This window comes from Phasianus colchicus, chromosome 20 (genome assembly GCF_987193195.1).
Source record: "Phasianus colchicus chromosome 20, bPhaCol1.hap1.1, whole genome shotgun sequence".
Lineage (NCBI taxonomy): Eukaryota > Metazoa > Chordata > Aves > Galliformes > Phasianidae > Phasianus > Phasianus colchicus.
The window spans coordinates 5,759,415-5,871,294 of record NC_143455.1 but is presented as its reverse complement, the minus strand read 5'-3'; the positions used below and the strand labels follow the sequence as shown (position 1 = coordinate 5,871,294).

At 50.2% G+C, this 111,880-nt stretch overlaps 7 protein-coding genes across 25 annotated transcripts; 2 read left to right on the top strand and 5 right to left on the bottom strand.

Moving 5' to 3' along the window:
- Nucleotides 1-593: 593 nt before the first annotated feature.
- Nucleotides 594-9,427, bottom strand: ENDOV (endonuclease V). Of its 6 annotated transcripts, XM_031598937.2 has the most exons (9): nucleotides 8,753-9,427; nucleotides 8,510-8,681; nucleotides 8,163-8,297; nucleotides 7,887-7,926; nucleotides 7,669-7,781; nucleotides 7,484-7,552; nucleotides 6,746-6,874; nucleotides 1,928-2,004; nucleotides 594-876 (listed from the first exon to the last, which is right to left on the bottom strand). In XM_031598937.2, the coding sequence occupies exons 1-9, from the start codon at nucleotides 9,076-9,078 to the stop codon at nucleotides 810-812; spliced, it is 1,128 nt and encodes a 375-aa protein (XP_031454797.2). In that variant the 5' UTR covers nucleotides 9,079-9,427; the 3' UTR covers nucleotides 594-809. The 6 variants fall into 6 exon arrangements, with proteins under 6 accessions (XP_031454797.2, XP_089977968.1, XP_089977971.1 ...); XM_090121842.1 differs by lacking the exon at nucleotides 8,163-8,297; XM_090121845.1 differs by lacking the exons at nucleotides 594-876; nucleotides 1,928-2,004; nucleotides 6,746-6,874 and adding an exon at nucleotides 6,884-7,364 and having other exon boundaries at nucleotides 7,489-7,552; nucleotides 8,753-9,078.
- Nucleotides 9,181-57,488, bottom strand: RNF213 (ring finger protein 213). 4 transcript variants are annotated; one of them, XM_031598915.2, is made up of 67 exons: nucleotides 56,934-57,488; nucleotides 55,379-55,478; nucleotides 54,150-54,472; nucleotides 53,021-53,701; nucleotides 52,231-52,418; nucleotides 51,633-51,791; nucleotides 51,182-51,372; nucleotides 50,695-50,972; nucleotides 49,396-49,658; nucleotides 48,235-48,423; nucleotides 47,545-47,743; nucleotides 46,910-46,965; nucleotides 46,491-46,644; nucleotides 45,881-46,030; nucleotides 45,190-45,288; nucleotides 44,338-44,460; nucleotides 43,801-43,981; nucleotides 43,307-43,480; nucleotides 42,890-43,045; nucleotides 42,035-42,594; nucleotides 41,546-41,711; nucleotides 40,726-40,943; nucleotides 40,099-40,239; nucleotides 39,746-39,907; nucleotides 38,168-39,308; nucleotides 37,577-37,770; nucleotides 37,078-37,221; nucleotides 32,814-36,404; nucleotides 31,871-32,007; nucleotides 31,471-31,566; nucleotides 30,989-31,107; nucleotides 30,710-30,832; nucleotides 29,842-29,921; nucleotides 28,864-29,011; nucleotides 28,355-28,490; nucleotides 27,747-27,935; nucleotides 27,153-27,292; nucleotides 26,632-26,786; nucleotides 25,918-26,130; nucleotides 25,371-25,552; nucleotides 24,475-24,595; nucleotides 24,279-24,379; nucleotides 23,835-24,014; nucleotides 23,129-23,292; nucleotides 22,939-23,041; nucleotides 22,120-22,234; nucleotides 21,418-21,628; nucleotides 20,260-20,450; nucleotides 19,886-20,014; nucleotides 18,949-19,059; nucleotides 18,485-18,730; nucleotides 17,813-17,894; nucleotides 17,455-17,489; nucleotides 17,033-17,127; nucleotides 16,138-16,297; nucleotides 15,665-15,839; nucleotides 14,790-14,884; nucleotides 14,377-14,628; nucleotides 13,559-13,691; nucleotides 12,819-12,902; nucleotides 12,269-12,449; nucleotides 11,927-12,128; nucleotides 11,637-11,720; nucleotides 11,155-11,352; nucleotides 10,240-10,329; nucleotides 9,949-10,127; nucleotides 9,181-9,582 (listed from the first exon to the last, which is right to left on the bottom strand). In XM_031598915.2, exons 1-67 carry the CDS (start codon nucleotides 56,946-56,948, stop codon nucleotides 9,429-9,431), a joined length of 15,585 nt encoding a protein of 5,194 aa, XP_031454775.2. In that variant the 5' UTR covers nucleotides 56,949-57,488; the 3' UTR covers nucleotides 9,181-9,428. The 4 variants fall into 4 exon arrangements, with proteins under 4 accessions (XP_031454775.2, XP_031454776.2, XP_031454778.2 ...); XM_031598916.2 differs by having other exon boundaries at nucleotides 45,881-46,027; XM_031598918.2 differs by having other exon boundaries at nucleotides 56,939-57,488.
- Nucleotides 57,489-57,601: 113 nt separating this feature from the next.
- Nucleotides 57,602-63,348, bottom strand: SLC26A11 (solute carrier family 26 member 11). Of its 3 annotated transcripts, none has more exons than XM_031598930.2 (16): nucleotides 63,042-63,348; nucleotides 62,486-62,678; nucleotides 62,218-62,303; nucleotides 61,783-61,862; nucleotides 61,099-61,241; nucleotides 60,831-61,006; nucleotides 60,670-60,742; nucleotides 60,514-60,564; nucleotides 60,342-60,402; nucleotides 60,044-60,099; nucleotides 59,817-59,957; nucleotides 59,100-59,227; nucleotides 58,647-58,746; nucleotides 58,330-58,466; nucleotides 57,935-58,007; nucleotides 57,602-57,834 (listed from the first exon to the last, which is right to left on the bottom strand). In XM_031598930.2, exons 1-16 carry the CDS (start codon nucleotides 63,231-63,233, stop codon nucleotides 57,740-57,742), a joined length of 1,785 nt encoding a protein of 594 aa, XP_031454790.2. In that variant the 5' UTR covers nucleotides 63,234-63,348; the 3' UTR covers nucleotides 57,602-57,739. The 3 variants fall into 3 exon arrangements, with proteins under 3 accessions (XP_031454790.2, XP_031454791.2, XP_089977967.1); XM_031598931.2 differs by having other exon boundaries at nucleotides 58,330-58,463; XM_090121841.1 differs by lacking the exons at nucleotides 61,783-61,862; nucleotides 62,486-62,678.
- A 61-nt stretch (nucleotides 63,349-63,409) lies between these two features.
- On the top strand, nucleotides 63,410-66,193 carry SGSH (N-sulfoglucosamine sulfohydrolase). Its single transcript, XM_031598934.2, has 8 exons — nucleotides 63,410-63,580; nucleotides 63,713-63,873; nucleotides 63,971-64,076; nucleotides 64,466-64,616; nucleotides 64,741-64,897; nucleotides 64,994-65,075; nucleotides 65,155-65,358; nucleotides 65,526-66,193. Exons 1-8 carry the CDS (start codon nucleotides 63,499-63,501, stop codon nucleotides 66,083-66,085), a joined length of 1,503 nt encoding a protein of 500 aa, XP_031454794.1. The 5' UTR covers nucleotides 63,410-63,498; the 3' UTR covers nucleotides 66,086-66,193.
- Nucleotides 66,194-66,571: 378 nt separating this feature from the next.
- GAA (alpha glucosidase) lies at nucleotides 66,572-72,038 on the bottom strand. Of its 2 annotated transcripts, XM_031598921.2 has the most exons (19): nucleotides 71,652-72,038; nucleotides 71,432-71,577; nucleotides 71,170-71,335; nucleotides 70,996-71,092; nucleotides 70,809-70,928; nucleotides 70,606-70,724; nucleotides 70,402-70,533; nucleotides 69,702-69,812; nucleotides 69,447-69,560; nucleotides 69,272-69,356; nucleotides 69,078-69,195; nucleotides 68,783-68,916; nucleotides 68,545-68,696; nucleotides 68,311-68,459; nucleotides 68,090-68,231; nucleotides 67,807-67,905; nucleotides 67,541-67,705; nucleotides 67,191-67,343; nucleotides 66,572-67,120 (listed from the first exon to the last, which is right to left on the bottom strand). In XM_031598921.2, the coding sequence occupies exons 1-19, from the start codon at nucleotides 72,018-72,020 to the stop codon at nucleotides 67,061-67,063; spliced, it is 2,631 nt and encodes an 876-aa protein (XP_031454781.2). In that variant the 5' UTR covers nucleotides 72,021-72,038; the 3' UTR covers nucleotides 66,572-67,060. The 2 variants fall into 2 exon arrangements, with proteins under 2 accessions (XP_031454781.2, XP_089977960.1); XM_090121834.1 differs by lacking the exons at nucleotides 66,572-67,120; nucleotides 67,191-67,343 and having other exon boundaries at nucleotides 67,569-67,705; nucleotides 68,090-68,220.
- Nucleotides 72,039-72,226: 188 nt separating this feature from the next.
- On the bottom strand, nucleotides 72,227-83,529 carry CCDC40 (coiled-coil domain 40 molecular ruler complex subunit). Its single transcript, XM_031598920.2, has 18 exons — nucleotides 83,407-83,529; nucleotides 82,509-82,680; nucleotides 82,194-82,351; nucleotides 81,620-81,703; nucleotides 81,312-81,531; nucleotides 80,909-81,066; nucleotides 79,880-80,002; nucleotides 79,390-79,511; nucleotides 78,409-78,652; nucleotides 78,117-78,299; nucleotides 77,068-77,313; nucleotides 76,129-76,342; nucleotides 75,419-75,588; nucleotides 75,009-75,100; nucleotides 74,368-74,488; nucleotides 73,710-73,898; nucleotides 73,134-73,292; nucleotides 72,227-72,600 (listed from the first exon to the last, which is right to left on the bottom strand). The coding sequence occupies exons 2-18, from the start codon at nucleotides 82,648-82,650 to the stop codon at nucleotides 72,355-72,357; spliced, it is 2,871 nt and encodes a 956-aa protein (XP_031454780.2). The 5' UTR covers nucleotides 82,651-82,680; nucleotides 83,407-83,529; the 3' UTR covers nucleotides 72,227-72,354.
- Nucleotides 83,523-109,208, top strand: TBC1D16 (TBC1 domain family member 16). 8 transcript variants are annotated; one of them, XM_090121840.1, is made up of 13 exons: nucleotides 83,616-83,829; nucleotides 87,967-88,202; nucleotides 89,204-89,615; nucleotides 89,772-89,822; nucleotides 100,198-100,428; nucleotides 101,032-101,191; nucleotides 102,195-102,362; nucleotides 103,111-103,259; nucleotides 103,950-104,084; nucleotides 104,519-104,705; nucleotides 105,785-105,964; nucleotides 106,809-106,955; nucleotides 107,375-109,208. In XM_090121840.1, exons 2-13 carry the CDS (start codon nucleotides 88,025-88,027, stop codon nucleotides 107,618-107,620), a joined length of 2,244 nt encoding a protein of 747 aa, XP_089977966.1. In that variant the 5' UTR covers nucleotides 83,616-83,829; nucleotides 87,967-88,024; the 3' UTR covers nucleotides 107,621-109,208. The 8 variants fall into 8 exon arrangements, with proteins under 8 accessions (XP_089977962.1, XP_089977966.1, XP_089977964.1 ...); XM_090121836.1 differs by lacking the exon at nucleotides 83,616-83,829 and adding an exon at nucleotides 83,523-83,609 and having other exon boundaries at nucleotides 89,204-89,822; XM_090121838.1 differs by having other exon boundaries at nucleotides 83,617-83,825; nucleotides 89,204-89,822.
- Nucleotides 109,209-111,880: the final 2,672 nt, after the last annotated feature.

Sequence of the window (111,880 nt, the reverse complement as noted above, 5' to 3'; positions counted from 1 at the left end):
GGAAGAACCAACCTGCACCACGAGCCCCACCTCAATTGCTGTGGGGAGGCTCACAGTAACCCCAATCAGGCCCGTGCCTCAAAACACCCCCGTATCAGGATTGCATTTCAGAAGCAATACAGAGCATTTCCCAGCACCATCAGCAACACCAGAGCACCGTGTGCCCAGCACAAATGATTTCCACCCAGACACTGAGGCAGCAGGCACGCAGAAACCACTGACACCAAACAGATAGAAAGCTTCTCAAGTACTGAAGCTCAGACCTCTGAGCCTCTTCCAAAGCACAGAGCAGATTGTTGGCTCTGTCCCCTCCCGTGTGAGTCACATGAGCCCACCTGAAACACGGTGTCCCCTGCCCTTCTGTCAGGACCAGCAGGAGCTGCGTGCTGTGCTTCTGTTCCCCAGAGATACACAAAGGGAGCAGAGGCTGAAGGAAGGCTGGAGGCCATTCCAAAACCCTCAAGAGAGTCTCTATGCCCCAGAGAAGTGCTGGGAGCCAAAGAGCAGCTCTGCAGTTTGTTGGATATTAAGTTAAGCAGCCCAGTGCCTCTTCAACAATCCCCTCCCTGCAACAACCAGAGTACTCAAGGAAGTTGTAGCACAATTACAAGTAAATATATGTATTCACAATGCTTAAAAATAATGAAAAATATACTCTAAACATCAAGTAACAAATTTAACAGAGGCTGGTCTGTGCCTGCCAGAACAGTGCAGCACACTGCTGGTGTTGTGCTGACCATCAGAGCCACGTGCTGCTCTGCCCCAGGTGGACACAGCTGCTGCCCTCTGCACAACCACAGTCTGCAGATTCAATGAAGAGGGTCTTCATCTTCATCATGAGAATGAGATTTTTCCTCCAGCTCAGCCCTTTCTTTCCTGCAAGAAACAGAAAACAGGAAGGATCAGAGACTTAAAAAAAAAAAAAAGGAGCCAAGAGGACCAACTATTATGTCACCTAGAGGTTTAGAGGCTCAGATGCACAAATTTTGAGGCACACAGTCACCAATGAAATAGGTTTTGTGTTTCTGCTGCGCACACCCCCAAACCAGCCAGTCTTTATGTAGGTTTCAGCAGCAAGGAGCACCAGCAACCAGCACAATGCCACCCCCATGGCCAGGCTGCACTGTGCAACACCACTAGAAGAACAGAAAACCTCATCTTTTGCTTCTGGCTTCATGGTTTAGAGAACAGAGGGACTGAGCAGAACATGACAAGCTGCACTGGAAAGGTGTCACAAGGAATCTCTGTGAGGTGCCTCATCTCAGCACAAGTAATCCCTGACTGCTGCCACCAGCAATCTTCACTTTCTGGTCCAGCACAGCTCTCAGAGTGGGGTGGGCTCTGAGTTCTGACGGACTTCATTCACCCCACAGCCCTTCAGACAGCACTAACCTGGTGTCTGTCCAACCTGGCATGGCTCTGAGGGAACCCAATGATAAACTCTGATGAACTGTGCTGAAAAGGCAGCAGAGCCTTCTCACAACACGAGGAACTCCCACACATCAGTGAACTTGCTATGGATTTACGCTGTTTAACTGAGCAGCCACTGGCCAACGTTATGTAAAAGTGAGGGAGCCTGATTCTTCCCTTGCTTTCTGACAACAGAAACCAGCACCTCACAGGATATTTCTGTTCACCTTCATGTCACACTTGTGGGCGTTAGTGCTTTGCTTATCATGGGTGCTGGAAAGAGACCAAATCCCCAGCGACCTTCCCCTGCCCAGGACACGGTGCTCCGCGCAAGAAACGTGTGAAGTAGCATGGCCACAATCACCCCCAGAAATCACCCTTTGTGGGGGCAGCATGTCCTGATGTCACTGGAGCTCACCTTGTTACCCCACCCGTCCCTTTAATGCCATTACTGAAGATCATTACATGAGCAGATCCCCTTTGGAGAAGCAGCTGCTTGGGCTGCCCACACACCTACCTCTTTAGCCTGGAAGGCACAGCTGCTGGTGGGGAACACATCTGCTTCTGAATATACGCCCTCGATCTAATATCAGCCTGGAATTAAGGAGGAAAATGAGTGAAGAGGGACCGAGCCACTTGTTTGGTGTCTCCCCACAGTTATCTCTGTATGGCTCTGCACACCTTGATGCCAGCACGCCCTAATTAGCCCTTAGCTGACTTGCTGAGAGAAAGCTGTGTTCTTCCTTCCTCAGTGAAACAGAAGTTGTGTCCTGGAACCATGCTAACTGCGACTGCCATGGGCACTGCAAACAGCTGTGGGATGCAACCTTCTAGGTCACAGCACTCCAAGGTGATCCATGGTCTTAGCAGCTCTGACTCTGTAATATTCACACAATTAACTTTTCTGGTCACTAAACGAGATGAGAAATAGGACTGCCCTCTCCACAGGAAACTATAAATTGAAAAGGGGAACAAGGCTATGGAGAGGGCCATTAAGAGCTTGGGAACATGGTGATACAGCAGGCAAGTTGTCAAGATGACGTGGGATGAAAAGAGAAGCTGGCATTGCCAACTCTCATACCCATCTCTTTCCTTCCTCTGTTCCAGCAGTTGTACCATGCAGCAACAGATGGAGAAGCACACCACTTGACTGCTGCATATCCTTTTCCCTAGGCAAGAGCTTGGCTCATCCTGCCTTCGCGCCTGGTGGGCTGGCTGTGTGATGGCAATTATGCAGCTAAAGCAGGTAAAAACATCCAGTAAACACAAACAGAGACAAGGCACAAGCACACCCCCTTCTTGGCAGCAAGGCAACTGACTGACACACCTTTCACACTGTCCCAGCCTGTGAGACCAAAAGCAAAGCTGCCAAGGGGAGCAGTAAACACACGAGACTGTGTCAGTGCTATGAGCTCTGCTTTCTAGTACAACCTCCCCTGGGGCCACAATTAAGAGGTGTAATGTTGAGATTCTACTTAATGTGTGGTTTATTACCCTCCTTCTTCCTTGGAGCCATCATCAAATCCCTGCTCCTGCCAGCAGCCATCTCTTCCCTTCTGCTTCTGATATACACAAAACCACCTGGGAACACCAGGAGAACTGAACTGCTGCATCTTATCAACAGTACAAGCCAGCATGCAGTCAGAGCAGGGCAAAAACACCAGCAGAAATCCGAAGAGGGGTAGAAAGTGTTGCTGGACACTTACTGGATGTTCTCATCACCTAGAAGCACTACTGGTCAGCTTTCAGTGCTATTCCACGCCAGCTTAAGGCTCCCTAATGCCAACACAAGCACCCAGATCCTGGGCTCTTGGTTACTTTGAGAACAAACAGTTGATTTTAACATTCCCTTAAAGTTTTGGGTTTTTTTTTTTTCCTTTTCCAGAGCCTTCCTTTCTCAAGAATGCTGCTACCTCATGACATTTTAGAACAGCTGCTGCACCCCATCTCAAAGAAAGAGTCTCTCTCTCTACTTAAAAAGCAGTCTGTGACCTTCCCAGCTGGAAAAGCTTCACAGAATACAATGATCATTCTAATAAAGTGGGTTAGCACATCCCCGGTGGCTGTCCTTGAAGCATTTGCTACTCTCATCTCTGTGCTACTTCTGAAGAGTCTCTCCCAGGCCCCACAAGAGCTCCCCACTATCCATCCATCCCAGCAGCTCTCAGTCAGGCTTCTCAGGTGGAAGCTCTGCCAGCTTACTGCTGGAAATGCAGCTCCACCACTGTTTAACAATTCTGCAAGCTCGAGAACAAAAAATAGTTACATAAGGGGTGGTTTGTTTGGGAGATTTTTTTTCCCTTCTCTCTATAATTGGACAGTTTCATAACTGAACTGACAAATAACTTTGATCACTCTTCAGGATAAGAGATTACGTGATGTATTTTACAACAAGGGAAAGAGGCTGTTCAATAGAGTCCCTGCTGGGAGACCAAGGGTAGCAAGAGTCAGGTCTACAAACTATTTTTCCAGGTAAGAAAAAGCCCAAACCACGTTCTGCTGGTAATATAAGCTAATGCTTGACTAGGTGGCAAATTACTGGCTGGTCCTCACTCCTAACACACTGCTGAGAGACAGCTTAACCCAGCGTATTAACCAAGAGGCTAATCAATAAGATGGATAACTGTCCAGTAATAATCCTCACAGATTGTTTCTATTTTCAGCCAGGCCCAGTGCTGGCATTACGGTCTGGAATTGTTGCTTTGACTATTCTATGAGGTGTGGTGGTGGTGACCAGCAAGCTTGTACAGGGGGCTACACCTCAATGGTGAGAGTTTTGGGACATGAGGTTCTGATGTTCCTGCAGGGCAGCAGGTGGTGTTGCCACATAGCAGGGGGATGATAGCTTATTTCTCAATTTTGCATTTGTAAGTATTTAATGCTCCATATGATACAACCTGTAGAAATTCGCAGCTCTGGCCTGGCTGACTTCTGTCCTCTCTGGTGGGCTGGAGCAACATCAGGCTGCCCCACCAGCCACCTCCTGAGCCAGCAGGAACCAGCTGGGCAAGATGCCAGCTGGAGCTAAAAGGATCATCAAGTGTGCTGGAGGCTGGTGTGCAGCCAAGCAGGAAGCTGAAGCAGCAAGAGCAGAAGAATCAGTCCCAGAGCAATCTTTATCAGATGGAGAGTGTTAAAAGCTTCCACACTGCATGGGGATCCTGGGTCTGAGCAGGTTCAGAGCGTGGGCAAACACTAAAGAGGGCTTCTGACCCCTGCTAGAAGTAGGCAAGGAGAGATGCTCTCAGGAGAGTTTGTCACTGTTCCAGTTTGAATGCTTTGCCTGCTATTCTCAGACAACAGCTTCTGTCTACCTCAACTGGTATTGACTTCAGAGGTACTGACCTTTGCCTGGATAGCTCCAAAGGACCAACCCACTGCCTCAAAATCTCACCAGCTGTCTGGGTGAAGGGATCATTCCTCTGCAAACAAAATTCTCCCAGCTCAGCCTCACACATGGAAGGTGGACTAAGCAGGATGTAAATATTTCCTAAAGGTGATCATCAACTTCTTTTTGCTTCCTCTGGAAGATCACCCCTCTCACCTGCATCACAGCCAGTTCCTTTGCCAACACGACAACACTGTGGGCTGAATGCAAATCAATCTCATGCCACAAAAACCCATACAGCCTGACCAACCATACCCCTATGAAAAGGGAGGTTTAAGTTCCCACAAGAGCTGACAGCACTACACGTGCAGCAGAACAGCAGTGTGTTCCTACAAGCCATAAACACCACCTCAAAAAGGTACAGCTGAGCTATCTGCATTTCTGGGGCTACAGAACTTAGAAACCAAGTGCTAACATTCCAGAAGTCTTTCACTGGAAAGCTGGAGGTGTATCACCCACCAGGTCTGCAAACCTGTTCTGGAGAGACCCTATAGCAAAAAGGAAGGAAGTCATACATGGCAGGACTCCCCACAGCCTTCTGCTTCTTAACTCCTTCTTCAGATGCTCAAGCTGAGGCTTCCAGCACTGCCCTGCATCAAGACTTATGACAGTTACCACACAGAAGTGTGATGGGGAGATGTCCCATGGAAAGGGACATTAAGTGTCCTTTTCTGCTCCCACTCCTCTACGTCTACAGTAAACACATTCATTTCCTCCTGAATGTTTAATCTCTCTGCGAGGGAACACAATGGCAGTTCTTTCCATCACTTGAAATAAAAAGGTCACAGTTAGTGGATTGGAAAAAGCTAGAAATTAAATAAAGGTGACCAAAGGCTCCGAGACACTTTTTTGTTTCCAAAGGGAATGCTTTCCTCCCCTGCCCAACTGCAGAGAGAGCTGATAGCTCTGCGGAGGCATCTGTCCCTTGCTGGAAGAGGTTACATAAGAAGATCTATCAGCCTACTCCCGTCTGGCAGGTAGTGGTTTATGAGATCAGAAACCCTAGTTCTGGAATGGATGCCTCAAGGTTTGTTTTGCTCTAAGGTGTTAGATTGTGTGTTTTATAACTATAGATTCAATACTCGGTTTTCAGAAAACACTGCAGTGCCAAGGAAAAGCTCCTGTGTGCACAGACTGCCTAACAGGATCATCTCAGTGCTGCTCTGAGGAGCTGCAGAGCAAAGGTGGTCAGGCACCTAACAAGCATGGAGGTGCAGCAATGTGAACTGTGTGTTCCAGTGCATTGCTACCAACTGGCACATCTGAACAGACCCTGCTTCCCAAGCAGTCACTGGGTCAGGCACACCCGAGCTGTTAACAGCAGGGTGACCCCAAGAGGGGTCAGGCTAAAAGTCCCAAAGGCTTTACGCTTCTCCAGATCCCTTTCCCAAGTGCTGCTGTGATTTAATTAGCATGAAGCAAAGCCCAGGTGGCAGCTGCGGCTGACTGAATGCGATCCAGTGCTGTCACCTACTGGCTGCCTGCCGCCCCAGAGCCCGCAGTTCCTTGCAGAGTGCAGTAGCAGAGAAAAGCCCACAGGAGCAGCACTGCGGTCTGTGCTAGGCTCAAAGCACGAGGAGAACTGCATTTCCAGCTCCTCTGTATTAACAACATCAGCACCGCTGAAGTTGCCTGCAGAGAGGAACCAAGACATCAGTCAGGCTGGGTCTGCAGTGAAGGCTGCGTGTGGTTCTGAGCACTGCGTCAAAACAAGAAGTGAGGAAGATGGAAGGATGTACCACATAAACAACAACACAAGAGGCTGAGGAGGACAGGCCAACAAGAAAAGTGCCCACTGCAGAACTGCCACTTACAGATGGATGGCAAACTGGGACTCTGAAACACAGGCTTGGCATCCACAGCTGTCACGCTCCCTCCACTGACTACTTGCCTTCCTTCCCCACCCCAGGCCTGCATTCCCCTTTCTCAGCTCCCTTGCTTTTCTACCTGGCGGATGGGCTCTGGGATCCGGTATTTGCAGCAGGACTTGACAAGATGCACAGCTGTCTCCAGGCATATCCGGTGGCCCACTGAGACATACAGGGGTTTAGAGCTGTTGTTGCAGCCTCTCAGGGCCTGTGCATTAAGAAACAATGGAGATCAAATCCTTAAGTGGCTTATTTCAAACAAATATAAAGTGGCAGATGAATCATAGGCTAGCTAGTTGCCTTCAGAAATTAGGAGGTGGTCTGTCTTTGGTAACACCCAGCCTTCTGAACCTTCTGCTTTGCAGTATCTCTTTACAGAGACTGTTTGCCCTTTTACAGCTCTCTGAGACCCCCAAATGCCTCTTGCTGCTCTGGGAAGCAACAAGACTTGCTAATGCAGACTGTGTTGACATTAACACCAGACAAAGGGGGCTTCTTATACCCATCTGTTCCCTGTGCAACTCTCTTCTGAGTCCAGTGCTCCTAAGCTGCATCCTGGTAAGATGCTGCAGAGTTGGCACCTCTCCCTCAACGCTGTGGTTCATGGAAAGTGTGCTGGAAAACAGCACCTCAGGTGTCACAGCCCCGTATGTGAACAACACCCGAACCACCAACTCCTTCTATGGATGTCTGAGCTGCTGAAAAAGGGAAATCAGTGCTTCTGGTCACCTGCTCAGACAATATCCCCCAGTGCTCCCAGCTACATGGAGCTAGGAGATATGATGGCCGAGCAAACAGGAAGCTCCCTGTGGCTTACCATACCAAGGACAGCCCCCGAGGTGCCCATCAGAGGAAAAGTATCTCCTTTCTTCTGCAGGGAACGAATCTAGGGCATAAAAACGCTCAAGGTCAGAAGTTACACAGTGAGGAAGTACACAACTATGACTGTCCTGGTTCTCTAGGGCTACAAGAGAGCGGAAAAAATTCCCAACCTGGCTTCACCTGCTCTTTGTGCAGCTCATCCTTGACCAAGCCATCCACATGCAGGAGGTTCTTGGCCACTCCAACACACGGCAGATCTGTCAGGACTCCCAGGTGACAGGCCACGCCAAACCCTACCAAGATGACAGAGATGACAGCACTGTAACTGCTAGAAATCAGAAGATCAGAACCTCAAATGGATGCTGCTGGTGGAGCAGAGCTCCCTGCTGCAGTCCTACCTCTCTGATGGAGCAGACCATTCCCATCTACAAGGAGCACCTGAAAAAGCCAAAAAAAACACAAACACACAACCCACACAGAGTAGGACTCCCAAAGCCAAAGCAGACCTGGCTGACGTTGGCTCAGAGCATCCCTGGTCCCCAGGAAAACTGATTCCACCAGCTGCTTCAACGCAGCTTCAGTGCCGCGCTGCCTGCTGTACCAGCAGAACGCAGGCAGACCGTGCAGCCTCAGCAGGACTCTGAGCCTGTCTGGGGTAAGGGAACGTGCCACACCTGAGGTCTGAGCTCGGGCTGCTCCCGCTGAAGCCTCTCAACAGCTTCCACCATGAAAGGGACCTCTCGGAAGGCCAAGAATCCAGCCACGTACGGGGCGTTCACAGCCACCATCCTGCAATCCTCGTACAGCACCTACAGGGCACAGCGCGGCAGCACAGACAGCAACCCGCCGGGCTGCGGAATCTCCGCTCGGTTCACATCCTTCGCTCTCAGCACAACATCAGTCCTGGATCTCAGCACCTCAAAAAAAACCCCGCCTCGCTCCGGACCTTCCCCCCCCCCAGATTTCAGGAGGAGGAGGAAGGCTGACAGCTTTTAACTCCTCCTCCCGACCCCGGCGGTACCTGCAGGCCGGGATAGCCGAGCACGACGAGCGACACGCAGGCGCTGCCGTCGTTCCCCCCGCCGTACGACAGATCCACGCCGCCCACCCGCTGCAGCCCGGCCCAGCCCGGCTCCCGCTGCCACCTCTCCGTGTCCTCCGGCACCACGGCGGCCCGCAGCCTGTCCTGCTCGCTGCGAGGGACCGCGCGGCTCAGCGCCTCGCTCCCTCGCGGCCCCGGCAGCCCCGCATCCCGCGCCGTTACCATTCCCAGCTGCGGAGCGTGGCGAGCGGCAGCGCCTTCGGCTCCATCTCACACCCCCACACCCCCCCCCCACAACCCCAGCGCCCCCAAAGCAGGCGGGCGGAAAGAGACGGCAGTACAGCGCGCTTCCGCGGTTTATTGAGAAACGAAGAGCGCCGCCTTGCGGCGGGGAGGAACCGGCCGGGCGCCGCCCGGGGCAGCGGGTGAGGGCGGTGATGGAACGGATGCGAAGGAAAGGCTCGACGGGAAGGAAAGGCTCGACGGGAAGGAAAGGCTCGGTTGGTTTCTGTCTTGGTTCTGAGCCGTGACAGGTCGTCTCCCAACATCTACCACGTGTTAAGAGAAACCAAGAGTACAAAAACTCCCTATAACTGAGAGCTCGGAAAACTTTTCCCCTCTTAAAGCATTGGTCCTTTTTTTTTTTCCGCTTTTTTTTTTTGCTTTTTTTTTTTTTTAATCCACCTTCATCCTTCCTCCATTCTGAGGAGACCCCACTCTTCTATTGCACGTCTCACCCGCACACTGGTTGCACCCCTCCAAAAAAACCAAACAAACAACCACAAATACACCAAAAAAAAAAAAAGCACCAATCCCTGAATTTCCCAAACTTCACTGGCACCAATGGCAAATCAAGGCACTGCAGCCCCTGTGCACAGGGAGGGCGGCGTGGGAACCCTTAGCTTTCCCTACGCTCCCTCTTGAAGGCAGCGGCTGCTTTCCAAGTAGCAGCAACATGAGAGAGGTGAATCTCATCTGGGAACGTGTCCTGCAGCTCCTCAGCCAGCTCAGAGTCTTTTTCATCGAGGAGAGGAATGAGCGATTCCTTCACACTGGAAACCAAAGAGTAAAAGCAGTGTTAATAGATGGGGTACAGCATCCCGTGGGTTAATGAGCCCGAAGTGGGATGCTGCTGGCTGGCATCGTGTTGTTGTGGCTACAGAAAGGTAAGCATGCTGAGCTGAGTGACGGCTGCTGTATTCCCCAAACAGCCCATGTAAGAGGCAGAAACACACAGGGCAGCTTACAACTGGCAGCTTACAACTGCCCTGCCTATTCTTAACAGCAACGCTCACACTATGTGGCCAGCAGAGCAGCCCTTTGCTAACAGCACTGTTTCCAAAGACATTTTCATAGTGGCAGAGAAGCTTAAGCTGTTACTAAGTGTGGGTTGTTTGGGGCTGCACAAATCTATTTACCCCCACGTAGGTCTGAATTCATCCGCAGATCTGACACGCTTCAGCTTCAGGATGATCATCTTATGGAGCTCCTGCAGGAAGGTTTCCAGCCTCGAGTGGACAAGGTAGGTATTGAGGAGCTTGGCCATCTTTGGGCTGAGATCAGCTTTGTATTCTATACTGATCTCTTCAAAAGGATCCTAAAAACGCAATGAGAACGAGTTAAAGAACCAAAACCCACACACATCAAGCAACTTCACTCTAGAGGTGAGAGGACACGCGAGCAGTCTCTGAGGACACAGCCCATCTTACCCTTCTGAGGCGCAGAAGCTGCTCAGATTTGTGAGTAGAGAGAAGGTGCCACAGGGCTATGATGTGCTTTAGGTGGCATCGTCTGAGGGCCTGAAAGAAAGTGGATGTGAGGGACGTGTTTAGGAGCTTGTTCTTCCTCCACATTTTCCCCATGCAGGGCAAAACTGCAGAGGATACAAGCACAAGGAAGATGCCCACTAGGAAAGAAACCACATGAGAAGGCAGAGTAACACTGAGCTGATCCAGGGAAGGTGTCCCTGCCCACAGCACAGAGGTTGGAACAGACCATCCTTCAGGTCCCTTCCAACCCAAGCCATTCTGGGACTTAACTTTACAAAACCTCTGCCACTTTCCCATTCCCTGTGTCACATAACTGTCATAATGTAGTGCCTTTGCCCACCATCAGTCAAAAGCACCTTTTTACACATCAATAGGAGGCAAAACCTTCCCCTTTCACCCCTTGAGAAGCAAAGGGCTATCTTCATCCCGCTCAGCACCAGGCAAACCAATGTTGCTAAAAGCTGACTAAATTTTTCCTTTTTCTCAGTTTTAGCACTGCAACTAATTATGCTGACATTCACCTAATTACTGCCCTTCCTGGTGGTGCTGGCAGCAAAGCATGGAGCTGCAGAGAGGAGTCTGACCTTCTACACATCCTGCACTTGCAGGGTTTTGCAAGAACCTGCTGAGTGTCATGAGCCATTGGATGCTCCCACCTGGCAAACCCCAGCTGCAGTGGAAGTGAAAATTGTTTTCTACCCTGCTGTCAAGTATGGTGGGGAGAGATTCCTAACACGTTCTAATTCAGCTTGAATTAGAAGTTTCAATGAGCTCAGAGGTCAGACTGCCTGGATTTAGTATAAATCAGTAGATATTTTTTCATCTAAGAACATGAACTGTGCTCTCAACACTCACCTGCAATACATGAGGGTTTGTCTGATCACCCATCTGCAGAACATTTTCAATGTAGTCGGTCAGAAGCATTTCAGTGTTCTCTCCAGCCATGGCCAGAAACTCCAAGGCAATTTCAGTGACAGACAGAGCATCACAGACATCACTGTAAGACTGTAATTCCCCACTGATTGCATTCATCACAGAACTGGGAAGCGCACACTGAAAACCATGAAGCCAAAGCACTGTTAGTTTAGAACCACTCCTTAGTGCAGCTCAAGTTGCTGAAGTCCCAGATAAGGGACAGAGCCCCAGATTTAGGAAACTGAAAATGCCTAACATCTTTGCTTTGTAAACCCTAACTGATGAAAGATGATTACAGGGTTCCAATAGATGAGCAGGCAAGCCTTCAAAGCAGATGGGCAAAGCAAGAAAGGCAGGCCTGACACTTTTTAGCATTTAAGGGGTCACACGTTTGCCCTGTTCCCTCCAGGGCAGAAACCCACCTGATGCAGACGCTGCTTATTCCTGATATCATTAAATAGCTCTTCATAATTCCGATCGTGCCTGTAAACGAGGGTGGGTATTCCCTGTCAACAGAGAAACCATTTGTTGGAGAGCTTTGTAACATCGCTAACCCAAGCTACAGCACATGCTTTGCTGCAGCAAACTCTGCAGGGCTTCCAGCAACAGCCAGCACATCATCAGAGCCCTGCAGACAGCTGCAGGCCAGGCAGCAGCTCGTTGCCTGCAGTTTTCTGGCTGCCTACAAACATAGCTAGCTGCCTGGTCCTACCGTCAGGGTGATGAGCGGCTTCCCCTGCAAGAACTTGCTGATGACTTGCTGCTGGATCCTCTCCAGATCAAAGTGCTGCAACGTCTCCCCTCCCTTCTCCATGCTGTACTGGCAGTTGGATAAGATCAGAGGAATCAAGTCTTTCTCAACCTCATAACTGATCAAGTGAAGGTCGGCAACTTCTGATGGACTGATCAAGTACCTGAAGAAGAGGGGGGAAAAAAAAAATAAAAAAATGTCTCCATTTACAACGACAAGCCCTTGTGAAGCAGGGAGAGCAGACCCTGTGGTGGCAGTTGATAAAACAGACTAAAAAGTGCTTAGCTGCACTTTGATGCATACCGCTCATCATCTTTGATGTGTTTGTTCACCGAATGGATGAAGTCATTCTGCAGGCTGATGAGGTAACTGACTAAGGCTGTGGAGCAGAGGCCCAGTCCCTGTCGACGTGGCAGAAGGACCTCAAGCTTGCTGTCCAGGGTCAGGTCAGCATCACAGTAGCCTTTAGGAAGTTTAAATTCCCCTGAAATAAAAAGCATTGAAAACTCCTTTGAGCATTGAAAGCTTTCCATTGAGCTCCTTGAGAGCCCACAGTAAGCAGCCTCTCCTGAGCTGACACGGGTCAGGAGAAAGTATGCAACATGAAAAGAAATCAGCACTCGTTCCATTCCCTCTAAGTGCTAAAGGAAGCAGGTTAGGGGAGAATATTACAAGCAGGAAAAAGCCTTCCATTGCATATTTTTTAACCTTTAATGGCCAAGGTCAGTTCTGAGGATGCATTTCAGCAACTGATGGGAGAAATCTACCAATGGTATCGAAGAACCCCTGTCTGACAGCAGGCTCTCTCTCATTTCCACCCCTCAGAACAGTGCTGGGAAAGAAGAATACTCACCATTGGTATCCAGTGATGACCTCAGCTTGTTCCAAACTGACAGGAACACATCAACTCTCCTCTCCAACAGAACCCACATCACATCTGGGAACACCAGAAACAGGAAACACCTTTTACTGGCTACACCATGAAATCCAGTAATACAAGTGTTCTCAAAGCACCACTGTTCAAAACAGATCAGAAGTGCCTAAATGCACATTAAACAGCTTCCTAGTGTTATTAAATGGAGTCATTTGTTCTGTTTATGTTCTCCTACTATTGTGCTAAGTTGGCCCAGGCTACAAAACTCGGTCTGACTCTGCACGACCTTTAAGAACTGTTCTAAGTACTCAAGAACAAAGCAATTGTATATAAGTGCAATTGAAGGATTTGTCATAAACTGTTTCTCCAGCATCAGAAAGGATGGACATCTCTGATACCTTTTAGGAAGGCCCTACTCCAGGGCACAGCTCAGAAATTCAGCATACCCACAGCTGCATTCACCTTGCCCATCTCTGAACAGAATCCCCACCCCCTGTAACCCTCCTTCCCGTGCTCATAATTCTCTTAAAACCACTTTATGGTTTTTAAAAGAGAAACCTTCAATATCAAGGCCTCCAGCTCATCCAGACAGGAGATGAAAGGAAGAAACTGTAAGTTCAACAGGAGTTTTCACCTCCATTATCAGCCGGATTCTCCAGGCAGTCGTTCTAAAGCACTTCTTGTTTTGCTAATTTACAGTTTGGGCAGCATCTTCTCACCTGAGAGGGGCTCACTGAGGAACTCTCTGATCGTGCAGCGTTTGGCATCAGAGGTGTTCTGAAACAGCCTCACCAGGTCTCTCTGAAGAGCCAGAATCTCCGGCAGATATTTCACCAGCCTCAGTTCTGTTTCCTGGAGGGGGAAAATGTGACCCGTGAGTAAAGCTGATCTTGGACAGAAAGTAGTTCTGAATACTTTTACTGAATTACTTTTTAGATGTTACAAGGAAGATATATATATATATATATATATATATATATATATATATATATATATATATATATATATATATATATATATATATATATATATATATATTTTTTTTTTTTTTGCATGTGCAGTTCAAGATTATCAAAGGTTACGATGAGGAAAACACTGTAATCAAATGCTAGAACACTGCTCAGGTTTGACTCTGTCTTCCCAATCATTTCTGTGCAATTTTACTGTTCTTTTCCAGTTTGATTTTGCAGCTTGTGCTACAGCAGAAACGCCTTGGCCCCTGTTCAGGTTTTGCTGGATGTGGTATGATGCCATTGGGTCCTCATACTGTCATGGGGAGTGAACCCAAAGAACATATCCTGGAATAAAGTGGATATCAGCATATCCTGGAATAAACTGGTGACATTACGTGTCCCCTTTGGAAAAGTAAAGAAATGCACAAAGGTTTCCTGCAACAGCCTACCTCATTTTTAATAAACAAGGCTTGAGAAGTAGGACCAGACAGAGCCAGAGGTCCCTTCCACCAACCTCAACCATTCTGAGGATTTGTGGACAGATATCCAAACACTGTGGGGTCTCACCCCTGTATCACATTCACCTTCTGCAGGAACTTCCACAGGAGTGGGACGGTGTCCTTGGCGTTCATTTGCTGGACTACGTGGCCCAGGTTCTCCACTGAAATCCTCTTTCGGCTGCTCCACATCTTGGAGTGATGTATGTGGCTGTCCTTGGGCAGCTGGGACAGGAAGGTCCCTGGGTCACCATAAACTATTTTCACTACTGGATTGGAAGAGATTCTCTCATCCTCTTGAATTTGCTCATTTAACTTCAGAAGTTTTTTATCCAAGTCCTGCGTAAAAGAATGAGGTTCTGTCAGAATTGGCAGCTTTGTTTAAACTCCTAAATAGCTCAGGTTTAGGAACAGCTGGATGAAAAGGGTAACACAGGTATTATAGCAGGTCAGATTTCTAAAGAAGTGGCTGCTGAAATTTTTTAAAACAAATTTCTCACCTCCAATTCAGGAATAACAACTGTCCTTGCAACGATTTCTTCCCATTTGTTTCTTTTCTCCTTGGTGGAAAGCACACCATCAAACTGAACTGGCCCTGTATCAGAAATATTTAAGAGTTATATTCATAACACCTCAGTTGCAGAAAGAACTTAGATTCCCAAAGCTTCTGGATGTGACATCCTTGCACGCTTGCATGATGAGCCAGGAGCAATTACAGAGGTCCTGAAAGCTAAACGAGCATCTCAGTCTAGCTGAGTATCATCCAGAACAGCACGCAGTAATCTCAGGCTTTTAGAGACTTCAGTCATTCATTCAAACGATGCAGCCATTTATACAAGTCATTCAGAATCCCAGAAAGGTTAAACAACTTGTTCAAGGTCAGACCAGGAGCAACGACAGAATAAAGAACAGAACTTGAATAATGGCCCATGCTGTCACACACTGAAAATACGGCTGTTCCATATAAATCACCCTACAACAATGACTCATGTCAGCCTGAACTCCAGATTCTACTGCTAGCCAGACACTGCCATCCCTATTCTATCAACTAACTTCTTGGCAGTCATTTAAGGAGTAGCATTCGATTATACACAGTACTGTGCTTTGAGCAGCACCTCAGTGAGCTGAGAACTCTCAATATATCACAAGGCTATTTATTCCACGATCCCTTTTCAAAACTACTAATCAAACCTTGCAAAACCCCTGCACTCAAATTTCTCCACTCCCTACAGTGAGAAACAAGCCTCACGTTCCTGCATCTTCCTCATCAGCTCAGCTACTGCCTGTTGGAAATGGTTCTTTACCAAAGAAGCAAAATAAATGCTGCCCTTAAAATGCCAACACAGCTTGCAGATATGGCTGATAGCTTCCTTACACTGCCCTGGGTGCTGGTCCTTCAGAAGGCTGCTTAGGACCAGATGAAGGATGTTGATAGTCTCATCCACACTCTTTCCCAAAATTCTTGTCAGCTGTGCCAAATCCTCCTGGATGTGTTGCTGCAGGAAGGTCACTGAGTTGTGCACCGGTGGCTTGATAATGTTTCTCAGTGACTAAAGAGTGACAAAAAGGAGAGAATGAGTACAGCCAACACAGCCCAGATCAAACACAAGGCATGCAGATCCACAGTCTTACCAGAAAGTCTCTACTCCACCCTACAGGACTATTGAACAAATAAAGGGATGCACACACATCACTGCATGGTGAAACCAACATCACTGCTAGGCAAGGAGGGGAGTTTGGGTCTTGAAAGACCACCCTAGTCACAAGGCAATGTGATGAAAAGGACCAGCACCACACAGATTTCACTGCATTTCATTCTGCCACTTGGAAGTTACCACTGGGAGATACCTGAGGATCTTTTGTGGCTCCCAGCAGCATCGTCAGATGTGTGAGCAAGCGGATCAGAACGAAGACAGCTGGGGTCATGGATCGATCAGACACTCCCTGTCCTCTTCTATGCTGTACATCTCCAAGTATGTGGCCAGTTTGAGTTCTGTCTTCAATATTCCTGTTCGAAAGCGTATGCACAGTAATTATTGCCTTGACAAGAGAAGACAGGAGGTTATCAATACCCAGCAACATCTTTCTGATCATGAGCTCAAATGCCACAAAAGGTACCAATTAAGAGTGCTGCAGGGGAATGAAGAGTTTCAGTAAGTTTGGTATGCAAATAAGCCAGTTCCCTTAGTTTTGCTGCCTGATTCTGTTTAGTTGGACATCTATTCTTATTACATATTCTATGATAGAGGCAATGCCCAGCCCTGTGGGGCAGGATTAGCCAGCACCACGCAGGACAGGTGAAAAGCCACTGCTGTTAGACTTAGAGACCTTAATGCTTTTATGCAAGGGCTGGAAATGCAAATCCAGAGAAGGAGGACTAAAACTGCAGGAACTACAACTTCTGCAGCCTTGATGAGCCATCCAACAAAACGTAGCTTTTTGCTCTATGTCACTGTGGAACCACACAACCTACATCAGCTTGGATGAACCGAGAGTTGAAAAGCTTCGACTAAAAGCTTAACAAGCTCTTATTTTAATGTGGTTTTTGGAAATTCAGAGTTTTACCAGCATCCTCATGGCTCAGCCTCTTCCACTTCCAAGAGGCCAACATGTGAGCAAGTAAGGGAACCCCTTTGTGCCACCTTTCAGGTAGCAGCAAGAGGCAATAACTTCTGTTCTGAAGGCACAACAGGCAATTTGCAATACCATTTAGCACCGAGAAGGTGAATGAATCAAAGCATACCGGAATTCTTTAAAGCCAGGCACTGGTTTATGATTAAGCCCTCCAACTTCTAAGCCGCACTCAATACAACGGCCAATTTCCCAGGGTCTGCCACACTAGCAAAAAGCAAAAAGAGAGAACACTGAATTCCAGAGTAAGAGCAGAGAGAACGATGCAGAAATCCAGACTGTAGCTGCTTGTTTTGAAAACTGCTGTATACTGGGCAAATGACCTCTGGCTGACTTATCTGCCAGGTTTATGGCACGGTCTGGGTTAGAGCCATTCTAAATTTTACATTACAGTGGCAAAATGGCTAGCAATGCAGGGACTTTATAGGATGAAATGCAGTACAACAGAACTTCAACAATAACTAAAATATGAAAGTTTATTGTTGCAAATCTTGTTTGTTTAAAAAAAAAACCCTACCAATCTCAAACTCTTACCTCTCCAACAGTGCAGGGGTGGCCATTTGGACACACTATGAAGAAAGAAAAAAGTAGAACAGTGTTAACAGAGCTATTTATGAGGCTCCTGTTATTTCCTATCACAGGGACCATCACCTTAAAGCTAGAAATATGCTTCCAGGCCTAATGGAAAGCACTGATGTTCCCAACACCCAACAGAGTGTAAAAGGCCCACATTGAAACTAGAGGAAGCTTTTATTGCTTCTCTCCTTGAAAAACATGGAATAGAAGCCTGAAGAATAACTCATACCAAGAAGATGATGATGTCTGTTCTCATATCCAGAATTCAAAAACAAGGATTCTTCAATTTCTTTCAAAGCCAGTCAGAAGCACTTACTGTACATATGCAGACCAGTCAGTCCTTCCCAGGCTCTCGCTTGAGCCACCAGATCTTCTGGCATCGTAGGCAGAAAAGAGTGCTAAAGAGGAAGAAAGGTGACAAGTGAACATCTCAATTAATTCTTGACTGTAGCAGCTGCCCATTTGTTCTTTATCCTCATTCCCCATCATGGTATCTAAAAGAAGAGGTAGTGCAGATGAAGGGTGTGATGCATGTGTATGGTTTCAAATGTAACCCTCAATACTGTCAAGACTTGCACATGCACTCTCTAGACATCCTAAACTCTTGGAATGACCTCATGTACCCTGGTGTCTAATAGTGTGCTTCCTCACGTCTGGAGAGCTAGAAGAAGCAGAAGGGTCTGCAGCTCTATCTCCACATCCTATAGTTCTATTATCCTCTAGAACACAGGTTTCCAGGCTGCTATCAGCCAACTGCTTTCAGACTTGCTCAGACATCACAAGTATTTGCCTGATATTGCTCAGTGTGCAGAAGTACTTTGAAAAGGTGCCAGTCCAGAGCTCAGTGCTGTGTCAGTTAATGCCAACAACGCTGAGATACCCAGCAGAAATTCACAACTAAAACAACGAGCTGCTGTCTTCTGATGCTACGATGATATTACAATGGGCCTAGCAGATGCATGAAAGTATTACTGACTGATCTCTTTACCTCCATGGCATGTGGGGAGAATGCCAGATTCTTCAGTGGCTGCAGGATGGGGTTCTGCCCACACAGCAAGACAGCCATGGTATGAACAGCCATCTCAATGAGAGCTCCGTTAGTGCTGAAGCTTTGGGGATCCACACTCAGAACAGATGGCAGTGCGTTCATCACGAGAGACATCGCAAAGTTCTGCAGGTCTGGAGGACTCAGGACTTTGGAGTTTTGGATGAACTCAGTCACAGCACACACTTGCTGAAAGCACACATTTAAAAGAAATAAAACCACCGTGATATTGTCCATCAAACTCAGGAGGATTAGCAGCTGCTTCTCATGCTGCGTTTTCCCTCACTTCAAAAATACTTTTGCCCTGACCAGGGCATAAGCCAGAACAAAAAGTTCTTCCACCAATGATTTATATCTCACTTATCGATGAAGCATTTGTCACAAGCCCCCGAAGGGCAGTACCTTACCTGCTGTTTGGGATGAAAACTTGAGTCAATGAATCCATGCAGGGCAGTGACCTCTCTGAAAATAGCCAGGAGCAGATGGACAGATCGAACAGCTGGGGTGCTGCCAGAGGCCTGGAAAAGATGAATTCATGATAGAGTGGAAAAGAGGTGAGCGCTGTGATGGCTGAACATTCACAAGGGTTCAGCTGGTTTTGGATCAGCAAGTTTCAGTAGGTCTGCATTAAAGCTCTCCTCACATATGAAGGGACGGTGCAGAAATTGCTGCCCAAGCCACAAGAAGAGTAATCTGAGCCTTCAAGCTGATTTGATATCAGAAGCTTCAGTATTTGATTCTCATCTAGCTGGAATTGTGATCCCACAGTGCAGCAGCCTGTTTCCCTGCCTTCAAGCCAAATCAACACACAAGTGATGGAAAATATCACCACCTGTGAACACATTGGGTGATGTGGAGAAATTCCAATGGAGACTTTTTGTCAAACATCCTGAACACTGTTATATACAAAATGTGTATTGGAAAAAGGTTACAATTGCACTGAAAACACTCGGTTGATTTTACGTGGCAAGGCACAAGGATAGGCAGATATGGGCAGGCAGGGAACAGGCATAAAGCTTCTCAGGCTGCCTGCCTCCTCTCCTGGCAGTTGGCTACAAGGTGTGTGCATCATTCACCGTAAATCAAACTGCTGCATTTATTAGAGGGGAAGAAAAGCAAGGATGAGGCAACCAACAGAATTTCAGTGTGACAGATGCTAGAGCACGTGATAAAAGAAAAGTAAATGTCTGCATCTCAGCCATGATAAGCCACAGCAACTTCCACAAGCAAAGGCAACGCAGGCATCTCCGCTGCAAAGAGACACTGCCAACACCAACAGATAAAGCTTCAGTGCTGGCTATCCAGACCCCATGAGAGGGTTATGGTGAGGAGAACATGCCATACCTTCTCGGCCTCTAACAGATCCTCAGGCTTGCACTCTATCATGGCTTTCCCCACAGCATCACGCAGGACTTTGTAGCCCTTGCCACACGCCAGGTAACGATCGATGTGGTTAGACTGACTGCTCTGTACCTGCAAAGGGAAAAGCCCTCAGTGAGCATTGTGGATGTTAACCTGCCACTGGACAAGGCAGAACTTGATCTTTGCAGGAGCCATTTCTCCCAATAGGCCTTTCAGCCTTCACAAAGAGGCAGCACACAGGTATGGCAACCTGAACAGATTTCCCATCGTGGCAAGTTCCCCAAAACCAGGCAGCATTAGGACCAACTGAGGACTAACAGGAGAGGGCCATCTCCAAACAGACCCTTCTTCTTTACCTGTCGCAGAATTTCTGCTGGGAACACCCAGTTGAACCCTGCCTCCATTACAAGCTTCTGAGCAAATCCCAGCCCATACAGATGAGTAATTTTCCGGACCAGGTAAACACGGTGCCAGTCATTCTTGCTGAGATCACAGAACACCTTCACGTTTTCTAGGTAATGTTTCTTCTCCTCCACCTGGTCTTGTTCTGGAGGAGGAAAAGCAAAAAATTCATCCTACCTTGGAAAAAAAGAAATACATCCCACCTTGCTGCTTAGCTAGAGTGTTCCCTCAGGCCAACTCTGGCCTACAACCCATTCCTGACACTGATGATGTCATTTCCAAAGTGTTTTATGGAAATCTGCTCTACGTTTCCAATAGGACACAAACTCCAAACACGTTTTTGGAACCAGGACTTAAATACATGAAAAAAATTTCCTGCGATTCCTACCAAAACTTCATCTGGACAAACTCAGGGGTGTTCCTGTATTCTACTGCTCTCCTCCAGCAATAAGGAACTGGTATAAATTCTCAGAGCTCTTCCATTTCTCTTAATATTTCCCTCAGCTCAACTACCAAGGTGATGGAGAGCCCTAAGAACAGCTTCCTGCATACATTCCACTGGCCTGACATCCTTCAGCTGGACTCTGAAATTCCTTTGAAGTCATTTGGATGCTTTGATGCTTCGCTGACTGTGTTAGCATCTCTTAGCAACTCAACACTTTCTTTTAAGGTTTGTTTTTTTGGAAGTACCTCTTCCTCCTTTCCAGATGCCCACTAAACCAGAAGCCTTACAGTCATCAACGTATCTAAAGTATCACTTATGCTTCATTCGTCCACTTAATGCAGTTTAACTAACTTGGTCCTAAATGAAGTTTCACTGTTAGCATCCAGGGGATACAAATTCTCTCTTTCTCAAAGTCAGGACTGCTATGCAGCTATGCCCTAGGGGCCATTGGCACAGCCTTACCAGAGCACTTCTAACACTTGGTGAAGAGGACAATACTGATTGGCACTCCTAACGAAAGGGAAAATTGCTGAAGCACTCCGTCTCAGCTGGACATCAGCACAGATTCCAGCACAGCAGCAGGAGCACTGATTGTGCCCAGCTCACCTCCCATGGTGACTTTACATTGTCTACAACATTTCCATTCGACAGCACAACAATTACTTACCTGTGAGCTCATACAAGTCATAGAGCAGCTCTGCAGCCTTAGTCAGGTACAAGCGAACTTTGGCTACTGCCTGCAGGTATTCCACAGATGATTCCTGAGGAGCTCTTTGATTGCTTTTTGGGAGGTAGTTTTCTGGGAAGCCTCTGTCACCGAGCAGAGAGTCAACACACTCACATCCAAAGCTGCCTTCAAACTTGTCACACATAGAATCCTAAAGATGAAGCAGAACAGTGCATGAGTGGCAGAACCACTCGAGTCTGATACCCCATGCATTGGTGCTGTATGCAAGGGTGCAGTGCACCTTGCCAAAAAAACTCCATGTTTGTGACACCTCCCACCCAACTGCCATCAGCTCCTTCCTGGGATCCTTCTGGTGCTTATCCCAAACTTCTACTGCATCACCAAACACTTCTTCAGCAACACACCCAAGCTCTCCCATATTTCCCACATGTGCAGCTGAGCATGAGAGTTAAGAGCACGTTGGCTGAGCACAATCACATTGAAACACACAGCATATGTTCCAAGAGCTCTACCTTTCCCTTCACAAGAACACACGTTCTTGTGTGAGGTGCCCAAGGGAAAGAAGCAAAAAGAAACCCTACCTTGGGAAGCATAGCTATGTACTGGAGAGCTGGTTCTGGGGGAGGGATGCTGAGTGGGCCTAAATTCCCCCCTGTACCAGTTTTGCTGCCAAAGTCTTACCTCCAAGCAGTTGACAAAAAGCAAGTAGAGCTCTTTTTTATCTCTTTTGTCCAGGATGTGGCTGCACTCAACCCGGGACAGGTAATCTTGCACGTCATTTTTCACTTCACTGAAGCTATTGGAGAGAGAAACACTCCCTTATCACGGCTGCAATGCTGGTGGCTGCTAATTCTGTTCTAAATCGTGATCAAACTACCAGTTAAGGGCACAGCCAGGCAGAGATCACTTTGGAAGTGATGGAAGAGCAGCTGTGCTGGCTTCTACCAGATAACATCCAGCTTCTTCCTCCAAGCTGGGCTTTTATCAAAGATGACAAATAAGGATTTCCAGGGCATAAATCATCTGCTCTATTTTAGGAAACTGAATTAGGAAACAATCACACTAGAGAAACGGCTCTTTGTATGTACAGACTGCAAAAGGAAGGTGGAGGAACCTTTGTGAAGGGAGAGTTCTGAGTAAGCATACAAAAGATTGTTGTCCTTGATTGCCTGCGGATCAGGAGTGCTGCTCTGCTGATCTGAAAAACCATCAGCTATCTCCAAGGCTGCCTGAGCCATCCACATTCAGCACAGCTTTATGTTAAGAACAAATAGGTACGTGCTGGCACAGACTGATCAGACACATCACACAAGGCACGTGCAGGTCAGCCCACCTGCAAGACTGATGCAAAGGCGCAGGATGAATTTCACCTCTCATGGTACAAATTCAACGAGCAGTAGGGAATTAAGGAGAAGAAACATTGATTTGATGATGCCATGGAAAAAGGTGAACCACCACCTCCTCCCTGCAGTGTAACATCCAATAACTGACTGTGCTCACCTGTATTTCAAGAGAAGCTTCAGCATTACTGAGCGGATAACAGGGGTTTCATCCACTTCCTCATCAAATGGGGACAGCAGTTTGGTGTAAGCAGCAGGGCGATCTGTGGGAATACAGAAGGGATGGGATGGGCAGGTGAGAGAAGCTGCCAAGAGAATGGGTTCCATGAAGCTCTAGGAAGGGAGCTCACCTGAATCTTCCAGGAAGTCCCTGTACACAAACAGCAGATTGAGGAGCTCCTGGATCACCGCTGTGTCAGGGGGCTCATTGTCCTTAAAACACATGGTGGTAACCACATCTATGAAGAAGTTATTGCACCTCTGCCGGAACAGGGCATTTTTTGCTATGGCACCACTAGGTAGAGAGTGAAAAGCATTAGGATACAAATACAAAACCAGCTAAATAATAGATGAAGCAAAGCAGACACTGGCAGAACTCAAAGCGATGCTCTTTCCCAGCTTTCCAAAAGGTTGGATTTATGCAACGCTTCAATAGTATCCAAGTGAAAAGGCCACATCAAATTGCCATTTGATCTTAGCTGTCAAAGGGATGCCACATATGTGCACTGCGAGCTTTTTGCTATGCTATCACAAAGCAATCTGAGGTGATGAGCAGCTCTCTTGTCCAGTTCAGCTACCGAGCCTTTTGAGTGCTGCTTCAGCCCTCAGCTTGCAGGGTTTTGCAATGAGTCTCATCACATGGGCCAAAGGCAACTTCTCTCCTCTTTTGAAACAATGAAGGGGAAATGGATCAAATCTATTCTAGGATGAGGAAGGACTCAGCAGAGTTTCCTCCTCTACCCTTTGTGCATGAGTTGATGACCTCACAGGTGCAAATCCATTTCCTTACACAACCAGCCCCACTGCAATGCTTACACCTTGGACAGGAAGGAGTACCTGAGCTCCTTGTTAACAGTTAAATTATCATCCTCAACAGCAACTCTGCACAACGGACAATGCATGTGAGCTGGAATGAGCCATGATCTGATGCACTTCTCACAAAAGGCATGGCTGCAACACAGCTGGACTGGATCCTTGAGCTCTCCGTGGCAGATGGGACACGGCTTCAATTCATACCTGTAATTCAGGAACAGCAATGAACATGATTGCTTCAATGCTATCCTACTAAGAAAGTCTTGAATAAGACATTCATCTACAACTAGAATCAGAGAAGACATTTGAAGACCTGTTGGCTAATCCACTCAGCCCCAGGCTGCAGAATAAAATAGAATACACTGCTCTCCATCTGGTTCTCAGTACATTGAATGCAGTGCTTTTGATGCTCACGAATACATAGGCAAAATTTCTCCTCGATTGTTCAGATTGTCTCAGCATCACTACCTGTAGAGCCTGCTGCTGATTTCCTCCTTGCATTTGCACAGGACTTTGATCACTGCAACAAAAGTTGGATGAGTCTTCATGTCTGACCCCTCCTCAAAACGCTGCAGAAGAAAGGAGCGATGCTGAGTGGCTCAGCTCTGCTAACACAACCAGCAGAAGCAAACAGGAAAGAGGTTGAAATCACATCCCAGCTTACCTTGGCAAGGAGCAAAGTGTGATTTTTCACTAATTTCTCAACCTCTGGCATCAAAGCGCTGGTACCAAGCAACACATGTTCTACAAACAGAGACATGCAGAAAACACGGTTCCAGCTGGTTCTGTGGGAAGGAAAAAAAGCACGGTTTCAGAAGTACAGTTAGGAGCTCAGAGCTGACATGGCTGTGCAATAAGCATGAAAGGCAGAACAGGTCGGTCTAATGATCTGCTTCTCATGCTCACCACTACAGTTCTCATGCAGCTTCTTAAGATTAACCCTTTGGTTATCTGCACCCGAGCCAAAGCCTGGCTTTCTGTCAAGGACAAAACACACAGCAGTACGTAGTGAGCAGGTTTATGGCATGGGAATCTGTCCTGCAGACAGCAGTGCAGCACAACAAAGACCACAACAAACACCTTATCTCCAGTTTCTGTTAGAATGGGAGGTAACTTATAAAAAGAAAAAAAAAAATCACCATGAACCAAGCTTTTTTTTTTTCTCTTTGGTTAAACTAAACAAGGCCTGCAAGATACCAGTGTAGCTCTCTTGGTCTGAATTGAGAGAGGTAAGTCTCTGTCTCAGATGCAGCCAAGTTCCCCATCTCTGCCTTTACAAGAATGGAGTCAAGCAGGAAAACATCACTGATTAACATCAAACTAACGAGCTTTGAATCAGCCCTGAATGCAGCTGGAATGCACTGGATAACACTGCTAGACTTCAGGGGAACATCTGTGGAAGGAAAGAAAGGAAAAACAATCTGCAACTGATAAAAACCCTCACGAGTCAGAACCTGGGAAGGTATACAAAGTTCTCATCAGAGAAAAGCAGCACCAGAACAGCTCTGCACTAACAGCAAGGCAAAAGATCGAGGCTGCGAGCAGATCCATGCTACGTACTTGAGTTGTTGTAGCAGCCGATGGCACCAAACATCACTTCTCTGTAAGAACTTGTCTTTACAAATAAATTCAATTGGCATCTGAAGATTCTTCACTTTCTGCAGCCAGACCTCTGGTTGAGCTGTCTCCATTTGGTTCTCCAGCTCTTCAGCACACACAATTGCAGCTAAGATGTCTAAAACCTAATTGCACACACAGAGCGTAAGCAAAACGCAGCAGTAACATTTCAGAATTATATGGGAGCCCAAGGCTCTGCTATGTAGCACTGAATAACGCCCTACTTGATGACCTCAAGCCCTAGGGTTCCCATGCTCATGGCTCAGATCATTAGCACACCCTACTAATTAACACAAAAGCACGGCAACCTAATTTCAGCTCTACTTGTAAGTCTGCTAACATAGCTGCCTACTCCCAACACCCAGAATTCGGTCTGAGTTCACGCCTCCCACTTCAGCTGGGATCAAAAGGACACTGCACACAAACTAACTCAATGAAGACAGCTCTCTGCTAGGGCTGAGGATCACCAAATGCCTGGTGACGACTATACCATGTTGGGATGGGACATTCCATCTTCTTTCAGGTTAAGAAGAGAGTCGACCACTCTGGGATGTACAGCCAGGATCCTAGAGAAGTTCTGCAGGCGGCTCTTGAACTGATTGTAGCCCAGGTGGACCCAAGGCAGGCATGGCACTGCCTCCTGTCTTTTGGGAGAAGCTGCCTTCCATTCCTCGATACAGGAGAGGAAAGCAAGTTGCAGACACTGAAAAGTTGGAAAGAAAAAAATTAAACAAAATTAAAATTCACCAAAAGAAAATTACTTTTATAATTTATTTTGTACTAAAATACAAAATTGTCTAAAAAAAAAAATCATTAACACTTTACAAAGGCAGCCTTAAACATTGGGGCCATTTTTACGGGCTCTCCTAAGGAAGCACTTCTCCTATTGGTGCCCCTAAGGTAAGCATTCAGTAATCCCAGCAGCTATTCAGAATCCAACATCTGCTTTGGGGACAGCTCATCACTCCTCTGAGGGGAGGACTGGCTCTGGGAAGGCAACATTCATCCAAGGCCAGGCTGGATGTGGCTCTGGGCAGCCTGCTCTGCTGGTTGGTGACCCTGCACATAGCAGGGGGTTGGAACTGGATGATCACTGTGGTCCTTTTCAACCCAGGCCATCCTATGGCATGGATACAGAAGGGCACGTTCACAGGCATCGTGCCCTTCTCTTCAGCCAACCCCAGTTCCTGTTCCACACACTGACCTGCAGCTCCTCCGAGGAGGAGACACCGATGGTCAGGACAATGAAGTCAGTGACATAGCACTGGAAGAGCTCCAGCCTTTCTCCCTCATTCAGACCAGAGATAAATTCTCCCAGTGCAGTTTTCTGGAATATATCCACGAAGTTCTCTGCTTGGTCTGGAAAACAAGAGTGCAGAGAAAAGCTCTGCATGTCAGGAGGAAGCTGGGTTGGACACCTAATCAGTCACTGGTGCATAAAGCACTCCTCTCATTCAGAGTGCTAACAAGGAATTTGAGGCCAGGCTTCCCCAGCCCAAACATCACTGCCATATTTACTGGATCTTAACATCAACTCTTGGTATTTCCACAGCATTCAGGACACGAGACAGACTAATACTGGGAAACAGAGTTCTGCTGGCTTCTATGACTACAGAGGGACTGAAAGTGATCCCAGGTTGGTGGATGGGCCGAGGCGTGCTGGCAATACACTGCAGTTCACAGGGCAGATGGATGGAGCATCACAAGCTCAAGCCAGGTGCTCACCTTCAGCGTTTTGGATGTACTGAGCTTTCAACCACATCTCATCCAAATACTCCTTTATCCTCCAGCTGAAGGGCATCTTATTCCCAGCATCGGCAGACACCATCATGCTGTTCTGCACCAGAATTTTATCTGTTTGAGAGCTAGGAGATTAAAAGATGGTTAGTATAGCAGGCTTTTGCTTGAGAAGCACATTCAGACAGAGGCAGTAAGATCCAGAAAGCAAGAAAGCAGCCCTAGAAGGAGAAAAGAATTGAAGGACTCATGAATAGAACTCCTTGTGCCACTTACACAGCATTAGGACCTATCCAGTGAGAGTTCTCTAGCAAAAAGACTCTGGTGGCACAACACACAGGCTTCAAGGGATGGGTAAGAAGTGTGAGCAAGCCAAGAACCACAGAGCAAAGCCCAGGAGTGACAGGGATAAGGCAGAAAAAAAAGGAGACTTCTGCAGCCACCAAAGACCTTCCCCACTGCCTTTGGCACAACGCTGGGAGCAACCAACAGTGTTTATCTCCCACGTGGATTTAGAGACAGCGTGGGACTGGGGTCAGTGCTGCCAGCCAAGCCCTCCTGCTGCTCTCTCCAGGGGCTCACCTGCTTTTACCCCCACCAGAAGGGACAGTCAGGAGTTTTGTGTCACTGAAGATGAACATCCACAGGTTTGTCACCCACTCAGGTGCTGGCCTGGCCAACAGCTCCAGATTGCCATTTCTGTCTATGACAGCAATTAGGAGAGCCAGGAATTCAGTGATGGCTTTTTGGACTCGCTTCCACAAGGTGTGCCTTGGGGGGGAAGAAAGAGACCGAGAAACCCAGAGGGAACATGAACAATGGCATCAGCAAATCAGGAGTGGTCGTCCTAAAAAACTGTGGGCATTTGGCTGTGAGAGTCCTAATCCTACCTTTAAAAGAGGAAGGAAAAAAAAAACGAGGAAAGAAAAACCCCACATTTCTTATTTGTGACTCATCTGTGATCCTATTGATCTGCTAAGAGCCCCCATGCACTCAAGCACTCCTGTTCCAGCACAGCCCATTCAGCTGCAAGCTGCCCTCCCTTAGGAGCTGGGAAGGCGAAACTGCCTTCAGAGAGATTCCAGCACAGCCTGGAGGCTGAACTGCAAATATTCAGCTTGCACAGAACTGCTGTCCCTGCTCCACCACTGCCATTTGGTGCAGGCTATGAGATGCTGCTCTGTCCTTACCTGAAGGTCCCTGCCTCCTGCAGGGCACTGAGGTTGGAAGCTGCTCGAAGCACCCAGTTTTTGGGCTGAAAGGAATTTTCTTCTTGCTTTTTCAAAAGGCTGGAGAGACGAGCCCTTGTTGTCTTCAGGAAGGAGGCTACAAAACAAGAAGTCAGTTGTACTTCTTCTATTGGCCGTGGATCAAAGCACAAATATCACAGCAAGTACAGTACTTCATATTTGCTTCAGTAATCAATCAATGGGGAGCAACTAGCCACCAGATATAGCACAGCCAGGGAAAGCCAGGAGCCAGAAGTCCAGGCAAAGCCCTGCAACCACACAAGTAGTGATGCTGGAGCACACACACACACTCAGGAGCCAGCCTAGGAGTTCCACCCTTCCTACACTATAATGAAAACACCACCAGCCCTTAGTTCCCCCTTTAGTTAGGAGTTCACTTGCACATTTTGGTGGCTCCCCGGATGCTGAGGGACGCTACCAGCTGCACTACAGAGGAGTGGAGTGCATACCTTTCAAGCCATTCTCTTTGGATAGGAGGCTGAGGAGAATCTCAATTCTCTTTCTGCTTCGGCTCAGATTCTCATTTTGGTCCCTCAGCATTCCCACAGCACTCTGCACGCAGCTCCTCAGCAGCACAACGATGTCCAGCACTTCACCCTTCCCAGCAGCAGAGACAAAAAAAGCTCATTATTTGGTTTCACTCCCTTGCCATGAGTACATCCATCTTATTATGGATTGTGATGCTCTCTAGAGAGCCCGTGTCATTTGCTTCCCACAACGCAGTTCTTCTGTTATCCCTGGTGACAAATTTAAGCACTCCTTTTGAAACCAAGCATACGCTGTGATTTCTGCAACCTTTTCAACTGGCATGTAAAATAGCATTTCTGGGAAAATACGATTCCTACAGGGAAAGATTCAGCAGTTCACAAATGAAAGTGGAACTGATCAACCCGACTGGGGGTATATATGCCCTCCTTGAAAGACCCTTAGGCATTAGAAGGGCAAAAGCCACCCTCATAGTGGGCATCCTCTGGAATCACACTGCCTGAGGAGCACGAGCCAGTCTTAACACAGCTGCTGCAAAGTCTGCAGCCAACTCCAGCACAGTTTCCAATAGCCCTCCAACAGAAAGCACTGACAACTGGAATGGCAGGCTCAGAACCACAGTCCTCAGGTTCCAGGTCCATAAAACAGCAGAAGCTTGTAAATACAAGGTTGATTTTTGTTTTGTTTTTTTTTTTTAAGAATTAGGAACACAGTAAGGAATTATGGAGTCCTGCCACTTGTTTCCTTTTTTAGTGATGTTAATTTTCACCAGGCAGCAGAGGTGGACAGATTTTTTCTCACCCACATTTTTTGATGTAAATAAATAATATGATGGATCTCAAGTGACCGTGGATGCAAAGGAAACATTGCATCTGTGGGTGACAAAAGAGCAGAGAGCCGCACTGATAGCTGAGGAGCAAACAAACGCATCCCACACTGACCTCACAGTGCTCTGCTGCTGGCACGGATGCTTCAGCCTCCCCCTCTCTCTCCTCCTCTTCTTCTCCATTTACAGGTGGATCTGCATCCAAGGTGTAGAATTTTTGTTAGAAAACAACAGCACGCTGCTGCATCCATCACGTAAGAGTTTATTTAGTGACTGCATCTGAGAGCAGTAGGACATCTGTCAGATCCATCACCGCTTGCACAAATAGCTGAGCTCCATCTCTCTAAATGCACTTACAGCTGCTGGGGCTGACAAGATTTATGCAGCAAGAACCAAAAAAAAGTGATGATGCTCAATTAATGCACTAAGCTGCACCAGAGCCCTCACAGCTGTATTCTGCCTTTTGTAAGGCAAAACAGCAAAAGGAAAAAGAATCCAAGAAAAACTAAGCAAGAAAGAAAATCTTTTCTAGTCTTCCTATGGGTTTAAATGAATAGATTTACACTGGTGTGAGTGAGATGCTCTCCAGGGTGGCTCCTTGTCAGTGGTCCCTGACGTGTGCAGTATCAGCACTCACGTTTCTGAGCTGCCATTGCACACTGGCTGCACCCCAGCCCCACTCTGCAGCTCCTGCTTTCTCTTGTGCTGAGGTAGAGCACAGTGAGCAGTGCAAACACTGCATTTTTGTCAGGGAAAGTGACAAAATTAACTTATTTATGACCAAAACCTCGCAGAAACAAACTAAACAGAAAGGCAAAGTTGACAGTCACGTGGTGCTCCCTACATGAGATGCTTAGCAGTGGATGTAGGGATGTTGCACTCAGCATAGGATCTCCCAGTACCAAGTTGGGGGGGGTGAAGGGGGAGGAAGAACCTCCCCATTTTTCCCCTCTAGCATCTGACACAGCTCACACACAGCTCACCTTTGGCTTTACCCAAATCCTCGCAGAGCATCTGGCTGATGGTGAGGTTCTGCAGCACAGACATATCAGAGATCATGTCCTTGGATCTGCGGAGGTCATCTATGTGCACCGACTGCCACAGACCTACAGACACAAACAATGGCAGGAATGTCATGCCCTATGGAACCCAGCCCCCACGCAGATAAAGAAGCAGTTCAGACAAGCTGCAGGACACGCTGATTTCAGGTCTTCAGCATTAGAAAGGAAGGTGAATTGGAGATGACAGACGGCCAAACCCACCTCCATGGAATCCCACATATGATGTTCCTCCTTCCACCCGCGTAAGCTTCATAATAAAGTAAACAAAGACAGAGCAGTCTCCCAAGTTTGCCTTGTTGATTTCATTAACAACAGTGTATCTGCAACAAAAGGGAAGTGCTGCTGTCACGCAGAAGTCAAGGCCACCAATCTTTCCTCTGTTAGACAAGGTACCCTCCTTCCCCTGCTCTCCCTAAGTCACTCTGCCTCCTTTACCCAATCACACAGCCAAAAACAAGAACCTGCACTTCATGGGGCATTGCCTGATGACTTAAGCCAGCCCAGAACTGGTTTATTTAGACTTGGATTATGAATTATTATTCAAAATTCAATCAGTGCTTTCAGTTTCCTTTTACTACAGCATGAACAGAGGATTAGGAATTCCCGATTCTGAAATCCCCAGCAATAACAAACAAGAGTGTGCAGCCTTCGTGCAGCAGGGAACCACTTCACAAGGGACTTACTTGGCCGAGGCGACGAGCTGGGCATTTTGAGAGCCATCTTCAAAGTCTGCCTGAATAATAAGGACTTTATTTCCTGGTGTGTTTTCAAGGAAATCTCTAAAGAGTGAAAGGGGATTTAAAAGAAGCGTTAAAGCAAAACATAAGAGACTGTGGACAGTCAGTTCCGATTAGCTTTGAGTGCCACAGGCCAAGGGAGAAGTTAGGAAAGCTATCCTGCAGGGACAGAACGTCTCCAAAAGCAAATCTCATGCTTAGTACAATGGAAGTAATTCAGTTTGCACTGAGCTCAGCACCACGTAGCTTCCTGGCTCCCCTTTCAATACATTACCCCCAAAGTCCTGCCACTGCATCTTCCATACAGATGACCACCTACTCAGAGCAACGTAACACAAAAACTCACCGGATCTCTTTCAAGAACGAGTACTCTGTGTCAAACTGCTGCAGGAAGAGGATCTGAGGCCTTTGTGCTTTACCCTGCACTTCTCTCTCCAGATTCGCAGAGTCAGCACTGGTGAGGAGCCTCGAGAAGGTGGTGACCTGGGAGTGCAAGACACGGCTTTGCTCTCAGCTCAGGAAGGCAGTACAGACTCACATGCCTGCACTCCCAGGTGCTGCTATCCCACTGTAGAGCCATACTGCACCCCAAAAGCAATGTATCTGACCCACAAGCAGGCAAGTTGTCAACATGGGCTGCTACACCAATCCAGAGCTGCATTGCTGGATGCAGTGTACTTAGAATGAATAGTAGAATGGCCTGGGTTGTTGAAAAGGACCACAGTGATCATCCAGTTCCAACCCCCTGCTGTGTGCAGGGTCACCAACCAGCAGCCCAGGCTGCCCAGAGCCACATCCAGCCTGGCCTTGGATGCCTGCAGGGATGAGGCGTCCACAGCCTCCTTGGGCAACCTGTTCCAGTGCCTCACCACCCTCTGACCAGTGTCACTTGGTGCTGCCAGTGCTGGGCAGAGGAGAAGCAGTCAAGGCTTTAAGAAATGGCTGGTCAGCCCCCATAGAGAGCCTTTCCCACGTACAGCCCCAAGACAAAGCACGTTCTCTCCCTCCAAGCAAGGCAGGAGACAGAAAAATTCTCCAGCCCATCTTAGCCAAAGTTCTTTAGTTCTGGCATAAGACAAGAGCACAGCAAAACCTAACACCCACCCCTGCACACCTCAGCAGCAGGGCTGTTCACAAGTCTGCTCACACACAGCCATAAGATGTGCGATAATACAAATAACAACACAAAATCATAATACAAAACCTGTGATAATACAGCAGCAGTGACACAAACTAGAAGCCTCAGCAGAGGCAGAGAGAGTTTTGAGAGGAGCCTGCAGGATGCTCACCTCTGTAAAGACCGTCTGGCACTCCGACCCAGAGCGGATGTGAGCTCGGAGGAAGGCTGCAAAAGACGAGTGCTGCTGCTGCTTGAAGTACACACTGGCCAGAGAATTGGTCCTAAACAACCCCCCCGAGTTGCAGAGACGGATGATGGAGTCGGGGGTGGCGCAGTTGAGCAGTGCCAGCTGTGCTTCAGCCTTGACACGTGCCATGAGCTGGCTGGGAGGACACGTTGCCTTCAGCCGCTCTGTGATCTGCAGGACCACGGAGGCACAGGTGTCAGAGTGGTAGCCCACAAACACATCCGAAGGGCTGTAATTCTGCTGCCTCACGAGGTGTTCCCTGGTATCGACTGCAACGAAGTCAAGCACCCACTTCTTCAACTCTTTCACTTTTTCTCTCTGCTCCTTGTCCAGGACTGTACTGATATCCAGGTAGTGCTTTTCCAGCCTGTTGATCAGTGGGATGGGGAAGTGCTTGTACACCACATCTTTCTCCTCGATGACGATCAAACGGAACTTGGGGTGCACCCTGCACTTCACCCGGTGGGTGCCCAGCCCCAGGTCAACATACTTCTGGCCAGCAAGGTACACGTAGTATTGGTTAAGGGCATCGTAGAGGCTTTCGTAGAGGTTCTGCAAGTTGAGGAGCACGACCATTTGGCCAGTTTCCATGCAGACTTTCACACGGTTGATGTTTCTGCATATCTGGGTGTACTCTTGGTCTTTGGGGAAACTGGAGCCGAAGATGATTTCTGGCTGTTGCCGGGCAGTGAAGAAAGTTTGCTGGAGGATCTGCAGCGCTGCGTAATTTTCAGTCAACACCAGCAGGTACCTGCAGTCACCATCCTCACTGCTGCTGTAAATGTTTTGTTGTATCAGCTCAATTCTACTGATATCGTGAGCGTTTACCTTTCCTTTTTCTGGTAACTGCGAGGTGAATATTTCCAAGGCATTGATATCATCTTTGCCACTGAAGTTACGGAGAACAACTTCAGCTATGTCTCGAGGCCTGGGCTTGCTTTTAGAGCTCTTAACCAAGGCAAAAAACATCTTTATGAGACTGTAGTAGTCACGCAGACCAAAGAACTCCCTGTCCTGGGCCTTGCAGATGATTTCATACGCATTTGCAAAGTGACCAAAATACTGTTCAACCTTGTGCAAAGCCCCCCGATCTGAGCAACAAATTCCCTTTGCACTTTCTATGAGCTCCTCTTTGCTGGGGTCACCACGGGAGACAAAGATGCCTCGATTCATTTTAGCGGGGTCCAAAGCCCAGTTGGAAATCCCAATGAAGCCAACCTTCTTGTGAGGAAGAGGGTCGTCATCTATGCAGCCATCTTCCAAAAGCGGGTGCAAAGTCTTCAAAGGCATTTTGGGAGAGTCTTCTGCCAGCCCAATCTCATCCAAAACCACCACGGAGACATACTCCTCCAGGTTCTTCCCATCCTGGAACCGAGCACAGTGCTTGAAAGTGCCTATGATACCCTCTGGAGTAGAGAGAGGGCTGCACTGGAAAGAGACCAGATGGATTTGCTTCAGGTCCTTGAACAGATCTGAGTGAGCAGCTTGGCCCTGCATCGCATCAGCCACAATGGTTTTGGCAAGGGATTTGGAGCTGCCAGGCTTCCCAACAAGAAAAAGAGGGATTTTCAGTTCAATGCAGATGATCATCATAAAGACATTTTCCTTTAAGGCCAAGTTTCTTGCTATGGTGTCTCGGAGCTGCACACCACTCAGGAATAAATCCTGCATCAAGCTGATTTCTTCCAAAATCTTTTTCTGAGTATCATAAGGCTCTGGGAGGACCTTGCTGATAGCGTTCCTATATGCCTCCTTCTCTTCCAAGGATGCGTGATAGCAGACCCCAACTGCTAGCACCAAGGACCAGATAACGTTGTTTCTCTCAGGGCTCTGCAGACCTCTCTTTTCTTCAAGGTACTTCTCCAACTCCTCCAGCAGCAGATCACTGTGCTTGTAAAACCACTTGAAAACCTCCATGCAGCGCTCCACATCCCGCAGGCTGACAAAGCTACATTCATCATCCCTCTGCCTCATGTACTGCTGGGAAACAATCAGCACTTCTGCAATCACCTTCATGTCAGCTTGGTCCACTCGGATATGTTCAGTAACTCTCTGCACAATCTGCTGTATGTACATTTTTTCAGTTAAGTTGTTCAGCTGCCCAAAATCCCACACTAAGGGGATCATGCTGGGTGGGAGCGCGTGGACCCGGTACACAAGCTGTCTCAGTGGAATAGATCCAAGCTTCTCCTTTGTCTCATCTGCTTTGACTCTGTAGCCCAACCCAGCTAATTCCAAGCGTTGAATCATCGTTGGTGTGTGCTTCCGGTAAGGGTTGCAGGCTGCTATGATCTGCAAGCCAGAGCAAGAGACCAAAGGCTTCCCTTCCACCGTGTGGTCACAGAGAACTTCCTTGATGCTGCTCACAGCCTCTGTTGTGTTGGCTTCATCAAAAAATAGGACTGTGTCCAACCCGTGCTGCTTCTTATTGGCTATAGCAAGGACTTCTGCTTCCTTGATCCTGGCATAAATCATTTCTGCAGTGGTACCTCCATGGACTTTCACAAGCTTCATGTTCTCTACCTCTACAATGCTCCTGCGTAACTTGCACAGAAAATTTACCAGCCTGGTTTTCCCACAGCCTGTTTCTCCCATGATAACAACTGGGATGTTGCACCTGAAGCGCATCTCAATAGCCAACATCTTCAGCACGTTGTCTGTTGTGAGTTCATAGGTCTCATCAGGGTCTGTCACGTATGAGATTCCCAAAACCATGCACAGTCTGTCTAGTTTCTCAAGACGGGACAAGCTATCAAAAGAAATATCAAAGGGAACTCTCTGGAGTAACAAGCCATTGTACAGCTGTGAAGACATGATGTTCCTCTTGATAATTTTGCCGTTCAGAGGATTAATGGCATCAACACCATGAGCCCCATTGTGCTGGAAGTGGAAGCCAATGAACGTCATGGACACACGATCTCCATTGAAAAACAAATACGGGTGGTGCTCAGACTCCCACTTCTTCCGAATGCGGAAAGGAAGAAGATCATCTTCAGAAACATCCTCCAGGTTGAAGGACTGCCTTCCTGAACTCTGGTCAGAGATGTGTAGGGAGGGCGTTGCGAAATCCCTTGCCATTAAAATCATGAAGGTAACAACAAAGTTTTTGAAGCCTTGCAGAGTGTCCTGGACAAATTCAGGGTTGCAAAAGACAGAAGCTTCGCAATCTCTCAATTGAACATTGAGAAACGATGCAAAGTTTCGGAGTTCTGACCAGGAGGGATCCACAACCCCGCAGTGCAGGAGGAAAACCTGCAGACATTCTGCTGGGCTCCCTTCCACTGACTGTTCTGTGTACCAGAATGTGTCCAGATCGTACCCGTTGTTAAATCTTCTCAGATACTGGAAAGGTCTCTGGAAAGCCTCGCTATGAAATTCCTCCTCGTCCATTCCTGGGTCTGAAGCATCCCTGGGCTGCCTCCCAAGTGTCTCCATTTCTAATACCTCCTTGGGAGACTTGCATGTTACTTTAGGGAACACATCAAGGAAATTATACTTCTGGCTCACTGATACCTGGAGTAGAGGAAAGCAAAATATTTCATCACAAACCTGTCGCCCTAATCTTCATCTGTTTTAATCTCTTCTTACAGTATCCTTGCCTAAGATCACAGACCTAACAAAACAGCAACTTCTCTACATAACCATAATGTTCCCCCACCCACCCCCCAGTGTTTTTTTGGTGATCCCATTCCCTTTAGTCTCCTTCCTGTAACATCAGTCCTTTGTCAACCTCAACCCTTTCTCAGAGCTACCTCAAGGAAAAAGAAAATTAAACCATAGAAACTTGTTCTTTATCCATTTTCTTCTGCAAGAACAACATTCTTATATTTGAGTATAAATATTCTAGTACTTGCAAACGTGCAAAGTAACACAAAGATTGGATTTTGTGTTTTTATCTTTCCTATAAATGTTACAGCAGGACCAGTGATGCTTGAGCTAACAGGCCTTCAAAAATGAATAACCCAAGGAAACCACAACAGCTCTGTTGTGTTTTAATATCATTTCGTACAACTCCATAAGCACCACTTTGTAATGGAGATGTGCAACACTCCCTGAGACAAACAGGGAATCTCTAAGCTATTTTTTACCATTACAGCCTCCACAACTTGTGTCCAGCTGCATACCAGCATCGGTGCCAAATGACTGAGAAATTCAAAGAGATAAGCATTGCTGTACGTTGCCTTACCATTTGCTGTGGCAGAGGTGACACCTCAAGGATTTCAATGATATACAAATGGCACTTCTGTCGCAGCCACATATTTCCTTTAGAATCTGTCAGATACTGTAAAACCAACAGCTTGAACAGAAACTCTGGAACTCCACTTTGTACCTGTCATTAGAATTAAGACAAAGACATTTCCTGTTATTTACCCATCACAACTTCACAGAATCACAGAATAGCTAAGGTTGGAAGGTACCTCTAAGAAGGACCCCCAGCCCCACAGCTCAGAGCAGGCTGTCCAACACCACGTCTAGTCAGGTTTTGAATGTCTCCAAGGATGGAGATGCTACAGCTTCTCTGGGCAACCTGTTGCAGTGCTCAGCCACCTCAATGCTAAGAAGAGTCCTTTACTAACTTACACAATCACTCGTTATAAAACCTAGTTAAATAGCTTACTAAGAAACAAAAGCTTTAAAAGAAAGCCTCTGCAAGGAAGAGGCACGGGTAGGAGAGGTGAACTTACTGAAGAGGTGATGTCAAAATGGAATATCACGGGCTTTGTTGGCTGTTGGCTCTCCAGAAAAGGCAGAAGAGATTGTAGCACTTTATCTTCATCCACTGCTGGCTCTATCAGCCTGATGGTTTTCAGAAGCTCTGTACAGTCAGGCTGCTGTGCTTCCAGCCTCTCATGTAGTCTCTTTACGTAGAGGGATTTCCCTGTTACCATAAAAACACCGCAAGAATTAAATCAATATCAGCTATACGGTACAACAGCCGTCGTAGAATGAAGCGAGTCAGATGCTTAGATATAGATATTCTTTGAGATCTCTGAAGCTTCCTAAAGTATATTCCAGGAAAAGAAAGTCTAAATCTTGTCAGTAGCTGCAGCCTGGAATCAAAGCCACCTAATTTGTGTTAATGATTCACGTCAGTAGAAAGAGAGAGGTGTCAGATTAGCAGAGAAGCCATCTCTAGAGATGCCTATCACCCCACTACTGCCTGAATTCTGAATTATTCTTCCTGACCAGATACTTAGGACAGAAAAAACAGGCAAAACGAACCCCACCCTTGTTTTCAATACTCAGCAGACCCTGCTTTGCATGAGACCTCTTACCCACGCCAGCTCTTCTGGAGGACACGATCCCAACACACGAGCTGCCCTTGAACACACAAGCGGCTGAGTCTGAAGGCTGAGCAACTCTGTAGTGGTGCTGCAGGTACTGCTGGATTTCAGCGAGGGGTCTCTGGGGTATCATGTGCACTTTGTACTGGCTGAAGACAGAAGGGATGTAGCAGTGCTCCCTCTCACAGTTGCACAGGATGATGAGGCGATAGGTGCTGCTGTAGCCCTGCAGGTGCTGGAAGAGCTCCTCTGCTCTGCAGCTGACATCGTAGCTCAACTCGTCTGCAAACAGCATGGTGTAAATTTTCTCTCCTTCGCTGCCAGGAATGAGGCATCTCCTGAGGAAGAGCCCCACTTGCTCAGCAGTGGTCTGAGGAGTGCACAGGAGAACTTCATCGAAAGTGGGGAGGGGCTGGTTGGGGCTGTTCATGTAAACAGCCAGAGCAGAAGTGAGCACCTCCGAGCGAGGGCACGTGATGAGGTTGGGCTGACCCACGTGCAGAAGATCCTGTGGGAAGTCCCTGGTGATGCACTCCCCCTCCCCACTGGCCAGGCTCTGCAGCCACACACCAAGCGTGTCCACATCCAGGCATTTTGGAAGGAAGGCACCCATGTTGCTCATGTAGCACTCCCAGATGTGCTCCAAGCAGGTGGTCAGATCCCTCTCCTCATCCAGCAGCGCAGGCAAGTCAGAAACAGCCTTCGTTGAGCTGGGAGGCTCGTGGCCTTCAGAGGCTCTGAGGACATCCTTTGCAGTGCAGTTACTTTTTAGGAATGAAAGCATCATCAGGGCTTTCTGACTGGGCTGCCTCTGTCCCAGCTCTGTGCACAAATAAACCAGCTGCTCAGCTGTGTAGAAGTTCAAGTAGAAATGCTGGATTCGCTTCTTGGACATGAAGCTTTGCCAGCTCTCCAGAAAGCTCTCCATTGTCTTGCAGAGGCGAGGGAGCACATCTGCCAGCTCTCCCTGCCCTTCCAGCCCCGGGATCAGTCTCAAAGTGAAGTCTATAAGAACACACCACTCACTTTTTGGTGAACAGTGTACCTGAGCAAGCCAGGAGCGGAAGAGCATGTTCCCAGCTGAGTAAAGGTCTATAAAGGCCTGTGCAAGTCTTTGGACGTTGGAAAAGGTCTGTGTGAGGACAAAAAAAAAAAAAACCAACCTGATTTTACCAAGTCGCAGCAGCAAAATCACACAAGAAACTTCCAATTACAAAGGCTCTGACATACCAGATCATAAATGTCAGGCCTTGCACAAAAAGCTCCCTGGAAGAGGTTTAACTGTAACACCCCCAGGAAGCCTGCAAGGAATCCTTTGGTTTTTACATAAGTACAGCAACACCTCAGCCAGGAACACTCCCAGCACAGACAGAAGATGAGGATGATAATCTTCTATTCCATTTCCAGTTTATTTCCCCTCTAACAGGGAACCAAAAAAAGATAGGAGTATCTGTCTGCTATTACCCATCCCCAGAAGTCAGCTGTAAATCACAGTCCTAAAAGCTGATGTTCAAGCAAAATGCAACCCTCAGCTTCAACGTCAACAAGCCATTGGGTTTAAAATCTGACCTCAGAGAACTTCTCCACCTCCAGGCCTTGCTCTCCCTTTGCTGACATGAGCATCAGTTTGTTCTGCAGTTCACGAAGCTCTGCCAGAGAGTATTTCCGTGACAGTTTGTGATCACCAGAGCTCTCCAGAAGGGTGAGGTGCAGGACGTTGTCCAAAGAAACCTAACAGATAGTAAATCAGTGCTGATGTGCAGTGAGGTTCCACAACAAGAAGAGCACTTGAGAGCCATCAGACCCCCCCAAAAGAAACCATGTAAAGCGTCAATGAAGTCACAGCACATTTCTGCTGCCATACTGATCAGAAAACAGCAGTCTGACACAACAGCAGCTCAAGCAGAGAGAAGCAGCCTCACCTTCCGGCCATCAGCTGGTGCTTCAAGAATGTACACTCCTCTGCTGTTGATGGTGGCTGCCAGGGACAGTGATGACAGCTCCACAGACCCGTGGCTCTCCTTCACTGTTTTCAACCACTCCAAGTGCTGAGCTGAAGCACGCTGTGGGGAGAGAAGACACAGCATTGCCTTTATTATCGCTCTGACTTGGCATTTCTATCCAGGCTTATATCTGTGTTCAGGAAAAACAGCTCAGGCTGGCTTCAGAGAGCTTGAGGATGGGGAAGGAGAAAAGGGCAACAGTCCAATCCTTCAGCACAGCTGCTCTTTACCAAGGGCTCTTTACTCTGGGCTGCAGAACAGAGCCTGCAGCGCTTCAGAGCCTCTTACAATAGAACTGCCCCACTGCAAAGAATAAAATGGAGTTCCCAGTTATTTGCCTTCCCTCTTCTGCACCATCATCCAAACTCTTTGAAAGAGCAAAACTACAACATGTCACGCTTAAAAGCCTCAGTAGCACTCTGGAGGAATCTGTGCTATATGAGCAATAATTGCTGCAGTGAATTTTTGTGCTGTGTGAACGTAAGATATTTCCCTCCCAATAACAGGAGCTGCCGCAGTCAGCCTTTGAGCCACAGCAGAACTCACCAGTTTTTTGGGAAGGTTCTCATCTGTGTCCAGGGCTCGCCACAGCTTTCTTAAGCAGCGCATGAAGTCAATAAACCCTGACTCCTGGCTCAGCTCGTAGAGCAGGGAAGAATAGCCATGCACAGTGTCATGGAAACATGCCACACGATCCACATCCATGTCATTCTCCCCAGCAGAAATGGAGGCCAAGTCCACAAAGACCTTCAGCTCATTCATATCTGAAATGAGATAAACACATGAATAAGGAATGAATGAAGTGGTTTTACTGCAATTTCATGACGCTCTTTTATAGAAGATGCAGAAAGAATGCATTTGAATAAAATCCCCAGCGCAGCTTTCCTCCACCCATACCACCACCCATTTCATTGGGTTTCACCTGAATTAATGGCACCCTTGGCCCTGGTTTCTATCTGCACTGCCATGAATAGCACAGGCTCACAGCCAGGATCGAAGTGTCTGTGTCAGTGTAAGACAACTGCTCTGACAGACACAGAATTCAGACTGCTGCCACCCTGTTACGTGGACAGCCTCTGCTCTCTTAAGCAAGCAACAGTGGCAGGAGTTACAGTGCTCAGACCAAGCCCTGCTGTGTATCAGGGTAGCTACTGCGTGCAGCACAAGACTACAATGGCAGGTTTACAGGAGCTATATCACAGCGTGTTCCATGCTGCATCTCATGAGGGATGCTGGTAACTGTAATACCAGAAGCTGTGAAAGCATAGAACAGATGGGTCAGGGACATGGCATTCCTCCTGTCCCCCACACAAACTAGCATCCCTTCTGGTACCATCTGCCTAATTTCTGAGTGGGCAGCACACACCTTTCAGTGCTTCTCTGACCCAGTAGACAAACTCCTTCTGCTGGGCCAGCTCCCTCAGACATCCCCGACGGTTCACTGTGATCCCCTGCAGAAGTTTCTTGGCACATATAAGCTCAGAGCTGATGAAGTCCAGTTTTTGTGTCTTGTGTGTTTCAAGCTCTTCCGTCTACGAAGCAAGCAGTAGAAACAAGCATTCATTCTGGGAATGGGAAATACAGCCTGTTTTCCCAGGGAAAGGAAAGCCCTCTGCAAAGACATACCCCAAACATCAGGCGAATACGTCTTCTCTCTTTTAAGAAAGATTACACACAAGCACTTCATTTGAACACTACAGTTATCCCAAATAAGTATTCTTATTACACTCTTATAATATATACTTATACATTATTATATATATACTTATACAGTATTATATATATATAATATAATAAGTATTCTAGGGCAGAGACTGGCTTGACAGATCACACAGCTGAAAGAACAAATACTCACCATGTACAGCAAATTTTCCAGGACGCTGAAGTCACCAGAAAGGTTCAAACTCTCCTTGACATTAGCAATAATCTTGGCAGCATCAAAAGTTAAATGCATTTCGTGATACTGCTGGATCTGCTGGAAGCGCCGATCGACCCAGTGCTTCCCTTCCTCAGGCCAAAGTTCACATATGGTGATCAGCTCTGCTCTGATATCTTCGGGATGATTGGTGAAATCCTGAAAAATTCTATCAACTGCAGACAGAGTGAGATTTCCAGACCTGAGATCATCATACAGCTTCTCGTAACTTGTGAAACAAGGGGAGATTAGGTTCTCAAAAACATTGTTAAGGTCCATTACAGGAACAGCCTCCTCTCTCGCTTTCATGGCAGCTTCCTCCCAGAACTGCTGGAAGATCAGGCTGTCTTTAAAAGTGTGCATCTTCTGGGCACATTCCTTCAACTCTTGGCTCAGCTTGTAGTAGGTCTGTATGGGTCTCTTCCCCACATTCACAACTCTATTCAGTTTTTCTGAGTGAAGATCTTCCGAGTGTTGACGATCCACTTCACCAACACACACTTTAAAACAGAGACAGGTCAGAGGTCAGACGTCTCACCCATATCAGCCTTAATTCATCTAATCCTCCGTGCTGCAAGATGCAATGCACGTAGGGTCACGCAGACCCCTACAAACACCATTTGACACACAAGTGCTCACCCACGGCCCCAGATGCTCCAGGTTTATTTTCCCCATCCCTCCCCATTCCTTCCTATAGCTTAGAATAAAACCTGCTTTAAAAGTTCAGTAGTTTTCAACAAAAATTGCATTTTCTGGTGTTGCCACCACTGGAAGGTTGCTTCCCCAAAGCACTACCTGTCACAGATGCCTGCACCCTCCTACACATGTTCAGAAAGGTTCCTATTGTTTTTCTCTCTCCCATGATGTGTTGTACTTCTTCTCGTCTCCTCTGCAGCACTTCTTTCAGTTGTCTCAGGTGTTCTTTTTGCCCATCTAACAGCTGCTTGTGCTCTGAAAGAAAACCCATCTGTGGTCACTTGGATGATACTTCCCCCTCTGCACCTATAGCTCAGGTTTGGATCAGCACAGCCACAAACGCTGCAGTGCAGGCAGGACGAGCTGTGAGCTCCACACAAAGAACACAGGCAGCACTATTAAATGCTGAAGCACCTAATTAGTATAACTAATCACTGGAGCACTTAACAGAGCACGCCATCAGTCACTGCAACCACACAGCTAAGCCACAAGGCCAGCTCAGAGCAGCACGCTTACTTAGCTCCCAGATAAAGATAAACTGATTCTCATGCTGCAAAATCTCTTCCAGATGTTTGATGAGGATGCTCCCTTCCTGGAGCTCATTGGTGACACTCGCGAACACAGAGTCTGCTTTGGCCATTACAATTCTTGCTTCATTTGTAAGCTGTTCTTGGAGCTTTGTGTTTGTTCCTGTTCAAGAAACAAAATGTGGAAGACCTAGATCAGTCCTGCTTCACAAAAATTAGGCAGAAGCTATAATTTAACGTCATAAAACAGAGTATTTCAATTTCCCATTTGAATCCCCATCCAAAAGCGTACGAACTCATCACAGCATCCTCTGATCCTTCGCATTTACCTCAACAGAAACTGCCAGGACCTCAGGACAGCACTTGAGATACCTTCCCACAGAGATCCCATACCCCAAACCCATGGAACCCCCTCCAACCCACTCACGTGACAAAGACCTGCATTTTTAGGTAGCAGTAACCTATCAGGACGCACAGACATACCATTAAAGCTGAAGATATGTTTGACGTCAGGCCACGTAAGCAAGTGGTGCAAAATCTCATCAAAATCATCCTGAGAATGCTCAATACTTCTGGGCCACGACTTGACGATGATAGTTGACACAAGCTGGCTGAACTGCTCCATGTTGTAGGAAGATATCATATCAAGGAGATTGCTCTGGGTCTGCACAAAGCACACACACCAGAGGGAAGGAACACATCAGCATTTTGGGTTGTGCCAGGTCTGTCTCAGGAGCACAGATTTCAACAAGTCACAGTTTCAGAGGCACGTTCTAGAACAGCCACACAAGTGATGCAAGGAGCCACGACGTGATGAGCACTACAGATATTTTTCATGGGCTTTGTATAAGCAGATCCTGGTTTCTTGGTCATATTCTTTTGTCAGTTTAAACTAAAACGCCCACAGTAACTCAAGCCATCAGAAGAAGGTAGCTAACGCTCCTTCCATCACCATATGCATCCCTACAGAGGATTTCTTTGAAAAAGAAAGGCTTTTCCTGCCTTGAGGGAAAACAATACCTGACAAGCTGCAGTGACAGCCTCTATGGCACAGTTTTCAAAGCAGCAGCCAATGGAACGGTCGAGATCTCGAAGTCGGCGGTGCTGACAGCAGTAAGCTAAGATTTGGTTAACTGGATCCTCCTATGGGGTAAACAAGAGATTACTCATCAAATTCCCAAAGTTTTGGGTTTTTTTTTTTCCCTGTAAGAGTGCTGCTATTAAGAGAATATTAGGAACTAAGCCAAACATATGAGTTTCCTAGTGAAACCAAGCATTGGCTGCTTATCGCTTACCAGGGACTGGAAAAGATTAAGCATAAATGCTGGAAAAAATCTCCTAGTGTTTCCCTCTGAAGGAGGTGATAAATTTCTCTCCTATCTGAGTTTCCATCAGGAATTACTTCTTTCTGATGGAAAAAAACCTCTACAGCCAAGGCAGAAGGCAGATGAGGAGATTAAATGGCTCAGTTTCAAAGGGACCCACACAGCCTATGCAGCCCAGACAACAGTACCTACATAATGAGTGCTTCTGCCAGTCCTCCAGTGGTAATTTACACTTCCTTAAAGCTAACGGGGTGGTAACTGCTCAAAGTGTGCACGATTTTCTTTAAAATAACAGGATCTCTCTCAGTCAACGCCAAAAATGGAAGGGCAGCAGCCAGGCTCTCAGCGCCCTGCAGTCTGGCACCAGGAACACAGCACAGGATGCTGCAGTTCGTGCTTCATTGCCCAGGTTTTCAGCCTCCAGAACACGGCTTGTAGCAACAATGGCCATTTGCATGACAAAAGCCAGCTCTAGAACTTATTCACGTGCTCTAGAACTTATTCTACCGGCAGGGGAGAAAACCACCCATCCCACAGCTCCCAGTACCTCCTGAATCCTTCTCTCCAAATCCTCCAGCAGAGTGCTCCTCCATCTCTCAGTGAACTGCTCATCTGGAAAGCTGATCTTCACAAACTCATCCCAAGCCTGCAGGTGAGAAGTAAGCAAACCCAGAACCCTAAGTGTTACTATTCAAATCGGGAGAACATCGCTGCACTGAGGAGCCCACGCTCTTCAAACAGCCCGCAGCCCTTCGAGATGTTTCCATTCCAAAGAAAAAGATCCCTTCTGGTGCTGCAGAACGTGATCTTCGAGCCCAAATAATTCTAACGTGCCCCTGTTATGAAAGGAGATGAGGATAAACAGCTCCCACCTTGATGCTGCCCCAGGCTGAGGCTGTAAGGAGCTGCTCTGTGCTGGAGGGCCTTATGGACAGCACAGCCAGCAAATTCCATCTCCAGCTAAACACCAGCAAGGGGATCATCATCCCAGCACTGCCCCTCACAGCAGCAGAGAGAAAGCCAAAAATGAGCCTCGAAGCACCCAGCGCAGCCCTTCGCTGTGCTGTTCTAAAACTGTTGAGTTGAAAAGCACCTCAGTCTGTGATACGCCTCAGCTGCTGTGTTGCCTCTTTCTGCCTCACTCCCTACCCAGCCACGGCAGCTATGGTCTTCATTACACTCAGATTATACAGTTAATAATAAAATATTTTAATTCTGACTATTGGAAGCTGACAAACCTCAGGTTCAGCATTAAAAGTGAACGTCACGTGGCAGAGGTGTTCCTTCAGTAACTTCTGGTTCAGAGCATTTTTGAACCAGGCTCGAGCGTGTGTTAGAGTTGCATTGAGTACCTCCACCAACAGTGCTGTTCCATCGCTCAGAACCTGCTGCACACAAGTGAAGAGAAAAAGGAAGATCGGTTCAAGCAGGACAGCAACTGATGTAAAATAAATATTCCTAAAAGAGAAGGCCTTTTTGCATCAGACACCCACGTGTGATGGGTGCAACCCCTCCAGCAACTGAGTAAAAGCAAGAGAGGCTGGAAATGCAAAGCTTACAAACAGACTTTTCAACTTCCATTCCGGGAAACAAATATAAAGAGGAGAAATAACTGCCCCCCCTCAGAAGAACCAATGGACAGACAGAAAGTAACCCATGACAGCAAGCCTAAGCACTTGATTTTATTTTCAACTATAATATTAAAAACCATTCCACGTTATTGTGTCAATTCGGAGTACCGAGGTTTCCAAAATGAGAAGAGATACAATCCCAAACCTGTTGGTTATACCATTTTTGTCACATTTTCAGATACCCCACACAAGCTATGAATGACTGCCTGGTACTCACTTCTGTGGGCTGAAGTCTGGCAACTTTTGCTATCAACATAGCAGAAGCGGCAGGAATCTTGAACTCCAACACCCTCCTTATGCACTTGCAGACATTCTTGTGCAGCTTGAAGCAAAGGATCAGGCAGGACAACCATGAGCGCATGTGCAGAGCTCTGGAGGACAGGAATAAAGAAGAATTTATCTTCTGTTCAGAAGGAAAAAGAAAAAACAAATCTGGCGATGCATCAATTAGCAACCCTTCCCCCAGATAGACTTAAGAAAAAGCTTCAGTTTGATGGGTGTAGAAATTTAGGACCCTTCTATCCATAGATTGTAATGCACACGCTCAAGCTAATCAAGCATAATCCCACGCAATCCCATAATACACACGGAAACAGAACGAAAACTGTTCTCCCAACAGAGAAGTACTTCTGTTACCTGGCACGTTCGCCATCCAAGATGCACAGCAGCATCTTCACAAGCTTCTCTGCTTCCTAGGAATGAAGAGAGAGAACTATTACACCACAGAAGGGCCTCTCTGGTCTGGTTTCTCATTAGCTGAGGAGGACATAGAGAAAGAGGGAGCTCTCCAATGCCCACATACAAATGAAACTGCTGAAATGTGTTCCTGGAGCTTAGATTCAACTTATAGGAGAAAACTATTTCTCTAACCAGCCACACTTCTTACAATCTAGAGTTTTTAAGTTCACTGCTACCAAATGCAATAAGGAACCCCTGTTGTCTTCACACAAACACACGTTTTCACAACAGGCAGGGGAACATCTCACATCAGCATCACCTTGGGCAGCCCCAAGGACTGTGCAGAAAACCAGCCTCAGGCAGCACAGAGGGATCTCAGGATGAGAGCATTTGCCATCGGTAACTAAGAGCAAACCCAGGTAAGCAGGTGCATCTCTCTTCTATTCCAGTGAGGCTTCCTGCTCACACACGCCCTCCCACTTTGCTTCAGAACAATTTGTCTTTAGCTGAGTTTTAAGCTCGCTGTGCTCTGACTCGTTGCAAACCGCATTTCCTCTCTATTCCTCACCAGATGAAGCAACAAAGAGACAAACCTCAGACTTCCTGCACGAAGGGTCAGCATTTTGCAGTCTGTAAAAAACACCCTGAAGGCAAATCAGTATATCAACAGAGAACTCTTCAATAAATTCAGCAAGGTTCTCTGTGGGCAGCACACACATCCACGATTTGACCAGAGTCACGTCCAATTTCATCAGGTATTTCTTCTCTTTCATGAGTTCCAGTAGGATCCCCCTGGATGGAAAGCAAAACAAAGTCTTCATGTTCTCACGATACAAAAGGCTGAAGGCTTATGGAGCCCAGAGATCCCTCATTCTGACTCAAGCACTTCTTTCATTTGCAGCTGAATATCAGTAAGGGACCCCAGGACCCAACCATTGAACAACAGAGACGTCCAATGGAAATAAATTCCACGTGTTGCTCAACTTCTGCACCACACACATCAAACTGCTGTAACTCACAGCAGGCAGAACCAATCCCACAAGATGCTTTGCAGCCTGCAGAACCTAAGGGCTGGCTTATGGCTGAAAGGTAATACAAAACAACTTCACTGCACACCATAGGCTTTGAGCAACCAATAGAGACCGTGTTGGTGCATCCCAAATCCCCACCATCAACACGCTGCATCTCTTATTCTTTTTTAAATACAAGAGAGAGGGATGAAGTAAGGCAACCAACTGCAAGGTCAAGGCACTGCGTAAAGCCAGTAGGTCTGGAGAACTCACACATTGTGATTCTTCCTCACTTCAGCAAATGGAATTCCTTCCAGCCCAGTCCATGTATCTTCATCCACTGGACAGTGGTCGTGTTGTGTAGGAGCAGTACACAAATGCAGAAGAGGGAGAATCCACACCCACTGGCCTACTTTGCCATCAATGCATCTCTGACACAAGTTTATCAGTTGATGCTTCAAACTGAAAAACAAAACAGTAGCAGAACAGCTTCTCACAGGAACAAAGAACGCCCTTGTGAAGAAACAAAAGAAAAATAAAGAGGAAAGGCTACACCTCAATCTCACTATGGACCTTCAAATAGCTTCTCGTAATTGTTTTAGTTAAATCCTTTTTTTCTTGAAGGGTATAAAGAGTTGAAGACTCAAAACTGTAATTTCACCCAACTGCCCCGGCACAAACCCTACAGATAAAGTGTTAAGAAGTGCCAGTGGTTTTACCTACAGTTCCCACGAGAGCCCCCATGGCTGAGTGAGGCACTGAGTGACAGAGATGCAGAGCCATAAAGATGAACACGCATTTTAGTGACAATTTCCAGCCTCCTCAGGTTCAGGTTGGGCTGAAGCAGTGCCTCCAAAAGGAAGTTCAGTAGCTGCAGCTGTGCAAGCAAAGAACTACAGATTCAAGAGTGCCAGATAAGCAGATAGAGAAGAGTCCAAGCCAGTCTGAAGAAAGAATTGACACAAAACAATCCAGATATGGCATTTAAAGGAGTAAGCAAGTGAAGATAAACAGCAAAGAGATAAGGAACTGCTTGACAGAAAGCAATAACAAGATTTTAAATAAAAAGACAAAACCAATAGCTTGGATCCAGCAGGCTTCTTCAGAGGCAGGGACAAGTTGCAATGAGGGAGGTCTTGTTTGGACAGAAGGAAAACATTTTTCACATCAAGAAATGGCACAGGAGTTGTGCCATCTTCATCCCTGGGGGCTTCCAGACCCCGACTGCAACCCTGCCTGGATGTTAGCTGTACTTCTGAGCAGGAAGGTAGAACAGAAACATCCAGAAATCCCTTCAAACGTGGATTTTTCTGTGATTCTATGAAACTAAAGAGCTGGATTCCTTCCTGTTTTAATCACAGGATGCTACGCTTGTTACCTACCACACTGTAACAAAATAGGCCCAGTTTGTTACTGGACCAGCAACATACGTACCTTATAACAACGACCTCTACGGTCTGAAAAAATTCATCCACTATGGCTTTTTGAGACTTCTTCTCCAAGCACAAGAGGCCACACAGGCCAGCCAGGTCCTCTTTGGATGCTGGCAGTCTGAACAAGTCAACCACGGTGAGCAGGGTGAGCCCCAGAGCTAGTTTACTTTTTATTATCACACTCTTCTGTGATCCTTCTGCATCCTCTGGAAGAAGGAAAGGGCGGGCTATTTTCCTCATATACTGCAGCAGCAAATCATTCACCTAAGAGAAAGGAGGGAAGAAACAAACCAAGCAGAGCATTAGCCCCCAAGTCTTGTTCTCTTGAAGCTATTTCCTTCTGTCACAGCCAGGATCCTTGATACCCCCTACACAACACAACCATGCTGACACCAGGACATAAGCACAGACCAGCACTAGAGCATCAGGGCAGCACTTAACGCCTGTTCTACACCCACCTCTGTGCTCCCAGGTCCCACTGTTCCATTACTGTGCACCCTCCCACACCCAACAGAGCAGAGCTGGAGAGAGCCAAGGAAACAGGGCAGGGCTCCAAGGCAACCAGTGAGCCAACAGTCTCACACCAAGGCTGCCCTTCCAGCCTTAATGAGTGAGCAGGTTTGTTATCCAACGGACTCAGACTTGGCTGTGGCAGTGAGAAGAGAATGCTGTCCTCACCTACAGCCCACAAAAGCTACTCTGAAAGCACATCCAAAAGGTTTCGTAACACTGCGATGCTGGGCGATGCACCACGCTAGCAAAAAATCAGCCTTCTGAAAGCAGGCAGGCATGAAATCTGTGTTATCAGCTGAGCGTGGGCAGCCAGGGAGAGCTGCTAGGCCAGCGTGCCATCTTGTGGCCTCTCCCCAGCAACCAGCAGGAGAGAAGCTGCAGAAAGGAGCAGCCACAGCCACAGCATTTGGCTCCTAAAACAAAGATAGATTTCTGCCACCTTCCTTAACTATGCCAGGTAAGAAGTTCAGGACTACAGAAATCCTGTCTGATGGTTCTCCTAAGAGAACCAGCTCTTAAGGCAGGCAGAAGAAATTAATATTGAGAGGCAAAAGCCATGTCATATCACTGCTTTTATCAGCGTGAGATATCCAGAACTGCAACTAATTGCAAAAGCTTAATGGAAAGTTCCCAAGGTGAACAGTGGCAGTCACCAGGAAAGGATCCGTGGTGGTCAACATGTGAACTTCTGACTGGAAAAGCAAAAAATCAATCCAAACTCAAGGAAAAAAAGAAAAACAAACCTCTGCCACCAAATTGTCTTTTAGTATCTGTTAAAACAAATCACCTGCTCTGTTCCAAAGCCCAGCTCACTCCATTTCGTATACTTTCCATCATACACACACGGGTCCTTCGTAACAACATAAAACTGAATCAGCTGGCATTTGAAGTTCTTCATGTTGATGGAGCTCCAGCTTCCAAGAATGCTGAAGATGCTTTCTAACATGATTTCTGCAGCTATTTTCTTCCCTTCCACAACATCTTTGTTTTTATCTTGAAAAATATTCCACAAGTTTTTCATTGTAGAAGGCTGTCTACACACAATGTCATCGTACTGGTGCCATTCTGGAATAAATGAGAGACGAGAACACAGGAAAACAATTTGAGAGAAACATGTATCTGCTTGTGCCTTGGTTCTGTCAGCTGTTTGCAGGATACCAGCAGACCCATTAAATCCCCAGCTCCAAACAGTGCCATTCCCCTTGGTGCTAGCAGCCATTCCACTAGAAGACCACAGAACAGCACAACGTGCAGATGGAGATAGAAGAGCTCACCTCCATTGCTGACCAACGGATGGTCCACATATAAGCATCGATTCACATAATCTACTGTTTGTTTCCTGTAAATGACTTCAAATTCTCCTTTACCACAAGAAATCCAGTATTTGTAAGGAATGTGTTTATTCACATTTTTCATCGGGAGAACTGTGTAGCCTTCAATGAGGTACCCATGTTCATTCAGATGCCTAAATAGCACAAACACACAGCAGAGGACAGGTGAAACATCAGCTGGTCTACATATCCCCCCCCACCCCCCTCTACACATCACTCCGTTTTTAATAGGAATAGCGATCATTTTTCCATATTGAACAATTTTGGAATACTTCAGTATGAAATTATTTTGTAGCAAAACCCACCCAGCTACAGACAGATAACTACAGCCTTTGTGTTAACGCTGCTCCAGACCCAAACCACTCCTGTGCCCGTGCGACTCGAGGGTACTTACTTGACACAGCTCATCTCACAAATCCTCTCCCACCTTCCAGTAGGAAAAAAGCCTCCAGACATGACATACACTTTATCAGTTTCAGGATTTAGCTTGAAGTCTTTGGACAATATTGCGTGGAAATACACCGTAACACCCTCTCTGCAGCTCACAGAAGCACTATAAAGGAAAGAACACAGGAATAATTATTTCCTAATAGCACAAGTCATCGTCAACGACAAAACAGTTCTGAGCTGCTAGTTTAATGGAGGCAAGGCTCGGGGCTCAGTTAGCAGTTCACTAAAACTGAGGCTGTGCAGCAGACCTAATGCAAAGCCCAGTGCAGAAAGGAAGAAGGGGCTCCGAAGGGAAGCACAAAATGCTCTGCTCACATCCAGCCAGGTCGCTGCGTTGCTGAGACCACAGAAATTGCTCACTCAGATTCACCTGGCAGGACTTCCTTCACGAGCCATAGATTGTGTCAGTTTTCAGATCAACTCTATGTCCACAGAACCACCATACACTCAGAGCAAACCTCAGGACATCAATTCCTCCCCCAGCCCACCTCAAAGCACGCCTATAAGTGGGGAATGCTGGGGAGCAGCAGTGGTATCCTCACCTTTGTTTCTCCGTATCCACAGGTTTCTGGTTATTTTGTTGATGCTTTTCCTTGCTCTTGTCTGTTACAGAGGGAGCATCGTTCTTTCTAGCAACCTGAGATCCACTGGTCTGATTTGTCTTCTTTGTCTTCTCTGATGTTTCCTGAGCTCTCTCATTTGAGGTCTTTTTCTCCATTGTGTCTTTCTCCTGCATTGGAAGGACAAAACATCAAGTGGAACAAAAAACCTTGCAAGTATGTCTGCAGAAACATACAGCATCTCTTCAGACAGAGAGAGATACGCAGAAATCACAGCATGCCAGCTAGCTCTGCACTTCTGAAAGCATCAATCCCTCACTGAGACAAAGGAGAACCTGCTGCTTAGGGAAAACAGTGCACAAATGGCACAAAGAATTCAACCTGCAAGCATCTGCAGAAAGCCAGGAGGTTAAGTCACAAATCTCCAGAGGATGGAGCATAAAGAAAGTGAAAGACAGCCAAGAGCAGTTCACAGCTGATAAGTCCTTTCCACAATTGGAGCACAAATGCATAAAAAGCATGAAGATGCCTGAGCCAATGGAGGTCACTGGAGAACACACCTGGAGTAACTGAGCAACCACTCCAAGAACTGCTAGAACACACAGAAAAGCAAAGACTCAAGAGGAATTCTATTGTGCTCCCTGCTTTCTCCCCATATCCCTGCCTTATCAGCTTCGGCTTTACTGACAGCACGAGAGAATCACAGTGCAAGAAGGACAAACACTTTCCAACACAACCAAATACTCACTGGAGCTCTCACTCACACACTTACCTTGGAAGGTGAACAGCTCACTTTCTGGCTGTTCTCTTGTTTACCCTTCCCAGCCTTTGAGCTTTTGGACATAAGAGGAGTCTTTGCATCTTGACTTGGATGTTCAGCACAAGAACTTGCAGGCTTGCTTTTAGGCACCTCAGTACCAGGGGAAATCCCAGAGGAAACATTTGTTCTCTCTCCCATTGAAGCTGGTTTCTTTTTGCCATCCAAAGACTGGGAATCTTGTCCAGATTCTGAAGCCTGGCCAGCATCAGATGCAGCCCTCCTCTCTTTCACACCACTCTGGACTTCACGCTGTGTGATGCTCCCACCTCCCACCTTCTCTTTCAGGGCTGCAGAGCTGAGAGATGGGGCAGCCCCATTATCCGTGCTGCTCTCCTTGGATGGGTTCATCACAGCCACGCTGCTGTGAGCACCTCTCAAGACCCATTTCAGTCCTTCAGCTTCCCTTCCCAAGCAGCCCACAGCACTGTCATTTTCCTTCACACCTCCATTGTCACTGGCAATTAAGTCAGCATCCTGTTTGGCTGCTTCACTGCTCAAAGTCTGGATTTCCTGTGAAACAACGCATTCATCAGATAAGTCTGCAGTTTGAGCTGGTGCTGTGCTTCCAGGAGGCAGAGAGTCCTGCTCCCCATGGCCAGAAGGTCTGTTCTTTGCTTTATTCTTCTTTCTATTCTGCAATTTAAGAAAAAAAAAAAAAAAAGAAAATACTAGTTTACTAATCACTGAAGAGAAGCTCTTTGTCACCTCTTCTACTGCAGCTAGCACAGATTTCTGCTACACTGTGCTGCAGGAGAATGACCATGAAGAAAAAGGATAAGACCAGCTACAGCCTTATATATTAGGAGAAACACAACTGACTCCTGAGAAGTCTGTATTTCCAATGTTCAAAACTTCCTAAGCAGGACTGCAGAGCAGCTGTGAGCTTAATGCCCACTAACGGGATCAGAGCAGTCACTAAGCTGGATTTGCTACTTTCACCCTCAGCGTAGCAAAGAGGGAAGCAGTGCTGGTCAGCACATCAGCTGTCTGCATATTGCAACACAGCATCAGCAGACACGTTTACAGTTTGCTTAGGAGCACTGTCAGTGGTATTCAGTGTAACACTGACAAGGAACTTTACCTTTCTCTTTGACCTTCGGGAAGAAGCACCTGCCACGTGCTGAGGATCAGTCTCTGAGACATCACATGAAGCTGTTACGTCCTCCTGCAGCGATGCTCCTCCTTCCTCCTCTTTCTTCCTTTCAGCAGCAGAAAACAACTCAGCTGCAGTGCATTCAGGCGTGATTTCTGAGGCACTGCTCAGAACTGCTGTGCCCTCCTGCAGCGTTCCTCCTTCCTCTGTTTCAGTGGTGGAAGGAGGCCCACCAGCACCTCTGTCCCTTGGTTCTCCTCCAGGCTCTGGGCCTGTATCAGGGTCAGGAGTGAGATTCACCTTTCCTCTTTCTGCAACAGTGGGAATGATCATTGTTAAATTAGAGGCTGCAATGTGATGGACATGGTAGCAATGACAGCATAGCAGTAAAGTCCTACAGCAGGTGAGGATATATTCAAATACAGCACCCATGAGCACAGAAACAAAGGAAGGAACCTGCATACCTTTGGAAAGCCTCAGGTATGCAGGGATGTCCAGTGAGATATCCTCACCTCCACCCCTTAAATTAGGGCTGGGAAGGGGTGGATCCTGGCTCCAGCCCTTTTAATCACTCAGGTTCATTGCATACAACTGAACTCCCCTGGGTTGGCCCTGCCTTCCCACCAGGTGCTCCATCACTGCTTTTTGTTAATCACTTAGCATTTCTGCTACAGAGGGGCAGGAAGGAAAACAATTCTCAGCAGCTGGTGAGCAAGCAGGGTCAGTTACTGATTGAATGCAGCAGTGGAAGGCACAAAAGTAGCTTTGTTCCCCATCCAGCAGCCACCACTACCAATGACAGCACCCTCCTTCCGTAGCAGCCGCTCTCCAAAGCTCCAGCAATCAGCAGCAGAATAAGATAAGAAATCCCTGTGTTGGGGCACTGATCCATCTCCACCAAAACTCCAGCTAACGCACTACTGGTGGAGCAGCAGGCACTGCGAGCCTCAACTGCCTGCCAAAAGGCTCGAGGCTCCTTGAGATGCATGCTGACAGCACGCTGCCATTTCTCAGCTTTCTTAACCTCCCAGTGAGTGGCTCTGTGACCTGCACCACACAGAGGACAGCAGCACCCAGCAAGGAATGCGATGTTCTCTTTTCACCCAAACTTAAAACCTTTGGTGAAACGGCAGCTCAGATCTAAATAAAGCACCAACACCGTGCCCACAATCCACCCCTCTTAAGCCCTCAACCCAAATCACCCTGCAGCCCCCTACCTGCAGCCTGGTCCCCTGCGCCGGCAGTGGGCTGAGCCCCACACTGAGCACAGCTGGGCCCATCCCCAGGGACGTGCAGACACGTGGGGAGCTCCATGCTCTGCAGGAAGCCGTGCGAGAGAGAAAAACACACATCAATGTGAAGTATGGGATCTTTGTCATACGACCCTTCTCGCAGCCCAGTGTTTATGTTTGGGGATCAATTTGGGCCAGTGTGCAGCCATCACCTTCAGCCCCGCAGCCAGCTGCGAGGTGAGACCAGAGGTACACAGGAACAGAGAAGGATGAGCAGCTCTGTACAGAAACCTGTTAACATTACACACGTATGGGAACGCAGAGAGGGTCTAGGGTCGTACTCAGGACCGACTGCCTGCACACAAGGGCGGAGCGGTACCGGCAGAGTCCAAACTCCGGTATCGGCAGCCCCGTCCCGAGCACCGCCCGCACCTGCGCCCCGCAGTGAAGGCGGAGCGAGGCCATGAGCGCGGCCAATATGCAAATGTTCCCAATTGCCCCGCCCACTCATTCGCAGATAGGCGCTCGCTCGCTCCCTCCCTCTCTGATATGCAAACGAAGGGGAAGGATGGGCCAATGGCGTGACGAAGGGCGGAATGCTAATGAGGTCCGTTAGGTGAGGTGGGGGGACAGGGAGGCGTGGCTGCCGGTCCATGACGAAACGGGGGCAGCGGGACGGCGGGTGCTGCCAAAGGAACCGGGAGCGAGACGTCGGGGGAGAGCGGGTAGCACCGCGAGGAACAGCGGGGGAAATGGAGGAGCTGGGGGCCGGGACACCGGATACGAGGGGAGGGGACCGTAGTGGTGTAGAGGGGGATGCCCCGGGGAGAGGAGCAGCGAGAAGGTGCCGGTACGGCCGGGGTGCACCGTGGGGAGAACGGGGATGACCCGTTGCCTGAGGTGTACCGGGAGGAGCGGGGTGCTCGGGGGGTCGCCGAGCACCGCGGTCACGTCCCGGATCGTCCCGCTAGCATAGCACAGCTCAGAGTGCTGCCCCACCCCCGGAACCTACCGGCAGCGCTCACCGACGGCACCGAGACCCGCGGCCCGACCGCTCCGCCACTGCCGCCCCCGGACAAGTTTCGTTTTTCCACCGAGCCACCGAGTTTCCCCCGCGGAACGTCACCGCCGCCGCCCCCCGGACCGCTCCCGGCCAATCCACGCCACGCGGGGGGAGAGGGGGGGGGACACGGGGCGGCTCCGGACACCTCCTCCGGGTCGGCTTCCGCCGCTCCCCGTGTCGGCTGATGGCTGCGGACCGGGCCGGGAGCCCCGGGCAGAGCTTTAAGTCGAGTGGAGCGGAGCCTCTTTTGCCGCTCTTGTTCCACTCAGACCACGAAACCCACCCCACTTTTCCCATCTCGGAGTCTTCACAATAAACATCCCCCACGAAGTCCCGCAGATCCCAATCCACACCATTCCCGGGACCGCTGTTCCATCCGGGCTCGGGTCTTTTCTCCGGGGCCACGGATGTGCCCCCCCGCCCCCCCCGGCCCTCCGTGCGGAGCTGCGAGGGGCAGCTGGAGCCGGGTGTGCTCACCTCACCTGTGGGCATGGACGGGCGGACGGATGCACGGACGGACGGACGGACGGGAGCCGCTCAGCGCCCGGCCGGCGCTGCTGCCTCCACCGCGATATCACCGCGATGTCACCCCGCCCTCCGACCGATGGGAGCCGTGCAGAATGTGGGAGCTGAGCAGTGGGCAGCAGAGCGACTTTCGCTTTCGTTTCCTCATACTGTGCTCAGCCATATCAAGAAAATGCAGGTCTATTTCTCCTTCTCGCACGTCAGCTTTGTCCAAAGCAAGATATAGATGTGCTGAGTCAGGAACTGGAGTTCCTGTTTTCTTGTACCCCCTGATGGGGGTCAGCCAACTGCTTCCCATGATCCCTGCACCAGGCAGAGCCCAGCTCACAGGTTGGACCACCCGGCAGAACCTGGTAGAAAGCCCCACAGAGCAGAGGGATCGCTAAGGAGCATATAACAGAGGCTTTAATTTCCTGGCACTGTGAGCTGCAGCGCGGCCTTGAGCTGCATGGTAGCTCCTATGTCCTTGAAATGTGCATCTGTGTGTCAGAACTCAAAGATTTTACAGTTCTCTGAAGTGTATCGGAGTAAGAAAAGCCTCCAGAAATAAAACATCTGATTTTAAAAGGCAGTTTCTTCCAGGATGGGGCCAACCTTCAGGGGGTGACTTTATCCTGGAGTCACTGAGGGATCCATCGGGTCGCTCCTGTGTCCCCACGTCTCTCCCCCAAGCACTGCCTGCCCTTGCAGGCACAGGATGTGCAGCCTCTGGGAGCAGCTCTTGGAGCACAGAGCGAGCCCCACACTGCTGCTCTGCCTCACTGGATGAGCCCTGCAGGCAGCAGTGAGCTCTCACCGGTGCTGTCAATGCAGGCTGTCCTGCTGACCTCCAGCTCTGCTTCACTACAGCGTGCTGAGTGAGGAAGGGGGAAAAGCAGGGCAGGGTTAAACCAGGGCTCAGCCTCACTCCCCCAGCTCCCTGAGAGCCATAAGAGTGTCTCATGCAGCCTCACCTGCCTCCTCCCAGCTGGGAAAATGTCGGAATCCCTCCAAGTCTGCAGCCAGCAGGGTTCGGAGAACTGGGTCCTGGGGGCAGAGAAACTGGGGCTGGGAGCTCTGTGCCAGGAGCCCCTCTGGGCAGCGCAGGGCAGCACATGTGCTGTGTGGGGGATGCAGTCCTTCACCACCACCCCACAGTGTGGCTCAAGAGGCTGCAGCCACCACCTCTCTTAGACAAGGATGCTACCAAGAGAGGCAGCCACACGGCTGTGCTTTGCACATGGGCTGCTGCAAGCCAAGGGTTCACCTTGGAGCAAGGAAGGCTGAGCCACCTGCATCAACCCTTCCTGGGATGTGTGAGCCAGCATGGTGCTGGCAGGGCTGGGGCTTTGCATGGCTGTCCGTGTACCTGCAGGCTGCAGAACACCAGCGAGATGCTGTGCTTGTGCAGGTCCTGCAGCAGCTCAGCCAGCCCCACCACCGCCGTGTAGTCGATGCTGCTGATGTGGTGGCCATCCAGGATGACAAAGCACAGTGAGGATGCTGCTGGGAGAATGCACGGTCATTTTCCACAAGCAGTACAGGTGCCCCAGGGGACACAGCCCTGTGGATCAGGCAGCCCAAAGCTGCATTTGGTCATAGCTACAGGGCTCAGCTCCTCCAGAAGTGGTCTGGGAAGCACTGGGGGTCCCCATTTCCATCTGATGACTGAGGAGCACACCATACCTGCCAGCGCTCGGTCACGGATGATGTCCCGGAGGTGGTCAGCAGCAGGGAAGTGCAGGCTGCTCCCCGGCTGCACAAGCAGCACACCCTGCTCCAACACCTGCATGGGGCCCATGGGGCTGAGTCACAGTGGGCTGAGGGCTGGGGTCTGCCCTGAGCCAGGAAATGGCAGATGTGACAATGTGAGCCACTGTTCTTCCTGCTGGGTGAGCACACCCCCATCCTCACAGGAATTCCCCTCCTGCACACACCCAAGGCACAGGGGAGCAATGCCTCACTCTCCCGCCCCTCGTTCCTTGGGTTCCTCCTTTGCTTTTGTTCTTTGGAACAAGACCCTGGGCTGTGCTGACAGCTGGCTGGGGACATGGGGCAGGGCAGGAGCAGGACAGGGCCCTGCACCATTCCCTGCTGCTCTCAGGGAGCAGCAAGAGCCCAAGCGGGGTGTAAGCCCACCTTGATCGGGGGTCTGGCCACAGAGTAGAGCAGGAGGATGCCTGAGACCAGCATGCCAGCCATGATGCCGTACTGCACCTCCCAGAAGCAGAGCAGGAATGTCACACAGAGGGGGACGAGGTCCAGCCCTGCAAAATAGACAGCCTCAGGCTTGGCTGTGCCTCATCTTCCAGCCACCATAACCTCAGCATCAGGTTGGTAACCAGCAGTGGATAAGCAGAGGGAAGCACAGCAGAAAATAGATAAGGTGATGCAGCATTCTGGTGCTTCATAACACAATTCTGGTCCCGCAGGGAAGGTGGAATGGTTTTAAGCTAAAAGAGGAGAGATTTAGGTCAGATGCAAGGAGGAAATTCTTTAGCCAGAGGTGATGAGGCCCTAGCATTGTTGCCCAGAGAAGTGTAAGTGCCCCATCCCTGGAGGTACCCAAGGCCATGGATGGTCCCTGAGCAACCTGAGCTGGTGGGGGGCAGTTAACCCATGGCAGGGGGTGGGTCTGAGGGGGGTTGTGAGGTTCCTTCCAACCCAACCACACTCTGATTCTATGACCCAAGGGCAGAACAACTGAGGAGGAGACAGTCACTGGGTCAGCAAAAGAAGAAATCCTAAGCCGTGGACATGCAGCCCCTGGGAAAGGCTCAGGCATTTCTGGGGCCAGGGCTGAAACGTCCCATCTCACCCAACCTGGGCATCACCCACCCCAACTTGTGCCCTCACTCTTAACCCTCCAGAGCGTCCTGAAGATCCTGGCATCAAACATGGGGACCACAGCAGAGATGATGACGGCTGCCAGCGCCGCTTTGGGGATGTAGCAGAAGAGCGAGGTGAGGTAAGCCAGGGACAGCAGCACCAGGGTGCCTGTGGGGCAGCAGCGGTGTCTCAGTCATGCCCCCCCATGTACTGGGGCTCTCTGAGGCCAGGAGCAGCAAGGTGAGAGGCAATACCTGTGACGAGCCCCCCCATGGGGGTGCAGACCCCCGTCTGTGCATTCACTGCTGTCCTGAAACACAGAGCCACGCGCTGCCCTTCCTGCTGCCTGCACAGCCCTTAGGCAGGCCCTGCTGGGGGGGCTGCTGGCAAACCTGGTGCCCCCCACCCACTGTGGGAGTTGGGGGGCAAAGCAGCTGTGTGATATGTGCCTGCCTTGCTGCCAGCTGGGGTCCAGGGCATGGGAACCAGCACCACACAGGCTCTGCCCGAGGTCTCTGTGCCCCCCCAGGATGAGCCCCACCATACACCCACCGGCCAAAGCTTCCTGTGATGGGATACGAGGAGAAGAAGGAGCCCAGGATGTTGGCAGTGCCTGTGGTCAGGAAGGAGAGGGGCTGTGGGATCACAACTTGGTCTGTGTCACCGCTGTCACCTCCCCTGCTCCAGTAGGTCCAACCCATCCCTACAAGCCCCTCAGCCTTACCCATGGCCAGCAGCTCCTGGTTGGCATCGATCCTGTAATCGTTCTGTGAAGCTGCAAGAAGAGGAGCACAGCCCAAAGCACTCAGCACGCAGCCCTCATGGGAACAGCAATGTCCCCTCAGCCCCCAACCCCTCACAGTGCCCCCTCCAGCCATACCAAAAGCTTTGGCAATGGCGACGGTCTCCAGCACACCCAGCAGGGGGACCACGGCCAGCCCAGCCCCCATGTCCTGCAGAGGAGGATGGGGAGCATCAGAACAGAGGAGCAACCCGCAGCCCCGAGGTGCCGACAAAGCAACCCCAGAGCCTGGCACCCACCTGCACCATCCTGCCAAAGGGCACAGTGCCATTGGGAACAGCCTTGGAAAAGGGTGGTGGGCGAAATGGGGGGAGCCCACGGGGAACACTGCCAGTGAGTGTCAGTGGTTGGGAGCCGCTCACCTGGAAGGAGTATGCCACCAAGCCAGCAGCCAGCACCACCAGGGCATTGCGTGCTGCGGGGAGAGAACAGCCCTGAAAATCTGGGGCAAAGGGGGGAATCCAGGCTGCGAGGTCCTGGGAGAGCAGGGGGCAGGGAGCAACGCACCGGTGGCACAGCTGCGGACGAGCAGGATGCTGGCCCTGGTAGCCAGTGGCTCTGTGCTGGCAGCAGGGTGCAGGCGGTTCTTCATGGCCCGCAGCCCAGCGAGTGCAGCCAGGCAGGACAGCCCCAGAATGGCATCCCCAGCCCTGCAATGGGATGTGTCAGGGCTGCTGGCTTGCAGGGATGCTGCGACACCGCCGGCAAAATGAATCACCAGCGAAACACATCGCCTCGCTGCAGGGGAAAGAGAGCATCTGCCCCCTCACACCGCTTGTGGGCCCTTTGGGGACAGGGAAGAAGGACCCCACAGATGGTCAGGATTCGTGCAGCCGGATCCACCACCTCCCCTACCCACAACAGTGAGATGTGTGAAACCTGGGAGCTCCTCTCTTGGGCTACCAAAAATTGGAGGAGGACTTGTGACAAATGCACAGCCCCACGGATGTGCTTTTGGGCTGGCAAAATCCTAACAGGGAGCAGAGAACAGGACAAGTTTGCCCTGTATCCCTCTTTAGGAGCCCATGTGCATCCCCATCTTCAAATTTCCAGAAAAATTGAGAAGTGTAGAGAACAAGCTCTCGTGTCACTGTGCTGGGCATGGACTGAGAAACAGTCCAAAGGGTGACCAGAGGTGTGTGGTGAAGCAGCAGAACCTGAGATCAGCAAGGGTGCAGGGACAGTGCTGACCTGGTCTCTCCGATCCTCCTCAGCGTTTCATACACCTGCAGGAAAAACTGCCGAGGGATCCCCTGCAGCCCCAGGATGTTCTGTGCAGAAAGACAGCCTCATGCAAGCCCAGCACACATGGCCAGCGTGGGGCCCTGCAGGCTGGGACAGCTCAGGGCAACTTCCCTGAGCTCCAGCACACAGTGAGGACAGATCTCCTGGGCTGCCCCAGGGATGCTCCGGTTCTCTTTCAGCCCCAGGCCCTGAGAGGCCTCCATCCCAGGCAGTCCCTGCCAACCCCATCCCCTGTTTCCTTGCACAACCTCACACTGCGGCCCCAAACCTGATTTTGGTTAACCACAAAGGAAGCATTGCAGCTCCAGAAGAGACGGAGTGCTGCCCACTGCTGAGCAGCCAGCACAGCTCCAGGAGAGGGGGGCAGAGCTGAGCCCCTACCTTGACCTGGTTGAAGCTAATGGTGATGGAAGCAGCCGACGTAAAGCCCTTAATGACTGGGCAGGAAACAAAGTCCAGGAGGAAACCTGCATGGGATGAGTGACACAAATTGCTCTGCTGGCACTGATGGGGAGCATGGGGAGCACGGGGTGCACATGGAGCTGTGACAAGTGACAGCAGCACAATGCCAGCATCTCAGAGAAGAAAAGGGAGGGAGTGACTGCAGGACACATCTCCAGAACACAAACACACAGCACAAGCATCTCACCGAGGTGCAGGAGCCCCATGGCCAGCTGGATGCAGCCAGACAGGAAGGCGAGCAGCACAGCATAGGCAGGGTCATGGAAGGCGTAGGACGAGACAAGCAGGGACATGATGGCAGTGGGGCCCAGCGTCACATCCTTGGCGGTGCCCAGGAGGCAGTACACAAAGCAGCCCACGAAGGAAGAGTAGAGGCCGTACTGCACGGGGACAAGGAGCACTCAGATCGGACATAAGGAAGAAGTTTTTACACTACAAGCAGTGAGGCAGTGGCACAGGTTGCCCAGAGAGGCGGTGGTGCCCCATCCCTGCAGACAGCCGAGGTCAGGGATGGGCTGTGAGCACTGATGGAGCTGTGGGTGTCCCTGCTCAGTGCTGGGGTGGCACCAGATGGCCTTTAGGGTCCCTTCCAGCTCCAACCATCCCGTGGTTGTATGATTCTATGCCACCTGTCTTGCACTCAGCCCTGCCCGACCCTCCCAGCCATCCCACTCTGTCTGCCCGCTCCAACCCGTGGGTCCCCGCGGGCAGGGCTGATGGCAGCCCGGGGCTGTGCCACCCACCTGCACGGGCAGCCCGGCCACCTCGGCGTACGCCAGCGCCTGCGGCACGACCGTGAGCCCCACGGTAACGCCGGCAGTCAGGTCGAGCCGCAGGCAGGACAGCGAGTAGCGCGGCAGCCAGCCGAGCACGGGCAGCCTCCGGCGCACCTCCCGCTGCCACCAGCGCTGCCCGGGCTCCCGCGGGACCCACATGGCTCAGTTTGGGCTCACGGCATCCTCGGGGGCCGCTCCGCCCGCGGGCCGCCCCGCTGCTCCCGTCGCTCCCGACAGCTTCGGGAACACAAACACCCGCAGCGCTGCATCCGGCGGGCGGCTCCGCCCGGGACGGATATGAGCCATTCCGGCTGGCTCATGTGACAGGAGCAGAAGGAGGAGCTGCGGCCGTCGGGCCCCGCCGGTGTCGGTGCCGGTGTCGGTGCCGGTGTCGGTGCCGGTGTCGGTGCCGGGTGTCGGTGCCATGCGGCTTTGGGCGCTGCCGCTGCTGCTGGGCGCGCTCCGGCTCGACGGAGCCCCCGCCCGCAACGTGCTGCTCCTGCTGGGTGAGTGCCAGGGGAACGCGGCTGTGCTGCGGGGTGACCGTGAGCTGCTCCCTGCCCACCCCCCGGTTCTGCTGCCCGCCGTGCCGGGCTCACCCCGTCCCGCAGGCTCACCCCGCGCTCCTATCCCCGCAGCGGACGATGGCGGCTTCGAGAGCGGTGCCTACAACAACTCGGCCATCCGAACGCCCAACTTGGACGCGCTGGCACGGCGCAGTCTGCTCTTCCAGAACGCTTTCACTTCTGTCAGCAGCTGCTCGCCGAGCCGGGCCAGCGTGCTGACCGGGCTGCCCCAGGTGGGCATCCCCTGCCCGGCACTGCAGCCGTGTTGTGCTGTTCTGGAGGTCAGCACGCTGGGCATCGTCCTACCGCCTGGCCTCCCCCCGTCTGCAGCACCAGAATGGGATGTACGGGCTGCACCAGGGCGTGCACCACTTCAACTCCTTCGACGCCGTGCGCAGCCTGCCATGGCTGCTCCGCCAGGCAAACATCCGCACAGGTGGGGACCCGGCACAGAGAGAGCATCACTGACTGCAGCCCTGCGTGGTGCTGGGTTTGTTTGTGCCCCTGCTCTGCTCCCTCCCCGGTCTCCATACTGCTTCCGCTTCTGTTCTCCTGCTACCTTCTGGCTCCCAGCCTCATGCTGGACCCCCACCTCCCCCATCTGCTCACTGCTCCAGCTCTGGTGCACGCTGTGGCCGGGGCAGAGCAGTCCCAGGCAGGTCCCATTTTCTGACCACACATGGAAGTGCCTCTGCATACAGCAGCAGGGACTGGGGCAGCACTTGTGATGGAGCAGAATCTGTGCACCAGCCCTGGGGCAGAAGGAGGGGCTGAGAGTGCCCTGCCTCTCTCCTCCTGGCACAGCACATACCTGTGTTTCTGTAGGGATCATTGGAAAGAAGCACGTTGGGCCTGAGGCTGTGTACCCCTTTGACTTTGCCTACACGGAAGAAAACAGTTCAGTGCTGCAGGTGGGGAGGAACATCACCCGCATCAAAGCGCTGGTCCGGCGCTTCCTCCAGAGCCAGGACATGAGGTGGGATGGGGCCCTGTGTGCCTGGGAGCCTTGAGCACCCCGTGGGGGGACACAGAGGGTTCTGACTGGGGGGGGTCAATGGGGCACAGGTCATCCCCAGCTCCACTGCCTCCCCCCTCTCCAGGCCTTTCTTCCTCTATGTTGCTTTCCACGACCCACACCGTTGCGGGCACTCCCAGCCCCAGTATGGAGCCTTTTGTGAGAAATTTGGCAATGGAGAGAGCGGCATGGGCTGGATCCCTGACTGGAAACCACAGCTCTACCACCCAGAGGATGTGCAGGTTGGGGCCATGGGGCTGCAAAGCAGCCACCAGCCCTGGCGTGCCAATACCACCCCTCCCATGGCCCCACACACCACTTCCCCTTTCTCCATGTAGGTCCCTCGCTTTGTTCCAGACACACCGGCTGCCCGGGCAGACTTGGCAGCTCAGTACACCACCATCGGGCGCATGGACCAAGGTAAGGGGTGTAGGAGCAGGCTGGTGCACACACACACAGCTCTGTCCTGCAGCTGCCCAGCTCTGCCTGCTGCCCACAGGGATCGGGCTGGTGCTGGAGGAGCTGCGGCGTGCTGGTGTCCTCAACAGCACTCTGGTGATCTACACCTCTGACAACGGCATCCCCTTCCCCGGTGGCAGGACCAACCTCTACTGGTCAGGCACAGCTGAGCCCCTGCTGCTCTCCTCCCCAGAGCACCCTGGGCGCTGGGGTCAGGTCAGCTCAGCCTTTGCCAGCCTCCTGGGTAAGTGCTGCCTGTGAGGAGGGAGCGGAGCTGTGCCAGTTCTCTCCTGCAATGCATCTCTGTGCTGCAGTCACCCCAGCATAGGTGGGATAAGCACGGGTGACCCTCTCGGGTTGAGTTTGCTCCCATAGGTGCCAGCTCCCTCCTCCCTTTCTCTTTCCCCGCAGATCTCACACCGACCATTCTGGACTGGTTCTCCATCCCCTACCCTTCGTACAGCATCTTTGGCACAAAGCAGGTGCAGCTGACGGGTAAATCTCTCCTGCCAGCGCTGCAGTCAGAGCAGCCCTGGGCCACCGCCTTCAGCAGCCAGAGCCACCACGAGGCCACCATGTACTACCCCATGCGTGCCATCCAGCACCGCCAGTTCCACCTCATCCACAACCTCAACTACAAGATGCCCTTCCCCATCGACCAGGACTTCTACGTCTCACCCACGTTCCAAGACCTGTTGAACCGCACCAGGGCCGGGCAGCCCACGCACTGGAACAAGACCTTGCACCAGTACTACTATCGGGACCGCTGGGAGCTCTATGACTGCAGCCAGGACCCCACCGAGAGCCACAACCTGGCTTCTGACCCACACTATGCTGCCATCTTCCAGATGCTGCGTGCGCAGCTGCTGAAGTGGCAGTGGGACACGGGGGACCCCTGGGTGTGCGCCCCTGATGCTGTCCTGGAGGAGAAGCTGAGCCCGCAGTGCCAACCGCTGCACAACGAGCTGTGAGCTGCTCCACCAGCACTGCCTGGCCTGCAGCATGGGGATCCTCGTGGCTCTGCTCAGACTGAGAAGCTGTGAAGCCAAACTGATGCTCAATAAAGCTTCTGGTGGAGAGCTGCGTGGTGTAGCTGGGGCTCGGCTGTCCCTCTGCAGCTCTCAGTGCTGTGCTCACTGGGAAGCAGCCAGCAGCCACTGGTGGGCACGCAGAAGTGGTGTAGTTCTCATTTTGGCACAATGCACAGCATGCAGAACTGCTGTGGTGTGCTTGCTGTGGGGCTGCCCTGACTGTCACCCCAGTGACACCCTCAGGTGCACAGGGAGGGGACAAGGGATATGGTCTCATCCATGGGGCAGCCACCTATTCTTTGTGGGGCTGGGCTGTGATTAAACCCCACAGCTCAGCACAGCTCCTGAGTTCCAAATGGATGGAGCCAAGGTGTCCCAACCAAGGGGAGGGCTGAGATCTGATGGTAGGACAGGCTGAGACTGCGCCCAATGGCTACAGCAACACCAACTGCTGGGAGCAAACAACCACTCTTTATTCACAGCATTTCTCCCCAGGCCCCCACCCCACTCCCAGCCCTCGTGGAAGAGCTCCAGACTGCATCCCACAGCCAGCACACACCGACCACCACAGTCCAGTGTGCAGAAGGGACTCTCCCACGTCCATCCCAAAATCACAACCAGGAGAATCCCCACAGTCCCTGACAGGTGCCAGATTTCTCACACAGACAGGTTGCTGTCTCAGAAGGCACTTGGGTCTTTTTTTTCCCCATTCTGTCAATTTTCCCCATCCCCTCAAGTTCTGCAGGCCTGCTTGTGTCAGCCCCATTCTTACACCTCCCATGAGTTCATTTCAGCACGAGTATGCCAGGCTCAGGCACAGCACCTACAATACACGGGCAAGAGGCAGCACTGCTCCAGAAGGGATGGACGGATTCAAAGCACAATGGCACAGTGGCACCCAGGACAATCAATTGTTCAGGTCCAAGCGACCACAAACTGCTCCCACATCGGCAGCAACACGGAGACACGCAGCACCTGGGGAGGCAAAAGCAGAGTCAGCCCCATCCCATGGGCCCGGGGCTCCCCCAGGAAGAGCAGCACTCACCTGTGTGTCACTGCGGTATGAGAAGTCCTCCACAGGGATGCCATTGGCCAGGACTCGCTGTGGAGCAGTGGGGACACCCAGCACGGTGACGGCCTCCAGGAGGATCCCATCCAGGTGGCCGCTTGCCCGCAAGATCTGGCTGAGCACAGCACCCTGTGGAGACAGGGAATGTCACCCAATGTCCCCAGGGCCCCCCCAGGCACCCGCTCCTTGCCCCAGCCAGCACTGCTGGCACCGCATTGCGAGCAGCTCGAGGGGATGCAGTGATGGCAGGGCTCACCCTGGGGACCTCAGTATGATGTGGGTGCGCCAGTGCCCCCCTCCAACTCCCAGCCCCCTCCCATGCTCACGCGTGCAGCCAGGAAGAGGATCTCAGTGCAGTCCCCCTTCTCGAAGCTCTGCCAGCTCTCCCCATCGTCCCAGTACAGCTCTCCACGGGCGAAGCCATCCGGCGTCAAGGCCACCACCACGGTCATCCCCTTCTTGCGGGACTCAACTGTGTTCAGTCCTGGCTCCTGGGGACACAGGGTCAGACCCAGGCTCTGCCCCAACCCTATAACAGCCATGGAGTGGCTGGGTCCCATTGTCAATGGGGTGTCACACGGAAAGAGCTCACCTGCAGGGGCAGGATGTGCCCTGCTCGGATGTGCACGTTAATGGTGTCCAGGGGGGCTGCTAAAAGGATCCACTGCCCTTTGCTGTGGATGGTCGAGTCCTAAACAAGAAAAAGAAGAAAGGCTGCATCCTAGGGATCAGCACATCCAAGGGGATCCCAGCAGAGCATCACAGCCCTCAGACTGCCATGAGGGATGAAGTGTCACAGCTCTGGGGACAGCTCACAGGTCATATGTTGGGGTGAGATGGAGGAAGACACACACCATCCCACAGCCAGCACTTACCCCTGCGAAGCTGTACCACGTCCCAGCTGGGAAATAGCCACTGACTTTGGTCTGTCCCTGCTCCAGCACCGGCGTGATCAGCAGCCCTGCACCCCACAGCAGCTGGCGGTCCACGCTCCACGTGTTGGGATCTTTGGGGAACCTGGGGAGGAGTGAAGGAGCAGCACCACAGCAGAGCCCATCCCGCACCCACTGCCCCATGCCCAGCACCCGGCACTCACTCAAGGAACAGCGGCCGTGCCACCGTGTCCCCAGCCACGTGTGCCCGGTGGAAGAGGGTGTAAAGGTGGGGCAGGAGGGAGTAGCGGAGGCGGAGGGCCCTCCTCATGGCATCCTGTGCAGCCAGGCCAAAGGCATAGGGCTCCTGTGGCTGTGAGAAGCGGGAGCTCAGGCAGTGCATGGATGTGCGCATGCGGTGATGGATGGGGACACACGGCCCTCAGCCCCATGCTCACCCGGTTCCCATGGTCGTTGTGGTTCCTCATGAAGGGGTAGAAAGCGCCCAGCTGGGTCCAGCGCACGCACAGCTCCTCGGATGTGTCCCCCGCAAAGCCACAGATGTCAGCACCCACCAGCGGAACCCCGAGGAGGTTGAAGAGCAGCACCTCTGCAGGACGCACAGTGATGGCGCAGAGGCACACGGATGGCTGCACAGCCCCAAAGGGAAGAAGGGGACGCGGCCCCGCAGCCCACCTGGCACGGAGCGGGCCAGCTGCTCCCAGCTGCTCTCCACATCCCCCGTCCAGTGCCCTGCATAACGGCCGTGTCCCGCAAACGTGGAGCGCGAGATGACGAAGGGCCGCGTGCCCCGCACCCTGAGCAATGCGCTGCAGGGAGGGACCAGGCTGAGCCCTGTGCTGGGGGCACAGCAGCTGTGCTGCAAACCAACCCTCCTCCTGTTCCCTGCATCCCCAACCAAATCCGAGCCCACATTTCCACCCCAATGGCACCAGCATCTCCAGCTCCCACGCAGCGGGCTGACGCTTACTTGTGGGAGGCGATGGCCTCGGTCAGCCCGTACAGGTTGTGCAGGTTGTAATGAGAGGACAGGTGCTGCTGGCTGGAGGCACAGATGGTGCCCGCCTGCAGGCGGCCCCCAAACACACCTGTACAGAGAGGTGAGGGTGAGCTGGGGGCTGCCAACAGAGCACTGCCCACGGCAGCACCCCCAGCGCTGCTCACCTGGCACGTATGGGGGCTTCTCCAGGCTGCTGTCAGGGCAGCCGTCCTGGGAGCCCTCCACAAAGTTGGACGGCTCGTTCATGTCCTGGGGAAGGCAAAAAGGAACCCTCACTGCTGGGGAAGTGGGGAGCGGGGAAGGTGGGGAAGGAGCTGGGGAGTTGCATTGGCCACTCACAATCCACATGCCATCGAATGGCACCTGCTGGTGGAAGTCCTTCACCACGTCGTGCCACCACTCGTGCGTCTCAGGGTTGGTGAAGTCTGGGAAAGCCGTGGGGCCTGGCCACACCTGCAGGAAGGGCAGTGATGGGCAGAACCCCATTCCCATCCCTGGCATCCTTCGGGGCCCCCGAGGGTCCCCTCCTTCTTGTCACTCCCCATAGCCCCCACACAGCCCCCACACTCCAGGACGGGGCTGTGCCCCTCACACCTTCCCAATAAGTGGCTGCCCCGTGGCGTTGCGAATGAACACTCCTCGCTTCAGTCCATCGTCGTAGGGCCGATAGGATCCAGGTGACCCCGAGCTGCTGATGCCAGGATCCTGCAGGGCACAAAGCTGGAGCATCACCAGCAAGGACAAGGAACGGCTCCCAGCCCCACTCCTGTATGGGATTCTGCAAAACCCAGGAGAGCAGAGGGCGAGGATGTGGCCACGGTGATTAGAATCACAGAGTAATTAAGGTTGGAAAAGATCTCTAAGATCCCCAAACTCAGCCCTAACCCATCCCATTGACCATGTCCCCAAGTGTCACATCTCCACGATTCTGGAACACCTCCAGGGCTGGTAAGCCCCCACTCCCCTGAGCAGCTGTGCCAATGCATCACTGCTCTTTTGGAGAACAAAAGTTTCCTAATACCAACCCATAATAGTCGTGCTCCAGACCCTCACAGGTCCCCTATCCCTCTCTGGACACACTGCAAGGCTTCCGTGTCTTTCTTGTGGTGAGGGACCCAAAGCTGAGTGCAGCATCACTGAGTCACTGGGTTCAATTGAGCACTGATCAAGAGCTACTAAGAATCATCCACCCCATCTCGTGATTTATCATAAAAGTATGAATAAACCCCAGACTGCCACCAAACCAAAGCCTCGTAGGACTCAACCAAAGAGGTGAGCAGGCCACGTCCCTCACCACAATCATGACGTAGTGCAGGCCACGTTGATGGAAGTCGTGCACCATGTCGGGGTAATCCCTGAAGGTTTCCTTGTTGTAGGTAAAGTCCCTCTTTGCATCCATGTAATCCAGGTCGTTCCACTGCACATCCTGCAGGGCACTGCTCAGTGAGGAGCAGCCCCACACGGTGCTCACAGCCACCCCACACCCACTGCCACCTACCAGGGGGAAGCGCCCAGCTGACATGTTGGCTGCAGCCTGCCGGGTGGTGGCAGTGGAGGAATAACCCCAGCGGCACAGATGGAAGCCCAAGGCCCAGTATGGGGGCATGAAGGGGAATCCTGCAGGGTAGGAGGGCGGCTGCTAGCAGGGGTGGTGACATGCTGTGAGCACCCGAACCCCACTGCCATGCCGTGCCATCCTACCAACGACATCCAGGTACTGCCGCACCACATTCTGGGGGTCGGGGCCCAAGAAGACATAGAAATCCAGGATGCCTCCTGTTGTGCGCCAGGTCAGGGCTGGGCTGGGCTGCAGGAGCACATCTGGGGGTGCAGGTAGTGGTTAGTGCAGGGTCAGTCCCGGTGTGGCCATGCACCTGGCAGCACTCACCCATGGCATTGCTGTTCAGCAGGAAGACACCATGTGCAGAGCCACCGTCCTCCAGCACCAGGTAGAAGGGGTGGGAACCATAGAGGTTGACCTGGGGCTGGAGCAGAGCTCAGGTGAGACCCCAGTGCCCGCCCACCCCTCGCCAACCCCATCACCCCCCGGCCCCATCCGTACCGCGGGTGCCATGTCCCGGTTCCACAGTGTGACCTTGGTCCAGGCCGTGTCGAGGATGAGAGGAGTCAGGCGCTCCCCCAGCCCAGAAATGAAACGGGAGGGCAGAGAGGTGGAGATCTGCAGGAACTGGTCCGCAAAGAACAGCGGAGCGACGCTGGTATTGAGCCTGCGGGGAGGAGCGGGGAGTGCAGCCAAGGCACGGCACGGGGCAGGACCGGAGCTCGGCACTTACAGGACCTGCACTTATAGGACCTGCACTTACAGGACCTGCCCGCCGGGCTGCCGGAACACGACGATGCCGAACGGGTCCTGGCGGAGCTGCACCCCATACAGCGCGTCGGTCGCACGGACGCTCACTCGCGGTGCGGCCATGGGCACCTCGTAGCGCCGCCGCGCCGGATCGCGGAGCTGCGGGGAAAAAGGGGCTCAGCGGGGCCGGCGGAACGGGGAGGAAGGGGGGGATGGGGCAGCACCGGGCGCACCGTGAAGCGCAGGCGGCTCTCGGTCTCCAGCGCCACGTCCAGCCGCAACGTGCCCACGTCCGCGGGCAGGAAGCTGGGCACCACGCGGCGGAGCCGGGCCGCGTAGCCGCCGGCCGTGGCCGTCACGTTGTCCGCCCGGTAGCTGCGGTAGCCGCGGGGGAAGAAGCACCAGGGCGGGCCGCCGTCGCCGGGGCCGGACGGAGCGTAGCAGCAGCCCCGCGTCTCGCAGCCCGACCGCGCCAGCAGCCGCTCGGGGCCGCAGTCGAAGCGCTCGTCCGGGGGCACCGCGCAGGCGGAGTCCGCGGAGCTGCGGGCGGAGGGGAGCGAGCGAAGCAGCAGCGCCAGCAGCACCGCCCGCCGCCCCGCCATGGCCTCGGCTCGGCTCCTTCCGGGCTCCGCTTTCCCTTCCCGGTGTGCGCGGCGCCGCCTCCCGCTCCCAACGAGGCACCGCAGCTCCGCACCGCTCCGCTCCGCACCGGAGCGCCGGGGCTGTGCGCCGCCTGAATGCGCGGAATGATGAACCCGTGTCGGAAAATAAGACACGAAACGGATGAAGAAAAATAAACGAAACACGCTTTGCAAGAGCACGTCTTTAATGAGGATTTGCATCTCTTTCTTCTTTTCTTTTTTTTTAAATATTTCTTTATAAAACCTATCCACCTCTCGGCTTTGGTTGCACTGCCCACACCTAGGCTCACATCTATCAGGCTTCCTGCGAGCGCAGCCCGGATTCCAGGCACTCCCCGAGCCACTGCAGGGCCGGGCTGTGCTGCGGCTGCTCCTGCTGCACCCGGCGGACAATGGCACTGACAGCACGGAGCCGCTCCTGCAGTTTTTGCTGCTCGTTTCTGCAGGTCTGCTCGGAGCTGCACAGGGGGGTGTACTTCCCTTCCTTCAGCGCTTGCAGATGCTTCTGGCGTGTCTGATAGGCCACGATTTCCAAAAGGTTCTAAGAAAAACAGCAACAGAAATTGCTTTGATAGCGGGCTGCATGCATCAAAGAAAACAACACAACACCCATTCAAGGCACAGAAGTAGTGTCACCATTGCACTTTGGAATAGAAGGGGTTCTTAAGGAGGAAGGTGCATCTTCATATTGAGTGTTGCAGATATGCAGTGACATCACACCATTCCATAAACCACAGAAATACCCGTGCATACAAGGATATGCTGGGGTCGTTGCAGGGACGAGGTTTGACAAGCTTAAAATTTCACAAGATGCTATTCAAGACCTTAAGCTGGCTCTCAAATTAGTGTTCTCCCCCTGACCCATACAGTTTTATGCAGTGTTTCCAAGGAAAATGCTGCAGGCTGATGGTTCCAGGTGAATGCTACCTCACCAAGAGCACACCTATAGCATCAGTTTAGGACTGTCTCCAAAACAAACTTAGTTAACTCAAAGTGCTGCTAACATCAAGCGTGTCAACTCATGATGGTGAGACGAGGAGCTGGCAGCACAAGGAGGCAGCAGGTCCCACTCACCCATCGCTTTTTGTACCGAAGACATTCCGTGTGTGAATCGAGGCCATGGGACTCAGTCTGCAGCATGCACATTTCTTGTTGCTTTTCCAACAGGCTGGCACTAAGGGATGCCTGGGTACTCTCCAGCTCCAGGATAATTTTGTTGCAGTCTTGAGCATTCTAGTAAGTGGAAGAGAAGAAAATGGCAGACTATGGATTCTGGTTCTGGAGTTCAGCCACACTCCCAGCACCACAGTTTGGGGCTGACAGAGTTTGTTTTCTTCACAGCAGGCAGCACAGTTTTGGATTTAGGATGAAAATAACACTGATTACATACTGATGTTTTAGTTACTGCTGAGCAGCGATTACACTGAGTGAAGGACATTTTTGTTTCTCACGCTGCCCCACCAGCAAGTCTACTATCTTCAAAGGTTTTCAGCTGTTTAAAATGAGTTCCCAAAGCTTGCCCTCTGTGCAGGGCCAGGCCTGAGTCTGTGTACTGCCATCCCATGCACCTGTGCTAAGCACACATTAGTGCTAATTACAAGGCAAAAGGCTGGCTGTGTCAACTTGTGCAGCACTGCTTTGCTTGCTCACCTTCTGGGTTTCAGCAATTTTCTTTCTCAGCTCCTCTTTCTTACGACAGAAGTCACTCCTGGTGATACGTTTCTTATCTGTTTTGTTCTGACCTTCCCCACGAATTGCTATGGCCTCTCTACGAGAAACAGATGCCTCCATGTCACGAATCATCTTCTCCTGCTGCTTCATCAGCTGGCTGTAGCGGACCTGCCATTTGTCAAAATATAAAGTAGAACAAAAATAACAAATGGTTACAAATGGTACCTAATTGAAGTCTTCTGCGTGGCACATCTCATCAACATAAATCAGATCTATGTGACACATAAGCCTTTGCAAGCCAAATTTTGTTCTAAATCAAAACCTAGTTTGCCCTGTGTAGTTCTGGAAGGCAAAGGACTGCCTTAGTTACCAGCTCTGTATCAACATGTCCAAAGCAGTTGTCAGAATGTTTTACTGAATATTATTAGCAATAGCAAAAGCAGAAGAGCAGAAATATCTTGGGAATGAAAGGAAGAGCTGCGTCACTGGAATACTTCTGGAACCAGTAATTAAGATGAGGCGGTATTAGTAATCGACATTTCTTTGCTTATTGGAGTCACAAACTAAGATGATTTATTTCATTAAAGAAAAAGAAAACAGGTATTTCTAAATTCTGCTGCAGCATACAATGGCTCACCTGCATTCTGTGAATCTCTGCTCTCATGGCTCGGATTTCTCCTTGTCCTCTCTCAGAATCCACTGCTGAGCGCATCTCTTTTGTCAGCTGGATCTTTTTCTCCCACAGCATGATTTGATGCCTTTAGTGACAAAAAGGGAAAGGAGGGCCTTTGTAAACGACAGAGAGAATGCTCTCTTTGTGTAGCAGTGGCAGCACGCTGCTGAGGCTGATTCTGAACACAGAACAACCTAAAAGTTTGCACACAAGACATGTAAAGTGGCAGCAACAGCACAGCATGAAGTCAGACAGGAAGCTCCACAATTTATAAGCTGTCATGATGACTGAAAACAAGCAAGCCCAGACTGACAGGACTGATGGAGCACAATTAATTGCCCAGGACAGCACACTGGCTTTAGGTTAATAACAGATCATTGTGACATCCAGAACAAGTATGCTGGGATCATTAAAACCAATATCATCTCAGCTCTTGCTGGTTCCAGGGACAGCTAATGCACCTTTCAGTTTCTCCATTCCAAAAATTCATTAAACTCCTTTCATCTTCTCCCAGAAAGACAGAGGCACAATTACAGGTGCTGGTTGAGTTTGGTGACTGGAGAAAAAAGACTGTGGCATTAAGCAAGAAACTCTCTGGTACCTACTCTGCTTCCACCAGGCTGTTTAAGAGTCTTTCCTTCTCCTCAGTCAATTGGCTGTGCTTCTCCTGCATCTCAATTGATTCCTTTTCTGCTGCCTGGATTTGGGAATGGTAAAACAATACAAATTTGTCAGACTGAGAAAGATTCACAGCATCACTGTTTATCAGAGATCTGTGTATCCCTTTTGGTTGTTACATCTTATGCTCCAAGAGTGGCATACCTGACGAGTTTCTGCCATGTGATAAAGAACCATCATCCTTAAACAGTAAAGAAATTGATGCTCTTTCTGTGCAAAACTATGTAATTTCCACCTAGCCATACTGTTTTGTAGCACAGAGCTATTTTTCTCTGGGCCACCTGCTGTACAGATCTCTCAAAAGCCCAGTCTGACCGTACCATGGGAGCTTCTGTACCTTGAGAGAGCGTACGAACTCGTTCTCTGTGATAATGTTGCCATGCTGCAGCTCTGTGAAGCTGGTGTTATTCTTGTTGATCAACACATTCAGCTTTATCAAGTCATTGGATATGCTCTTCATGTGACGTTCAAGGTCTTTCTGCTCTTTTACTTCCTGCTGGATTTCATCTATGGGTGAACAGAAGAAATATAAAATTCCTGTGAGCACTGGGTTGAGTACAACCAAGTCATACCAATTTGCTGTTACAGTAAACAGCCCTGCACGTGGAGCCATCTGAGTGCCACACACCCAGCCAAAACATTTTTCCACACAGCTCAAAACTCAGATGAAGCTTTCAATAGACTGCTGCTGTGAAAAAGAGCTGGTTTAGGAAACTGCTATCACCTGTGGGAACATTTGCCTGCCAACTATCTGCAAGCTTTGGATAAAGGCATGGAATTCATGACGTGGTCACTTTGGGTTGAACTGTTTCAGTTAAGGCAGCAGATTGATCATTATAGGAAATATAACAAACAAAACAGCAGGAGGTGCCTGGCTCTTAGCCCCACAGTGCAGCACAGGGCCACGGGCATTACTGCTTGCACACATATGTGAGCACTGAGGGCATTCTTTGGTGAAGGACTAACACAGAGCCTGTGAGCATTTTCTCCCTTTTTTACCTCTGCTCGAGGCCAAATATTTTAGGGAAGAGTTGGGGAATTACTTACTTTCAGTGCGCACTTTCTTCTGCTGCATTATTGTGATCTGTTTCTTTAATGTGTCCAAGGAGGTGAGCTGGTCCTCCTGCTCATGGGTGAGCTTGAGCAGCTCTCTCTGCAGATTGAGCCAGTACTTCTGCAGCATCATCACCTCAGAATTACATTCTTCTATCTCCTTGGTCAGCTTGTTGATCTCAATTTCCAATGGTCCCAATTCTTGCCCCTGTACGAGGGCAAGGTTTGGGATCAATCAGATGGAAGTTTCTGGAGAACTTGTTTATAGCACCATTGCAGAAGGCAGTTCAGCTGCTGCAATGCCTAACTCCCTGCTTCTGTTTCCCATGAGTTGAATGGCTCTAATAGGAGTGTATGACCTCATAAATGCAACAGAAACCTGCAAGGTCCTCAGGTTCCGTAGTGAGAGGGCCACCTAAGTGCTAATAGGCACAGCTGGAGATTCAGAAGTTTACAAAGCATATGCCACAGTATTAATTCTTACATTGGTATCCACGACGAACTTCAGTGCCAAGAACATATCTGGGTATCATCCAAACAGAGCCAACTCTCAATTAAATTAAGGCACTGTCCATTCTCCTCTTGTTGATCTTTCTAGATTTTATACTAGCCTCTAGATTTTATACTTACCTTATTTACTCCCAGAGCATTGATGTCATTCAACATTTTCTTCAGGTACAGACAACTCTGTGCTGAATTCTGCACTAGGCACACCCTCCTTGCACAACAATTCCCTACTTTCAGTTCCTCTTTGCATGCATTAAGCACTGATTGACAAATAGAAGCAGTCACATTAACTAGTTGCTTTTGAATTACCATAATGATGCCTGGAAGTTTTAACAATGCAACACTCACACAATTACATTTATCAAGGACATCTGCAGCCAACACAAAGAATAAGATCAAATCGGGATCAAAATCAAACATACGAACCCCTTGCTGAGAAAGAAGTGCCTCCAGCTTCTGGTTGTACTGCCTGATGACCCCTTGCTTATTCTCAATCAGGAGGTTGCACTTTGAGATCTCACTTTCACTACGACTAATTAGATCATGGATGTTTTTTATTTCCTTGTCCAGCTCACACAGTGTTTTTTGGAGGACCGTCAGCCTGCCGTTAGTGTGAGTTGTGTTCAGGATAACCTGGCTCATATCGTTTTCAACCTTGGAAAAATGCAGCTCCTAGTAGTAGACAGAAGACAAGTTAGTATCACCAGCTGCAATTAATTCACTGATTTATAATGCCCGTTTAGCAAAGAACAGGAACTAGGGAATTTAGATTCTACACCCAGGTCTGTGCTACAAGCTGTAAGCAAGTTACATACCATGACTGTACCTTTGTTTACCCAACCATTAACAGGAGATATCAGTATTTACCTCTGCCATAAGGTTGTTGAAAAACATTAAGAAGTGTAAACATCCCTAAACCCAAAGAGACCATGCTGATTGCTTCTGTATTCCCAGCCCAGATGTCTCTAGATACTTGGCTAACAGTAGTAGGACATACTGTACCTTCTCCAAATGCATTTCTCACTTAACAACATCTACAGTAACCAGAAAGAGTGGCTATGTCTGTTGTTTGAGTTATGAATGCAGCTTTCGAGAACATGCCTGCTACTTTTGTCCATCCTGCACCACACAGAGTTACAGTTTGGTCTTTTCCAAGCCCACTGTCTCTGCATTTTACTGTGCAACACAGACACTAATAGGAGTTAATGCAGAATATCCAGATGTCTGACTTCTTCCAAGATCTAAGAACATGTAACATTTCATAGTGTTATTCGTCATACTGCCTCATTTTTTTTATTTTTTTTTTTTAAGTAAAGGTTATGTGTCATTGGATGAGCAAAACTGGGGTCAAAAACTCAACAAAGCTTCAGTTGTGGAGCTGAAGAAGCAAAGATACTGCCAAAACACACTTGCAAGACATTGCTCTAGGCGATGACTGTGGCTTGTTTCACTCACAAACGGAGAACATACTATACCAGATCTGTTTTTCTCTGATGAAGTTTTGCAACCAGTTGTGAGAAGTGCTTTTCTGCTTTGTTGGACATCATCTGGTCCTGCAGCTTTGCCATGATCTCAGTCTCTATCTTCTCTTTGGCTTCAGTTACTTTCTCTATATCTTTACTAATGGATAACAACTCATTTAGACGAGCAGCTTGATCCTAAAAGGTAGGGAAGACACAAAGAGGATCACTACAACTGTCTGGAGAAAGGAGATTAAATCTTTATGCACAATTCAAAAGTGTTCTTCTTCCCAGTGACTCCTCTCACCATCTTGGTCCTGTTGATAGCCTGCTGTGTCTCCTCGAGAATGTGAGTATAGGTGCCAGATTCAAGCTTCAAGGCCTCCTGCTTTAAAAGGCACTGGGCAATCAGTTTCTTTGTAGTGTTGGCATCATTAGATGAACGGTTCAGTATAGTGACAAGCATCTCATTTTTCTCCTCCTCCTTCCTGATTGACTTTCTATAGCCATGGATGTTTGTTTCTATGGACTTGAGGTCATGTCTGTACTTGCTGAGTGGCAAAGAAGATGAAAAACCTCACATAGGTTGACTTGTGTTGAACAATCATCTAAAACTGCTCTTTCAAACACACTACTGCAGCAACAAATGACCATCTTTATAAGGAAATCTAGTGCAGTGTGCAGAGTTCCCAAAAGATGGACAGAGATATTATGATTTAAAGGGAAATGCATGTAGAAAAATCTTTCATTTCCTCTACTGCCATTCTTTTCCATTCTTACCAGGATGTTACCATTCAAAAACATTTTTTTGTTCTTGCTGTCAGAGAATCAGTCAAGTTTTATCTCCAAATCCATCAAATGCTTCATTTGGCAACAATAAGACAGTTTTCCCAAAGTCTTCTAAAGGCATCACAAAATCTTAACCAAAAATGATATAAAGATCAGGAAGGATTTGTTTCTCTTTAGACTGAGGGATGTTGCAAAACTAAAGGGACTTTTAGAAGGAATAAAATTCAAATAAAAGAAATGCTGTACAGCTTGAAACAAAAGAAAACAAAACATCACACTTGGAGAGAGAATTGCGTTGTGGATCAAAACATAGTAACAAAGAAATGTACTTCTTAGCCAATAACCTTACTACTACATACTTCAGAGCAGTAGGCTTGCTTTGTCTAACATATTCTGCTCACGCAGTAACAGACTTGACAGAAGACACACTGCCCCTTTTAGAATCTCTGCTCTCCAAATTATTTGAGGCCTTTCCCGGAGCATTTCTCAGATGCCATACCTCAGCAGCTCCTGTGCAGCAATATAGGCCTCATCTCTTTGCTTCAGTCCAGCTAAGCTGTTAGTCCAGTGGTTCATCAATCGCTTCTTCTCCATGTTAATAGCCTGCACCTCCATACAGGCCTAGGGAAGAGAGAACGTGTAGACAGGCTGAACCTTTACTGGGTTGAGAAACCAAATATACTTTGCAATGCAGTGCCTTTTTCTTGACATAATATACCAGGCAGAAACAGCTTCAGTTAAAGCCTCTGATTTATTGCACAGAAAAGTTATAGGTCTTCAAGAAAAAGTGCTGAGGAAGCGGGCTAAGAAGTGATTTACAGACAATTCTTAAGAACAAAGGCAAGAAATATCTTCATGTCAGCAAACAGGAACAGACTATAAAACTGTGGCCTGCACTGTACCTATCACATGAGCATGAGCCTAAGGAGTCAGTCACGCCAGGCGGAAATGTTAACCGGAAGAAAAAAGAAAAAAAGTGCACTTCCTACCTCACTCACTGCTTGTCGAGTTACTTTGGTGTCCTCTGCCTGGGCCACAAACTGAGCTTCAAACAGAGCAATCTGTTCTTGTAGTTCATAGGCTTTTCTTGTTAAGCGTTCCACTAGAAGATCCTAAAGAGTCAGAATCAAGCAGTTCAGGATGAGTAATGCAGTCTCAGTCTTCACCAACTACATACTCAACAAGAACAAGATAGCCTAGTATCAAGATTGAATGGCCAAATGGATTAGAGTTGATTCTTACTGAACATCTCTGTTCAGGTATGAATGACTGCCACAGGTGCAGAAGAGAACTTTCAAAAGAAAGAGCCCTTTTTTGCTGATTTTGTTATCTTTTCTTTATTATTCACATTAGTAAATCAATACTTTGGATCTTGAATTAACATTTCTTCCTGTCAGTTTAGGTTATATTATGACACCTCACCATTCAGAATCTTAATAATTTATGATGTAAAATGCTTTGTTAGAAAACATCTAAATCCAGTCTACTTCAACTGTTTGTGTACAATCCTGCATTAAAAATCATCAGTGTGTGTCCTGCTGCAAGCAGAAGGCAGCAGAGGGAGCTCCAGCACACCAACAGGCTTGCTCATTTCCAAAGTTCAATTTTCCCTTTGAACCTCACTGTGACTCAGAATAATCTTTAAAGCTTGAACAAGGACACTTCTTCACTACCTTTCTGTCCCCATCCTCCTTTGCTTTCTTGAAGAGCGATTTACTATCATAAGAACTGCAGAAAACCTTTGGGCAGTACATACCACTATCTTTGTGGTGGCTTTTCCTTCCTTTTTAGAAACACTTGTTTTTTGTGGCGTGGATTTTTGTGTGTGTTGTGTGTGTTTGTTTTGTTTGGTTGATTTGTTTTTGGGATTTTTTTTTCCAATTCTTTTGGAATGAAGTCCCCATGCACTTTCCACATTTGTCATTACAGCCTTTCTTCTGACAAGGCAGCACCTCCTCCAAGATTCATCACTGTTATCCATCTTTATTTATCTAAAGGCAGACAGTTTTACTTGATACCTGTTTTTTCTTTTCCACCTCAGCCTGAATCTTCTCTGCTTCAGCCTTCTTTGTCGACTGCTTCATCAGTAAGATATTATGATGCATCTCCTCATCCATATTTTGCATGTGCAAGAGACGTGAGGCCAAGTTTTCTGCTTCAGTCTGCATTGCAGAAACTGAGGAGGTGGGAAAAAGAATATTTACTGAGAACTACGTTTGAAGGACACACTTTAAGCACAAATAAAATAGGAAGACTAGAAGAAGCTGCCACACGGATGCTCCTAAGAACTAGGAGTACCTATGAAACTCCCCAGTGAGCGCATCATTCCACGTAAATTTTACTGTATTCTGAAATCCACTACTCGATTTGGATTCAAAGTCATTTGAATTAGGGAAATAGCACAAGGACTGCCTCAGTCACCTTTCCTGCGTTCATCATCCGTGTTCTGACACACTTTCTGGTAAGTCAGCCTGAGGCCCTCCAGTTCCTCTTCCAGCTGCCGACGCGCTGTGGCTGCCTGAGAACGACGGCTGTGGCTCTTCTCCAGCTCCAGCTGCAGATGGGCCAGCTGCTGCTGTGCACCATAAAGAATCACCCCAAGCTCTTCTCTCTGTTCATTGCTCTTCTTTGTCGCCGTCCTCTGCAAATACAAGAGGAAATTGATTCTCTGCCTTCAACTTGCACAGGGACAGGGTGCTGTGAGAAGGCAACAAAATCCTCTTATCTACCAGTTCTCGAAGCTCTAGATCCACTTTTTCCATCTGCTTAGTAAGGTAATTCTTGAGGGCAGTCTGGAATCTTCTCATCAGAGGCTGTAAAAAAGCGTGATGGTGATAATTTTAACACACTTGTATAAATAAATGATGAAGGAACCTTAATACTACTGCTGCTACTGAATAGAACATTGTGTTCTCTACCATGGAGGCTTGGATTCCTATTTAGCTACACTCACTGCAACAGGTTATACAGTGGGAGTTCACTCACAACAGAAAACAGCAACTAAGAATATCTGAAAGTCAGAAACATCAGGAGAGCTATATCTGAGAGCCCATCCACTCCCTCTTGTATCAAGTACTCAGGAGTACTAAACAGTAGCCAATATGCCCACAGTATTGCTCACGTTTGAATCTGATTTTAATAGTGAGAATAGACATTCAGGAGTCAGTCAGTACTTTTGTAGAACCTATTTTTAAACATCATTTTTAAGCATACAGCTAAACCACTGCTTAGAATTTGCCTCATACATTCTATATAGCTGCAAATACAAGCAATAGCAAAAAGCAAGGTTTGGAGATTTCTCACATGTTCTGGATCCAAGACAACAAGCTGTGTTTCTTCTGCTGCTTTGTTACTTCTTCCACTTGTTTCATTTTGCTCAGCTCCAACCTGCTGGTGTTCCTGTTCCCATTTTTGGTCACCATGCTCACTAGCAAGCTGATTAAACTGCTCCAAGGCAGATTCTGAACAGAAAGGGAAAAAAGAAAAAAACACAACACTTACATTTCGTAGTGTTATGTCTAAAGTTGGATTCACAATCACCAGAAAAAGAGAAAGCTGGATATTTTGTATGTGAGATGGTATCACCTACTGTAGTGTCAATAAGGAACGGGATGATACCTGGCTCTGTGGAGCTGTTCAACTCCCCTGAAAATGCAGGTGCCTGCACAGAACTTCCTGCAGCCATATGGGAAGGGTTCTCACTCTCTGTTTCTGGCTGCTCCATCTCTGCCAGTTCAGGAGGGCTACCATCAAATTCCATTTTGTCTGAGAAAGCTTCAGGAGATTTTTCCTAAAATATGAAAATCACCAACTGAATCAACTTTGCAATCTGACTGCCCCTAAAAACCTGCTTATTTTTGTCAATATGAGATATGGACAATACGAAGGATAAGCAAGAGAATCCTGTTCCATCATTAGCTCACAGATATACTGGCAAAGCAGCACCACTTCTGATAAAAAGAAACGTTTGCAGAGATTGGGCACTAGAAAGAAACATCTCCCATTTCATCGGAGCCTTTTTGTGCAAAGAATGGCTTGGGTTGGAAGGATCAAGCTCCAATCCCGCTGCCACAGGCAGGGCTGCCAACCTCCATATCTGATAGCAGCCCAGGGCCCATCCAACCTGGCCCTGAACACCTCCAGGGATGGACGGGGCATCCACAGCCTTTCTAGGCAGCTGTTCCAGCACCTCACTGCTCTCATAGTGAAGAACTTCCCCCATGCTCAATCAAATCTCTTCTCCCTCCTGTAGTTTTGTGGTTGCAGCAATAAAATCGCCTCTTTTCAGAGGCACCCGGCTGTACCCCAGCTTCACACACCATACAGTCCTGACAAGGAAAGAGCTGTTACCACAGGCAAACCTCAAAAAACACCATCACACCCTACATCGCCGTGCACCTAAGGAACTGTCTTTGGGATAACTCTCTTTTTCGGGTGAATTGCTTTCTGATATGCCCACAGCAGCCGTGCGAGAAGCAGAACAGCGGGGCCGGGCCGGGCCGCAGCCCGCACTCACCCGCCGCCGCCGCCATCTTGTCGTTGCCAGGCGACGCGTCAACAGCCGGTCACGTGACAGACGGACCCGACCACCTCGCCCCGCTATGGGGGGGTGCGGGCGGTGGGGGCTCGGACCGCACCACCTCACCCCGCGGAGTGGGGGGGGGAACGGGCCGCGCCGCCTCAGACCAGCGCTGCCCCCCGGCCCCGCTGCGGGCACAGGTACCGGGATAACGGGGCCGGAGCGGGCGGGGCGAGGCGGAAAGGAGCGGGGCGGGGCCTTTTCGTCCTTCTCCGCAGCTCCCCGCCGGCACGGAGGCGGTTACCGGGAGCTGTGAGGCGGGGCGGGGCGGGCACAGCTCGGGGCCGCGCGGAGCGACGACGAGGAGGAGGAGGAGGAAGAAGAGGAGGAGGAGGCGGCAGCCCCGCACGGCGCCCGTGGGTACGGGGCGAACGGGGCGGGGCGGGGCTGCGCTCCCCGGGGCGGGGGGAAGTTCGTCGGTCTGTCTGTCGGTCGGTCGGTCTGTCGGTAGCAGCCCAGGGGCGCTCGGCGGGCCGTGGTTCCGGGCCCATGAGGCACAGCTCCAGCCCGGTGCCGGCAGCAGCACGCGCGCCCCCCGCTCTTTGTTTCTCCCCTCCTCGCTGCTCCCTCCCCACCCCCCAGTCCGTCTGTCCGTCCCTCCCGAACTGCCCCTCCCCCCCCGTGTCCCAGAGGTCGGTCCTCTGCCGTTATCGGGGCTCCCCACCCCCAACCCCCCAGCGCTGCGTTGCCGTGCGAGGCGCTCGGCCGTCCCGATGGATGCGGCCGGTGACAGAACTATGAGAGGTCTCTGAAGAGAGAACGGGATGAACGGGAGGACTGGCTGTTGCTGACAGCTCAGAGGAAGGATGCCCGGCTTGCTGCTGCCTCTTCCAGCCTCCTGTGAGGCTGCAGGACTTGCTTTCATCCTGGTGATCGCTCGGCTGAAGCTGGACAATCCGTGCCAGCTGCTGCCCTGCCCTGTGGGCTGCTGGCAGGTCCTGCTGGACGGCATGGGCGCATCTCTGGGGCTGCTCGGTGAGTCTGTGATCTGTTTGGCCACAGACTCGGGGCTTTCTTCAGCTGTGCTTTGGGCATCGGCACCGTGAGAGTCACAGGGCAGCGGCTGCAGGACTGTGCCGATAAAAATGTTGTCTACCGCACCAACGCTTCCCTTAAGTAACGTGAAATGACGGTTAATCTTGGGACTGAGGGGCGTGAGGCGCAAATCGCTTCGTGCTGCCGTTTGACTTTTAGGGCTGGAGGCGTGTAAGCGTTGTGTTTGCTTTTTTTATGCCTGAGCAGGTGTGGCTGGGAGCAGCCAGCAGGCGTCGATGATGGCATTTCGTTTCCCTTTTTATCTCTGAGTCACAAACTTGCAGCGTGCAGCCTGCTGTCCCTTCTTTACCTCTCATCTCAGTGCAACCTGCTGCATGGGAGCAGCCAGGATGCATGCGCTGCATTGGATCCCAGCCCTCATTGTGGCTGCTGTCATTCCTTTCTTTGCTCTGTGCCCTGCCTGCTGCTGCTGCACCTGCAGGTCGGAAAGGAAAAGCATTTGGTGACCTACATCATTCTCCCTGCAAAATGGAGTGACTTTAGAATGGCTCCCCGTGGTAAACTTTTTTTTTCCCCTTGATTTTGCTCGGTCATCTTAAATAGCCCTAGCTAATAGCTAGTGGGTTGGATAGCTATTATTTTTCTTAGTACAAAGGGAAGGTCGATACCTGGCTCTGTGTCCCTGTGCTCTGCCATCCAGAGCCCAGAGTGCAGATGGAGCGATTGCTCTGCCCAAGAGGAGCAGGAGGAAGCAGTAACTCCTGCTGGGCTTGAGAACTCCACTGTGCAGTGACTCTTCCTTTAATCTGCAAAATCAATTTCAAGATATTAAGGCAGAAAAAGAAAAAAAAAAACGTGTTGTGGTTTTCTTTCTTACGGCGTTTCATGCTCAAATTTGATGCTGATTTTTACAGCTCTCATTTCTCCTTTATGCACAGGCGTGCTGTGAGCCTCGTGTTTCCCTTCAAGAGCCCCATCATTTGGCTTATTTTGCTTGTGAAGTGATTACACTCGTACAGAATGTTTGCCCTTAGAGCCATAAGATCTGCTGTCAGGCCCGGAGCGCTGGCAGCGTGGCCATAGGCTGCATCACATCACTGAGTGCCCCTGGGCCAAGCATGTTGGTGGGAGATGCCCCACGGGTGGCTGCAGGGTCTGTGGCAACGTGCTGGAGCCCACCTTGCCTTCCTTTTCCAGCAGACAGGGATCTTGTGCAACTGGAGGCAGCGACATTTGGTCCGACAGCCACCGCCAAGGTGAGAGTGCAATCTGCCAAGCCAAACAGGATCTTGTTGTTTATGAGAAGGGGAAGGGCACTTCCAGGGGAGGCGGGCAGCCAGCGCTGTTGGAGATGCCACTGCCTGGAAGCAGCAGCTGAGGTGCTGAGGGCAGCTCAGGAGCTGCAGCGAAGGTTTTTAGAGATGGCAGTTAATGTGTGGGAGAGGAAAAATGTCTGTGCGCTTAATAAATGTTGGCACTCAACAAGAGCTTATCAGCTAATTTGGTGCTTCAGATTCCAGAGAGCTGGGCTGGCTTTACCACGTTGGAAAGAATCCCTTCAGATCTGGGGGATAAATAGAAAGTATGAAAAGTACATTTTTAATGGTGCGGATTCTGTGCCGACTCAGCTGTGGGACAGGGTCCTGCTGCCTCCCCCAGCCCCTGCCCAGGGCATTGGCAGCACCACTTCCCACAGGCCCCAGGACATTGTCCCATGTAGGAAAGGGCTCAGAATGGAGCAAACCCTGTGGATTTGGTACTTCTGGTACTGCTGGTTTGTGTTGCTTGAGCTGCTGCCCTTTGGGGAACAGGGGCAGATTCACAAGCTGTTTCCATGTTGGCAGGATGTTATGTTTTGGACCTCCTGGCATTTTTATTTCTTCTTCACAACCTGCTCATGTATGCATGTACCTCCCATGCCTTCCACCTGCACATCAAGGCAATGCTGAAGCAACAGATGCTCTGCAGATCAAAGTGATACTTCCCTTAAAGATGCTGAAAAAAAAAAAAAAAGCTGAAAAGCAGAAGGAATTTAGATCTTTACTTGTTGCTTTGTTCTCACTATGCCAGGTAAAAGCTAATTAAATGCTGCTTCTCTTGGCAGAGAAGTCCTGTACCTCTTCCTGCATCCTGAGAGCCCCTAGGGAGCTGCACTGGGGCATCCATAACATAAGCTCGTGTTTCATAGGTGCATCTCCATCTGTTGTCTGTAGTAGCAATGTTTTTCAAGGAAGCATTCCCTGGTCAACAGCTGCAACCACCTCGATCAAACATTCTGTCTTTGCTTATACAGGCTTTGCCTTTTTAGACAGATGAGCCCCTGTGGGTGTGGTGGAAGCTCAGGATCAGTGATGCTGCACAGGTTGCTCCACATCACTGCTTTGGACTCTCAGCACTGTGCTGGAACGCAGTGGCGAGGAGGAGAAACTGCAGCAGAGCTCACTGGTTGTATTCTTGCAGGGTGCAGCAAGAGGAGGGGTGGCTTCCTCTGTAGATATCTTCAAGCAATTGACTTCCTCCAAGATACAACGTAGAGCCTGTTGGGCTCAGTGTATGGCAGGGCTGAGGCTTCTCCAAGTCCCAGTGAACAAAAGCTGATTCAAGCTGATAAATGCAGCAATTGCCAGTTAAACCAATAGCTTGCCCTTTAATGAAGGCACCATTAACTACTTGATGGATTCATTTGCCATCACATGTAAAAATCACTCTGAGCTGGGACTGCTGTTTTCCTTCCCAGCAGCTTTCACTCTGCTCTTGGGGAAGTTCTGCTTTCTGTTTGCCCTCTCAGCCTCCTTGCTTCCTCATTTATCCAGAGGTAGCATTAGAACCACATTTCAAGAAATCAGAGCAATTCCATGTTAAACTGCACTTGCTTTACACCCCTACGTACTCCCTGCACGCAGTGCCTCCGACAGCACAAACCTGAGCCTGTCTGCTTTTCTTCCTCCTGGCTGCCCCTCTGTGTGCTCTGCAGACCACAGGGCGAGCAACAAGTGCTGCACCTGCACCCAGCCCTGTGGCAATGCATGGTGCTGCTGGGTCGGGCCAACCCGCTCCTGTAAAGTGAGGCCGTGTAAATACAGAGGAACAGAAGTAGGCGTCTCCTCTCCTCGTGTCCCTTTGGTGGAACAGCAGCTGCCATGCTGCAGTGCTGTGTGTTCCAGCTGCAGGCAGTGGTGGCAGTAGTGCCTGCTCTGCGCTGAGTTCTGTTGGGCTGCCTGTGGGATGTCACTTCTCTCTGAAAAAACTTGCTAACTACCAAAGGTCTTTTTGTTTTGTTTTTTACTGACTCCATATTCCTTCATTGCAGAGAGAAACATCCCCGAATTACGTGCTTCAGCGTGCTTAACCCACATAGGGGGCATTAAGGATCCAGAGCACTTGGAGGCTCTTGCATGAGCAGCAGTTGATGGGAGACCTCTTCCTTCTCAGGCAGCCATAGGCGTGTGCTGCACTGCCCTTGTGTTTGTTCTAACACTGTTCTTTCCTCCTTCTTGACAGATCTTCTGAATTTGGCTCCTGATTAAAGCTGACAGATAATGGAAACATTTCCTCGGCGATGTCTCTGGGGCGACTCCTCCGACGTGCCTCCTCTAAAGCTTCTGACCTCCTGACCCTGAATCCTGGTGGCAGCAGCACTTCATCTTCCATTCTCGATGGGGAGATTATCTACTCCAAGAACAATGTCTGCGTCCACCCACCTGAGCTGCTGCAGGGCATCGGGGAGCACCACCCAGGTGAGGGGCTGCAGGCATTGCTCACTCACCCTTTTTACCCTCTCCTGTTCCTGGGGAGTTTGTTCCTGTCAGCATCTGCACACCAGTGGGGCACAAGGCAAGGCAGGCTTCAAGGCACCAAGGAAAGCCATCCACAAGCTGATCTATCAGCTGTTCTTTTAATAGGAAAAATTGACAACGTTTCTTCTTCTGGTAGCATAGATCTACCTGTTTCAGTGTACATCCTTTTGTATTCCCAGAAGATGAACAGTTGTCATTTGAGGGCAGGAACTTCTGATGTTCTTTTAAATGTGTATGGTTCAGCGAAGCCAAGTATCATCCTGTAACTGTTATTGCTAGAGTGGCCTCACCAACCCCTTGGTAGAGGGAAAATAAAACCTGATTGTGGCTTCATGTACTGGCATAAATGAAGATAAATACTGCCCCTATCCCTTTATTCTCAGCTGTTACTATGCTCTTTCATGTTTTCATCAAAGAGAACTGTGGCTACTGGCTTAACTTCACAAAACTGATTATTTTGTGAACATTGACCCATACTTCCCCTTTCATATGTGTGACTCTTCTATTGGCTTTCCGTGAGAATTGTAGCCCTTTGGCTATACTAAGGTAAATATTCTTAAAAAGAAGAAATATTCAGCTGGCACTTGACATTGTTTAACTAACAAACAGTGAAAGTTTTTCATGTGGCAACATATTTCAGAATTTACTCTTGATAAGTAATCCAGCCAGGAAGTTGAAAGCATTGTATGCAATTCCTGTCTTCACTTAAGCCAGAGGGAATTCAGAGTATTCAGAAGCCATGTGCAGACCTGAAATTATTTGTGAATACTGAGTGATGCTGAGAACTCCACAATTCTCTCCTGATGACAAAAAGCAGTTGCTTTGCCCTTGTGCAGTGGTGGTGAAGAGGGGAGGCGATGAGGAAGGGCAAGTTTCTGCCTTAGGCACTTTCCTAAGAGTGAAGCTGTGTTGTAACCGACTGCTGCTTTGCTCTCCCATAGGCTATTTGTGCCTGTACATGGAGAAGGATGAGCTGCTCGGCACCACTCTCATCCTCGCCTGGGTCCCAAACTCACGCATCCAGAGGCAGGATGAAGAAGCCCTGCGTTACGTCACTCCCGAGAGCTCCCCAGTCCGCAAAGCTCCCCGCAAACGAGGCCGCCACGCTCAGGGATTTGGCACTGCCCAGCAGGCTTCTCCCACCGAGCCAAAAGGGCCAGTGGTCCTGAAGGAAGACATCTTGACTGTGTCTCAGCTCGTGAAGGACGGGGCTTACATCAGTTCCCCTTCTTTGGATGGGGAGAAGCTGCCCCAGAGCTGTGTGGCAGCAGATGGTGCCCACCAGTCCCCGCAGCCTGCCCGCAGCGACTCAGGAATCCTGTCGACAATCAGCTCTCAGGATGAGCAGAACAGGTCAGAGCTGTCGGTGGAGGAAGGGCTGGACTGCAGGCCAGAGCCAGGGGAGGACGAGGGCTCCCTGGAGCTGTTTGCTGATGATGTGAGCAGGGACAGTACTTTCGACTCTGATTCTGATGCCTTCTCTTCCCCGTTCTGCCTCTCTCCCATTAGCGAAGCCCTTGTGAAAAGCAGTAGTTCTGTATTTCTGGATAACGAAACCAGGTGAGTGCATCCATTTCTCCAGTTCTTGGGTGAATTGCTGGGTTGCTGGCTGCTGAGCTTGGGGATGTGGAGGGAAATCGAGAAGCTCAACAGTGACATTGAGCTGAATATCCTGTCTGGCTCCAGACTTGCTTTAATTTCCCCTTGATTATGACACCTGTGTAATTCACAGGAAATTGCTTGTTGGCCAGTCCTGCCCCTGCTCGTTGAACTGTGGCCTTGTCCATCGTGCAGGGCTGTGCACGTGTGGGCCTCTCGGCTGAGCTGTCTGGAAGCCTGGGAGCAGCATTACTGAAGTGGGAAGGTCTTCTGTGGGTCTTGCTGGCTCTGCTGTGCTGTGCTAGCTGCTGGTACAAAGCCACATCAAAGAGTCTGGCTGGCGTCCTGCGAGCCTGGCTTCTGGGCAAGGTGCTGCAGGGACAGGAAGGCTGCTTTGCTGACAACAAGGTCGTGATAGGGCAGAAACATGAATTCTGAAATGTTTAATACAGTCAGCACTGGTGCATCCAAAGATCAGTGCTTCTCAATGGCATCTGTAGTCAATTCTGTGGGGGAAGAGGGCCCCCCTGGCAAAGCAAGGGTTTATCACTGTGCACCTGATCACTTCCTACATTGATCCACGGTGCTTCTGGCTCTCTGCTCTGCAGTCTCCATGCTGTATCACTCGATTCCGTCACGCAGAGGAGAGGTGTGTTCATGAAGCACCCCAGGGCTGATTTTAAGGATACAGATGAACTTGAAACTACACCTGAAATTAGGAAAAACAAGTTCTACTTTGTGTGTGTCAGCAAAGCATGGACTGCGCGGAGACTTGACGCTCAGAAAGATTTGGCCTCTGTATTTCATGGTCTAATCTCAAACCCAGAGAATACCAGTAAGAACAAGTTTATGGAAGGAAGCGTTTTAAGTGGTTTAACTCTTTCTGAATATTTTTTTTTTGAATACATAAGGGTGGTGGTGTCAGACATTTGTATTGGCCTCATGTTTGGTGCAGATCTTAGCGGCGTGCGGTCATTAAGTGTGAGCCTGGGGAGCTTGGTGCTGCAGGGCAGTGCTCTCTGTCCCCCCCCCAACACCCTGCTCCCTGCAGGGCAGCCTTGTGAGGCTGCTCAGGCTGGGATGAGGTTTCCAAACAGCACTGAATGAGAGAGAGAAAAGAGAAAATTGGAAAGAGAGAGCTCTTACAGCTCTCTGCATGCTCATCTCCTGTTGACAGCTGTGCACCATGAGAGGGCTTTGGGAACTAGATGAATGCTATAAGACATACCTTGAAAGCTTGGAGAGGTCTTTGAATGAGTTAAATACAGCTTCTGACAGCTGACTTTTCCTTCTTCCATTCTAAAGGCTGACTCCGTGAAATAGGGTTTGCAGTTTCACTTTTGCTGGTTCCAAGGTGTGCTTTCCCAAGTGAGGTTTTCCTCCAGTGCTGGGCTACTGTTTGGGCCTTCAGCTGCACGTGCTTTCAGAGAACGTTGCAATTAATTTGACTTATTGCAAAAAAAGCACATCTGAACTCTATTGCCACCAGCACCTTAGTTTGCTTCGGAGATGTAATTTTATTCCTGGAAGCAGCATGTGATGCTGAGCATGCTTGAGCTGCTTCTGTCACTATAAAAATAAAGTGCACTTCATTTTTTAAGTATTGCAACCTGAGTTTTAGTAAGTGATCACCAGTCGGGTTGCTGTCTGGAACAAACTTTAGGAAACTTGTATTTATTTCACTCCTTTTTAGTGATAACGTCTGTGTTCTCAGAGTCCAATGGCTGCAGCAAAGAGGTTTGTTGCATTATGTACCATTTCTATCACTGACCTGTGATAGAAAAGACAGTTGATTTTTCCCCCTTTCTTTTTCCCCCCTTTCTTTTTCCCCCCTTTCTTTTTCCCCCCTTTCTTTTTCCCCCCTTTCTTTTTCCCCCCTTTCTTTTTCCCCCCTTTCTTTTTCCCCCCTTTCTTTTTCCCCCCTTTCTTTTTCCCCCCTTTCTTTTTCCCCCCTTTCTTTTTCCCCCCTTTCTTTTTCCCCCCTTTCTTTTTCCCCCCTTTCTTTTTCCCCCCTTTCTTTTTCCCCCCTTTCTTTTTCCCCCCTTTCTTTTTCCCCCCTTTCTTTTTCCCCCCTTTCTTTTTCCCCCCTTTCTTTTTCCCCCCTTTCTTTTTCCCCCCTTTCTTTTTCCCCCCTTTCTTTTTCCCCCCTTTCTTTTTCCCCCCTTTCTTTTTCCCCCCTTTCTTTTTCCCCCCTTTCTTTTTCCCCCCTTTCTTTTCCCCCCTTTCTTTTATGTAGATAAAATACAATTTAAGCTGTAAGTCCCCACTGTGTGCATGCTGCCCTGGCTGCTGGGGAGCCCTCTGCTGGTTTTTTCTGCCTGCTGCTCCTGGGGGCTGCTCCTTCCTTCCCCTCTATTTTATTTTAACTCCTTTGGCAGCGTCTTACAGTGGATGTGGCCCTCATAATTTGCAACAGATTAATTAAACAGACCTTTCATTGTTTGGGACTTCAGGCTTGAAAGGCTTTTGTCCAGTGCGTCCATTCTTTTGTGCCAAATCGTTGCTCCCCACAGGGCCCTGTGCATGATAGCTGCAGATCTGGGTGCTACTTGCAAACTGCTCAAGTCAGAGAGTTTGCACAGAATATCCTGCAAATGTCTTGCCCAAAACTCTGACTCCCAAGGCTCACCCGAGCTGTTAGGGGCAGGGGATGTTGCTCCAGAAGTCACCAGCAGCTTGAAAACAGCTTCCTTGTTTCGGAAGGATTTTCTGCTGGCAGCTCCTCTGTGCAGCAGAGCTGGAGTGTGAACAAAGTTAATGCTGCTGGCGGCAGCTCCCTCCCTGCCCCCCGGCCACCACCCTCCCTCCAAAGAGGAGCGACTGTTTCTGGTTATTTCCCTCTCCTTTGGGGAGCTGCAATAAAGAGAACTTCTACTTTGCTCTGTGTTTATTTCAAAAGCTGCAGCAACGCGTTGCATGGGTTTTCCAGCTCGGCTGACCCTTCCATGCAGTTGGGTACCATCAGAAATGGAGAAGCATGACGTTGCAGAAGAATTAGGGTGTGTTGGATCAGATGAGGTGAAGAAGGGCTGCTTGCATGGCTCCTGGATCCTTGGGACCTGCTCCTGGGGGCAGGATGGAGCTGCAGCCTCAGCGCTGTGTGTGAGGCAGGGAGCAGAGCAGGGGCAGGAGGGAGCTGGGAAGCCTTGGGGTTGCACAATGAGTCAGTCATTTTAAGTCGACAACTCGCCTTTTAGAGCATAAGGAAATAAAAACGTATCCATTGTTGGGTTTTGTTTTGTTGTGTTTTTGTTTTTTTTCTTCTCGGTTTGAAAGGCTGCCAGGCTCCCATGCAGCGATCAATGCTTTCCTCCCATTTACACAATTCCTGGGGCTGGGGAGAGGGCAGTGCCCCATTACCAGCACACATTCGTGCTCCTTTGCAGCTGGGTTGGGCCATGGGCAGGAGGGGGATGTGTCCTCCTGGTTCCCGTGCCCCTGCTGGCCCTCAGGTTCCTGGGGGCAGCGGCTGATGGGAGGTGGGTGCACAGACAGTGGCTTCATCCTGAGCTGCATTTGTATGGGAGAGGTGAGATGCTGGAAATAAAATGGTCTCTTTCTGTTCCTTTTCTCTCTTATCACTGTTATCTGTCAGGAAACATCTGCTTTACTTTGAAGGGCACTGGTTGAGGACAGCGGGATCTGAACCTGGCCTTGGGCTGTTGCTGCCCTGCTAGATTACTCAGCTTCCATTTCCCCATCAGCAAAGTGAAACCAAAAGCTTTTGGTACGTCCTGGCGACGAAATAGCATCTGACACCTGCATGATGTCACTCAGTGCTTCTGAAGTCACTTGAGCTGGTCATGGCAGCAGCCCTGTGCCAATCAGTTGCTGAAGCACTTGGTGCTCTGCAGAGGTGCTTTGGATTTGTGCCCCCAGATAGCCAGGCCAGGGGCAGTGGAGCTGTGAAGGGCTTCTCACTCACAACCATAGAATCATAGAATGGTTTGGGTTGGAATGGACCTTTACAGGCCCTGCAGTACACAGGGACACCTACACCTAGATCAGTGCATGCTGACCATGCTGCTTTGGATGCAGCCCAGGGTCTTGTTGGCTTTCTGGGCTGTGAGGGCACCATGCTGTCACATGTCCTGCTGCCATCCATTGGTGCCCTTTTTGACAGGGCTTTGCTCCATCTTTACACCCCCCAGCCTGTGCTGATAGTAGGGGCTGCCACCACCCAGATGCAGGCCTTGCACTTGGATGGGTTGTACCTTATGAGGTTCTCCTGGCCCCACTGCTCAGCCTGTCCAGGTCTCTACGGATGGCATCCCATCCCTGGGGTCTGTCATCTACAAACTGCTGAGGGTGCACTCGATCCCACTGTCAACGTCATTGAGGATATTATAGAGTACTGGTCCCAGTGCTGACCCCTGTGGGACACCACTGCTCACTCCTCTCCATCTGCACACTGAGCCATTGACTACCACTCTCTGGGTCATGAAACAACCTTTTCATGCTGAAGCTAAACCACACTGGAGTTCTCATGCTCCGAAGGAGTCATGAGTGCACGTGAACAGCTCTTACAGGCGCAGCGTGCAACGCAAGCAGCAGCTCCTTGGGCACACTTGATGCAATCTCTGCCAGTGTTGCTCAGTCCTTCCTGGGGAGCTCATCAGCAAATGGCCTCCCCAGGGATAGCACAGCGTGCTGTTGCATCATGATGTTGTGGCAGCACCTCGGTGCCTCTCAGCCCCCTGCAGACCGGACCAGGGCCGCATATGGGCGCAGCGGGGCTGCACACCCACTGCCAGGGGTGGTTGTGTTCCCAGAGCTGAGGGAATTGGTCTCTAGGTTCCCAACTCCTGTAACTTCTTGCAGTGTCTTGCATCATTCTCACCTGCTTTTGGCGATTTCAGCCTCAGGGCCTGGCTCTGGGTCCGTGTGGTTTGAGAAGTGCTGCTGTGACCTGGAGCAGTGACTGTAAAAACAGCCGTGTCCTTCAGTAAGGTTCTGCCCCATCATAGTGGGGCAGCTGTGGGCTCTGGGCAGGGCTGTGCTGCCCCAATCCACTGTGAGGTTGGGCAGAGCCGAGCAGCAGTGTGGGCATACGGCTCCGTCTTTCTTTGTATCAATATTTGAACAGCAAGCATGTTAATTATGGCAGGTTTGGTTTTTTGCCTCTGTTGGTTTGCTGCCAGCTCTCTGTGGAAGAAAAATAGTGACAGCTAACTTGAGATCAGGAATTACGGCTCGAAGGGGCGGTGGAGCTATTTGTTTGGGATTTTAATTGAGGAATATGCAGGTGCTGCTGAGGTCTGCTCCCACAGACTGCTTCACTGCATCGGTGGTGTGATCAGTAATTCACTCCTCTTGCTTCTAACACGGAGCACCCACCTCCTTTGGGCTCCCAGTCTGAGCACCACAAGGGCAGTGGTAGTGGGCCAGGTCAGAGGTGCATGGCTTTGGTGTTGGCAGAGAGCTGCCCAATATTCCCCATCCACTGCTTAGAGCCAACTGTGTAAGAACAAAGGCAATCTTCGGGACTTCCAAGGGACCGGCGGTGTGAAGGCTTGATTGTAATTAGCATAATTAGTGTAGGATTTTATTTTTTGCATGGGTAGAACTGAAAGAGAAAAGCAAAATAAGCCATTGATTTAAAATATAAAATAAACACTGGTAAGAAAGGTGCCCTTCTCTCATCCCAAATGGGCTGAAAAGCAAACATTCTTTTGGGGACTTTGCTGAGAAATCACGTTTTCCATCTCAGGAATTTTTTTAAGTGTTGCTTTTCGGGTACCTGGAGGGCAGACCTGTGAGGAGGAAGGAGATGCAGAACACATCAGTTCAGTACAAACCTCTGCAGTGCTGGGAGCCGCTGAGTGCCATAGGAAGGAGCAGAACAAATGCCGTAGGACAGCTGAGGTTCCCCAGAGGATGCGGGCTAAAAAAGGTGAAAGAAGTGCAATTAAGGGAGCTTTTCAGCACAGAAAGTTAATTAGCTACTAAATAGCATTCATTTAGTGCAGTTCAGCATGGGGAAATTTATGTTTTGAAAGCAAACAGATCAATGGGAAGCTGTGGAACAGGCTTTTGGGAAGTCCATGTTGACACTGCCGTACTTTGTGCTGTGACGTCCTCACGGTTTTCAGCAGTCTCCCTGGCAAGTGGGAAGGACTGCTGGCTTTGCTCCGTGTGTGCCTCCACATGAGGGTGTTCCCACATCTCATTTCGGGATTTCTGGCTGTGTGCTCATCCAGACTCCTAAGCACCCCTTCCTTGCAGCTTAACACGGATTGATTCTGCTGGGGCTCTCCGAGGTAAAGGGGCTTCAGGTTCCACATGGTTTCAGCCCAAGGGGGAATTCTGCACAGCTCCCAACATCATTACATGTTCCCACCAGTCAGGGTTTGGCATTGGACTTTGCTGCCCTGCCCGTGTCCTTCCATCGCTCTGCAGCTTCATCCGGTGCAAGCAGGGCTGTTTTGGGAAACTGCTTTGTTCCATATTACCTGTGTTCTTTTGCACTTCGTTCATCTATTGCTGAAATCAGCACGTTTCACAATTCATTATACATGTGTGTTGTCAAGGACACTCTTTTATTTATCAGAACAATAGATTTGGGCTCCAGCTACCCAACCTGACCTCACTTTGTACCATCGCTGCACTCAGTGTTTAGGTGTTTTGGGATATCTTTGAACTTTTTATTGATGGATTATTTATTTGAAGCCATCTGTCATTGGCGTTTCAGGCAGCTGATGCTGCCGTGAGCTGCGTCACCTTGCTGGAGAGAATTGGAACTGGAAGGTCAGTGCCTGTGGGGAGCAGTAGAGAAGCAGAGAAACACCAGCCCTGGGGAGGGAAAGGGCACGTTGTTCCCATTTCGTGGTGCTCATACATTATGGTGATGCTTATTGTCTGTAAACAACGCTTCACAAGCCAGCATGCAGGAATAGATGGGGCTGTGAGGCAGGCTGCAATTACTGGAGGTGTGCTTGAATGCAGTGGTGATGGAGAGCCAAGTGGAGAGGGTTTGGCTTTTGCAAGAGACTCTGGGAGGCGGCTGGGAGGCACTCAATAACTGCCACATCCCAGCTGCCATCCTCCCTCTTATAATTACACGTGTCACATCTTGTCATAAAATGAGTTATTAGATCTTTGTCGCTAAAATAGCCTTCCCATGTAATTGGTGCAGGTCTCTGCCCTGGCTCTGTAACAGTAATAACAACTGGTTTCCTGTCTCTGTGCAGCAGGTGCTGGCTGGACGGTAAGTCAGCCCCACTGCTGCAAGTTGGTCCCACTGCTGCAGGTCAGCCCCATTGCTGCAGGTCTGCCCATTGCTGCAGGTCAGCCCCATTGCTGCAAGTCAGCCCAATTCCTGCAGGTCAGCCCCATTGCTGCAGGTCTGCCCCATTACTGCAGGTCAGCCCCACTGCTGCAGGTCAGCCCCATTGCTGCAGGTCAGCCCCATTGCTGCAGGTCTGCCCCATTACTGCAGGTCAGCCCCATTGCAGCAAGTCAGCCCAATTCCTGCAGGTCAGCCCCATTGCTGCAAGTCAGCCCAATTCCTGCAGGTCAGCCCCATTGCTGCAGGTCTGCCCCATTACTGCAGGTCAGCCCCACTGCTGCAGGTCAGCCCCATTGCTGCAGGTCTGCCCCATTACTGCAGGTCAGCCCCATTGCAGCAAGTCAGCCCAATTCCTGCAGGTCAGCCCCATTGCTGCAAGTCAGCCCCATTGCTGCAGGTCTGCCCCACTGCTGTAAGTCATCCCATTGCCAAGCAGTTCCTGCTGCAGCTGAAGCACAGGGCCAGCCCCACACAGGCATTATGCTCTGTAGATGCTGCAGAAGCTCATGGGGCGTAGAGCCATTGATTGCTGCAGCTGGTGGTTGGGAGAAAATGCATCACTCCCTGATCTTGCAGCAGCAAGACTGAGATGTAGTTTGTGACAAGAGAGTGATGGGACTTGAGCAAAGAGAAAAGGTGTAACTGGCCTTGTGGCTGTGTCCGTGGGCTTCCTGCCTCTAGGTTTGCTAATTCCCCTGATAATCTTTTCCTCTGACCCTTCTGTTCCTGTGGGGATTGCATGTGTTCTCCTGGCAGTCTGCTGTCTCTGGCTCCCACGGCCCCAGCTCTCTCTTAAATATTCCTCCAGCATTTTGCCTTGCACTGGTGCAAATCCCTCATCCAGCAGGTATAATGGTCTGGCTTTCATAAATAATAAATGGTAAAATTTTTCCCTTGTGTCTGCACATCAAGTGTGCCTGGATAGAGAACTCCCCACAAGCCACAAAACCAGTGCTGGTAGTGCTGCGTTCCACTACTGGGCTACATTAACAGTGCTTTAAGAAGTAGACCAACAGTCTAGAGTCTTTCCATTCCTTTTTATTTTTCTTTTTTTCCCCAATATTGATGTATAAAGGAAAAAGTGACCCTAAACACTGTGAGGTTTTTTTCCCCTCAGTTCCTACAGTGCCTGAATGCACACAGTGTGTGTGGGGCAGCAGATCCCAGTGAGCCATTGCTGTGCCTCTGTTCAGCTCTGCACACAGCTATAAGAACCTCTGCTCAGTCTTACAGTTGGTTTGAGTCACCTCTTCCAGGGCAATCCTGTGGAACCAGCTGTGCCTGCTGCTGAGTGTTGCTTCACAAATACCAGCTGCTTACAGCAAGCAGTCCCACACGGCTGTCCTGTACCAGGACTCCTGTTATTTTTGCATTAAGGTGAGCTACAGGGCGCTTTAGGAAGGTGTTACATTTTGCAGCTTGAGCTGAAAATAGCACTTGAATTTTCACAAAGACCTGTACAATTTTCATGGGAAAGAACTCCAAGATCTCCAAGTCCAACCCCAACCCATCCCCACCATGCCTGCTCACCACATTCCTCATCAACATGGCTCTGGAACACCCCCAGGGACAGTGACTCCCCCACTCCCTGGGCAGCAGTGCCAACGCCTGACCACTCTTTCTGAGAAGAAATTTCTCCTGCTATCCAACCTGAACCTCTGCAGTGCAGTGCAAGGTCATCACTTCTCATCCTATTGCTGTTAACTGGGAGCAAAGCTTGACCTCCACCTCTGATACAAGCCTACATGCTGTTGGCCACCTTCTTGACCACCTTGGTGGCTCACATTCAGGCAGCTTTCCAACCACCTTGCCCCAAGCCTGCAGCATTGCATGGCATTACTGAAACCAAAGCGCTGGACCGGCACACCAAGACAGAGCAGCACATCATCACAAATGGAGCCGTGGAGCTGCTCTTCGAGCTGGCAGCCAAGCAGCGTTTGTCCCTACACAATGCTGCGGAGTGAAGGAAGGGGCTTTGGGGGCTGTTTCCCATGCGGGTGGGCGCTGAGGCTTTGAGCCATCCGTTAAAAATGTAACCCACAGCCAAGGGGGATGTCCGGAGCCCCGGCCATTGGGGTGCAGTGACCTGAACCACAGGCAGATGCTGCGCGTGGGGCTCAGCCCTGTGCAGGAGCACTGCAGCCAGGCTCGGCAGGCATACTGATGTGCTGTGCTGCAGATGCATGCTGAGTGTGTGATTTTCAGCGTTCAGTGCCTACATTGTTAGATAAGCGGATTAGAAAACATTGCATAAAGTGGCATTGCAGGGGGCTGTCTTTATACCTGCTACTTGCCTTGTTTTGCAAACCCTGATTTCACAGCGGAACCCATTCAGAGCTTGCGCTGAGATTGTTCACATGTATTGGCCTTTTTAAGAACCGAGGGGTCACAGTTTCACATTCACTTAATTCTCAAAGCAGTGATATTTTTCTTTTGGGATCGGGGCTGGTGGTGGGCATGCAGGATTTGCTCTGAGCTCAGTTTGCTCCTTGGGGTGGGTGCGTGTGTGCAGTGTGCTCCCAGCTCCCTGCATCTCCCTGTTCCCTGCAGCATGCTGCTTCACTCTCCTGCTCCAGGCTGGCTTGGAGCTCATGTGTCACTTCCCACTTCTTAACTCCCCAAGTGCCAAGCTTGCAAATGGGAACCTGAAGCATATATGCCTGAATTGAGGCTTGTGGGGCTTGCTTGCATGGGGGAAGTTCAGGAGAAGCCTCTTTTGGTCTTGCTGTGTTCAGAGGGACTTGGCCAGGTAATACCCAGGGTGCACAGCTCGCCTCCCCAGGCAGTGGTGGGGAACATATTCCACTCTCCCCAGTTCTGTGTGCAGCAGACCAAACCCAGGAGCGCCTGTTGGGATGGCAGGGCATTGATTTCAATAAAAATCATTTAATCTCTTTTGTAAGCAGCCTGTTATTGATTTCCTAGACCTGCCCTGAATTCCAATGTCAGAGCTCAGGGAAAGATGTATAGCTCGTGGCAGCTGTGATTGTCACATGCAACTGCAGCTCCTGGCTAACGCTGCTGGGTTCTCCCCTCACTCTGCTACAGGGACACAGGTGATGGCTGCAGGGACACAGGTGATGGCTGCAGGAATGCATGTGATGACCACATGCCACGTTCCCACTGCTGCACGGAGAGCCCCAACAGCAGCACCCAGAGCCCAGAGAGCAGCGGGCGAACACAGGGAGAGGAGCAGCAGAAGGTGGGAACCCTAGAGCAGATCTGCGGAGTCTTCAGAGTGGACCTGGGACAAATGAGATCCCTGCGCCTTTTCTTTAGGTAACCTTTCTTTAGGAACTTTTCACAGAGGTGCTTTGAGGCAGGCTTCAGGGGGTTGTTCTCCACGAAAGATAAAATGCAGTTCCTTGGCATATTGGGAGGGTAAGGGTGCTCTTACAGTACGAGGGAAGCTCTTGGTGGAACAGCCTCACAGTGCTCCTCTGGTTCTGTGGTCACATTCAGAGCTGTAAGATGGTTTCTGCCTTATTTGAAGGGAGAGCTTCATTGCAGTTTGCTGTCCTCTCACTGCAATGCAATGTCCCCTTCCTGTGGGGCACCTCCTTACCCTGAGAGGTGACCTGAAGAGGAGAAGGCTCCAGGGAGATCTATGGTGGCCTCTCAGTATCCAAAGGAAAGGGAAGAAGAGGACAGACCAGCAGGGTCTGCTGACACACAGGTTGCCCAGAGAGGCAGTGGTGCCCCATCCCTGCAGACAGCCGAGGTCAGGGGATGGGCTGTGAGCACTGATGGAGCTGTGGGTGTCCCTGCTCAGTGCTGGGGTGGCACCAGATGGCCTTTAGGGTCCCTTCCAACTCCAACCATCCTGTGACTGTATGGTTCTGATTCTAACTCCACTTTACCCTCCCCACTTCCATCCCGCAGCGATGAGGCATGCACCTGTGGGCAGCTGGTAGTCGCCAGCCGGGAGAGCCAGTACAAGATCTTCCATTTTCACCATGGAGGCCTGGATAAAGTGTCAGAGGTGTTCCAGCAATGGAAGTACTGCACCGAGACCCACCTGAAGGAGCAGGTAGCGGGCAAGGTGGGGCAGGGGACTTCTCACAAGGAGTTGGGGAAATGAAGCAGTGAGGTCAGCAAGGCACCGACTGTTACTGGGATACAGCCAGCAGTTAGCTGGGTGGTCTTGGTTGTCTTTGCTCATCCTCATCCGTTCCTGTTCTGCCTGTGGAATGTGGGGCAGATAAGGCAGGAACCTCATTAGGGGGTAATTTTGCTGGCTGTGGTACACAGGTAGATCAGCACTGTGCTCTGGGTGGGGAGGTTGCTGGGAACCTGCAGCAGTGCATTGGAAATTCTGTCCGAGCCTTTCATCCATTTTGTGAAGCATAGCATACTGCATCTGAAAATGTTTTGACAAGGCATCTTGCCATATTTTGTTCAATCTACATACAAATGTGATAAGAGCTGTTTAATTATCTGTTTAAGATACTATATGTGCTTATTAGAAACAGTGATTTTTAAATTTCCATCCTTCCCACAGAGACCCCTGCTGCTTTTCTTATTGTGGTCGCATGGGCTCACTTTTTGCATTGAACAACCTTTGATTTTTAAATTAAATGTCAGCTGCAGTCTTGCACTGGGATCAGGAGTGCCCTTAGAGAGCCTGGCAGTGCCGTTCCCTGCTTGCCTAACAGCAATCCCTTTGTATATGGCCAATCATATGTAATTTATTGCAGGCATTCCTGGCAGGGTGAAGTTTTGCTGTAAGCAGCATTAATTCACTTTCAGGTCAGGGATAAGATGGGGGGAGGAATAGGAAACTGTGTTGTTTTTTTGTTGTTTTTTTTTTTTTTAAGATGAAGCTGTTTTGTGGCACTCGGATTTTTAATTATTCTAATCACTCGTGCTATTGTAATGGTTGGAAATAAGAAAACAACCTTGCTAAGTGCTGTGCCTGGCGCTTAATCTTACAAGAACCACAGGGAAAGGTTTTGCTTTGCAACGTCTCACGCTGTGCTGCTATCTCTGCCTCCCGCCTTCATTTTTTTTGTTTTGTTTTGTTTTATTTTGCTCCCCTCGCTCAGCAGCTCGCTGATGAGAAGACATGCATGCAGTTCTCCATCCGTCGGCCCAAACTGCCCTCATCAGAGACACACCCGGAGGAGAACGCATACCGGCGCCTCGATGTGTCAGCATGGCTCAGCCACCTGAACCACTGTGGGCAAGTGGAGGAGGAGTACAAGCTGCAGAAGGTGAGTTGAGGCTGCTTGCTGCTCTGTGCTGGGCAGAGTCCTGGAGTGGAAACTGTGGTTTGCTTTCACTCTGAGGACAGGTGATGTTGGAAGGGATGCAGGTTGCTCATGGTGCTTGGCTGGAGGTGTTGGTGGGACCGCAGAGTGAGATTTGAGCATCATCCCAAGGAGGCAGCAGGATGGGTAAACCAACGTGTTGGTGCTCTGCGTGCCGTGAGCAAATCAAAGAAAGAAAAATTGAGATGACTGTATGAAAGAATGCGGGGCTTTCAGGGGAGCACCGGGTCCGGGTCTTGAGAGGGGTTTGCAGTGAAATGCGGTGTCTCCAAGATTGGGGATTAAGCCGTGACATGAGAACGACACGTTAATCATAGAGCCTCTCCAGGGGGGGTTATTGACATTGAAATGAGCCCGATTTGTGTCTCGTCTGGGAATAGAAGGCCAGCACTTTCCCTCTAAACATGTGCAAATTGCAGGAGCTTGAATCAAGGCGTCACTTGTCAGGAGAGAGCTGCAAAGCCACGCAGCACAGTGGCGGGCAGTTCCTTGTTGCTGTTTTTGGGAATGCTAAAACTGAACCGATCCTAACTTCTGTTCAGACAGCCAAGGTCGGGCTGGACGGGGCGCTGAGCACTGATGGAGCTGTGGCTGTCCCTGCTCAGTGCGGGGGGTGGGACCAGATGGCCTTTAGGATCTCTTCCGACTCAAACCTTTCTATGATTCTATGATTCTGCTCTTCCTCTTCCAGGCCATTTTCTTTGGTGGGATCGATATGTCCATCCGTGGGGAAGTGTGGCCTTTCCTGCTGCACTACTACAGCTACGAGTCCACCTCTGAGGAGAGGGAGGCACTGAGGGTGCAGAAGAGGAAGGAGTACTTTGAGATCCAGGAGAAGAGGTAACAGAGCGGCTTCAGCCTCTGCTGCTCCCCTCTCTTTTGCTTCTCCCTCCAGAGAGCTGCTGGGGACAGAGGTGAGGGGAGCTGAGTTGCTCTCAGCACAGCCAGTCTTACTCCAACGTTATCTCACCCAGCTTCTGGAGCAGCACCAGCAGCACCACGCAGGGAGTTTGTCTTGCAGGCAAGGCTACGGCCTGATGTGCTGGGCTTAGCAGGCCGAAGGTGAAAACGGGATTTTAGGTTTCTTTATGAATATATCTGGATGTAAAAATAGGGAAGAAGAAGGTACGTCAAATTTAAGGAAGTTATTGATGCCAGAACTCTGCTTTGCAAACTGGTTGTGGGTAAACTTAAGCTGGAGAGACACCGTGGTAGTATTACTTTGGAGTAAATGGCAGCAGAGTGGTGAGTTGTGGTGTGACACCCACAAGGAGCAGCGGAGAGCATCATCAGCTGCTCCTGAAGTCGACTTCATCATAGAACAACTGTGTCACCCACTCAAAACCCAGGAAGCCCTTTCTGATAATGCCTTTGGACAGAAGGTGTGCTGTTCAGGACAGACCATTTGTCTGGTTTTCAACTGATGAGAAAACTCAGTATAGAAATAGTTTTTTTTCTCAAAGCCAAAGCTGAAGTAAGGTTGTTTGTTCCTGTAGTCTCAACATACCTGTGTTGCTGTTCGATTTTCAGGCTTTCCATGTCTCCAGATGAGCAGAAGGATTTCTGGCGCAAGGTGCAGTTCACAGTAGATAAGGATGTTGTGAGGACTGACCGCAGCAACCAGTTCTTTCGAGGGGAAAACAACCCCAACGTGGAAACAATGAGGTGATGTGTCTGATCTCAGTGTCCCACACAGTGCCCTGCTGAGCATGTAGAAAACTCCAGAACTCCCTGTGGCCCAGGCTGCCTCTGCTGCTGCCTTGGGAATACTGAAGAGCATCACACATAGGATGGCTGTACCAGAGGATGCAAAAATAACCACTGCTTCCCCAGAGCTCTCACTGCTGCCATCCCCTAGCTTCCCTGCACATAGGCATAAAAGAGGGAGGAGACTTCTGCAGCTCTGGGGGAAAGGAGTGATGCAGCAGGGTTATGAGCAGGTGCTTATGGCTGTGGTTCTGCTGATGAAGTGAAAGACCAGCCCTCAAAGCCTCCTTGATGGGTGCAGGACTTGTAAACGTGTTCCTGGTAAATGGTTGGGTAGGATGGAAGGGCCATGCCCTCCATGTCTCACCTCTCCTCTTGAATGTCTTCTCCAGGAGGATCTTGCTGAACTATGCAGTGTTTAACCCAGCAATTGGGTATTCCCAAGGCATGTCTGACCTGGTCGCCCCAATCCTGGCAGAGGTCCTGGATGAGTCGGATACTTTCTGGTGCTTTGTTGGATTGATGCAGAACACCATCTTCATCAGCTCACCCCGGGACGAGGATATGGAGAAACAGCTGGTGAGGAGGAGGGCTGAGCTCGGTTTGGTCCTGTCTGTAACTTCTCCCTTCCTAATTCAAACTGGAGGAATGACTTAAAGCTGTTAACTGGTCTGTGTGAAATCATGCACCAAAACCACAAAGCACCTGATAGATAAAATGAATCTCAGGTGATTGAGGCACTCCAGGGGCAATTATAGGCAATAAATTGTCAGTCAGGTTGCCTTGGCTGTGCTGAAGGATGCTGATTCAAGGAATCTTTTATGGTCATCTTTTATTTAGGATTCTGCTGCCTTTTTCTCTGCTTCTGTCAGGCAGAGGAGACTCACTCATTCGTTTCTGTCCTGATTTGGGGGCATTAGGTATGAATGAGGCATAGTAGTGGAGCTGCAGCCCTCTGTATGAGCTTTTTTGAAGGTTTTAACATTTTTAATGGATATTTTTTTAATGATATCCAAATGAAAAGCTTTTCCTATCAGGCAGAGTTACTTAAAATAAAGTGACCTTGCTTAAAAATGGAAACTTTTTAGGTTTTAACGTTAATGTCAGTTGCTTGCTGGTCAGAATCCTGGGAAATACATTTTAAATCTGAACACTCTTGTCCAGGTCATGATGGCACTGATATAAAATGGTAAATTTGTCATGGAAGCCTGGTGGGGTGCTGCAGGTGAGGTGCAATTACTTATTGTATGGATTATGCTCTGCAGTGTGCCCGTAGCATCAGGCTTCCTAAAATCACTCACACATTGCTCAGCCCCTGCTGAAATGAAAGACTTTAGATAGCCACATCCTGTCTGTTTTTGAGGACTGCATGCTGCTTTGCCCAGCCCGACTCTCCTCATCTTCCTTTTCACAATGTAGCAGTGGTGGGATTTTCTTTTCAAACTCCCTTCTTCTTTGTGGAATAGCTGCAGCGGCCCTGGGTGCTCCTGGCTGAACGTAAGGAGCTGCCTGTGAGCTGGGGCTCTGTGTGGGGGGACAAAGCTGAAGCCAGTGTTAGCAGACCTGGATTGTGCTGAGGACGTGGGGGGGCTCAGGGGGCTCTGGGACTGCAGGTCCTGGCACGCAGGCAGTGGCTCAGCCAAGTGCATCTCTTGCAGATGTACCTGCGGGAGCTGCTGCGGCTCATGCACCCACGCTTCTACCAGCACCTTTCTGCCCTGGGGGAGGACGGCCTGCAGATGCTCTTCTGTCACCGCTGGATCCTCCTCTGTTTTAAACGGGAGTTCCCCGATGCTGAGGCTCTGCGCATGTGGGAAGCATGCTGGGCACACTACCAGGTGGGAGTCCATGCAGCAGCGTGCTTTGCTGAGCCCTCACCTCAGCACACTGCGGGGTTCCTTAAAGGCTCTTCGTAGCAAAGTATCCAAAATAAGTTGCAGTGCAGGCATTCCCTCTCCCGCAGCGCTCTCTTAGCTGAGATGTGACAGCTTGGTTTTGTCTTTGCCGGGTTCTGCTTTGATTTGCTGGAGGTAACCTTGGAAGAAATGGGAAGTCATACAAATTGCACGTGGAGCTGCCTGGTGAGGGAACTGAGGAGCTGCCTGAGCTACTTGATGCTCACAGACAGATCGGCTCCGAAGGGCTCTGCTTCATTTACAACACTGCTCATTCATCAAAGTGCAGGTTCCCCTAATTTGAACATTTGGAGCACTGACACCTGAAAAGTCTGTTTCACAAGCTTGTGTTCCTTGTGGGCATCTTCCAGCAGTTTTCCCTGTCAGATGTTGTGGGGAGACTGTAAGATATTTCAGAGAGTCTGTAACTACCAAAGGGGTTTACCTGCAGAGCAAAAGGATGGATGCTGCTCCCCAGCTTGGGGATGTCTATGCTTTTCAGAATGTGCTGACCATCCATTCTGAGGTTCAGACTCCTCTTTAATAGCTGGACAATTCCAGAGTCACCAGTCTGCTTTGAAAGCTGTGGCCCAGACCACACTCCCACACTTTAAAGGTGAGATACTTTGACTCAGCTGTGATTCAGAATCCACAACAACTCCTTTATGAGCACCACTAGGCAGAACTGGCAGGAACAACAAATCTCTCCTCAGGACGTGCTTGTGGAGGGTGGGGAGCCAGAGCTCAGCCTCCACCTGCTGTAACCCAGCCCGTGTTCTCCTTGCAGACAGACTACTTCCACCTCTTCATCTGTGTGGCCATCGTGGTGATTTATGGGGATGATGTCATTGAACAACAGCTGGCCACCGATCAGATGCTGCTGCATTTTGGCAACCTGGCTATGCACATGAATGGGGAACTCGTACTCAGGAAGGTAAATGTCTGCATGCTGAGGTGGGTTCTCAGGTCCATGAGATGAGTCAGAGCATGGAGAAAAACAGGGACTGGTGCTTCATCTTCTGCACCTCCTGTATCCCCTGCTTGCCTGCAGCCTGCAAGAACAGGGTGATGCTGCTGGGACGTGCCAGCACACAGCAGCACCAAGCCCAGGCTGCAGGGCAGATGTAGGCACTGTGATGCTGAGGGGCAGGAATCCCGTGCTGAGAGCAGCTCCTGCTAAATCCACCTGCTGGCAATGCCTCCAGGCCCCATTTAACCTCCAGCTGGCTGTTCAGGAGGGGTGCCCCCAAGTTTTGACTCCTATCACAGAGCTGAGCAGGGCCCGATGGCAACCCCAGTGCTTTGTATCCACACCCTGGCACGTGGGAATGACTTTGTCTCTCTCCCCTCTAGGCGAGGAGCCTGCTCTATCAGTTCCACCTGCTGCCCCGCATCCCCTGCAGTCTGCACGACCTGTGCCAGCTGTGTGGGACGGGGATGTGGGACAGCGGCTTCATCCCTGCAGTGGAGTGCTCTGGTCACCATCCCGCAGCTGAGGGCTGCCCCTATGGGGGGCTGGTGGAGGATTCTTCTCCCAAGACAGGAGGTGAAGGCAGGAGAAGCGTGAAAACACACGACATCTTCAATTTCCGAAAATAGCTGGAGAGGAACAGGGCGCGCCAGAGGAAGAGGGAAGGGCAGGAAGGATGTGCAGAGGAAAAATGTGGAGGACAAAAATGGAGGGGAGGCTTGTCAAGGCTCCGGAGAGAACTGGAAGGGGGAGAATGGAAGAGGGATGGAGTCTGTCTGCAGGAGAATGCCACTGCACGAGCGGAGGAACTGGAGCGAAACGCACCCAACCAGGAACAGCATTTGCACGTGCTTGGATTTGATTTTCATAGGAACACAAAGTGTTTCTAGATCTTCACAAGGACTTTTTTACTCTGCTTTTGGGACTGGACTGGTTAGGAACCAGAAGTTGTACCTTGCTGATGAGAAACATGAACACTAATGAGAGCCGAGTGCCCCCAGCAGTGTGTGTGGCTGGGGTTGGGGGGCAGGGCCCTGCAGCATCCCTGCACCCTGGGCACACGTGCTTCAACCAGAACAATGCCTCTTGGTGGCTTCTCTCTAACACCACAACGATCATTTTAATTACAATCTGCCAAAAACAAACCTGCAGACTGCAGGGAACGTATCTGCTTTGTCGGTGAGGAAGAGCTGGTCACCTGAAGGCCGTCTCTCTCTCTCTGTGTTTTTACATGGCATGCCTGCTGGCATGATTCTTCTCCTTTTGTACAGAGAGTGTACAGCCACGGGTCTTAAAGCACTGCTTTCTGTAGTCAGGGTATTTCATAGACACCTTTTGGAGTTTACTTCTTTGTGACATTACAGCAAAGCTGCTGCTTTATGCTGCCACCCACAGACTTTAGACCCTTGTTTATGGAATTCTGTTGTTTCTAGTGTGTTTCCAACGTGTTCCCTTTGGCTCTTCCCAATGACTGAATATTTTCTGTCCTTATTTGTTTTTGCCATAGGCACGTGGGGCAGACCCACACTCCTCAGCTGATGCCACCCGTATGCACTCTTCCCCATCCTGAAAGAAAAACAAAACTTGGTTTGTTGCAGTTGTTTTTGCTGAGCTGTCTTTGGTAAACGTTTCCCTTGAAGTATTTTTGGAAGGACAGCATGTTTTCACTGCTGCCTTCTATAAAATCTGCCAACTGGAAGCTGTGCTGGGGCCTTGAGTGCAGCCATGTTGCCAAATACGAAACGTCCTTACCAAATCCACTGGCAGCCAAAGGTGTGTCCTGAGCCAAAGCTTGTGCCAAGCAGAGCCTGGGGAAAGCTTCCTTAGGAACGGACATGGAGATGGGGTAGCAGAGGGCACCTCGAGGCCCCAATGCTGTCCCTGGGGCATCTCTGGAGGGTCCAGCACTGTCCCTGCTGCAGCAAATAGGAGGCAATGGGAAGAAATGAAGTCGGTAATTTCTGGCGTTAGTTTTTCTGCCATTGAAATGTCATTCAGCGATGTGGAAATCACTCAGGATTTGTTTGGTGACAGACAAACAGCACTGCGGTTCTCCCACGCGTGGCACAGCCCAAAGCAGTGCACTGCTGGGATCTCCTTGCCCCTGCCTGCTGCCACCCAACGTCCCATGGTGGATTTCAGACATCTGCAGTGCGATGGCCCCAGTGTTGGCTGCTGGTAACTCACAGTGCCTCTATTAAATTCACACTAAATGTCCACAGATCTCTATGTTGGCATCATTCCTGTGTCAGAGGGCACTGGCTGGGGTTGGCTGTTCTCTGGCTGCTGCTCAGGGGAGCGATGTGGTGTATGCCTGTTGTGAGCTGCACTGAATATTCCCCTTCCTCCTGCTCCTGTGTCAGGGTAGAGGGCAGCAGGTTGGGGGCTGCAGGGCTGCCATCCCCAGGGCTGCATGCAGGCAGTGAGCTGCAAATTGTGGGCACGGGAATGACTGCAGACACTGCTGAGCTGTCAGTGGGGCTGCGTAAGAACCCTACGCACTGGAAGCTGGTTGATCACCCTCCATGTCTTTCTGCTTGGCTCAAACACACAGCAGCCAGGACAGCTGCATCATGGTCACCTCGTGCCCAAAACGCCTTCCAACCGCTTTGTGACTGCTTTGTGCTCCTTGTCCCCACAGACTGCTCCCAGACCAGGCTGCTGGAAACCCAAAGGAAGCTCCTGAAATATTTTCACAGCCAATTTTATTGCAGTCTGCATTTCGGCCAAGAGTTCCCACAGAATCCAAGTGTCCAAAAGTCACCACCCTCCGAATGCAGTCGATTTCTTCCTCCAGCTCTGAAAGGCAGCTCTCTCTAAGGTCATGCTTATAAAGGGCTTTGAAAACAGTTCTGCTTCTAAGGTCCTTGCTTCACTACCCCAAACATCTGCAGCTCACAGAGCTGAGACCTGCCCTCTGGCATCAGGCTGTGTCCACTGCCCAGAGCAGCTCTGCAGCACATCGGATTCCTCCCAGCATCTCATCTTCCCAGGGCTCTGCTCAGGCTCCTGGGAAGCCCCTGGTGCAGCACAGCACAGGGATGGGCAGTGGAGGGATGGGGGGAGGGAGGAAGGGAGGAGGAAAAGAAGGAGAGAGGGAGAAAGGGAGAGATGGGTGGAAGGATGGAAGGATGCATAGGTTGAGGGAGGAAGGGATGAATGGATGGAGGAGGGATGGATGGAGGGAAGGAGAAATGAATGGATGGGTGGGTGGGTGGGTGAATGGATGGATGGTTTGGCAGATGGATGGATGGATGGATGGATGGATGGATGGATGGATGGATGGATGGATGGGTGGGTGGATGAATGGGTGGGTGGGTGGGTGGGTGGGTGGGTGGAGGGGTTGATGGACAGAGGGATGGATGGATGGAGAGAGGGATGGCTGGAAGGATGGATGGGGGGATGGAGCCAATGGTATGGCCACGTGCATCTCCCCTGGACTGTGCTCCCCAGACCAGACATCCCTGCCCACCTCTGCACTTCTGGCATTTTGTTTTCAAACCCATCATTGTCTGCAAGCTGTTCTCATTAAAACTGATGTTTCACAGCTCACCTTTAAAACAAAACCCCACTTGGTCTCAAGGGAAGGGAATATCAAAGAGGGTTTTTTTTTCCTCTTTCCCTTTGCAAGCCCAGTGCTAGTTTGTTCACATGCTCACATCTCTGCAAATAAATAAATGAGCAGAGCCATGCCATGATGCAGTGGCACAAAAAATACGAAAACAAAACAAAACCAAATGAAGATGCCTCCTCCTGTTGAGCTCCCCAAGGCCATCCCTGGAACACGGTGTGCCAACAACCAGGGCTGGGATCTGCTTGCAGCAGGAACCTGCTCCACCCCCATCACACAGTGCCAAATGCCCACGTATGTTTTGCTGGACTCAGAGCTGTACCTCAGTGTTATAACCACAGTTCTAATGAAGGTACTTCTGAAGCAGAATTACCCAAGCAGCTGTTCTTGTGTGAGGTCTGGATGCAGGAAAATTGCCTTTGAGGAAACAAATCTCTGCAGCCGGGCTGGGTGCTGTGAGTAACCCAACCACATCAGGGCATCCCTGAAACACATCGGGGAGCACGAGGACAGCACCACTAAGAAGGACCAGTGCTGTGACCCAGCACTGTTGGTCATTCTAAATGGCAGAGGTGCTCCAGCATCTCCAGCCCTCTGCAGGACCGTCCCAAGGACGCACACTGAAGTGCTGCTCAGTGGTGGGATGCAGAGAAGGAGCAGCCTCAACCTGTGCCCGGGATTTCTGGTTTGCTTTGGGTTGGGATTGTCTTTCAGGAACCACAAACAAGTTGGGCTGCTTCTGCCTCTGCCTCTGCCTTACCCAACCCTGCGGTGCCCAGGGCGGTGGCCGGGTGACCGGAGCCACTTCCACAGCTTCACAGCATAGAGCTGCCATCCCTATGTGCACAGGGAGCATGGGGGGACCTTGCTGGAGTGCTGGGCTCGCAGGGTGCTTCCTGCCTTTGTGGGGTGACCGCAAACCCCTCCGAGTGGCCGTGGTCCCCAGCAGAGGGACCCTCAAGGGAGAGCCCGTAAGGGAGCGCAGGCAGGGGTGGGCAGCCCACGGGTGGTCCCAGCAGCTGGGTCCTGTCCCAGGAACCCAATTCCCACACACTGCATGGGGGGCGGCTGAGGGAGGACTTCCAGCGGTGACTGGAAACCTTGGAAACGGCCCAAACACCAGCTGGCCTTTGGGCCTTCTGCCAAGGGTAATAAATCTGCCCCGGGGGCTGCGCGGCTGCCAGTGGTGCTGGGCGGGCGCTGGCTGTGCCGATGGCTCTCAGGGGGCTGGGGGACCTGCGGGGTGCATGGCTTTATACTGCTTGGGGATGTGGCACCGCCGGGGCTGAGCTGCAGAGAGCTGAAAGCTGACCCCACT

What these genes read in the sequence shown, in the direction of transcription:
- GAA (XM_031598921.2), bottom strand. Translation starts at nt 72,020, where the DNA reads ATGGCGGGGCGGCGGGCGGTGCTGCTGGCGCTGCTGCTTCGCTCGCTC. An exon ending in CAGCTGGGCGCTTCCCCCTG is followed by an intron (nt 70,534 to 70,605) that starts GTAGGTGGCAGT and finishes AGTGCCCTGCAG; the next exon opens with GATGTGCAGTGGAACGACCT. An exon ending in GAGGCCATCGCCTCCCACAA is followed by an intron (nt 68,917 to 69,077) that starts GTAAGCGTCAGC and finishes CCCTCCCTGCAG; the next exon opens with CGCATTGCTCAGGGTGCGGG.
- RNF213 (XM_031598915.2), bottom strand. An exon ending in CACCAGCTGATGGCCGGAAG is followed by an intron (nt 39,908 to 40,098) that starts GTGAGGCTGCTT and finishes ACTATCTGTTAG; the next exon opens with GTTTCTTTGGACAACGTCCT. An exon ending in CCTGGCTTTAAAGAATTCCG is followed by an intron (nt 16,298 to 17,032) that starts GTATGCTTTGAT and finishes GCTTTCGAACAG; the next exon opens with GAATATTGAAGACAGAACTC.
- SGSH (XM_031598934.2), top strand. Translation starts at nt 63,499, where the DNA reads ATGCGGCTTTGGGCGCTGCCGCTGCTGCTGGGCGCGCTCCGGCTCGAC. An exon ending in TGCTGACCGGGCTGCCCCAG is followed by an intron (nt 63,874 to 63,970) that starts GTGGGCATCCCC and finishes CCCCGTCTGCAG; the next exon opens with CACCAGAATGGGATGTACGG. An exon ending in CATCGGGCGCATGGACCAAG is followed by an intron (nt 65,076 to 65,154) that starts GTAAGGGGTGTA and finishes TGCTGCCCACAG; the next exon opens with GGATCGGGCTGGTGCTGGAG.
- CCDC40 (XM_031598920.2), bottom strand. Translation starts at nt 82,650, where the DNA reads ATGGAATTTGATGGTAGCCCTCCTGAACTGGCAGAGATGGAGCAGCCA. An exon ending in GGATGATGAACGCAGGAAAG is followed by an intron (nt 81,067 to 81,311) that starts GTGACTGAGGCA and finishes CCACCTCCTCAG; the next exon opens with TTTCTGCAATGCAGACTGAA. An exon ending in AACAGCCTGGTGGAAGCAGA is followed by an intron (nt 74,489 to 75,008) that starts GTAGGTACCAGA and finishes TTGTCACTAAAG; the next exon opens with GCATCAAATCATGCTGTGGG.
- TBC1D16 (XM_090121836.1), top strand. Translation starts at nt 88,025, where the DNA reads ATGTCTCTGGGGCGACTCCTCCGACGTGCCTCCTCTAAAGCTTCTGAC. An exon ending in CCCAACGTGGAAACAATGAG is followed by an intron (nt 104,085 to 104,518) that starts GTGATGTGTCTG and finishes TGTCTTCTCCAG; the next exon opens with GAGGATCTTGCTGAACTATG. An exon ending in GGGAACTCGTACTCAGGAAG is followed by an intron (nt 106,956 to 107,374) that starts GTAAATGTCTGC and finishes TCTCCCCTCTAG; the next exon opens with GCGAGGAGCCTGCTCTATCA.
- ENDOV (XM_031598937.2), bottom strand. Translation starts at nt 9,078, where the DNA reads ATGTTGGGAGACGACCTGTCACGGCTCAGAACCAAGACAGAAACCAAC. An exon ending in TGGTCTGCTCCATCAGAGAG is followed by an intron (nt 7,782 to 7,886) that starts GTAGGACTGCAG and finishes TCATCTTGGTAG; the next exon opens with GGTTTGGCGTGGCCTGTCAC. An exon ending in TCCCAGAGCCCATCCGCCAG is followed by an intron (nt 2,005 to 6,745) that starts GTAGAAAAGCAA and finishes CCTTAATTCCAG; the next exon opens with GCTGATATTAGATCGAGGGC.
- SLC26A11 (XM_031598930.2), bottom strand. Translation starts at nt 63,233, where the DNA reads ATGTGGGTCCCGCGGGAGCCCGGGCAGCGCTGGTGGCAGCGGGAGGTG. An exon ending in CGCCATTGCCAAAGCTTTTG is followed by an intron (nt 60,565 to 60,669) that starts GTATGGCTGGAG and finishes CTCTTCTTGCAG; the next exon opens with CTTCACAGAACGATTACAGG. An exon ending in CATGGGGGGGCTCGTCACAG is followed by an intron (nt 59,958 to 60,043) that starts GTATTGCCTCTC and finishes GCTGCCCCACAG; the next exon opens with GCACCCTGGTGCTGCTGTCC.